The sequence below is a fragment of the Pleurodeles waltl genome, chromosome 3_1 (genome assembly GCF_031143425.1).
Source record: "Pleurodeles waltl isolate 20211129_DDA chromosome 3_1, aPleWal1.hap1.20221129, whole genome shotgun sequence".
Lineage (NCBI taxonomy): Eukaryota > Metazoa > Chordata > Amphibia > Caudata > Salamandridae > Pleurodeles > Pleurodeles waltl.
The window spans coordinates 1,697,720,763-1,697,864,941 of NC_090440.1; the positions used below are offsets into that span (position 1 = coordinate 1,697,720,763).

At 45.9% G+C, this 144,179-nt stretch overlaps 1 protein-coding gene across 2 annotated transcripts; it reads right to left on the bottom strand.

Annotated features, from left to right (window-relative positions):
• Window positions 1-42,558: 42,558 nt before the first annotated feature.
• On the bottom strand, window positions 42,559-110,512 carry LOC138285514 (twist-related protein 2-like). 2 transcript variants are annotated; one of them, XR_011201605.1, is made up of 2 exons: window positions 84,488-84,863; window positions 42,559-43,921 (listed from the first exon to the last, which is right to left on the bottom strand). XR_011201605.1 is itself a non-coding variant. In XM_069225519.1 (2 exons), the coding sequence occupies exon 1, from the start codon at window positions 110,244-110,246 to the stop codon at window positions 109,677-109,679; it is 570 nt and encodes a 189-aa protein (XP_069081620.1). In that variant the 5' UTR covers window positions 110,247-110,512; the 3' UTR covers window positions 42,559-43,921; window positions 109,634-109,676. The 2 variants fall into 2 exon arrangements, 1 of the variants encoding a protein (XP_069081620.1); XM_069225519.1 differs by lacking the exon at window positions 84,488-84,863 and adding an exon at window positions 109,634-110,512.
• Window positions 110,513-144,179: the final 33,667 nt, after the last annotated feature.

Consider the following 144,179-nt stretch of genomic DNA (forward strand, 5'->3'; position numbering starts at 1 on the left):
CTCCTGCACTGAGGTGAGGTTCCTTCTGGTCCTGGGGGCTGCGGGTGCAGTGCTTGGTCCAGGCATCGGGTTCCTTCTTACAGGCAGTCGCGGTCAGGGGGAGCCTCTGGATTCTCTCTGCATGCGTCGCTGTGGTGGTCCAGAGGGGGTCATCTCGGGCTACTCACGAGGTCACAGTCGCCTGGGAGTCCTCCCTGTGGTGTTGGTTCTCTGGATCTCGAGCCGGGGGAGTCGGGTGCAGAGGGTGAAGCCTCACGCTTCCGGCGGTAAGAGTGAAGTTTTTAGAAGTTGCAAGAAAGTTGCAAAGTTGTTGCTTGTTGTTGAGCAGAGCCTCTGCTCACAGGAGTTTCTTGGTCCTTAGGTTCAGGGCAGTCCTCTGAGGCTTCAGAGGTCGCTGGTCCCTGTTGGATGCGTCGCTGTTGCAGTTTTTCGAGTCAGGAGACTGGCCGGTAGGGCTGGGGCCAAAGCAGTTGTCATCCCTGTCGTCTCTGCAGGGCTTTCAGGTCAGCAGTCCTACTTCTTAGTTCAGGTTGCAGGAATCTGATTTCCTGGGTTCTGGGGTGCCCCGAAATACTAAATTTAGGGGTGTGTTTAGGTCTGGGGGGAAGTAGCCAATGGCTACTGTCCTGGAGGATGGCTACACCCTCTTTGTGCCGCCTCCCTGAGGGGAGGGGAGCACATCCCTAATCCTATTGGGGGAATCCTCCAAAACTAAGATGGAGGATTTCTAAAGGCAGAGGTCACCTCAGCTCAGGGCAGCTGAGGGGCTGTCCTGACTGGTAGGTGACTCCTCCTTGTTTTCCTCAATATCTCCTCCAGCCTTGCCGCCAAAAGTGGGGGCAGTAGCCGGAGGGGCGGGCATCTCCACTAACTGGGATGCCCTGTGGTGCTGTAACAAAAGAGGTGAGTCTTTGAGGCTCACCGCCAGGTGTTACAGTTCCTGCAGGGGGAAGGTGAGAAGTACCTCCACCCAGTACAGGCTTTGTTCCTGGCCATAGAGTGACAAAGGCACTCTCCTCATGTGGCCAGCAACTCGTCTGGTTGTGGCAGGGTGGCAGAAACTGGTCAGCCTCACACTAGAAGTCGGATTGGTATTCAGGGGGCATCTCTAAGATGCCCTCTGGGTGCATTTTACAATAAATCCACACTGGCATCAGTGTGCATTTATTGTGCTGAAAAGTTTGATACCAAACTTTACAGATTTCAGTGTAGCCATTATGGAACTGTGGAGTTCGTGTTTGACAAACTCCCAGACCATATACTCTTATGGCTACCCTGCACTTACAATGTCTAAGGTTTTGCTTAAACACTGTAGGGGCATAGTGCTCATACACATATGCCTTCACCTGTGGTAAAGTGCACCCTTCCTTAGGGCTGTAAGGCCTGCTAGAGGGGTGACTTACCTATGCCACAGGCAGTGTGAGGTTGGCATGGCACTTTGAGGGGAGTGCCATGTCGACTTAGTCATTTTCTCCCCACCAGCACACACAAGCTGTGAGGCAGTGTGCATGTGCTGAGTGAGGGGTCCCCAGGGTGGCATAAGACATGCTCAGCCCTTAGAGACCTTCCCTGGCATCAGGGCCCTTGGTACCAGGGGTACCATTTACAAGGGTCTTATCTGAGTGCCAGGGCTGTGCCAATTGTGGAAGCAAAGGTACAGTTTAGGGAAAGAACACTGGTGCTGGGGCCTGGTTAGCAGGGTCCCAGCACACATTCAATCATAACTTGGCATCCGCAAAAGGCAAAAAGCCAGGGGGTAACCATGCCAAGGAGGCTTTTCCTTACACCAAATTTTTCTTCTCATAAGGGCCATCGAGATTTGTCCCTAGTGAACATTTAAACTATACCAATTCCTGATGGGATTGTGTGGGATAGATCAACTTTTGATATGTGGTCTGATGGAAGTTCTGCAAATACCATATGCTTTTAAACTTTCTTTAAATAATGTAATAATACCTGGGGTTGTTTCGGATGACTGGGATGTAACAACTGATGATTCTATGTTATCTGAATTGAAGTACTTTCTGTATTTGAAAGTGAAGACATTTACCAAACAAAAGAAAATTATGGCGATATGTGCTGCTACAATTATTATGGACATTGTTTCATTCATAGAGAAAATACCAGAAAGTCTATTTTTAATTATGCATAATGGGAACATTGTCCCACACCGCCATTGGGGAGATCTAAAACATATATGGATAAGTTTACATATTTTTTTGGGCATAATGTTCAAGATGCTGTATCTTATTACTTTAAATTACCCTCAATGGAAATGCACAATATATTGTTGACTGATACAAAATTGATTTTTTCTGATTCATTTGTTTCCCGGTTGGCTATAGAAGGCTATGAATATTGGATGAAGTTGATTTACTTAAAGTGTCTGGGAACTAAATACTGGCAAATACAGGGAAGGGAAAATTTATTTAGAGCAGGCCTGATACCTATACTAACTGTTTTTAAATGACACGGTGCAGCAGGCAAGTTGTTTAGGCTTGGTTAAAACGAAATATTTAAATGCACCCAGTATCCCCAACCCCGCAACCTTTTACAAGTGGCAAAAATAAATTAATGCAGGAGAAGAACAACTCGATGAGTGGTCCCAAAATTGAACTTTCAACACAACACTTTCATGCCCTGGCGGGTGGTTATTTTGGCCAGTGGACACAAATGTTTGTAAACGTCACAGAGGTTTTAGAGCGGACAGACCAGGCCCTCGCTCTGTGTCATCAGAACATTCTGGTATTGTGACAATGTACAGTGAGAAAATTATGCCAGCAAAGTTTAAAAAGTCCCTCACTAGATGGTGTAAAAGAACACCTCGGTCTCCTGTCTAATAACACAGACTTTCAAGACTTTCTGTTGGTCCCTAGAAGACAACGTAAAAAGTGCTTCAATATATGCAATTTACAATGAAATTTGGAAACTTTCACAACAAGAAGCCGCAGCCCAGTTAAGGCAAATAGATCATGAAGACATACATAAGGCATTAGCCGTTGTAGATAATGGGATTAACACCTTGTCTGACTGCATCTGCACTCTCAATAACATCATTTCTCCTGCAATTGACATTGTGCAAACACATGTCATCTCTACAACATGGTCAGAGTCAACTTATGTCCATTATGCAGTTAGGTTGGACACTACAAACATTGAAAAATGATTGCGTTCCGTGGCATTATGTCACAGCTAAGAACCTGTTTGCTGCATGTAATTAGATGTGACAACAACAAATAATGGCTAAGAAAGAGGCTACGTATATTATGCTGAACATTGAAAAATTGCCTTTTACTGTGGTGGAAATACCATCTGCTCTCTGGCTAATTCATGGAGTTATTAATCTGCTTATTTCAACACTTCAATTCATATCCTGCTTGAAACACATTCCCATAGACAGATATGAATGACTAGGAGATAGTTACATTCAAGAGGTGTGAGAGCTGCTCTTTTCGTACAAACGTTTCAATACAATGAAAGAGGTCTTTTTTAGCTTCCGCGAATGTGAGACATCTGTGAGCCAGTTGATGGTTTGCAAACAGCTTTCCATGCATGGAGCATGTAATGCTTCAGGAGTGAATTTGTCCTGTTAGCTGAAGGGAGTTCTAATCCCCTTAATTCGACCAGTGTTCCATGTGCTCTCAAATGGAAGCTATGTACTTCTAAACTGCGAGAGCTGTTGTGGAATGCGAGCTGGAATTGCCTATGTAGTTTGTCTCCCAAATTGTAACTTGTTGCAGAAACGCCCCCCACACGCAACAGACAAAAGTAGCAGACATCTGACCTCATATTGCTACTTCTATTGTAAATTTTGACAAGCTGAGCAGACTAAAAGGTCTGTTGTTTCAGAAGCACGTAGTGCTGACATCTGCACGCAAGACCTACATGCACCAAGTAGCAAGTTTATCTGCGGAAATACAGTCACTTTGAAATGCAAGCTTTCCAAGATACTTTGGTCGTGGGATGAATGGTTAATGCATCCAATACTGCTGGGATTGTACACTTTTTTTAAGGCTGTTGGTTCTGGGTTTGTCAGCACCTTCTCATCTATATTTGGCATAATACCTTGAGCTATACACTCAATATTTCTGGGCATTTTGGGGGGCTCTCCAATTACTTTGGCCTTATTAGGTGGCATTTTGCTGTTGCTTTTTTTCATTCGCAATGGTTGCCCCATCTCAACAAGGAGGACTGATGGCACTTCCACCGGTGCAATTGTGTCTTTTGGAGCACTACTCCTTAAGGACATGGAGTACAATTAGTATTGGTCATTTAAACCGGTACAGAACTGTGTGCAGCCTGTATTTAGTTGCTTTTGGTGCCTTTTTAAATGGGAAATACAACTGTGTCTTTCTACACAGAGCTTACTTTCGCTGGACGCTGATCTGTTGATGTTCTCGATTGAGGGCTCATTACCAGGCATGCGCATGGAAGGGTGCATGTGCTACTGGAAGCCTCCTATGAGCCACCCTAAGTGGCTCTGGGCATTTCAACACCTGGCACTGCACGGACTACTGCTGCCTCGGCTGGAGCTGAGGTTTTGGAACATGATTGCTCTTTGGTTTTCCTTGGCACTGATTTGGTTGCTTTAACACCTGCTGAAGTGTGATCGTTATTTGATTTGACTGTCCTAGATATAATTGGCACTTTTGAAAATGGCAATGACTTTTAAATATGAGATTCGGCTTTTAACAATAACATTATTATTTTTTAAATTGTACACGGTGTGGAATTGAACTCAGTTCCCCACAGCCTGGTGGTGCTTCAACCTGAATCCAGCAATCTCATTTAGTATAATGAGAGCCAAACACGAAAATGATAACTGTATTTAAAATAATTTCACAAAATTAGTCTTACATAAGCATAAAATAAACATACGTAAATGTGATTTCACGAAGGTTAGTAAAAATAAAAAAATGGCAAGAAATAATGTAGGAAGCTGTACATGAATACTTTTCTTATGCCTTGCATGTTTCAAGCAATAACATACACATCTATTAAAGATAGCATGAAGAACACTATTATCAAAAGCATATCATCTCATGATGGTTTACTTAAAAGAGCTGCCTTTTGGCGTAGCCAGGTATGATACTGAATAGTCCAAAATAAAACTGCTTTAAAAAGGAAAAAGCAAAAATAGTTTGTTGGAATCCTTTATGCTTCTTGACCCTGTCTTTGTAGCAAATACAAGATCCTGTGTATGTTTCTTGCTGAATCACAATTTGCTCTTGATTCTCGTCTAAGACTTGGTGATTACAGGGGGAAAAGGCACTACACACGGGAATGTTACCATAGAGTCTACAACCATGGAGATGCCAAGCAGATTGGCACACTAGTGGTTGGACTCGGACTACATATAATGATGACAGGGTATCAGACGGGCAGTGGACATGAGCAGCGGGCGCACCAAAGGCAAGCCCATCCGTGCCTGAACGGGACCAGGAACCATGCCCTTTTTAATCCCCATACTACAACTTACTGACAGTAACTACTTAAGCTCAGAGGGCCCTGCAACAATAAATGCTCCTATTTTCTCGCACTTGCCCATTCTTTACATACCACCCTGTCATCCCCCAGAAAGGGTGTTTGGAGAATGTATTTCCTAAATTGCAAATCCCTCTCATGCCATATGTTAGATATATTTTAATTTCTGGAAAAAGTAAGACCAGAGGCGGCCTTCTTCACGGAATCCTGGCTCCATGAAGAGTTGGGACCTGATATTGTCCAGGCCCTACCCCCTTATTAGTATTTTGTCGTAGAGATGAACAAGTTACTTACCTTTGGTAACAAATTATCTGGTAGAGACATATTCTATTCTCAAGGTGTCAGTCTGATTCCAGAGATTTTTCCTCAATGAGTACCCCTGCATGCCATTAGGTGGCATCGGTCAACTCCACGTTGACATTGTGCTCGCTGGATATGATGTCGCGGGTTGTAAATAGGCACCACCCTGGTATGCTGATGTCAGTTTTTTTGCACAAGTTTCCACGCCAAAAGTGCGAAGCCATGAAGGAAACTGACCCTGGTGCGTCAGTACTAGGGCCCTGAAAGGGCAGTCCCTGTCCCTAGGAATCAGTTGGTAGAGCGGGGAGGATGGGAGGGTCGATAAGGAATCTGCAACTCAAATATGTTTTTATATAATTTGTTATTGAAGGTAAGTAACTTGTTCATCTGATAGAGACTTCTAGTTGCAGATTCCTTACCTTAGAATAGAAACCCAAGCAATACCATCCCCGGAGGTGGGTTTTCAAAACAAGGTCCTGCAGGACCGAATGGGCAAAGAACCCGTCCCTCCGACCTGACTATCCTGGCAGTAGTGTTTGGTGAACGTGTGCAAAGATGCCCATGCTGCTGCCTGGCAGATGTCCAGGACTGGAACTCCACTTGCTATTGCGATGGTTGCATCTTTTGGTTGCTTTTTAGCCAATGCATATCACATTTTAATGCAGAGAACGACCCATCTAGAGATGGTTCTCTTCTGCACAGCCTGACCTTTCTTCACACCCACATACCCCACAAAGAGTTGATCATTCACTTGGAACTCTGGTACAATCAACATAGAATGCCAATGCTCTTTTTGGTTCCAGGCAGTGGAGTCCCTCCTCTTCCTTAGAAGAATGTGGGGGCGTGTAAAAAGTAGGCAAAGTGATTGGCCTGCATGAAATAGTGTGACCACATTAGGTAAAAAAGAAGCCCTGGTACGAAGCACCTCCTTGTCAGGATGGATGGAAATGAAAGGTGGCTTCAAGGGTAAGGCCCTGCAGCTCACTCACTCTGCGAGCAGAAGTGAGGGCAACAAGGAAAGCTGTCTTTAGAGTAAGAAGACAAAGTGGACAGTTGTGAAGTGACTCAAAAAGAGCACACATCAGGAAAGTAAGAACCAAGTTTAAATCCCCTTGGGGCATTATGAACGGAGAAGGAGGAAATATATGGGTAAGACCCTTCAGAAATCTACCGACAATAGGTGATTTAAACAACAAGGGTTGGTCAGGTAATCTCAGGAAAGCTGTGATGGCGGACAAATAACCCTTGATGGGTGGCCAAAGCAGAGCCCTGCTGGACTAGAGAAAAAGTAAACTAAAGAACCTCAGAAAGAGGGGCAGAGAGGGAGGTCAATAAACTTGTCTATACACCATACCACAAATTTGTTCCAACAGCAGGTATATACCGTTTTGGTGGAGGGACGCCTGGCTTCCAAGATAACGTTACAGACTTTGGGTGGAAAGTCAAAAGCGGTCAGCTGCCACCACTCAATCTCAATGCAAGAAGTCGGAGACTGGACAGGTTCGGTTGGGGAGCCCTCCCCTGTTGCTGTGACAGAAGATCCTCCCGAAAGGGGCAGTCTAATTGGAAGCTCGATGTCGAAGCTCAATAGTTTCGGAAATCAGACTCTTCATGCCTAGTCCGAAGCCACAAGAATTATTTAGGCCTGGTCATTCTTGATCTTCTTGAGAACCCTGGGCAGAAGTGGTTTTGGCGGAAAGGAGGCCTGAGTTCCACTCAACACAGAAAGCCTCGCTGAACAAATGCCACCTAAGAAACTCCAATGTGCATAACAGCTGACATTGCATGTTCTCTGGAGAGGTGACAGATCTAACCAAGGCTGTCCCTACTGCTGAAAGAGACCTTGTGCCACCTCTGGATGGAGATGCCGTTTGTGATCGACCAGGCATTGACAGCTGAGTTTGTCTGCTCTGGCGCTCAGAGAGTCTGCCAGATGTTGAACCACCAGGAATATGCCATGATGTTCCAGCCATTTCTAAAGGTGCAGTACCACATGGCTTTGGTGTTGTTAGGGAACACTTGCACCACAATCTCTTTGAGAAAGGGAAGGAATACTTCCAATGCTAACCTGATTGCCCTGAGCTCCAACAGATTGATATGGAGCCCGGACTCTGCCGGAGACCAGATACCCATCCCAGGAGTGACACATCTGTCACTACTGTCAGATCTGGTTGGGGAAGGGAGAGGGATCTGCCTCTGACCCAATCGCCGTTCAAAAGCCAGCACTGCAGATCTTGGGCACTTCCCTCAGAGATCTGGACCATGTTGGAGAGATTCCCCTGATACTGTGCCCACTGGAACTTCAGGTCCCATAGCAGAGCCTGCATATGCCATCTCGCATGTGTCACCTGCAGGAGGCCATGAGGCCTACCAGCCTCAGAGTCATTCTCACTGAAGTCCAGGATAGTGGATGAAACATCGATATCCTACCCTGAATATCCTGGATTCGTCGCTCAGGGGGATAGGCCCGAACCTGCACTGCATCCAGAACAGCTCCAATTAAAGAGGGCATCTGAGAAAGAGTGAGGTGTGGCTTCGGCATGTTTATAGTGAACCTCAGGCAATGCAAGAGGTCTGCTCCAGTCTGGAGGTGGGAGACGTCAGGCGGTGGCGAGCCTGCCATCAACAGACAGTCGTTGAGGTAGGGGAATACTGAAAGCTGTAACCTGCACAGACGAGCTGTGACCACTGCCATCATTTTGGTGAACACCTGAGGGGCACTTGTAAGGCCAAAGGGGAGAAGAGTAAACTAAAAATTCTCATGGCCTACCGTGAGCCACAAGTGACATCTGAGGGCAGGCAGGACGGGATTATGGAAATATGCGTCCTGCAGTCCAATGCTACATTCCAGTCTCCTGGGTCTAGGTCAGATAGGACCTAAGCCAGGGTGAGTATTTTGTGCTTCTTTTTGAGGAACAGATTGAGGGACTGGCGGCCTAGGATAGGGCGTAGGCCGTTGTCCTTTTTAGGCACCAGAAAGTAGCGGGAATAACAACCATGACCTACTTTTGACACAGGACCCTGTCTATGGTTCCCTTCACCAAGAGAGGCATAAACTCCTCGCAGAGAAGTGCCAGGTAATCCTCCATCACCCAATCGTAGAATGGTGGCATGGATGGAGGGGTAGTCATGAAGGGGAGGGAGTAGCCCCTTCAGACTATTTGCAAAACCCACCTGTATGATGTGTTGGATTCCCAGCAGGGCAAGGGAAGGCGAATCCTGCCTCTGCCTGGCTCCTGATGGGGAAGCGTAAAACTAGGAAGGTTTGGAGACTGCAGCATGAGGGGTGGTGGACTGGATCAACCACTGGCCCCCTAATTCATGAGGACGTTGGATCTCACATTCACGGTCACACAGTGGCTGGGCAGCTTGTGCAGCATGGTGGCTAGAGGGAAAGGGATATGGTTGAGCGCCCCCCCATAGCCATAAAAGGGGCAAAAAGCAGACTAAGGAGAGTGAGGGACAGCTTTGAGGCCCAGAGACCGAGCCGTAGCTTGGACTCCTTAAAGCGCTCGAAAGCCAAGTCTGCTTTGCCTCCGAAGAGACGGCTGCCATCAAAGGGCATGTCCATAAGCGCAGCTTGGACAGCCCCCAAAAAGCCGGATTTTCTCAACCAAGCGTGGCTCCTGAAGGCCAACGTTGATGCAACTGATCTACCCAGTGAGTCGGTCATATCCAGTCCACAACATTTCGTGCACCTTGTAAATCCCCTAGCATAGGATCTCTCCCATCAGCAACAGCTTGAGAGCGAATGGCCTGGGACCTGTGGCAGCACCTGCACATCCTGATCCCATAAAGTATGGTTGTAACGGCCCAAAAGACATGTGGCGTTCAAGGACCGCAGTGCCAGACCGGACGAAGAGAATATTTTCTTCCCAAGCTGATCCAGTTTTTTGGATTCCCTAGGGGTGTGGAAGGGAATGCTTCTGGGGATGTTCAGGCCTGGATAACTAAGATCTCAGGGTGGGGTGTTGGGTCAGGAATACTGGGTCATTAGACGCAGATCTATGGCGGCTGGCGATTGTCCGATTAACAGAAGCCTCTGTGCTGGGTTTGGATCAAGTCCCCAACAGGACATCAGTGAGGGCCTCATTGAAGGGGTAGAATGGTTCTAAAAAGGAAGCCACAGGCTGAAGCACCTCAGTTAGGAGGTTGGGCCTGACGCCCACATAAGGCAGCTCTAGGCCCAGGACCTCGGCTGCTCTCCTCACCACCATTGAATAGGATGCTCCCTCCTCCGCAGCCATGGCAGGAGGAGAAAGCATGCCAGCGTCCGGGGAAGTGTCTAGACCACTGGCTTCACCCAAGTCCTGAGCCCAGTCCATGGGGTCATTAAGCTGGTAATCTAAAGGGTCAATCGACCCCTCCATACTTTCACTGTACCCATAAGAATTATGGTCAGGATCTGAGCTAGGGAGCAAGGTCCCCGTCGAAGTCGGAATCAGTGTCGAGTGATGCCAGTCCGGCTCTGCATCCGAGGCTGAAGCAGCAGACGCAGACCTGAGGGGGGCCCTTCTGACCCTGTGGGGCTCCCGTAGGGTCGGACTGCCCAAAAATTATGCTTATGGCCTAATAGAACTGGCAGAGTTCAGCAGGGGTGGCTCTGGCTCCCAGAAACTAGGGGAGGCACGGAGCCGACCCAGAAGTAGGCTCTGAGGATGGAGGCCTAGAGCGATGACGCTTATTTTCCTGCATCTTGTCATCTGACCGAGGGGGTGATGCGTGTGTCTGCATTGACATGCATGCTACACTATGCTACCCTACAATGATACACATGCACAAGGGATTGTATTGTTTTATGAAAACGTGTGCTTTAATGTACTTCAACAGCGACACACACACTTAGCATTTATTTATTTTGTCAGTGACAGCAGGTACTTTTGATCTTTTACGTGTATTCATTGGTGATATCAACATCAATCTTGCACATATTCTTCCACATCCGTGCTGTCAATATTGTTTAGAATTCCTGGGACCAACATATTTTGGCCATGCAAAACTTTCCGGCTCCACCCTTTTATCTTACAACTCCTGGTGATCCCCCAATGTTATGGCCCAAATGGAAGAAAACATTTCTCCAGTATGTGCAACTAGCCTTTCAAGTGAAAGAAAAACATCATTATTTATGCATTGTTTAGGAAGTGAGGGTCAAGAAGTGTTTGAAATTCTTCCAGACTTAGGAAATGAAGACGCTGAGTTAAATGAATTTGAAATGTGCTTGAAAAAGTTGGATTTGCATTACCTTCCTAAAATTGGTACAATATTAGAGTGATATCATTTTGATATGAGAGAACAAAAACCAAATGAAAGTGTAGAAGAGTATGTGACATCTTTGAGAAAATTAGCTTCCTCTTGCAAATTTGGTTCCACGTTAGATGAAAGTATTAGGGATCAATTTATGTTGTAGTGATAAAATAAGGCATGAACTGTGGGTGGAAGATGATCCTTCCTTACATGAGGTGATTACTATAGCTAAAAGTGTTGGGCATACATTAGTATGTGTAGAGGAACTAGAAAAAAATAAGAATTCTGGTGTTAACAAAGTTAACATAAAGAGCGATCAAAGCAAGCCTAAAGAAGAAGAAAGGAGTGAAGGCAAAGGTACACAAAGACAAGTAGGGAGGTTCAAAAATACTAAATGTTGCAAGTGTGAGAATATTGGACATTTTGCTTCATACAGGTGTCCTGCACTCAATGCCACATGCAAAATCTGTAACAAGAAGGGTCAAATTGCCAAATGCTGTAAATCTTCCAAAAACCTTAATCAAGCATCAGTAAAGTTAGCGGAGGATTGCATTTTGTCAGTGTTCACAAAATCTGAACAAAAGAAACATCCTAAAGATAAAGCTTCTATTAATGGGTTTGAAATTGAAATGTTATCTGATTCAGGGGCAAGTTGACGCTGATATCCAATGTACTGTTTGACAAAGAGCTGCCATAATGTCAGTCTCAGGGAACCTGATGTTGTTCCAGGTGCTTATGGTGGTCAAGTAATAGAGTTCACAGGCTATTTTGAATCAATTTCCAAATTTGAATCCAACTCTGTATCTGGTAAAATATATGTTCCGGTAAAAGGAGACAGTGTTTTGAGTTGGCCACATTAAAAGGAGTTGGGTGTTACATTAGATCCAAATTGACCTAGTCCGGTAATGATTAAAAATGATTTCATAAAAAGTTTACAATTGAACGATGTACACAAACTTAAGGTTCAGGGAGGAGAAGATTTTCCTAGGTTCTGTGATTAATTTCCTGAAGTTTTTAGTGATAAAATGGGATTCTTAAAGGGTTATGTACATCAGAATAAACTCAAACAAGGAGTTACACCTGTTGTTGCGAAAGTGCGAACTATTCTGATTTCTATGAAGGATGATGTAGAGAATGAAATCAAGAGTTTGGGTAAACAGGGAGTGTTGAGTTGAGTGTTCAGAATGGGTTGCACCTATTGTAGTTGCACAAAAGCACTCTGGTCACTCTGGTGAGATCATGTTGTGTGTAGATTTGAGAGCTGTAAACAAGTGCATAATAACTGATTATTTTCCTCTCCCAAACATAACTGAAATGGTCTCACTTCTTAATGGAGCCAAGTTTTTCAGTAATCTAGACTTGACTGTAACATATCAAGTCCGGTTATACCCTGACTCAAAGAATTACACCATATTTATTACTCCATTTGGGACTTATTTTTTCATAAGGATACCTTTTGGGTTAGTATCAGCTGCTGCTGACTTTCGGTGCATAATGTATGAATTGTTTGAAACTATGTCAGGAGTCAAATACTTTCAGGATAATATTTTAATTTGTGGTAAAACAAGAGAAGAACATGATATGAGAGGGAGGAAAGTATTGAACCTACTGAAGGATAATGGTTTGACTCTTAAATTGATTAACTGTTTCTTTGGAAAAACTGAAATTGAGTATTTGGGTCATAGGATTACTTCTGAAGGTCTGTATCCAAAGAAGGAGTTAATTACGAATATAATGAATTTACATTATCCAGAAAAGAAGTATGAATTGTTATCTTTTCTGGGAATGGTTGAGTTTCATGCTAAGTTCTTGCCCAATTTAGCTTCCAAAACACTTCACATGATGAAAATACTTAAGAACGGAGTTGAATATGTGTGGGATGATGAGTGTGAGAAGGAATTTGTGAATATAAAGCAGGAGTTGTCATGAATTGACAATTTAAGCTCATTTGATCCTGTCAAGAATTGTGTGATTATGACTGATGCAAGTATGAAAGGACTTGGAGCTGTATGAATGCAGGATTCAGGAATGGGTAATGATCTTAGGCCTGTGGTGTATGTTTCAAGGGCATAACTTGGAGCAGAAGAGAAGTATTCCACCATTGAAAGAGAGGCTTTAAGTGTGTTCTGGTCAAGTAACAAATTCAAGAATGTTGTATGGGAAAATGAATTTTCCATTTATATGGATCACAAACCACTGGTTGAAGTATTCACTAAGAAAGGGTTAGACACAATTTCTAAGAGAATCTGTAGATGTATTGTGGCTCTTCAGGATTTGTGTTTTAAAATATGTTATGTGCCAGGTCCAAGGAACAGAATTTCCGATTGTCTCTCAAGACACAGCTCTGTGGAAGAGAATAGGGAGGTGGAAGAAGAGGATGAAATGAGTGTGCAGCATTACAGAGGGAATCATGATGCAAGCGGAATGGCTGAAAGCTGTTGCTGAAGATTCTATTTTCCAACAAGTGTGTGAAGCTTTGCAAAATGGGTGAAAATCAGCTATGAAGAATACGTTTCTGGGAAGTTACTGGAAAATCAGAGATGAGTTGTCAGTAGAAAGCGGTCCAGTTCTACGATGTTTGAGGCTGTTTGTGCCCATTGGATTAGTAGATAAAATCAAGGCTTTGGGTCATGTTGGCCATCAAGGATGAGTAAGACGAAAGCTAGGATTCGTCTTAACTATTGGTGGCCGGGAATGGATTTGATGATGAAGAGGTTGGTCAGAGATTGTTCTGATTGTTGTGGTAATGACAAAGGGGGTCATTTCGACCTCGGCGGTCTTTTCACAAGACCGCCGACAGACCGCCGTGCTGAAGAGCGCCAGTGGTGGCGGTTTTCCGCTCGGCGTATTAGGACTGCTGGCAGCCCTCCGTCCTTTTCCGGACGGAGAGCCGCCAGCAGCCATACTGGCGGTCGGCGGGGAAGTGGAGATTGCTCCACCTCCACCGCCACGTCAACAGGACACCGCCCACCGAATCACGTTCTGTGATTCGGCGTGGCGGTGTTCTGTTGACGGTGTGGTGGCGGCGGAGCAGCCCCCATGGATCCCGTCCCCTCCCGGAGGATCAACGGACCAGGTAAGTTGATCGTCTGTTAGGGGAGGGGCGTGAGGGGGTGTTGTGTGCGTGCATGGGGGTGTGCGTGTGGGTATGTAGAGGGGGTGTGTGAGTGCGTGTATGCATGCGGGGGTGTTGTGTGTTTGGAAATTAGTGCATGTCTGTCTGTATGTATGTCTGTATGGATGTGTGCGTGTATGTCTGAATGTGGGTGTGTGTGTATGACTGTGTGTGTGGCAGTTGGCGTGTGTGTGGCAGTTGGCATGTATGTTGGCAGTTGGCGGGTATGTGTGTTGGTGGTGCCTGCGTGTGTGTATGTGTAATGTTGGGGGTAGGGGTGGGGAGGGGGGTCCTGCCACCTTTGGGGGTGGCAGAGGTGGTGGAAATCCATGGCGGTCAGCCGGGTCATGATACCGCTGGTGGTATTGTGACGACCGCCGGGCTGGAGACCCAGGTCTCCAGTCCAGCGGTCGTCTCCGCCCTCGCGGTCGGATCGGAGAAGTGGCGGATGACCATGGCGGTAATCGCCATGGTCATAATTCCAAAAATTCTCCATGTGTATTAGAGACTTTCCAACCAAACCATGGGATGTTGTGGCTGTTGATGTGGTAGGATCAATTTATGCTAAAGGAGGTTTTAATTACCTTTTAATATTGATTGATCAGTGGGCAGAAATATGAATTGTGAGTAGCATTGAAACCAAGAGAGTGATTGAGTTTTTGAGTGAAACATTTGGCTGTGAAGGTTTTTCTAATACTCTGTTGACAGACAACGGTCCTCAAGTAGTATCATTCGAAATGGAGGAATGCTTAAGGGTCAAAGGTATTAAGCACTGCGCGTGTTCTTTGTATCATCCTGAAGGAAATGGAACCGTTGAGAGGTTCAATAAAGGAATCAAGGAATGTATACAATTGGAAGTATCTGCTATAAGAAATTGGAAGGAAGGGTTGAAGAAGTTTCTACATGCATATAGATTTAACTCTCACACAACCACAGGAGAAGTACCTTTTGAGATATTTAGAGGATGCAACACTGTGTTGACTCCTGGTTAGGTATGTTGGGGGTAAAGGTGATTGTGTGTCGTGGTCAAAGATGAAAGGTGGTAATGAGAGAGAGGAAATGTGGAAATGCGCACGGAGTACTTTGATTTCAGAAAAGGTGTGGATGACGTTAAAATGTCAATGGGATCTTGTGCTAATTAAGAAACCAACTTCTTCAAAAAGTGAAAGCAAATTCATAGGCCCATTCAGAGTTATTCAACTTTTCAGGAATGCTATCATGATAGAAGATGGTAGAATATGGAACTTAAATAGAGTTGTGAAATACAAAGTAAAGCTATAATGTTGCTGCTACAGGAATAGTTTTTTTTTATGTAGTTTAACAATATTTTTACGATTTAAATTTTGTGTTGGTTCTCATTATTTTCTATACTGTTGTAATCCATTTCATATTGGATAGGTTGTAAACTGTGTTAAGCTGTTGTAAAGGGGAAGGTGTGTGGTATATGTCAAATGAAGTCCAAATGTTTTAGATGTTCCAGTGCTTGTTGTATTGAATATTACTCTTCTCCATAGACATTTAGAATGTAGAATGTAAGGGGATTCTGGAGCTGGACATTGCCAGGTCCTTGGGGGCAGTTGGAGCTGGACTGGTATAAAGAAGATGGTAGATGAGATTCTCTTAATAAAGAACTCTGTTTGAAAAATTGTGAGGAGACTACTTAATATTACAAACAGTGCAACCAGTAGTGTTGCTATGGTTGCATTAATGCCAGCATGGGTAGATGCCAATCCCTCGTGTGCTTCCCTGATTAAATTTAATCTGGACTCCTTATTAGGAATTATCCTGCCTCCCACTTCTGGTACGGTAACCACAGGTGTCTTGTCTGAATCAAGTGTGTGGGAGTACTTAGGAGGAAAGTCCACTGGAGGTGTTCTACCTTTTGTGGTTGCATGTATTACTTTTAATATTTCTGTGTTGATCTTCTGAGATCTGGTTAAGAATGCAGCTCTAACAGTCCCTGTTGCAGCATTGGCAGCTAAATCAGCCACACAGTTCCTTTTAGCTCAAAATGTGTGTCATGTGGAACAATGGAAGTTTTTCTTGTAAGGCAGCTACCTTTCCCAGAGTTGTTTACTTTTAATAGGTTTTTCCTTTTGAATCTGTTCAGACGCTAATGTTTCAAATCTACATTGCACCCTTGCACACAGAAGGTTGAATCAGACACTATTAGTGTGGCACCTGATGTTTCTGCCTTCTGTTGGCAAGTACTAGGGCATCTATTTCTGCATGTTGCACAATGCTGTCACCTAACATTTTAGTGTGGGTGTACTACGGATGGAATTCACCATCTTTTCCTACATTTTGCACTGCCCCACAGGCTGTGGAGTACTTACACCTGGTTCCCACAGCTGATTGAGCAGAGCTGTCTGTATAGATTGCACGCTATGTCTCAGTCTGCAAGGCTGTTGCAGTGATATTCTGCTCATACTGGAGAAAAGCTTCTGTGCGAAGTGTGGGATCACACAGAAACATCCCATCCACTGCAGTTAAAGAAAAGGCCCGCTGCACCCATCTCTGGTGTAGAGCTCGAACATTGAAAATGCTTGCTTTAGTGGTTGTAGGGGAGCAACCATAATTATTACTTTTCCCTTCTCTAAACAGCACTTTATCAAAATAGCTGTTTACATAGCTGCAAGAAATTCTCAATGGAAACAAAACGTGCTCTGTGACGTGTGACTTGTATGCTATATGAACTGTCTGCCCCTCATTGTAGGTCAGATAAGTATAACCTAGCTGGCTTGGTGTGAGTCTTAGCACTAGGTTGGTTTAATTATCTCTAGTTTGTAAGTGTTTCATCTCTAGGTCGTCTGCTTGAAAACATGGGAGAAATCAAGTCATTCGAGGACTTTACTTGCTCTGCACAGTGTGGCGAGTAAGTTCTTCCAAAGTTAAGGAATCCCAACAGAGGCGGCTGGTGGACTTTAAAAGTGAGGCGGGATAGTTATAGACTCGAGTTTAATGCATGGGTGAGCAACGAGAATGAGCCTGACTGAAAAAGGTGTGCAGCTGTTCTCTCGCTGGGAAAAAACGTTTGATTTTTTTTTGTTTTTAAATGGTCGACTTCACAGAATAAATACTATTAAAAATGTGTGAAAGGGGGTATCCAAATTAGGTATTTTACAGCACACGTGCCAAGAAAATATTAAAAGATAACAAAAATCCCAGTCATGCTACTTAATTGGCCTGATATTTTTTAATAAACACATTTCTCTGAAAGCACAAAAGAGAGACCCAATACAGAGGGCCCAAATGAGATGAGCCCAGGAGCCAACTGCTACTTCCCAACAGTACTGTCTAAAACCCCTACCATAAGAAGTCACTAAAAAGGTCAAAAAGTTAGCTCATTGCGTCAATGTGTGTACTGCAGGGAAGTGTGTGGTTAGACATTCCAACTCCACTTGGGGTGGCCCAGCCTATTATCCTTCTGATGTACCTTCACTGAAGATCAACACATTGGATAATTATAATGTAAATAACTAATGTGGAGAGAGAGAGAAAAAAAAAAAAAAAAGAAAGAAAAAAACCGAACGAAAGAACGAACACCTTAATTACATCATCGCTGGACAAAAGTTTATGAAATAAGGGGACTGTAAACAGGAGCAGGACTCATATCTCACTAGTGCATTAATACCTGTAAGAAAGCTAAATGACCCTATGGAGGTCATTACGACCCCGGGGGTCAGCGATAATGTGGCGGTAACTACCGCCAACAGGCTGGCGGTACTTACCGCAACATTACGAAATTGGCGGGTTGAAGTCAATGTACCACTGCGACCGCCACGGTGGTAACAGCCGTAGGGCTGGAGATATTAATCTCCAGCCTGGCGGCAGCCAGTTTTCCACCAGTGGGATTATGACCCCGCCTACTGCCGTGGTGTTTGTGGCGTTCGTAACGCCACAAAAACCATGGCGGAAGGCCATATCAGTGACAGAGGATTCCTTCCCTGTCACTTATAGGGGTTTTCCCCCCTTACCTCTCCAGTTACCCCACCCCCTACATCCACGCCCCCCCCACACACACACTCAGGCATACACACACTCATTCACACGCATTCATACATCCAACCACACACACATCCGCACACACTTCCAAACATACACGCAGACACGCATTCACATTTCACAGCATACACGCACTCACACGTCTGTACATGCACACACGCATTCAACACTCAACACACACCTGCATTCACAGACACACATACATTCACCCCCCCCCCCACACACACACACAACACCCCCAGCCCCCTCCCCTGTGGGAGACCTGACTTACCTAGATCCAGGGGGTCCACTGGCAGGAGACGGGAGGGGGCGCTGCTACTGCCAGCAGCGCCCGCCAGCAGAACACCGCCAGGCCATATTATTTCTCATAATACGGCTGACGGCAGTCTACTGGCATGGCGCTGCTGGTGGTAGCAGCGCCACCTTACAGCCATCCGCCGGCATGGCCACAGCCGGATTTCTGCCATTCTTGTGGCGGAAATCCGGCTGTGGTCATAATATGGTGGACGGCTGGTAGCCACGGCGATGGTCTTTTGGCAGCCGTCACCGCGGCAGTAGGCAGTTTTTACCACCAAAGTTGTAATGAGGGCCTATGTTCCATGTGTTGGAGGTCCCAACATCATATTAAAAATAGCAACTCATTCCTTTAGCTACTCTTTGTGTCCTCGTGGAGTAATGCTACATGTGACTTTGTCACTACATTGTCATTGCTTCTGCTTAATTATGATGACAAGTACCCTGCAAAAGGATGCTCCTTTGAGTTAGTGTAAACAGTCACACCAACAAAATGTACACAGATCTCTTCATATTTAGGTAATCAATGAAAATCTGGTCTCAAAAAGAAAGCAAGACACCAGCTGAGAAGTCTACCTTTGAAGCCATTAACAGCTAGGCATTTCAGGGACCTGGAACCGTACACACAAAGAGCCCACTTTACAGCAGCTATCACTTTCTCATTAGTCAACGCATGACATCATGTAACAAAAAAAGACGCAGTTAATCTGAAAGCCTTCCATGCCAAGGGACTATGAAAAACTAAATTAAGTAAGTAGTTCCCAGCCTTTTGACTTCTGTGGACCCCCGTGATATCCATTATTGGGACCCAGGGATCCCCCACTGAATCATTATTGGGATCTGGGGACCCCCTTTTGTGTCATTACTCGAAGCAGGGGACCCCGACATAAACACTGTTGATGATTTGAACCGCAAAAAAAAAAAAAAAATACAGAAACAAGCATTCATCAAACACACACACAAATAATACGTTTTATCTAATTTGCAAACAAATATACATAAAAAATATATGTTTTTAATTTTAATAAGGAAGGTTGAAGCTTTTCTAAATTCAATTGAAGCCACATACTGTCCTTACTATATTCTGTTTGATGCACCTGCACTGCTCCCACGCATCAATCTGAGGACACTAGTTTTATTTGTAGCCTCCAATTTCAAATTCATTGATATTTGCAGTACATTTTTACATTTTCGACAGTACATTTAGCCATGTTGTTTATATACACCTTATTAATCTGTTAATATTTTTTTATTTTCTAAGCAGTCACAGACCTCCTCAGGAAACTTTGGGGTTCCCAGGGGTTCCCCAGAACATAGTTTGGGAACTACTGCATTAGACTATTTCAGAACATGGTAACACCTGACATGGGACACAATGCTCACATTGTAGATTAGAGATAGCATTGATCTACCAAGGATGTGCATCACTATACCACCTACAAAACATTTTAGGTCTCATAAGAGAAAGGCTTACCTCTATACAAAAACGAACAAATGAAAACATGAAAGGCACCTCAAATTATGTGTGAAAACAGTATTTTGTCCATAAACTAATGTACTGTATAATGAATAACAGTGTGCTGAACAACCAAACACATACCGCACAATTGTATCACCAAACATTCTCCTCTCCAAAGAGCCTATACCAGAATGAACTATGTACTTAGTGTCACTGAGTGATGGCACTGTCACAGTCTGCCAAGACTGGACCGAGTCCGCTGATTCATGATGTGTGGTGTGATCTGACATAGCACTGCTGTCCCTCTCTTGCTGCTTAGTATGCCATACAGGTCCTGTGGAGAAGGCACAATGACGGACAGGTGAATGAGCTTCAGGGGCTAGCAGTGGATGTTGTAGTTAGTCCAGCTTGTTTCCTGGGGGTCAAGTCTCGGTGTGTACCTTCAGGGTTGAGAAGTCCTACATAAGGCACAGTGTGTCTGGGTTTCATGCACTATGGGGCCTGCTAGCTCACAAAGGCGCTGGACAGTGGCAGCATTGGTGGAGATACATTGAGAGGTGACTCTAGAGTCACAACCCCCTTCCCTAGTTGCTTCGGATGATGTGTGATAAACTGAGAGGTCAGGAAAGCTGCAGCTTACCTGCATAAGTGGAACTGAAGGGTCACAGCTGTGACAAATGACAATGTAAGTGTCACCAGCACCAGCTTGGAATGATATCCAAGTGTGTCCCTACCTGGCACACAGCTAACATGACAATACTCAGTGATAACTCATTCCTAACAGTGATTAACACTACTGCTTCAGTCACTGGTGCACCATCAGACCGTCCCCACCTCCTCAAAAAAGTTGCCTTACTGGCAGACTACTTAAGTCCCTGGATCTAGTTCCAGTGAAGCTCCTGTAGGTGGTCAGAAAAGTTGAAGAGGAATGGCAGTGCAAAGAGTTTTGAGTGGCAGCCAAGTGAGATGTCCGAGGTATGTTCAGGTAAGGCATCATAGCAAAGGGAAGGCAAAAGGAACAAGCCTAGCAAGGAAGGCAAGGTTAGCACATGAGGATAGGACAGACAAAAGACAGGAAATGGCACATGTAAAGAAAGAAGACACCTGGAAAACAAGAACACACAGGACAACTGAGGAAAGGATGATATGGGTTTTGCTAGATATGCAATGCTCCAGGAAATGCAAAGGGTGGCACAGAGTAGAAAGGGATGTGCTAATGTGCTAGTCGTGGCAAAAAGTGTCACAGGGTAAACAGGAGTTAATAAGGAAGTTGCGAGGAAGGGGCAGATAAGGCAAATTGAGCAAAAGATGTCATATAGAAGGTGATAAAACATTCTAGCAGACAAATGAAAAGGGCTACTGCCTGCTACACATAAGAAGGAGCTGATAGCATGAGGGCAGGCAAGGAACCTCAGGCCAGTCAAGTCACAAGACTGGGAAGCAGTGCAGCACACAGGACTGATAACAAGGCAACTCAAGTGCTGGTTGAGCATGTGTCTGCTCTCAAATGAACTTTCTCTGCCCATAACTTGCCGGTTCCACTCGTGAAGGTATTTTCATTGTTTCCTAAATCATCACTTCATCGCAGGATGTCTCCTAGAGGCCAGTCCTAAGTCAGGTCAAGATGCCAAGCACAGCAGGTATAGCTCCTCTGGACAGAGACAGGCCAGCTAACGACACTCAGTGCTATCTCATCTCTCTGAAATTGGCGCTTACCGCTTCTTCATGGGTCATGTGATCTCTTCCTTCACCAAGGCTGCAGTAAAAGCACAGGCAGCTAACCTGTTTTCCCCCGCAATGCATCCTGGCTTTTTTCTCAAGGAGGCATTCTCCCCAAATGCTCCACATTTCTCAACACCTGACATGTTGTCCTCTCCATTACCCAACCTCTGCTAGCACAGGAGGATAAGGGAATGGTTTCCGCTCCTCCTATATCAATGGGTCACTCTAGTGTGGACATGAATGTCCAGACGCCGTGGACATGAAAGAGCACCATCAGAAAGCATTGGAGGAACACTGGAACACTTCTTTACAGCTCCCCCAACCCAAATACCCTCTAAGTGAGTCACTGCTACACGTAGGATTCAACACTAGTGAATGTTAGGTTACGTAGAGCAGCTAGTGTGGCCTGTGCTCTCAGCATGGTAAGCTTGTCACCAGTCATGTCACCTGCAGCCAATGTGTAGTGGCAATGTGGAGCAACCCACCAAGCTCCTAAAAGGTGTGGGAAGAGGGTAACTAAACACAAACTGCGGACAATATACACTGTGAAATATCTGGCAAAACATGAAGCTCAGGACAGGCCCTGGGTAAATGCACGAGCATGCCTTCAATAGGACACAGACTGTCAGTGTCAGGCCTGGGACAATGGTATCCTTAACTGAGGCTGAGGCTTGTCCGCAGTGTATAATTAACAGGAGCGGCTAGCGATGAAAATGAGGGGCGGGGAAGCGAGCAGTTGGGGGGTCCTTGGGATGGCACCCTCGCCACCGTCCTTCGCATCCATCGGACCACAGCTGGCGGCAGATCCTTTTCCCACCTCGCCGCCAAGACGTGGAACTCCCTCCCGGTTCACCTACGACAGACCCAGGACCTCCTGACCTTCAGGAAACTCCTGAAGACCTGGCTATTCGAGCAGTAGCAGCCCCTTCCCCCCCTTCAGCGCCTTGAGACCCTAACGGGTGAGTCGTGCGCTTTACAAATTGATTGATTGATTCATAATTTTAAAAAAACGTACCTAAATCGTTGCTGCAGCTGCCGCCATTACCATGCTACTCCTCTCCTCCAGACAGGCTGCAGGCATAGGCTCCCAGCCTGCCTTGCGGGCAATCCTGACGCTGCTCAGAGCAGCGTCAGAATTGGCTGGGAGCGCCCAGCCAAGAGGCTGGGAGAGCCTGTTCATGCTCTCTCCAGTCCGGCAACTATGTTGCTGGCCTTGAGAGAGCCTACTGCACATGTGTGTTTGGCCGGCCAAACAAACACGCGCAGTGAGGGGGAGTGCTTGCACTTCCCCTCATGGCTCGTCACAGTCTGTGGGCCCGCCCGTTTTACCAAAAAAAAGATAATAAACCTAGTTTATTATCATTTTTTGATGAAAGGTTTGCAGCTGCTGGCGGCGGGTGGGAGAGCGACGGCTCCTCCACCCTTGCAGAGGAGCCGTGCCTGATAATTAAAAGTCCCAGTCATCATTGTCAAGTGCACAACATACACCCGGGCCAAATGCAGATACAGTAGAGGAACATGTCCCCGTCATGTTTTTTTTTTTTTTTTAACAGCTCGAACATAATCCAAATGTTTTGGAGTGTTTTACATGAGCACTAGTTACATTACACAAATTCACTTCAATTTCTGAGGCTCAGGGAAATTCAGTGATTCGCCCAGAATCATTGGATGTTGAGCAGAAGCCGAGGCATTAACCACTGCAGCTCTGGCCGTAACACCTTACCATCTCCCTCATGTAGACCTGCCAACTCACACGTTGCACAATTTCAGCTGTCTTCACATAGTCACTTGGTGAGGGGTCAAAATCACATGGTGGCAGATAAAAGGAGCTGGAATCCACTGAAAACTATGGATTTCCAGCTCCTATCTGAAGGCTGTAAACAGCAGATGTCCATTAAGAGGTGTGAAAACACCCCAGGGCATCGACTACAGCTCCAGCAACATTTGTGTTTTCGTTTTGTCAGGGGAGGGAGAAGGAGTTCAATGGGGCAAGGCTTGGGGGCAGACGGGCCTCAAAGGTAGTTCGGCATAAAGCCCTGCCACCTCCACAGCCTCCCCCCTTTCTCACACAGCGACTTTTTTCAGGTTGGGAGGTCTGAAAAGAACAGGGACTGCTACCAAACTTTCTGCAGGTTACTGTCACCACTTTGCTGCCTGTCAAGGGCTTGTCTCACTCTCTGTGCATTACACCCACACCATATTTTCCCCCACATCCTAAGGAAGCCCTGGGCACTGCCCAAACAAATAAATAAGTGAGCTGAGGACAGACTTAATTGGAGCCGACAAAGGCAGGCTGGGCCCCCTTTGTTTCTTGGACCCGCTGCCTTTGCAATGGAAATACAACTTATAGCTATGTCCCTACCCGTCTTTCTTGTCCCAGCACATTCTTTCATTTGTGGGTCTTTTCCTGCCTAATACATGAAAAAAAACTAGTGCTGCGGTGCACTCAAAAATGCAGGGTCAGCTTTTTCTCCATAACAGCACTTGCATCGTTATGCCCTTCCCCCGGCCCTTTAAATGAATGGAGCTTCATTAGCTCCACCCTGGGCAACTAAAATGAACATCCCAAACAAAACCTTATACATTCTGTTGTAAACTAACACGACCCCTCACTGTGATTTCACTGCTTTAGCTCATGCCTCGAGGGCTATGGCCATGTATTGAACGTGCGTACTTTTAAGTATAGTGATTTTAATTAATCAATAAATTCTTCATATATATTTGCTGTAGAAATTACAATAGAAGCTTGGTGTGGATGGCATTGTGCTAATCCTGTGCTTAAAACAGTTGCTAGAAAAAACATTTGAGGTGAGCAGATTCAGAGTGTCGTTATATAGTGTTCTCTACAGGAGCTCTCTCCACCTAAACCTGAGAACTACCCAGAGTTCTTGGCTTTGTTTTTTCATAAATAATGCAGCACTCTAAGCCTGAAACACTGGGTATTATTACATTTACATATATTACCCATTGTCACCACTCTGTAGTTATAGTTAGGATCATGTTTCAATAGGAAATGCATTATTTGTGTTCCTAATAACTTAGGCCCCTTTGACGAATCTCCATGAAACTTTCAAAAAATTGCTACTTTTTGACTAGTTTGAGCATGGAATGTTTCAGGATGATCCGTTAAGTGCCGGCTGAGAAAAATGGAAGCTGGATCTTGGTCCAGAAAGGGTGCTTCTTGTGTTTTGGTGTAAATCCGTTCAGTAATTTTGGAGAAATGAAGGTAAAAAGACTTTGTATATATCATGCCACAGAGGATCTGCCGAGCCAACAGATTTTTATTGACCAGGTAATGGTGGCAGCAATTTTAGGATTAAAAAATAATGTAAAAAATTACATAAGGGTGAGGGTAGGATTACCCTGACCCCTAGGCCTGGTAGTGGGATCCCAGAGGGACCCCGCTGGGACCCCAATTATTTTTTTTTTAAATGTTTTGCTGAGAATTTGTAGAGGATCTTCAAATCTGCAGCAAAATTTGAAAAAAAAGTAGTAGTAGTGCAGGCTTCCACATTTCATTTTAGACCCGCCCTGCCTCCCCAAGGTTGCGCCAGGGCCTGGGAGATTATAAATTTTTGGGGGGCAGTGGGGGAGTGGGTAGGGGACATACAGCCCCCTCCCCAGCCCACTTGTGGTTCTGTTGACAGCATCCCCTGAAGCCTGAAGTGCATTTCAAGGGGATGGAGGCCACATGACCCCACCCCTGCCAGAGCCTTTAAAAGGCCCTTGGGACCCCATCCCCAATGGCCGCTCTTTACATTAAAAGGAAAAAGGACTGCGCAATGCCCCCTCCCTAAGCAAATAATGGCCTGGTGGACCCCATCTCCCGAAGTTGGCTCACTTTGTGTCCCGGAGAGCCAGCCTCCAGGACCTCAGTTTCTTTGTGTGCACCAATGCGGGGGAGGAAAACTTGAGTTTGTTCCTGCCTGGTGGGATCATTTTCAAAGCTCATGCCATACGGGAGGAAACAAAAAGTCTGCTCCCAGCGGGCAGGAGTTTTGAAACTGCTCCTACCGGCTTGGAGCAGACTTGTATACTGTTTCCTGCTTGTACTGATGAGGGTAGGGAAACAGAACAAGATATTTCTCCCACCCGGAGGGAGCAGCATTAATAGCTGCTCTGGGTGAAAGCAATGTTGGCTCTGGCGAAATGCGGGGAGCCGGGTGGGGCTTTGGTGGCTCCCGCCGCAACCCTTAACAAGTCTATGGTGGGTGTCCTAGGTGGGCACCAGGGCACTCATCTATTGTAAGGAGAGGCGCCGGGGGATGGGGTCCCCAGGGCCAAAAAAGGCTTGGCAACGGGGGGGCTTGTGTCTCCCCGCTTTCATCTAATTAAAAATATGGCCGTGGGGGATGGGGTCCCAGGGCTTTTTAAAGACTTGGTGAGGGGACCACTTGTTCCCCACCTCCTTGAAAATACATAGGTCCCTGGGGGATGGGGTCCCCAGGGCTTAATGAGGCTTGGGAGTGGGGCCACGTGCCCCCTGAACCTTTTTTTAAAAAAAACATGGGGTGACGTCCCCAGGGCCTCTAATAAAGCTTTATGAGGGGGGGGGGGGGGGGCAAGTGGCCCCCTGCCCATGAAAATACACAGGGTCCTGGAGGATGGCGTCCTTGTGGCCTAATAAGGCTCAGTGAGGGGTTTGCCTGGCCCCCTCCCATTTTTTTATTCTATTTGGCCTAAGGATGGGGTCTCCAGTAGCCCGAGAAGGCTGGATTGTGGATTCCCCCTCTTTTGTAGCATGGGCAGATGTAAATCCAACTCTCAACAATTCTTGTGATGGGTTGGTGTGAATAACAAAATTGCAGGTTGCTTGCCTGTCCTAGCTCTACACATCTCTCTGTGCCCCAAAGTGTTTATTGTGGATTGTATGGAGCCTTCTTGCCCCTATCCTGGATACAAGTTCCCAATACCCCTACTCTGAGGTCTGAACCATAAGCCACATGCGCCTCTGATTTCCAGTTCACAATGTTGCTGTTCATAGACTTGGCTGCTTTACTGATCCTGTTTCACCTGTATGTGAATTAATTGTGATATATGATCAATTTGACCATAGTATTGTTCCTTAATAAGGTGGCCCAGGCATAGAAGTGTCTTGAGCTCTTATATTGCAAAAAGACTTGGTTGCCTAAGGCACTTTATTCGTGGCATTTATACAATTATGTTTTGCCCGGGGGCTAACTTCTAGATCACAATATATTAGCAGTGGCTGCAGTGATATTCTGGTGTGAGCTGTTGTCATAGTTGCTAGCCTTGGATCCTGCATGGAGGAGTACTGCATTCTGAGCAGCTTCTTTGAGATGTGCCTGTGAACCCTGTATGATTGGTCTGCAGTTAAAGGAAGAACTTTGGGCTGCAACGTATTACCAGCGACCAGTCCTATTCCCCTACTGGAGAGTTTGTTTTTCTTGGGTTGTAGCCATTAGCCCTAAAGAAAACATGTAGGGTTTTTTGATTATGTCATTCAGGGGAGACGACAAAAGACAATCAGCTGGTTGGAAATGGAATTGTTGGTTCATATTGCAAGAACTTTAATTTCTTTCTGATGCATCCATTGTACTATTCATCAGATTTAATTGACAAGCAGCGGTACCCTGCACATCATCTGCTTTGTCAGGTGCCACCATGGTGCCAGTCAGAATCCGTTGAATATAAGCGTGCAGTATGTAATACGGTATCTATTTTTATGTTTTCCTGGCTTGGCTTGCCTAACTCTGTCTTGTTTTCGATTTGCCGGCCTTGAACAATTTGTTCTTCTGGTTTTAATGCTTCCTAAATTGTGCATGAATATTCTTCTGGCCTTGGAGTGCTTAGGGGCTAACAAGTAGGTCTTTCTGTAGATTGTTCTTTGTGTTTTCTAAAAGAGTTCATACAGTTGCTTATGAAGTTGTACTTTTCTGCAGCTCTTTGACACGGCCAGGTCTTGTACGTGAAATACTAAGTTTTAGGCAGTCACTAGACGCCTTGTCGGCACCATCTTCAGGATCTATCAGCATTCTCTGAGCCTCATTCGAGACCTGCCCTTGGTCAGTCCGGTGCACAGTAGGACGGGAATTATTAGAATTTGGTTTTATTGCAGTAGATGTTTATCTGCTAATTGCTTTTTTGCAGTCATCCAAGACTGAACTGATAACGTCCGGGACTGCTGCAAGCTCAGAAGCACTCCATGAGCAGGTTCTTATCTCGCTGGAGAATGCATTACTCTTCAGCAATTCTTTCACCACACGCTCTGCTGCATACATGGGAGAGTCAATAGTTTTTGTTTGATTGTCCAATGTTTGATCGTCCAGTGTTATACAAGGTGCTGCTAGATGGCATGCCATAACATCCAATGCACTACACAAAGTGTGCCTGATGGTGAGAATTGGTTGCTCGGTTGCGGTTCCGGAGGGAGATAGCTTGTGGTATTATAATCCCAGTACTTCAGTGTTTGATCTCCCAAAGGTGCTGATTTCATGGTGCTATCTGCGCAAGCACTGACCCAAGTGCACCATTGTAAGTATCTACTTAGCCACAGGACTTCATCATCCTACTCAAACGGAGTGTCCGACTCCCCATTAGAGACAGAAGTGACTGATTCAGGAAAGCCAATAAAAGCGCTGGGTAAGCACTTGCTCTCATTTCATTTATTCCAGTCTTTACACATGGACTGGCTAATGTGCTGAGCATTGACTCCTTGCTATTGGACCACCCAGCATTACATTCTTTATGGGCCACTACCAGAGTTATAAATTGCGGCTTGGTCAGAGTACAATCATTCCCAATTTGAGGGGGACCAACCCCTACCCTCAAAGCCTTTGCAGGCTCACTTCTTAGGAGTTAATTTTTTGAACAATTTTCGAACTCTTAGTAGGCTGTTGCACAACTCACTCTTTCTTTAAGAATTTTTTGTTTGTATTCCTAGTGCTAAACATTCATTATTTTCTCTGTCTAATGGTTGTTTATTAACCGATGCATTTGAAAAGTGGTAAGTTATTTTATTTGATGGCGGCTGCGATGGCACAGTGGTAACTAGTGTTTGTTCTGGTGCCCTTGATAAAACACTTATTCTACAGGCAGTTATGGCCTCTGGCTACTCTGTTTCTTAGGGTCGAGTGCACAAACGCTTTGCCCCTGTTGTAATCTCTCTGTGGGCTTTTAACCATGCCCATCTCACACTCATCACTTTCATTGATTTGTGGGCTTGCCTTTTAAAATTCGCTTGATTTAATTAGTGACAGGCATACATACGCCATGCCTTTTCCGGTCTTTAGCCCTCCTCGAGAGCACTGGCCAACTACCGAAAACACACAAGGTGCCATGTTTTCGGTATGGATTCTGGGCTACTTTTTCTCTTTATTCCATAGGCAGTGTGATCTCGCTGGGCAGTAATCGAGCGATTTTCATGACTACAAGTTTAATCGTATTGTTTATCCTAGCACTCCTTCGCTAAGTCAAGGTTTTACACAGTGCGATCGCGCTCATTTATTTTTTTATTTTTTATTTTATTTTTTTTATTATGCAGAGGCGAAACCCGATCAGGCTTTTTGCTCTGATTAGTCACCTTCACGCTCATGGCGTGGTGCTTTAAATCGGCTCCATTATGTGAAATTGTATTATTTTTCATTTTCAGTTTATGTGACAAGAAAAGTCCTACGTGGTCTCAGTCCTGATCGAGAAGAAGGTCGCAAGACTGCTCCAGGACCCCCAAGTTCTCTTCCTCAAACTTGAGGTCCTTGGGTTACTTGGGGAAAAGGCACAAGAAGAAGTCTAAACGGATTTTGACTTTACCTTGTCCATTGGCTGGCGTGACAAGTGAGGAACATCGACGTTCCAGGCACGGTTCTGCAGGGCCATTGCTAAGTCTAGCTCCACGCCTTCCCCCGGTTTCCAGAAGCCGGGACAACCCCCTCTCAAATAAAGGATTTTTACACAGCTGAGCACCATGTATTCGAGCAGGTCGACCCCTCCAGACAGCCTTCGGTCCTGGTGGGTGGGGTCAAAGGAGGCCCCATCAGGTTCCACGCGGATGGCTTTAGCCTCAGCTCTGTGTGGGTCTCATGGATCCGATCTGGATCGGCGTTGGTCATGCCGACGCAACCTTCTCTGACGCAGACCGCAATGACAATGCTCCCGGTGCTCCCAACGCCAGCCCCATTCTCATCCTGGACAACTCTGAGTCAGAACTGCAACAATCAGTGCCGAATCTGGCGCTGACAGGGCCCAGTGGCTCTAAGTTTTTGCCTGACATTTTTTGGAGAAGCCAGTCATGGGAGAAGAATTGGAGGGGTCACTGGACCCTTTAAAATCCCAGTTACACACCCCTAGTGAAACTTTGGACTTATATGAGGAACTAGGAGATGCCAGTGGACTGGACACATCTCCAGATACTGGCTTGCTCTCTCCCCCCATTATGGCTATTGAGGAGGGGGCATCTTACACAGTGGTGGTGACAAGGGCAGCGCAGGTCCTTGACCTCAAGCTTCCCTCAGTGGCGGTCAAGACTAACATTGCTTCATCCTGGGGCTTCCTCATCCGAACTCCTATTGCCCTTTAATGAAGCACTGACTGATGTCCTGCTGGGAACTTGGTCCAAGCACAGCACAGGGGATCCTGTAAATAGGACAATTGCCTGCCACCATCGTCCTGCCCCGGGTGATCCTCATCAAACACCCCTCCCCAGAGAGCTTGGTAGCTCTAGTCTCAACTCCCCATAGTGCATTCCCTGGACAGGGAATCCAAGAAGCTAGATAGCTGAGGCAAAAAAAATGTTTTCTCCCACCAGCCTAGAATTGCGGTTGGTGATCACTGCATGCCTGTTTGGTCGCTATTCTCATACCTTGTGGGATACGATTGAACAAGGCCATCCTCTCTCAAGCAGTGAAATATTGGAGAGATGCAGCAAAGTTCACCATTAGGTGTGGTTAGGATAAGACTAACTGGCTGGGCAGAGCGGTTCCATCGACACTGGCCTTGAGGTGCTAAGCATGGCTGAGAACATCTGGCTTTTCAGGTAATCTTCAGGCCAACTTCATGGACGTGCCCTTCAATTGGACTTGTGTCTTCGTGGGAAAAGACAGACTAGGCACTGGAGCACTTCAAGGATGTGGGGGCCATGTCCTTGGGCCACTCAGTGACATCTCGCCCCCAGTCATGGCTACAAAAGGAGTTTGCCACTCGCCAAGCCTATGCCAGCCAAGTCCTGCTTAAGCTCCCCAAACTGTGCGAGGATGTGGACGCAGTGCAGTCCGACCCTGTGGCTCTTGTAGCCAAAAGTTGGCCACCACCAACACCCTGGCAGATGCAGCCTGTAAGCCCTCCTAGTTTGATTCTGCAAGACCATGGGTGCCCAGTTAGAGGGAGAATCCAACATCATCATCTCCACTGGCAGTCCGTTACATGAGACAAATGGGTCTTGCAGATCATTCAGAGGGGCTACTCCTTCCCTTTCGACTCTTTCCGTCCCCCAATACCGCCAACACAAGAACCTCTGGAGGAGGATCTGTCCTTGCTCCAAGAGAAAGTTACAGCTCTCTTGGCCAAGTGAGCTACAAAGACGGTTCCAATATCAGAGGCAGTGGTTGTTATTCCCGTTACTGTCTGATTCCCAAGAAGAACAATAGTCTTCACCCTATTCTAGACCTGCAAACTGTCGATCTCTTCCTCAAAAAGAAGAAATTCAAGATGCTCACTTTGGCTCAGGTCTTGTCTGCCCTAGACAAAGGAGACGAGTTGGTGGTGTTGGACTTGCAGGATGTGTATTTCCACATCCCCATCGTGCCTGCCCACAGCCGTTATTTATGGTTCAAGGTAGGCCACAAGCACTTGCAGTTCCCCGTGCTCCCCTTTGGTCTTACCAGCACCCCTCAGGTGTTCACCAAGATGACAGCAGTGGTTGCAACTCATCTGCAGAGATTAGGGGTATCAGTCTTCCCCTATCTCAAGGAATGGCTGTTGAAGATGGCCTCACCCCAGGCTGTCATCTCCCACCTTCAGACTACAGCAGACCTTCTGTATTCACTGGGGTTCACTATAAATGTGCCAAAGTCACACCTGATTCCTTCTCACATGCTCCCTTTTATTGGAACTGTTCTAGATGCAGTCTAGTTTCGGGCTTATCCTCCAGAGCAGAGTCCAGGATATTCAGGCTACAATACCAATGTTTCAGCCCCTGTCCTGGATTTTGGTGAGACTGACTCTAGAGATGCTGGGCCTCATGGCCTTCCTGCATCCTGCTGGTGAATCATGCCAGATATCATATGTGGACTTTGCAGTGGGACCTGAAGTTCCAGTGGGTGCACATCAGGGGAATCCCTCCAACATGGTCCAGGCTCGGAGGGAACTGCAAAAGACCTGCAGTGGTGGCTGATGAACTGTGATCGGGTCAATGGCAGACTCCTGTCCCTTCCCAAACCAGACCTGATAGTAGTGACAGATGCGTCACTCCTAGGATGGGGCAGCCATCTGAGGGAGGTGGAGATCAGAGGACCCTGATCTCTGGCGGAATCCGGACTCCACATCAACTTGCTGGAGCTCTGTGTGATGTGATCCAGTTAGCATTGAAAGCATTTCTTCCCTCTGTCAAGGGGAGGTTAGTGCAGGTGTTCATGGACAAGACCACCACCATTTTGCACTGCAACAAGCAGGGCAGGGTAGTGTCATAGACACTTTGTCAAGAGGACCTGCATCTCGGAACATGGCTGGAACAGAAGGACACACCCCTGGTGGTTCACCACCTGGCAGGCTCTCTGAACTCCAGGGCGGACAAACTAATCTGTCGAAACTTAGCGGATCACAAGTGGTGTCTCCATTTGGACATGGAACAAGGACTCTTTCAGCAGTGTGGAGAGCCTTGATTAGATCTGTTTGCCTCCGAAGAGAACACGCAATGTCAGCAGTTTTGCGCATTGGAGTTTCCAAGATACCTACCGCTCAGAGGTGCTTCTCATCTCGAGTGGAGTTCATGCCTTCTGTGTGCCTTTCCACCCATACCACTTCTGCTAGAGTTCCCAAGAAAATCAAACAAAAGGACCCCAGTTATCCTTGTGGCTCCTGACTGGGCACGGAGAGTCTGGTATCCTGAGCTTCTGAAGTGAGTATCGATCCTCCGATCAGGCTGCCCCTTTGGGAGGATCTTTTGTCGCAGCAGCAGGGGAGGGTTCTCCACCCGAACATGTAAACTCGCCGTCTGCTTGCATGGAGATTGAGTGGCAACAGTTGATCGCTTTGGGCCTTCCTCCCGAAGTCTGTAACGTTATCTTGGCAGCCAGGCACTCCTCCACTAAAACGGAACACGCCTGCCAAACATTGTGTAAACTTTTGTACAGAAAAGTCTATTGACCCTCTTTCTGCCTCTCTTATTGATTTTCGTCTCTTCATCCTTACCCTTGCCCAGCAAGGCTCTGCTCTGGGCACTCTTAATCTCTCAACTCTGTCCTCCTTCCTTCGGCTGTCTGACCAACCCTCTTTTTTTAAGTCCCCTATTGTAAATAGGTTTCTCAAAGGGCTTGTAGATATGTTTCCCCCTACACACTTCATCATGCCTCAGTGGGATCTTAATTGAGTTCTCATATATCTCATGGGTGCTCAGTTTGAGCAACTGCACAGTTGTCCCCTCTGGCTGCTTATTATCAAGAGAGGATTTCTAGTGGTAATAACATCTGCCCGGAGGGAGGGTGAGCTGCAGGCTTTATCATCCAAGCCTCCCTATTTTACTGTGTTCCCTGACAAAGTGGTGTTACACACCCTGGCCTCTTTCCTCCGGAAAGTAGTGACCCCATTCCATTTGGAACAATCTGAGACCCTGCCCACCTTTTATGCTCCTTCACATCCCTCTAAAGAAGAGAAGCGACTCCACCTTCTGGGCCCAAAAAGAGTGTTGTTGTTTTTCCCTTGACCGCACAAAAAAGTTCCAGGTGAGTGACCAACTCTTCATGGGAGCTAAAAAGAAAGGTCAGGCAGTACAGAAACAGACCATTTCGTTGGGTCATTCGCTGCATTCAGATTTGCTACACCCTGGTTAAAAAGCAGCCGCCTGAGGGCTTAAGGGCAGATTCCACCTGAGGGAAATCTTCAACCATTGTATTAGCTTGTGCAGTCTCAGTCCTGGACGTCTGTCAGTCAACAATGTGGGTGTCCCTGCACAAATTCGCCAAACTCCTGGACAGTCAGGTTCGCAGGGGCAGGCCTTTCACCTGTTTGATCCTACAGGACTTTCTAGTTTAGGAAATTTGTCTGCAGCCCACTGCCAGGAGGATATGGCTTGGGTATCTATTCAAAGGTAAGGGATCTGCAGGTAGAAGTCTCTGTCAGATGAACAAGTTACTTACCTTGGGTAATGCATTATCTGGTAGAGACTATGGCCCTTATTACGACCCTGGTGGTTCGAAGACTGCTAGTGCTGCAGTGGCGTTCTCACCGCCGACAGGCCGGCAGGGAAGACCGCCACATTACAAGTGTGATGGTTTGGCCTCTGCCAAACTGCGACATCTCCGCTGGTACCGCCAGGGCAGTAGGACTGCCGGGCTGGAGGACTGCACCTCTGGGCCGGTGGTCCTCTGAAGACCGCCAGTGGTATTACGAGTCGCCTTTCCGTCACTGCCCTGAAAACCGTGGCAGAAAGGCTGCCGGCGACAGGAAATTCCTTTCCTGCTGCCGGCAGACGACTTCCCCAACCCCCCTCTTCAATTACATGACCTCCCCACACCCCCGTCCATGACAGCACCCCCCCCGCATACACGCACACACACTCACACGCCTCCACATATGGGCATTCACCAATACTTACATACACGCATTCACCCACACGCATACATACACTTATTCACTCGCACCAACAGACACGCATTCACACAAACATACCAACATGCATTCACTTCAACAATCACTCATGCATTCATACACGCATACACACTTAGAATCACACACTCAGATATACACTCACTCACACACAACAACCGCCATCCTCAAATTCCTCCCCCCCACCCGGATGATTGACTTACCTTTTCCGGCGAGTAGATCACCCTCCAGCGAACGGGAAACGGTGCTTCCACTGCCAGCAGCGCCCCACCATCAGGACACCGCTATGCTGTATTACTGCACGCAATACAGCGGGCGGAGTCCTTTTGGCGTGGCAGTGGAACCTCTGAGCCTCCGACCGCCAGTACGACTGCTGACGGATTTCCACCCAAATTGTTGCAGAAATCCTTCAGTAGTCGTAATATGGCAGTCGGAAGACCGCCAGCACTGGCGGTCTTCTAGAGCCCGCAGCTTCGGTCTTAGGAAAATACAGCTTAAGTCGTAATGAGGGCCTAAATCTAGCTGCAGATGTCTTACACCCACCCATGCCTTCCCGCTCTGCTGACAGATTTCTAGAGTTAGTGTTAATCCCTTTCAGGGCCCTAATTTGGACACACATTTGTCAGTTTACTCTATGGCTCTGTGCTCCTGGCGTGGAAAGTCATGACAAGTAACTGACGTCCGCGGGCAAGAGTGATGCTTATATAGGTGACCGCAACATCACTTCTAGCACGGACAACATCGCGCACAACTGAACTAAGCCACCCGACGGCACTGAGAGGTACTGCTTACACAAAATTTTCCAGACCCAGTCTGACACCTGGGAAATTCAAAGGTAAGGAATCTGCTGCTAAATTTAGTCCCTACCAGATAATGCGTTACCAAAGGTAAGTAACTTCATTATTGCGCAATATATAAAGCACAAATAAAATCTGTATCAATTATAGTCCAAGCTTATTGCTTAGTCACTGTAAGAAGTTTATATCAACTTCAGAAAGGACTCCAGCGCATACAGAACGCCTCCGCACGACTCGTCTTGGACATCCCCTGCCACGCCCACATCTCCGCCCACCTGAGAGACCTGCACTAGCTCCCCGTCAACAAGAGAATCACGTTCAGACTCCTCACCCACGCACACAAGGCTCTCCACGACCTGGGCCCCAAGTACCTCAACAACTGCCTCACCTTCTACACGCCCACCCGCCAGCTGCGATCGACCAGCCTCGCCCTCGCCGCCGTACCACGCATTCGTAGAACCACCTGGCGGCTAAGACATGGAACTCCCTCCCCATCCACCTACGGCAGACCCAGGACCATCTCTCCTTCAGGAAGCAACTCAAGACCTGGCTTTTCGAGCAGTAATTGACTCCCCCACCCCCACTACCCAGCGCCTTGAGACCCTTGCGGGTGAGTAGCGCGCTATATAAATTGTTGATTGATTGATTGATTCATCAACGTTCACTTTTTTATATAACTTGAACACAATTCAGAAATGTTTTCTCTTTCTGTTGAATTATTTTCGTTTATTTTGTCATCATTAATTACATTTTGTCGTCTTTTTTTCTAATTTCACTGTATTTAAAGCTACCATGTTATTCACATATGGATGCTTGTTTCAAACGTTCTTCCTTTATGATCTGCGAACCGTGTTGGGTTGTTCTTGTTTGTAGAAACAATCTCTTCTTTTAAAAACATCTCACCCAAAGTAACTAAAAAGAAAAAAGGAATGCTTGACTCAATGGTCCTTTCAAGTTGGCTTTCACATTTCCTGATTTTTATCCTTAGTGACAATAAACCCTCCTCCTTTCTGTCCAGACACGTGATTTGACCACATGTCAAACTTATTTAGCATGTGCCTTGCCACGTCCTTAGCCACACATTTATATAGTTCTATGGCCAAACCGTTGGGGCCAGCCGCCTTTCGTCCCTGGAGTTCCCTGATTGCATTCCCAACCTCCTCAGTCAAGTCCTGTTCTAGGTCAGCTCTGTCATCACCAGAGAGAACCTGGCTGGAGGTATCTCTCAAAGGATCCACACATTCCTCCTCTGTGTGAATGGACGGGGACTTGTATAGCTGTTCGTAGTACCTGGCAAAAGCATCTGCTATGGCTTCCCCAGTAGCGTGCATCCCCCTCTGCGTCTCTCAGTGCCATGACCCAATTTTCCCCATCCCTTCTTTCCAGCCAGGCTATGAGTTTATTTGCCTTGTCCCCGACGTAATAGAGGCGGCGCTGAGTCACCAATGCGTACGCCCTAGCCTTACTTTCCACCAAGTCTAGAAGCTCCTGTTGTCGCAGCTGAAGTCTAGGACTCTGTTCTGGGTGAGGCTGCCCCCCACTCAGTACTTCAGCTTCTAAAGTGGCTATTTCTTTTTCCAGCGCAGTGCATTGCAGAATGCGCTGTTTCCTTATGCCACCAATCAAGGCCTGTGCATGGCCAAGCAAGACCACCTTGAAGGCTTCCCACAGAATGCATTGTGAGGCAACCATTCCTTAATTTTCTCTGAAGTATTGGATTATCCGTTCCCGCATCTTGTCTGGGAAGGATCTATCTTTGAAGTACCAGGGGCCTATCCTGTGTGGCACAGTCTGCCCAACTCCAGGACCCGTCTGTGTCACCACCACTGGGGAATGATCCGATATGCCCCGTGGCAAATGTCTGTTCCATAAAACTGTCCTGCCTGTGTAGACTGAAGGAATATGTAGTCCAGAGGGGGATAACTATTAAGTGCATGTGAAAAATAGGTATATTGTTCATCCGTCAGGTGCTGCTCACTCCACACGTCTCCTAAGCCCATAGCGTCCACAAATATTTTGAGTGGGCTCACCTCAGTTCCCCCCTGGTTCTGGAAAGCCTGTCCCTCTCTGGGTCCACTGCGTCACTCAGATCCCCACCCAGTACAATCGTTCCCATAGGAAACGCGAGCAAGACCATGACAAGCGCCTGGAAGGTGTCTGCATGGAGCTTTGGGAGCACATATATGGAGCAGAGGTTAATCGTCCGGCCCCCCCAAGGTGCCTGTATGCGACGCAAATCTACAGAGGTGGCCTGTGCATGTTGTACCCAGCGTGTACGGGCCTGCTGACCAAACCAATATTCCTGACCCCCTTCCCCGGAGTTGGTGGTATAGCCGGAATATGCTAGGAGGGAGTATCCCATTTGGTTTAATGTCCTGTATCTGTTGCTCTTTAGATGGGTTTTCTACAGTAGTACAAAATCTGGCAAGTGTCTACAGATGTTCTGAAGAACTATGGTGCCTTTGATGTTGTTCTCAAGGCCTTTGACATTCCATGTCATGATCTTCACCTCTGAGCTGTGTCGGGACATTCTATTGCAATTATCGCTACTGTATGTCCTACACTCAGGCATTGACAACCCCTTTGCCGCCCCCACCCACCCCACATCTGACCCCTGTGCGTCCCCGATCACGAGGACATAACATCGCTGAGCATGTACACTTTGAACATTTGATCAACATTTGAACAACTACAAAAAAAAATTCCCTCCAACCCCCCCTTGCTTCCCTGCACAGTAGGCATAAGATAGCCCACCCCCAAAACTTACAGAGTGCCTGTCACCCCAGCTGAACCATTCAACTAGCTAAGGATTGGCTGGTGTCACTGTCGTAGGTTGGCCGATCAAGTACACCAGACTGCTTGTCTTTTTAGGTAAGTATGTTTTATTGTTCTTTTACAGAGTAGTTTTCTTTGCTGTGGGGTGAGTCTAAGGTAGGGGTTGGTAGACGTCTTCTCTCTTCTGGGTGCTAATCTCGTCTTCTTCTTTCTTTCCTTTCCATAGGCCTCTCGGGAAGCATGTGGGAACAGAAGAAGAATAGGTACGGTAAGTGTTTTGTTTACAACTCTCTTTCTTTCTCTATCTCTTCTCTCCATTCTAATGTCTCAATAATTAGTTTCTCTGTCTCTCTTTGTCTCCACTGTTCTTATCTCGTCTTTTCTTACTGGTTCTTCAGTTACCCTGTTTTCCTTGTCTCACTCTTCTTCCCCGTTGCCGGTGGGGAGTTTTCCTCCTTTTTTCTCTCTTCTCTCTGTCTAGTTTCTGATTTCTGCTGTGTGGTTTTTCTCTTCTCCTGTCCTTTCTTTTCTTCTCCTTTTTATTCTCTTTACTGTCTGGAGTTTGTCTGTTTCTTAATAATTTTCCTCTTTTCTTCCCCGTGGTCTGTTTCTCTTTCCTTCTCTCTCCTTGCTCCTATCTTAGGCTCATATGATCTCCCTGCGTCTTGTCCTTTTGTCTCTTCCCTCTTTCTGCCCTGTTTCCCCACCCGTCCGTGCTGTTTGTGTTCGTGCCCGTGTTTCCCTTTTGTCCTCCCACCTCCCGCTCCTTTTCCCTGTGTCAAAACCCCATACCTGGCTTGGCCACGCTTCTCCTGAAGCGTGGCCGGTTCACTCATGTGCTCCCCGGGGCCAGCGGTCCTCGCCTCTGGGTCGGGACTGTAAAGGTGTCGGCTCCGTCTCCGGCCCGCTCTTCTGCCAAGGATTCCAGGCGTCTTCGGCTTCTCCTTTCCCGTGGTCGCTCCGTCTCTCTTCTGTCCTTTCACCCGTCGGCTCCTCCGGATCGCCTTCCTCCAGTATGGTGGAGCCACCCCTTTTACGGCTCCTCCTTCCCGCGGCCACGGCGGGGATCCAATGGGAAGGCTTGCACCTCGGGCTGCTTCCGTGCTGCCAGGGGCAGAGGCAGCACAAGTCGTAGTGGTGTGCGGGTCGGCATGGTCCGACCCGTCACAGTCACCAAACAAGTTCACTTGCTTTCCAAAGTACTCATACGCTTTTATGCAAATAGAAAGTTACACATCCAATTTGGTAATTTCCTTTCCCAACCCACAAGCAGCTCCAATTGCTCTCACCATTGCAGCACATCATAAAACATTAGTGCACCCCCCGCCTATGAATGCCCAGTCATGCAAAACAGCACTGGGTTTATCTTGTCTCGCCCGAGGCACATTGCCACCTCACTGTCTCATCAATTGCACTAGTCCCGATCCAGAGCCAGCACTCATTTTGACGATCAGGGTCAATTCACCATCCCAGCAGGTTCCGTTACCAACTTTGGTGGCCGTTCCTCCAACATGTTCTCCAGCGTTCCCACAGTGTGGCTTCTCTTTGGGTCTCTTGATGACTGTTTCCCAGGGGTGCACCAGCCATCCGCCCAGTCCCACGCCTCCAAAGATGTATTGAAGTGCCAAGACTTACCCTCCACCAGTATCCGCAAACGATCTGGGAAGAGCATCATGTACTTAATGTCTTTGGAGCACGGCATCTTCTTGACCTCATCGAAGCTGCGGCATTTTTGCTGCCCCTGGAGCGTAAAATCCGGGAAAAATGGATTGTGGCATTTTCGTATATAATGTCCCCGTGCGAGCGGGTTTCCTGTAGGAAGGCATCACGATCGTGATAGAAGAACACCCTGGCAATGATTGTCCTCAGCGGGGCCCCTGTCTTCGGCGGTGGTACAGGTGCCCTATGCGCCCGTTCTATGGAAAATAACTGTGACAGATGCTTGGGGCAGAGGGACCTCCGGGACCCCAACCACTCAGAGATTATTCCTGCTTGCCCTACCATCCTCATCCTCGAGTCTTTTGGCCCTAAGTTCCTGCTGATGAGTGAGGCACTGGACCTCCTCCTCCAAATTCTTGGATGTGGACTGCAGCAGGTTGATATGTGATGCCGCCAATGTGACTTTCTCTGACATCTTCTGTAGATTGGTCCGCATCAGGTTAACATCAATGGTTACCACATCTACGTTGGGTTCCAAAGAGGTTTTCAAGTCTTGAATTGCCACCAAGATGGTGGCCAGCGATGGCTCCGATGACCTGGGCTCCTCCGACTCCACGCCCGCCATCACTGCTGACTGCTTGGTCATGACGTGTTTGTCCATTTTATTGGACTGGATCAGGCCTGTCCCTTTAGGTTTCATTGTCTCTCTTAGTTCTCACTGATCCAGCGATATCCAAAGATGAGGGGGGGGGGGGTTCCTCCACCAAGGTCCACCCAGTCACGTCAGCCGCTCTCTGGCCTCCCCAAGTTCCAGTCTGACCGGCAGTCAGGTCAGCACCAGCAGAACATCATTTTTCCAGTCGCAGCTCAAATTCCCCTAGGAGCACCATCCAGCATGCCTGGCACTGCAGGGTATAGTCTAATGGGGTATCAGAGTAAACAAACGGAGGCAGACAGCAACAGTCCATGGGGTGGGTGTGCCGCTTTGTCAGGGCCCTCCAACTAATTCAGCCCCCGGAACGAATCCCGGCCGCTTCCTCCTCACCTGGGTCGCCCGCTCCTCTCTGTGCCAGACGTGCCTTCAAGGACACCGAGGCATGCCCACTCCTGGGCCCTATGAGCGGGCAGGCTGTGTGGTTGTCAACACTCTGCGCACAGGCTACAGACTGCCCCAAACTCACCGTCCAGCCTCTGATGGCCTTCAGCACGGGCGACCCACTTGCTCATCGCTTATGCTGTGGGCTCACTGGAGCCCACTTACTGAGCAGCTATCTTGCCGACCGCCAGGCCACGCCCCCCTGGGGGGGATCTAGCTTGGTTGGCATGATCTTGGTCATATAGTAACATTCTGGAGGCAAGTTATGCATCCAACGTAAAACCCTCATGGTCACTGGCATACGGAGATAAATGCCTTAAGTGTCTCTGTTTGAGAATAACAACTTTCTCAGGAAATATCTGACAGCAAAATGAACAACATCCTACCTCACTCACTGACTGGACACAGCAGAGGAGGGTGATCGCGGCTCTGAAGGAGAAAAATCTGATAATGGAAGGGTTCTAGAGCAGGTGTCTGAATCGCAGTATTTCTCAGAGTCTGGTACAGTTTGACCTTGTTCCAGCACCCCTGTGAATCTGAAGGACTATGTGATGTGAAACTATGCTGACATTTTAGAGCTAACCAAGCTTGGACTGGATGTTCCATTGTATTGTTTTTGGAAGTAATGCCATGTTCACAGCCTGCAACTCTGGTACAGGCGAGCAGGTGAATAAGCATAGATCTCCTTATATGGGCAGGCCTTGTGCACAGTGATACTCATCCAAGGGCTATGTGTGCCAGCTGCAGTGCATAGTGTACCAACCAATGTGTTTCAAACCAAAGACGGAACAAGAGCAAGGTTACTTTATCAGACCTGTATAAAACGGGGACCAAAGGTTATTGCAGACAAAGACTGAGGTGAATTGGCCAAGACATGCTATGTCCTAGGGCAGCCAGGGCCACTGTAAATGAGGACTGTGATGTATCTGTAAATCTGTGTTTGAGTTCCAGCTCTGGAAAAAGAGGGGTGCTACAAATTAGGATTAAAGTGCACTGGGAAAACTTTGTGTGGCATATTCTAGTGGAATAGTGTGTAGCAGCTACAACTGCAGAGGAGTGGGACCAATTGGCAACACTGTGTAGTAATCTATTAACTCGAATATCAGATGTGCTAGAGGACAGGGTTCAGACAGCTGGGCAGAGCCACGTGTGGGTCCCTGTACTGGAATAATGATGAGGGCAGATGGATGCTGAAGGACAGGATTCAGCCAAAGAGGCATAGCTATGCACGCGGCTTTTGCACTGGACTAGCATAATTCGTATACACGTGATTCGTTCCTCAATCCACCTACTCTTGTCACAAGCGGGCAGTTGAAGGTTCTGGTAATCTCCAAGGAACAACCACTAAATTGTGTCTTCTGCTCTATACATATGGTTGTTGGATCACTCCACGCATGTAAGGCATCAGATGATATACTTTTATATAACAAACTAGTGCATACCTGGGAGATGTAGTCTTCACCTGCTTCAACTGAGACAGTTGAACTATTGCATATGATAATAATTTGTAAAAGGAAAGCCCAAGACCGGAAAAGGGTTCGGTGTCTGTGGAGTGTTCAAGACAGTCCAATTTTTAAACCTGATTGATTCAGCAAAAAGGTATAAATCTAAAGAAATACAGTTATTCCATCTTACAAGCTAAACAATGGGACAACATTTTTTTATCATCATTGACATGCAATTTATTTCATTAATTCTGGATCTGTCCCAAGCAGAATTCGACATAGTCCACCCTGAATGGTGTCCTTTCCTATCCCGTCAACTTCATTATGGGCTATCAGAGGAATGACAACTCATTTGAGAATTAGAAAATAGACCAATGACCAATGGAATTGTGCCACTCTTTATTGAACACTGAAACTTTCTGTTCACCTGGAAGAGAACGTCGTGGGCAATAAATAAGACAAACTGAGTCACAGACTCAGAAAAGAAAACACAGGAATGAACCATAACTGAACGAGAAACCAGGTCTTAATGGAAAGAAACTACAGAGACACAGACTTTTGGTAGAGGACTTGTTTTAAAAACAAATATTTTGAACCACTAATTAATTTTAACAACAAAACATATTCTATAGGCGTCCTGCATCTACTCTAAAGAGTTCCTTTTTCAGTCAAGTAGATAGTTGAAGCAAGGCTCGCTTGCTGCCTTTCTGAAAGCAATGTCCGTCCTAGGTTTTCATATCCACAGAAAGGCAACATGTCCAGTTTCACCAAGGTTGATAGGTGGGTAAAGAGTGGGGGCAATCCTTTAATGTTTTGGGATCAAGAAGTCTCCTTCACGATCTTTGGAAATAAGGACAATCCAACAGCCTTTGTTGACCGGGGTGACTCCTTCAATGCCTTTAGTAACCAACACAATCCAAAAAGTCTTTGGAACAAGATGACTCCTTCAATTCATTGGTAAAAAGGACATTTCATCTGTCTTTGGGAGTATCAAGACGTCTTCAAAGTCTTTGGAATCAATGCCAAGCAAACAGTTTTTTAGGAATGAGGGGAATTTTTTAAGATCTAAGGAAACCAATACAATACATCTGTCTTTGCGCTGTATGATAATTATGCAAACATTTTGGCAATGCAAAATGATTTATGGACTTTGGGAGTAAGAATTAAGAGAAGTACTTCAAGGGATTCAGATTTAATGGAATCCTTCAAGGGTGTCCTTAATGAAGGGTTCATTAAAGATCTTCATTCCAAGGACTATTCGTTGATGGTTTTGCACACAAGAGAAGTTATTAAAATATTTTTGGAAAAAATAAAAACTTTTTGAGATCTTTTAGTGATTGCTCAGTATCTTTAGGAAGATGAATAATTATTGACAGTGTGGGCTAAGAGAGCATTCAATGCTCTCTTAAAAGAACACGGATTGCTTTGGGGCACTCTTTGGTTATTGCAAGGAATTTGCAAAGACGTTGGACCAAGTGAAATACTTGAAGGTTCTGGCCACAATTAAAATCCCACAAAGTTTTGCAGTAACAAGAGGAACTCTAATGTTGTTAGAAATCAGGGAAGTATTTCAGGATCTCTGCAACCAATAGCAACCTTTCAAAGGCTTCAGTAATGAGGGGACTCCCGAAAGTACTCTTGAAAGTACTACAGAATGATTGGAACTCATATGCAATCTTTGGGATAGCAATTTTCATGTCTTCAAATTCCTTGATTAAGGTCTGTTCTTAACTCTTCATGCTTGACATCCTGAAACGAGAAACAAGACAAATTATAAAGTTAGCTTATTTATGATATGCTGTATGAGACTAACTCCATTTATTACGGACAAACATAGGGCCATCCCTCAATCCTTCGTAAAGGGGCATCCTTCCCTTTAGAAGAGTTACTGTTGTTTCTTAATCTAACCTTGAATTCCCATTGATGTTCTAACTAGACAGAGGCATCTCCTTTACTGTCATATTACCTGTACCTTTTTGTAGTCTGTAGCTTTATCAGCCATGTGCATTTTGCAGGTCCACTGAAGGTTAATTTTCTGCTGTAAGAGCATAAATGTATTCTGAAGTATTTTTAACTCTGTAAATAACATTCTCATTTGTTCATTATAGTGTGGTTTCGACTGTGAGAGTAGTCTCCTATTTAAAGATACTCATTTAGTCTTCCTGACTACAAGTCTGTTTAATCCCTTGGTTATTAGTTTTTTAGGTATCGCTTGGCAGTGCAGGTTTCGCCTGACCTTATATTATCACCAGGATAAGAACTTTAAGAAGCACTAATAAAAGATAAGTTTAGACTTTGCCCACATATTGACCTTCCTCTCCACAAGCTTTTGATTGGTCAGAAGGTGTGTACTTTCTCTAAAAAAGAGTGTGAATTGCACTTTTGGCCTTGAGGGACACCTTATGCTCAATACAGTAGGCAAGAGTTTATTATGGTGACAAGCCAATGATCAATGGTGATCTATTCTTAATGAAATGTTACAAAACAGTTTGTAGGCCTGACTTTACTGTGAATAGCATGTGCTAAAGCTTGCAGACAGGTGATGTTTAATATGGAATCTCACATATTACTACTGTAGACAAGGGTTTTGGTGTTGGTTAAACCCTCTGACAAATCCTGGGTGTAGAATATTTGCACTGTGATAATCCTTGGTAAGCCCCTTTAGGAGGGAATGTATATTGTTTTACTAAATGTAATGTTGTACATACTTGTAATTGCATAGACGTTCTGTGGGAAAGATCAACACAGAAGTCCGGAGTTGGTTATGGTAACAAACTAATGTAACTGGTCATGGGCCTGATTAGTTCATTGGGAAATACTATGCAAATGTATTATGTCTGATCTGTTTATTATGAAAGATTACAACAAAGGCAGTAAATTTGAATTATTATTATGAAAAATATGTCAAAGTCTATATGCTTTCAGGGTTATTACTCTCTGTCACAGCCCTTAGACAGGTATTTTGCCACATGGAAGTTCAGAGATTACTGTAATAGGCCAGGGCATTGGTGCTGGGCACCCCTCAGACCAACCCTGAAGGTAGGTACAAGATTTGCACTGTGATATTCCCTGTTAGATCCTCTTGAAAGTGTTCCTTATTGTTAGTGTCAAGTGTAATTTGGCTCATAGTTGTACATTTATGACTTTACTTCCTACAGGCTGCCTTGTTGGAAAACCTGTGCTCAGTTCAGTAGGTCTGAGTTGGTGACAAACCAATGATAAAGAGTATAGCTCTGTTTTGTTCATTGGATAATTCTATGTCAGATGCTCTAGATCTATTTATTATGAAAGGTTGAGACAAATGCAATAGGTCTGACCTTCCGAAAACCTATGCTGAAGCTAATAGGCATTCAAGGCATGTATTAAACCTGTTGACTAGTCTAGCATTTTCTTACATGGAATCTCATGAATTGCTATAGTATGAAAGGGTTTTGATGTGGTTACTCCCTCCTGCAGACTCTGGGGGTAGAGAATTTGCACTGTGACTATCTGTGTTAGGCCCTCTTAACTGTTAGGAGTTTAAATTGTTTTGTAACTGTAATTTTGTTTTTATGACCCAGCTGATGGTTGCCTTTTTGGGCAAGCTTGCACTGGTTATGAGGATAATCCAATGATAGAAGCTACAGGTCTGATTGGTTCATTGAGAAAATTTATCTCAGATGCCATTGATCTGTTTATTATGAAAGATTACAGCAAAGGCAGCAAGGCTGGCACATTCATTGTGAAATCCATGTGTTAAATGAAATTGAATTTTACATGTGGGTTGTTATTAGACTCTATACAGAATACACATTACCATTCCAAGGTTGCAGTTGCTGGTATATTCGTTTTGTACTGATTTTGTTTTGTTTATCACAAGCACATGCCCTCCATGTTTCACCATTGCCATTTTTTTCTTTTAATTTATCGTGTATGTTGCATTTGTATGTTTTGTTGTGTTTTATATTGTGGATGAGGGAGCAAGAGTACAAGAATGAGTCTGTGAGTGGGAGAATGGATGCGGGGTTCAAGGATGAGACACGGGATGCATGTATGATAAGCTAAGAGCCTAAAGTCACCTGTGACTACAATGCACTCTCATTTATAAACCAAAAATGTTAGCTTTGCCAGTTTTTTGTGCTTCTTGTACCTGTGAGTCTGTTTGCCTTCACATTCCCTTAATCACTGGGCTTTTCAAATGCCCATCAAACAATAACTGGTGTCACGGCCTTTTCTTACATCCCTAGTTTCCTTCTGAATGTTTACTGTGCCAGGTATTCTTAGCCAACTCCTCATTTCTTTGTTATTTGCATTTTCAAGCTGAGGTCTAAATACTTTGACATTCTGGGATCCTAGTCAGATAGGCTTCCTCCTTCGTTTTATTTACTTGCTCCTTTTTGTAGCCCTCATAGGTCCTAGTTATTTACAACCTGGCTGACTGTTGTTTGTTACTATGAATGTAGATGAACCAAAATGCCCGGGGTCAGACTCATTCTCATATAAATCTTTTTGCCTCTTAACAGCCACCTATGTTGTGGCGAGGGTTGTCCACTTTACCCTGGGAGGGGCGCGGGGCGGAAGGAGGACTACTTTCCAAATTCAAGCCTTGAGCACACCAGATATGATGCAAGCAACTGAAAATCTTTTGAATTTCCAATATGTTTTTGAATATGAAAACCTGGACAAACGTTCACCAAATTGTGATAGCACAATAGCCTTTCCCTCACTCTGTGGCAATAATATGAGTATATGTCAGTTATGTGTATTTCTGTTTTTTTGCTGCCGTCTCTGGAAATGGAGAATCCATCTAAAATAATTCACGTTTTAAAAAATAAAATGCACACGTGTTGTAGATATTATTTTCCCCTATGTTTGCAACATAGTGGAGAGTGTGCAAAAAATAAAGTAAAGGAACACAGAGCAGGAGCTGATGGAGCATGATGCACATGTAGGTGTGCCTTGGCCTGCCTACGTTTGTTGATCGCTCACAGACCTATCATTCATGCTGGGAAGAGATATAATAGCACACCCAAACACATCCCCATCAGATACCCACACGCTCATCCTCACACTGTCAAACATGCAAGCCCATTATCCGACACTCAAACCCAGCATCAAACACACAGAAGCACCTACATTCAGAAACTCAAAACTAATAATCGTACACTCATGCATGAACAATGATATCCATGCATAGCATCAGATACTCATACACACCATCACAGACCTGTGCACATCATCACACAACCACAGCGTCAGACAAGCACACATACCCTCAGAGGTCCACGCATCCAACTTCAAACATGCCCGCACTATTAGTGGCTTAGCGCTGATGCAGTGAGGTGACCTTTTGAGAGCTCTGCCAGCCGGGCTCTGTCTAGAGTCATCCTGACCCCCCAATGCTGCCCGGGGGGGCATGCCCTGTAGCTGGACGTGCTGCTCTAGAGGGTGCTCCCAATGATTTATCTGGGGGAGCAGTAGTGCTTAGGACAGCTGCCATCCAGAAGACGAGGCTGCGGCTGGGCAGGTGCTCCAAGATGTCGACGCCCAGTAGAGCCCAGTGTGGGCGACTTGCCTGCAACAGCGGTGACCAGCAGTGGAAGGGAGCAATCAGCACCTGCAGCTCTCTCCAAGATTGATGCGGTGGCCACTGAGCTGGGAGAAGAGCTTGGCGACCTGTAGATCCATAGGATCGCAACAGACGAGACCTACTCCTTCATGAGCAGCATCCACTCTGGAACCCTGACCGACCCCTACCACCAGTACATCTTCAACAAAGCCACACCCGAACTCTGCAAGACCATCAACTGCTGCCTAGAGTCAGCAACCTACCCAGAAGACTGGAAGCACACCGAGATCCGCCCACTTCCAAAGAAACCCACAGCCGACCCAACGGACCTCAAGAACTACTGCCCCACCTCGCTGCTACCCTTCCCAGCTAGGTTCGCCAAGAAAGCAATCAACACTCAGAAACGCCAACACATCGAGAACAACAACATCTTGGACATTTCCAAATCAGGATTCAGATCTAACCACAGCATCGAAACCGCCCTGCTCTCCACCATAGATGATATCCACTCCCTCCTCAACCTCGGACAAACAGCATCCTACTTGATCTTTCAGCTGCCTTCGATACAGTGTCTCACCACACACTATGCGCCAGACTCCACGCTGCAGGCATACGCGGCAAAGCCCTTCGATGGATACACTCCTTCCTGACAGCCTAAACACAGAAAGTCAGGCTCCTGTCACACCTGTCAGAGCCTACTGACATCAGCTGTGGAGTACTCCATGGATCACTGCTGAGCCCCATGCTTTTCAACATCTACATGATTCCACTCACCCCCATCGTTAGGATCTACGGTATGAATTTCATCTCCTACGCTGATGACACCCAGCTGATCAGCTCCCTGACTGAGAACCGCTCAACAGCCAAGAAGAACTTCAGGGACGGGATGGAAGCAGTGGCCACCTGGATGAGGGAGAGCTGCCTTAAGCTGTGACAAAACCGAGATCCTCATCCTGGGACCATCCTCATCAGCCGGGGACGACTACTGGTGGCCCTCAAAACTCAGCAGGCCCCCGACCCCAACAGGCCATGCTCAAAACCTCTGTGTCATGCTCGACTCAACGCTCACCATGACCAGACAGGTCAACTCCGTTGCCTCCACCTGCTTCCACACCCTCCAACTTCTATGGAAGATCTTCAGATGGATACCAACCGACTGCCGAAAAACCACGACAAACGTCCTAATCATGAGCAGACTTGACTATGGCAAAGTCCTTTATGCCGGAACCTCCAAGAAGAACCTGAACAAGCTGCAACAAATTCAGAATATCGCCGCTAGACTTGTCTTAAACATTCCCCGCCGAGAACACATCACAGAACACCTTAAAACCTCCACTGGCTCACTGTCGAGAAGAGGATCAACTTCTTACTCCTCATACACGCCTCCAGAACCCTCCACGACAGCGGACCCAGCTACCTCAACCACTGCGCCACCTGGTACTCCCCTTCGAGACCTCTCCGCTCGTCCCAGCAGTCGCTCGCCAACGTACCCTGCAAAAAGAAGTCCTAGGCTGGAGGAAAATCTTTCTCATACCTGGCAGCAAAAGGTTGGAACACCGTACCTCCTCACGTCAGTCGCCATTGCTGCCTCAGTTCAGAAAGGACCTCAAGACCTGGCTCTTCAACTGATCTCTGAGGACACACCCCTCAGCGCCTTGAGACCCTATGGGCAAGTAGTGTGCTCTAAAAATAGATGATTGATTGATTGACTGAAGGACGCCGGAGCACAGCTCACGCCCACGGAGCCCGGGAGCGGCAGCCGGGGCTTTGGGCAGATTCAGGCTGTAGCATGGCCCACTACCAAAAGACCCAGACTGAGGGCCAGCACAGGAATGGGAGGCTCATGAAAAGAGGAGAGCTGGAGAGACAAGTGGGTCCATCAGGCACCAAACCCTGCTCCATAGGTGGTGAGAGGGCGACTGGAGACCACAAATACTGGGAGAAACTTATGAGTGCCTGGCCTTCTCCACTTTCGTTAGTTCCCCAGAACTGCTGCAACTGAGAGAGCTGTGACATGAGTGACTGAGAGGCCATGTAGAGCGATCCCAAGTGAGCCCTACCAGCAGTACGTAAAGACTAATAAGTGGGTGCACAGGAGAGTGCACAGAAAGCATTCAGGCCTACCTCTTCCCTTGAGTATATTTCAACACTCTGTGTCCATAGGTGGAGACACTAGACATGCAGGAACTCACGAGAAACACCAGTCAGCCCCTGAAGGGTGTGTCTTCCCCAAGAAAACTTTCCACTTAATTTCTAGCACTCCTACCACATGCCATTGGGGAGTCCTGAGCCTGAAACATGTTGGGCGCAAAGAGGAGTGCTTTATAAACTACCGGTAGAATACCAACCCCGGCGCTCTTTGCTTTACCTGCTTCCACGGCAGATTGCTGGTGGCCCTTTGTTCTCCCCATACTAGCGTCCCTGGGAGGCGTATCTCAGATGCCGCAAAAACACTAGGGGCAAGATATACATGGACCGATGTAAAGAAGGACTCCAATTTCTAAAGATATATGACCTGCATCAATACAGACCACCCATATCAAACCTGATGAGACCTGATTTTTTGAGCATATTGCACCACTCCAGCAACCCATTCTTTATCCTCAGAGACACGGGGTGAGGAGAGCACAAATGCAGTTTTGCCTTACCATCTCCTGTGGTTAAGAAGTCTGCCTAAAATGCGCAGAGCTGGACCTAAGAGAACCTCATTCTCCAATGGAGGCAGTAACAATGGGGAAAACAGCAAAAAAAAGAGATAACCCATGAGGGGGTTGTGAGTACTGAATGGGACCCCCACAAGGCTCAACGCGCCAAGATATCTTGCAAGCCATAACAGCCTCTAGAGAAACTCTAGAAACAAAAATAGACACAGCCTACTAAGAGATGACCACCGTCAACTTGTGGAAAGAGTTACTGCAGCAGAAAGGGACCTCACTGGGGTACCCCCTGCTATCACTGAGATGACAGACTGCCTGACCACAATAGAGACCAAGATCTGGGCTCTGGAGCACCGCTCTGAAGATGCTGAAAATAGGTCACGCCACAGCAACATTCGGGTAGTAGGCCTTCCAGAATGGACAGAAGAAGACAACATGATAGACTACCTGGAGATTCTCATCGCATTGTAATTTCCCCTAGAGGGGCTATCACATTTCTTTGCCCTAGAAAGAACCCACTGAGTGCCAGCACGACCACCTTTAATGAAGCCAAAAAATGACTCCGCCAGATGGGATTGCAATACAGAATGATATTTCTGGCTGACTTGGAGTCACAACCCCTTGAGGGAGCCTGCTTCTTTCAATCCTCCAAGGAAGTCTGGGACTCAATTGATAAACATCCACAGCTAGGGCCCTGTGGCATACCTAGAGAGCAGCACCCCTGCAGGCCTTGGAAGATGAGGAAAGGTAGCTCACGAAATTCAGCCACACCAACAGAAGAAAAGGTCCGAGGGGAATGGAGAAGAGCAGTAGAGGCAGTGGCCTCACTAGAAGGATCAGACCCCGGATCACCAATGCACACACCTGAGGAAATTGCTGAGGACTCAGAATCAGACCTAGCATTTAGCATCTTGAATACCTCCAGTATCCTAATGCCACATATCACACCCAAAACGTCTGATAACATTATTTGATAGTTCGATCAGTTGTACCAAATTCTTTGGGCACTAACCTGCTCCCCTGACAATTCTGCTTATGCCTGAAGGGGGTCACATTTTACTGCGCACAATTGATCCACTCCAGGGCTACATGGTGCTATTCGACAGCGGATACTGGATGGAGCTCCGGAGCTAGGAGCATGTGATTGAGTCCCGCCCCTACATCCTAATACATGTTTTGCGGGGTCACATTTTATGGTTGTTTCTGTACTAGCTTGGATAACGGGCCCTGCCTGACTTGTTCTGGGGAAAATGAATTGGTTGGAAGTTTGTAGTTTGATAGGTCGGGGACATTGGAGTTGTATCAATCTGTGTAACTATTATATAAGCTTTGGAAACTTCTGGGGAAATGCGGGGAAGGGGAGGGCAGGCAGCAATCACGCTCATAGCATAGTTAAGCCTCAGGACTGCTACAATGATTTATAAGGTCCTCTCCTGGAATATTAGAGGTATGCACACAATGTCGAAGAAGTACAAAGACCTATCCTTTTTGCATAGATGAAGCGTACATATAGCATTCCTCCAGGGGACTCATCTCACCCTAAGGAAGGATTGGTGCTCCACCGCAGATGACGGGGCCAGGTCTATTACACTAGCTATTCTGCCTTTGCAAAGGGTGTACTAATATAGGTATGAGCAGTAGTTCTATTCCAGCATAATAATCACTTTGTAGGCCCTGAAAGGCGGTATAGTAGTAGTGAAGGGGAACTCGTGGGCAAGGATCTGACATTGATTAATATATACGCACCTAACCCAGACCAGGGCCCTTTTCTCTGATGATTGTCAGGCCCCCTTGCGCAGTACTTCACACACTCCACACTGATGGGTGGAGACTTTAACTGTGTGGCTGACCTGACCATGGAGAGGTCACACACCCCCGCAGGACTCTCCAACAATCAGAATAGCCCAAACCTTCTCGCACTGGCAATGAGATTGGGGTTTAGTGGACACATGGAGACTAATACACCCTCATACTCAGGATTACTCCTACTTTTCTAGCCTCTATAATTTGCATGTGAGGCTTGACACATTCCTATGGTCCACTGATGTACACTGTATGGTCTCCAATACAGAAGATTTGGTCCGCACGATAGCGGACCACAACCCGATCCTCCTCCACTTAGACTGGGACTGCCCCAGGACCCTAACATCCATATAGCACTTAAAACCAGAAGTGTTGGCAGATCAGGCATTCAGAGAGGAAATAAGATTTAAAATAGAGCAGTACTTTGGAGATAACGAGGGGACAGCGCCTTCCATTCAACTAGAATGGGATAATTTTAAAGTAGTACTGAGAGTCCAGTGTATGGCTACAGGACTAGGCATAAGGAGAACCTTATTAAGAGAAGTCCTGGAGGCAGAAGACGAACTCTGCCAAATTGAGTAGAAATGGCTAGGCAACCAAAGCCTACATCAATCCCTCCTAGACAAGAGAGAAGAGGTAGCTGTCAAAGTTGAGAGATTCTGCTGTTTTGACTGTTAGGAGTATGTGGCATGCACACATAGGGAGAGGGACTGGGTTAGTATGCTCCTGGCCTGTATAGTTAATCCTGCGATGTGAGGCTCACCTATACTGGAAATAGAATTGGAGGGGGTGACCAAGAATACAGTCAAAAAGGGATTAATAATTGCTTTTGCCAGTATTATACACACCTATATGAGAACACAGGTAGTCATAATGCAGAGACGATGGGAGCTGATCCTGCCCCCTTGAATCTCCTTCATCTTACACCAGAAGAGGCAGAGGCTCTCAGTGGGGCTGTCACCCAACAAGAAATACAGGTAGCTGTTAAGGCCATGGCCTGAGGTAAAACTCTGGGAACTGACGGGTTCCCAGTGGAGTGGTATGCCACTTAAACAGATCAACTAGCCCCTAACTAGAAGCGTTATATAATGAAGCCAGATCATCGGGCTATCTGCTGGCTTCTACGTGAGAAGCACTGATTACTCCATTACTGAAGCCAGGGACACCTCCCTGTGACTACAAGCCATATCGACCGCTCTCGATGCTCAACGACAATTATAAAATACTTAGTAAAATATTGGCTACTTGAATCTGCCTATACATGACCAGACTTATTCACCCCGACCACGCTGGCTTTTTACCTGGGCGGAACACGCCCCTTAACATTAGATGTCTTCTCTCTACATTAGAGCATAGGGATATTGACCATGAGAGAGCAGTGATGGCAGTTGATAGAGAGAAGGCTTTTGACAGCCTAGAATGGGAGTGCTTAAATGAGGTAATGACAAGTATGCAACTAGGGGAGGGGTTTTTAGCCTGGACTGGATTGCGCTACACGGATCCAACTGCTAGGGTCCGAAGGAACACAGTGATCTCACACAGTTACAAGTTGGGGTGAAGAACGCAGCAGGGGTGCCCTTTGTCGCCATTGCTCTTTGCCATGGCCATGGAGCCTCTGGACGCTCGTGCACAATTGGGAGTGCCCTTCCATGGATTGAATATAGAAGGGCGCTGACATAGGATAGCTCTGTATGATGATGATCTTTTAATATTCCTGAGAGACACATATAGCGAGCTAGAGAGGGCTAAGCTCATGCTTGAGGATTTTGGAATGTTGTTGGGGATTAAAGTGAACTGACGGAAATCTTGTGCATTACCAGATGCAGCCCCAGATACAAATCCCTCTGAGGACTTGGCTCCCTTGCAGTGGGCTCCTAGAAGTTTGCCCTACCTGGGTGTTAAGATTTACTACAACCAAACTGACCTTCTTGAAGGTAATGTGGATGGGGCTGTGCAATCCCTTAAATCAAGTATACATTTCTGGATAACACTTCCACTATCAGTGATAGGCAGCATAGCATTACTGAAGATGATCACCCTACCCTGTCTCCTATATTTTTTTGGGACACTCCCAATATGGATACCTTTGGCGGTATTTAGAGAGCTAGAATCCTTTTTTAAATCATTCATTTGGGGACCAGCCTGCAAACGGGTTGCCTTGGCTATGCTTCAAAGCCCTACAACAGAGGGAGGGCTGGCATTGCCAGATTTGATGTGTATTTCTTAACAGCCAGCCAGCCAGTTTTTACAATGGCTGGCTGTCCACCAGAGGCCTGACAGGTCTCTTGACTCATTTGTGCCCACACTGCCGGAACTAGTGAACACCCTACTGTGAGAGAGATCTCAGAGACTTTAGAGTCTGTCTTGAGCAAGGAAGTCCCATGCACACCAGAGCACTGCCAAATGAGTTGGTTCCCCCATACCTCTAAAACTAAAGCCACTAGTAAATTCCAAGACCTGACATTTCTGCAGGCAAACAAAGAGATTACGAGGAACTGGAAATCAGCGGGAAACACCCTTAACAACGCGTTACAAGCAACGCTGACGTTTCCCACTCCAGCGGAACCATGCTTGGCGGAACAACGCATGGCTTTTTCTGTGCCTTAACCACGCATGCGCCAAACTACGCATATGCGTGGTAATGGCACAGAAAAAGCCAGAGTGGATCGGGAGAGGACACAGTAAAGTAAGTGGGGCTGCGGCAGGGGTGGCGGTAGATTAAGTCCTTGGGGTGGGTTGGTTGATTATCTTTATTTTTTGGGGGCTTAGGGTAGGGGGGTCGTTCTATTTGTTTTAGAGGCAGGAGTGGGGGGGGTTTGTTTAGGGCTTAGGGTGGGGGAAGGGTAGTTTATTTTGAAAGGGGTGGGGAAGGTTTAAGGAAGGGCGATAGGAGGGAGGAAAGAAGAGGAAGGATCGGGAGAGGACTTAGTGAGGTAAGTGGGGTTGGGGCAGGGTTGGTGGGTAGTTTTTAGTAGTGGGGTGCATTTAGGGCTTAGTGTGGGTGGTGGTGTCAGTGTAGTTTAGTTTTTAGGGGTAGGGGCGGGGGGTTGGTGTACAGTTTCTTTGGGCCTCAGTGTTGGTGGGGGGGTCAGGTTTGTTTTTTGGGGGGGGCTCAGGGTGGATGGGGATGTTGTGGTAGTTTAGTTTTTAGGAGCTCGGTGCAGTCAGGATAGTTTATTTTTTTAGTGCTTAGGGTGGGAGGGGGGTTGGGGTAGTTTACCTATTTGGGGGAAGGTTTTAGGGCTCAGGGCGGGAGGGGTGTCAAGGTAGTTTCGTTTTTAGGGTGTGGGGGTCAGGGTAGTTTTTTTTATGGCTGAGGGTTGGTGGGGGGTCAGGATAGCTTTCTTTTAGGGCACAGGGCGGATGGGGATGTCGTGGTAGTTTAGTTTTATGGGGCAGGGGTGGGGGAATCAGGTAGTTTTTTTGTGCGGTTCAGGGTGGGGGGGGTCGGGGTACTTTAGCTATTAGGGGTGTAGTAGTATTGGGCAGCAGGGTGTGTGGGCGGGTTGCATGGCAGAACTACTCATGCCGTTTCCATATATGCCTTTACGTTACGAAATTCGTTGTGAAGGCATGTGCGATAAAGGCATGCGTGGAAACAATGCGGTTGTGGTTCCGACTGCGTTGCTAAGGCTTGCGTTGTTCTGACATGCGTGGTTCTATCATACAACCGAAATCAGCTGGGGAGCCCCATACACTAAAATGGCATTGAGAACTAGAAAAATAGGCGGCAGTAGAAGGACAAGTGCTGCTGCGGGAAGGTAGACGGGTAATAGGCACCATGGAGATGGCACGGGCTTGGGAAACCCTGGTGGCAGACCCGCAAGCTGTTTGCTTGGACAGGGAAGATGACACATAGAAATCTTCTCTTGCATTTGGAGAGGGTCTGGCTATCTTTTGTCTCCAGGGGTCTTGTTACTGGGCGCCCTGTCCTCCCTGACGAATCTCTGCACAACTAGGGCAATAGCCGTGGTCTGATTGAACTTAATTACCCAGGAGCACTGAAAAAGCGCTTATATTGATTACTTAGGAATACCATAGATGCAGCTATTGGGGTGACTGAATTTATTATTGTTTGTGGTTGATGGTTAATTGCTGTTACTGCAGGAGAAGGACGCAATTATATGCTCTCCATGTCTGACTCTGGAAAGTACCTGCAGTTTACTAAGCTGACATGTATGTTCAAGTTAAAGAGCATTCTAACGTTGCTAACACAAGGGTTTATGTAACTGAGGCTGGTCATTATGAAACGTATTAAAAAAAACATGCCAGCACAATCACCAGCAAACGCCACATAAACCATCAGATGTCAACATGAACCACTGCATGCCCACGGTGCCACCATCAAATGCCTGCACAGAGGCATTCCCCCAGTCTCATTGTCACCACCAGCATAATCACTTAAATTTAACTCCCATCAATGCCACATCATAAACCTTCATTAATACTCTACGCACAGTATTTTACTAACCATGTTTAATAAATCATTAAAACAGTACTTTAATTATGTTATATCAAGAACTATGAACACGTTATTCATACTGTTAGAAATTGGGTCTCTAGTTGGCAGAAGTATACACCCTTGTCCAAGTAGGGGCCACAATCCTTGTCAGGATCAGTAACGACACAATACAAATTATCCTGTGCTCACCCTCTGGTAGCTTAGCACAGAGCAGACAGACTTAAATTAGATGGCAATGTGTAAAGTATTTGTGCAATAGCTCGTACAGTGACACAGAAAAACACCACAAAAAGTACTCCACACCAGTTTAGGAAAATAAATAATATTTATCTGAATAAATTAAGACCAAAACGACAAAAATCCAATATGCACAAGTCAAGATATCACTTAAAGATTTAAATGAGTCTTAATCCTTATGAATCAGTGGTTGTATCTTTGTAACATACACTACTTAGGGGGTCGCATGGGGGTCACATAGGATGAGATGGATTTAAAAATAAGGTGCTGTGTCGCATTTTCCTGCGCTGCAGAGGCGATGCGTTGTTTCTTTGTACACTGCAAGGTGATGTGTCGATTTCGACAAGCGCAGCCTTGGTTCGTCACTGCTATGCAGGGATATTTTTACGCCCAGGGACGATGCATTGAAAATCCGTGATGCACTGGTACAAAGAAGCAGATGCTGCGTCAATCCGGTAGGCTATTCGGGGATTTTTCAGATGCAAGGCAGGTGTTGCCTCGATTTCAGTCATCATGGCATCAATTTTCCGATGCACTGGGGATTTTCTTCTCTTTGGTGAAGTCTTTGTGGCCCTGAGACTTCAGAATAGGAGCAAGCTCAATCCAAGCCCTTGGAGAGCACTTGTGGGGAAGGCATAGCCCTTCAAGCAGAGTCAGGGGCCAGCAGGCAGCAGGGCAACAAGCAGGGCAGCAGTATTTCTCAGCAAAGCAGTCTAGAGGAGTCTTTTGGGCAGCCAGGCAGTCCTTCTGACAGAGTCTAGTTGCAGGTCCAGAAGTGTCCAATTTTGAGGGTCAAAGACCCCGTATATATACTCAAAATGCCTTTGAAGGGGGGGAAACTTCAAAGAGTGGTTTTGAATTGCACAAGTTCCCCTTTCAACCCAGCCAGGATCCCTGTGGGGAGTTACCAGTCCTTTGTGTGAGGGCAGGCCACTGGCCTTTGAAGTGTAAGAGAAAGCCACTCCACGTTTTTTGCCCAGGAAGACCCATTCAATATGCAGATAAATGCAGATGTGACTCAGTGTCCTGTGTTTATGGTTCTCTTGTTGGAATGCACAAGGGCAGCTGTCATTCAGCACAGACCAGACGTGAATTGGAGACAGGCTGTAAGGCACAGATAACAGTAAGTACAGATAAATGCCCACTATCTAAAAGTGTCATTTCTAAAATAGTGATATTAAATCCAACTTCACCAGTAAGCAGGATTTTCTATTACCACTCTGGCCATACTAAACATGACAGTACTACTCCTTTCAGATCAGAATCTACCACATACAAGTATATTAGGGCAGTTCAAATGCTGGCCTATGAGAGGAGCAGGCCTCACAGTAGTGAGAAACAAATCTGTGAGTTTTTCACTACCAGGACATATAAAATACATAGGTACATGTCCTGCCTTTTACTTACATAGTACCTTGCCCAATGGGTTACCTAGGACCTACCTTAGGGATGACTTCTATGTAGAAAAATAGGCTTTTAAGGCTTAGCAAGTCGTTTTAAATGCCAAGTCGAAGTGGCAGTGAAACTGCATACACAGGCCTTGCAATGGTAGGCATGAGACATGGTTAAGGGGCCCCTTATGTAGGCACAAGCAGTGCTGCAGGCCCACTAATAGCATTTAATTTACAGGCCCTGGCACCTCCAGTGCAATTTAATAGGGACTTACAGGTAAATTAAATATGCCAATTGGGTAAGAGCCAATGTTACCATGTATAGGGGAGAGAGCACATGCACCTTAGCATTTATCAGCAGTGGTAAAGTGCCTGGAGTCCTAAAACCAGCAAAAATAGGGTCAGAAAAATGAAGGGAGGCAGGCATAAAGTTGGGGAATGACCACCCTAATACTGTCAGGTCTAACACATACTGAAAACCAAAGAGGAACTTTTACATACCCCTAAAATAATAACGTTTTGATATTCAATGCTTCTGTGTCAGGCAACAAGGATGGAGTTTTGCTTATTTGGATCTTGACGAGCACAGTGGAATGACACTTGAAATCCCTCATGCAGAGTTTTTTCAGGGAAGGAAAGGCTTTTGGCCCCTTCAGAGTGCAGACGCTGTTTGCACTAAGGTTTCACCTGTGCAGAGAATGCATTACGTGATGGTGTCCAAAAGATTGATTATAATGCCCAGCAAGCCATGAACTCTCACATAGTCTGGAGAGTGAGGGTGACCATCAAGGATATCAGGGTACTACTTTTCTTGTGTCGCACAGTGTCTTTGCTAGGCAATTGTGAGTCAATGTTGCTGCTGCCGGGATCCTGCTATACGGATATACATTTTTCCTTGCCAAAAACACTTGTTTCCTTTGAATTTGTACTGAAGAATAAAGGAGAAATGGTTCGAAAAGTCATGTTGTTGGTTAAAATTAACTTTGAACTATTTTTTGAACATTTATATAACGAGTCTTCTAAGAATGGAGTTATCATTTTACTAAGAGTTGTCCTGTGACAGAACAGTGGGGGGGGGAGGTTCCTAGCCTGAGCAAAGTCACTTATGTTAGGTATAAATGTAAAAGTATAAGGTAATAGAGTTCTGGTATATTTATGCCTGTTGCTAAGATTAAAGAATGGCAGCGGAGTTCTTATATTGTTGAGTATCTTGCGGTGCTACAAGACTAAAGTAGAAACTATAACTCATCTTTCACAGAGTGCATAGTGACGAAGCTTGAGGCAGTTATTTAAGTCAACATGGATTTGCAGTACCCATTATTCATATGTTCATTCATTATTCATTACAAGTGTTTCAGCAATGTTAAGAGGGTTGCTTCTGGCTATCAAACCACATCCTATTCCCTTCCAATGGGAGCCACGGTCCAGGAAAAGTGGTGTCACTGGAGTCACTTCTCCAGAAAACAGAATAATATTGCTTCTGTAAAACTGGGCCTTTTCCCTTCTCCAACAGGTACTTTTTGATGTGGTAGAAACGTATAAGAAATGTCAATCAGCCAAAACCCCATAATGCGCTTCAACTTGTGAAAAGGCCTGTGTATTCTGCTACCAGTCTGCATAACTTTAAAGGAAGTCATGCCCTTGTTGCCAAGTAGATTTAGGGCCTCATTATGAACATGGCAGTGCAGACTGCCATGCTGGCGGCGGCGGCAATTACTGCCACCGGCATGGTGGTCTGGACCGCCATTTAACAAACAAGGGAAGACTGCCACAGGCGGCCCTCCGCTACTGCGGCCAGGCAGCGTGATGATGGCGGAGTTCTCTATCTGACAGGGCAGCGCTGCAAGCAGCGCCGCCCTCCAGATAGAGAAGCCTTGTTCCTCCAGCCTTTCCTTGGCCGTTTCCCTCACCAGGGAAAGGCTGGCAGGAGGGGTGCTCCTGGGCCCCTGCACTGCCCATGCACTGCAGATTTACGGGCAGTGATATGCGCGACGGGTGCTGCTGCACCCGCCGCACTGCTGCATTGACGGCGGCTCCATGTGGAGCCGTAGCAATGTCCTAGCCCAGCATTCTGCTGGGCCGGCTGGCGGAAACACTGTTTCCATCCGCCAGCCCAGTGGAATGAATATTATATGGCCGGCGGAGTCTTCTAGGGGCTGGCGGACTATGCTTAGACTGCCAGCATGAACATGGCGAGGAATCCCGCCGTATTCATAATGAGCCCCATAGTCCATAACTTGGGTTTGAGTCTGCAAATTCAGCACATTTTTAAAAGGTTGAGCTCTCTGTAAATGCACCCCTTAACACAAAATTGTACACTAGTCTACACCTAAAGCAACAATATTGTGAGCACATAATGCACTTTTTATATTTTAAACAGTAGTCAAATATGTCTGTAGTTTGCAGACTTTAAATCAAGCCTGCAGATTCACAACACACCTTTATGGTTAGTGTAGTTATCACACTATGGCAGGGCGTGAAGTTTCATAGTTCACAAGTTTAAAAGTCCACTAGTTTTATAGTTTGTGAGCCAGCAACAGAGTCTGCAAACTAAAGCAGGAGGCACCTGAGTTTACATAGTTCATGAACCCTAGTGCAGAGTCCACTACAACAGAAAAGTACATAGCATGGTTCCACAAGTATCATAGTTCAAGTGAACTTCAGAACTTGGCCACAAGTGTTGGTATATGAGGAGGTTTGCACAATCTGTAAAGATTTTGTAGATCCTACATGATAGACTTTTTTTTTAATTTTTGAAAATTTTGAGGGGAATCCTTTGGGTCCTACCCCCATCCCTCTTGCAAATACCCTGTCCTCCTTTTTATTGTGCTGTATTCCTTTTCAGGGCATCTGCAGTGTATCCAGTGTAGTAAGCTAGTCTCTGGTTGTAGTGCCCCCCTTTTTTGCCTGTTGTCAGTGTGTCTGGACTGTAGTTCACTGGGATCCTGCTAACCAGGATGCCAGTGCCAGTGCTCTCTCCCCTATATGTGGTTGCTGCTGAACTTTTTACACCCACAGTTGGCATACTGGTGCATCCATGTAAGTCTCTAGTAAATGGTACTTGGGTACCCAGGGCATTGGTACACCACGGGTCTCCCATCGGCTGCAGCATATATTATGCCACCCATGGGAGCCCATGCAAACTGTGTCTGCAGGCCTGCCATTGCAGCCTGGGTGAACGGGTGTATGCACCCTTTCATTGCCAAACCTGGCCACTGCATTTAGACATTATAAGTCCCACCTCAGGTAGGCCCTTCATCCTAAGGGCAGGGTGCATGTCTCTAAGTGTGAGGGTATCCCTGCATGAGCAGGGTGCCCGTATAGACCCCAAGCCCATTCCTGGACTCTAAGTGCAGGGAAGCCATCTTAAGGTATGTAGTGTACACTGGTCAACACAAGTGGTCCAACTACTTAGTGGCTTCCCCGAACCTATAAATGTTTGGTATCAAACATGTTGGAACCATGCAACTACACTGATTTCAATGTTAGTTGCATGATACCATGTTCTTTGGGGGTTCCTTAGAGGATCCCCCAGTTCTGCCTGTGCAGCCTTACGGGGTCTAGCAGCCAGCCCACACTGCTGCTGACCCCAGACAATGTTCTTCCCTCCTGGTGGTGAGCCAGGCTCAGGCCGGAGAGGCAAAACAAAGGATTTCCTGCAAGGGAGAGGTGTGACTACCTCACTCTTCTGTGTATTAAGTGCCTAAGGGCTGGGGTGGCCTCTGCGTGGCACCAGGCTGCTTTGAAAGGCACATTTGGTGCTCTCCTTGCATAACCTGGTTTGCACCAGTTCAGTAACCCCGGTTCATGCTCTGGCTTATAACCACAGAAAGGACAGGGGAGTGACCACCCCCCTGTCCAGCTCCTTCCCTGGGGAGGTGCACTGAGCCCTGCCAGGTGGCCAATTGATTATGCCATCTTGGAAACAAGATGGGCAGAGGCCCCTGGGAGCATCTGACTGGTTAGGCTAGGTATATGACTTCCCTGGCCCCCTCTGATAGGTACATCACTTCAAAAGTGACCAACCCCCTTTTAGGGTTACTTAAGTACTTAAGGGCTCCCCTGTGGGAGGGTACTCAGATTCATCGAGCACGACTCTCCAAGGAACTGTCTGCAAGACATCTTCTGCTCCTGGCCTCTGGAACTACTGCTTGTCTACTTTGGAACTGAAACACATCTGCTTCTGGTGGGAGGGCTCCCGTTGCAACATTGTTTCTCTGGATCCTGCAAGAATTCTGCAACATCCAAGGCTGTGCATCCTCCAGGGTCACAAGGACTCTGTTTGCACCTGGAAGCACGAAGGAATCTCCCTTGGAGTGAAGGACTCACTCCCCTGCATCTGCAGGCACCTCAAGACAACGTCGACCGGCTACTGGGGTCGGCTGTCCCATGGACATCTGAAGACACTGCTTCACAGGTGGTGAGTCTTTGGCTTCCTCAGGGTCCTGCTTGTTTTTTAACCAGCATAGGAGACTGTGGGCCCCTGCTCCTGCCACTGGACTGGAACCCCTGCGCACCGCGACTGTTGCACTTGCCAAGTCTTGTTGACTCTTCCTCCAGAAGATCTTCAGGTGGCAAGAAGCCCTGGCATCCAGCACTCTGCAACTCAAAGATCAGCCCTTGTTCTGTAACTTCTGCGACGTGGGACTTCTGTTTTGTCATCGCCTGTGAGTCACTTGTTGGGGTACATCGACTTCTACTGGGCTCCCTGTGTGCTGAGGGCCAGCCCTGACACCTCCTCAAGGGTAGAGTCTCCTGGACCTTGCTAGTCCCCAAAATTCTGCAAATACTTCTTCAGCTCCTGCTTGCATTTGTCAGTGCTTGTTGGTGACCTAGCTGGTCACTGAAGCTCCTGCAATCCGCAATCGTCAAGGGACAGCTCATAGGTGACTCCTGGGATCTTCTGCAGCTCCTGAGACCCCGAGCTGGACTTCTTCTTCCACCGACTTGCAGGAACTTCACCACCCGGAGGATGGGCATTGCCACCTGCACCACCTAGGCAACTCCAAGGGTGCTGGACTCTGGCCCCTTCCTTTGTAGGCCCTCCTGGGTTCCACTGGCCTGGTCCACAAGTTGTGACAGCACCTACACAATCTGAGGCATCCACTGTCTTCCGAGCCAGTCCCTTCTCCCTTCTGCATCCGGGTCCCTGGTGTAAGTACACCTGTCTTCTGGGTTTCCTGGGGAGGGGGTACTCTCCAACCTACCTCTCATCTGCTGGTTTCCTCAGGGTCCACTGGGAAAGTTCCTGAATCCCACGAACTCCAACCACAACTCTCTGCAGTAGCCTATGGGATGACTGGATGGGTAACAACCTTGCACCTAGTCCCTGGGGACACTTACTGTACTTACCTCTGGTGTTTCTATCTACACCCCCCCCAACTAACTACCACACGTACCTTGGTTGGGTTCACTATATGACATTCCACTTTTTTAGTATATTGTTTAGCACTCCCATATGGCCCTGTATATTTTTATGCTATTTCTGTAGGTTATTTTGTGTATATATTGTGCGTATGTATCTCCAAACAGAGATGTACCAATGCTAGTCTAGTAGTAGTGCTGTAATAAAGTATCCTTTATTTTTGCTACATTTGTATGGTTCTTTCATTGTGAGTGAGGTACTGTCTGACTACTGTGGTATTGCAAGTGCTTTATATTCCTCCTGGATAAGCTTCAGATGCTCGCCTCAGCTACCCCTAGAGAGCTTTTGCTATTTGCACACCTATTCACTATCTCTAAGGGCTGCCTCGACTCAGTATAGGGTGCCACACCATAGGTGTACACTATAAACTGAGCTAGCCTCCTACACCCTGCATTCTGTAAAGGTAGCAGCAAAAGAACATTTTCTCTTGCAGTGAGCCAATACAAAAGCTCAAATCTGAAACTCGATTCTGAGTTCATGGACCCACAATCTATTAAGTTTGGCCTGTTTATTAAATTTGAATTTGAGGACGGTCCTTGAACAAAAGTTTGAGGACAGTTTGTAAACACTAGGTCATGTATCTCTATTATTTAACTCTTTCAAGCACACTGATATGTTTTAATGCTGTTTTTTATTAAAACTACTGTACAGTAAAGAACTGTTTTGCACCAAACCAAGCAGCTACCCCATTTAACCAATTGTGTGTCTGGGGAGGGGGTTGTAGGAGGAGAGTCATTGAGTGGTCTTAACTTCTCATCTTGTCCAAGGGTGGGGGAGTATTTGTTGCCCTATCCTGGTCATGCCCAGCCATTGAGAGAGGTGTTTTAATCTTACCCTCCCAACTGCAACTCTCCCTCCATGATCATCCCTGCATTGCTCATTCACGAGGTGGCAGTGAGCGGTCTTAACCATCCTCCCACCTCTGCACAAGGGTGGGTGTGTGCATTTGTTCCTTCCACTCCATTGTGCCTAAAGCTGGTGAGAGACGGTTACAAAATGCTTCCAAGGAAGTTGGGCTCTCCCCTGGTGTTTGCAATTACGAAAAGGGCAGATGCTCTGGGCCTCCTTCATCCCTGTTGATTTTTGGGTGAAGGAGGTCTCGGACAGTGAACAGCTGTGTAGGTATCCTGCTAACTATTGTGAATGGACCACCAGGGTTGTGTTCAACTATCCCACGAGTATTTTCACCCACATTATAGCAGCTCCTATTGAAATCATTAGTGTAATGCCAAAAGTTGTTTCCGAGCCTCTCCCGGAGAATGAGGTGTGAGGTGTTTGCCAGCCCCATCGCCTGGCCTAAGGCAGGGGTCCAAGAGCAGCCTTATTCTTCATCTCGGCGTAGGGTGGGGGGTGAAAGTCCTCCTTCCCCTTACTTTGCACAGAAACAGTGTGAAGAGCAGTGTCCTGTCGCACCCTCTTCCCTACCTAATCGCAGGCAGTGGATAATGTAACCAAGCAAGCTGTGTATCATTGTATACATTATTTTCCTCGCCACTTGGCAAAACAGGCAGAGGGGTCACACCGGTGCCACCATCCTTGGGGAAGATTGGCCGGAGGGTACCTAAGTCTATCTTAGGTGAGGGCCATAAAAAGCCTACTAATGCCACTGGACATCGCAGGGGGGCAGCAAAGGCACCGCCTTCCGCCCACCCTTGGACAAGGCAGAGGGATGATGGTCAGGGCATATTAATAACCTCCTCCCCTAACAACAAAAATAATTAATTGGGACCCCTACCTTCCCAGGCCCTTATGCATGCCTGGAGTGATAAAAACAATCCTCTCCTCTTTTGGCATTGCTGTTTTTTTTCTGGAGGTTGAGCCAAGAGGTTCCTTCTTGGCTGTTTGGCAAAGCCAAGGGGGATTTTCTCTCATAGCAGCCCGGTGGGGGTGGCAGTAAAGGCCTGTTTGTGTTTTTGGATCTCTCCCTGGCCTGCGTGGCAGGACAGGGAGAGATCTGCATAAGTTCCTCCTACTTATGCATTATTCCGCATCATCTTTCCATACATATTGCATCTATTTTTTTTTGTTTTATTTCAATGTTCCTGAACAGTGGGAGGCCCTGTGAGTGTGAAATTTCTTGAACTGATGTGGTTCTCGAACATTCAGCCATTGTTTGTTAACACAAAAGGACATATATAGCTTTGACACGTGCATACTAAACGCACTTTGGTCTCTGTTCTAGAAGCGATTTAAGGCGACATCCCTCCACTTCCAAGGCCCTTCCTTTTGGAATGTTTTACCTTTGACTTTCCTCCCCGAGAAACTCTCCAGAAAGTTCAGAAAGCCCTTACGATTCACGGCTGACACTGGCTCAACATCCATCTTATGTCGCAATTCCCCCCTTCCTCGCTTTCGCCCCCACCCTACTTTTTGGAGAGATTTCATTTGAAGCATCTGCTAGAGCGTCCTCACCCTGTCGAGAAACAATAAATACATATTGAAATACAGGAGTTGGCAGAAGCCTGGAAGGAGCAAAGCACAAACAGTCCCTGGGTGTTGCCCCATAAGAAAGAAAGCTTCGCTATTCTAAGAAGAGCTATAATTTTCTCCCAGAAACAATAGGTACTGATGGGATACACACATCCCTCCTACATGCTTCAGAAAAGCCCCACATACTACTGCTTTTTTTTTTTAGCAATTTAAGGCCACTTTGGAGGCAAAATTAATCACACAACTTAAATAATCTATTACAATTCTGCGTCCCATTGAATAATTGAAGATGAGAGGTCACAATGTGTGGTAATATCCTGCCACGTGGCTTACTGACACTCCCATGGGTACTGCTTTTTTTTTTTTTGTTATAAAGAAATTTTTATTGATTTGCATAGAATTAAAAAATTGATACATACATACATGTAACTGGGTGCCAACGGGCGCCTAACGGGCGGTCAACCCCAATGTCCCAGACAACACAATAGAACGAGAGTTGTGCGCTGTTTTGTTAGAGTAACCCCATGAGTGACTCTCCCCGGTTAGGGGGAAGGGGGGACCACGCCGACCCTCCCCGGTGTAATGTTGTTCGGTGATGTAGGGAGGATTCACACTGCGGACTCCCACTTCCCCCAAATCCTGTTATATTTGTTCGGGCAACCTCTGGCTTCATACACAAGTTTTTCACGTTGCGCACACCAGTCCACCCCTCGCCGCCATTTAGTCAAAGCTGGTGCACCTCTGGCTTTCCAGTCAGCTGCAATATCTCTTTTGGCCACTAGGCATGCCACCCCAAGGAAGATTCGGTCCGGTCTCCTCAACCCAATATCTCCCATGACCCCCAGCAAGGAAGGCCTTGGCGCAATCGCTATGTCTTCCTGCAAGACCCCGGATATTTCCCGGATGACCGCCCTCCAGTAGGCCGCTATGACTGGGCAAGCCCATACCATGTGGTAGAAATCGGTTTCCGGGTTCATACATCGGGGGCAGTTGGCTGTGGACCGAAGACCCGCTCTGTGCAGTGTGGTGGGTGTGAGGTAAGCTGTGTGGAGGTAGTAGGTCTGTATCAAGCGGAAGCGAGAAGCCATTGTTAAGGTTCGTGGGGCCATCAGAGCCTCCTCCCAGTCCCCGTCTCCCATAGAGCCCATCCATCCCTCCCACTTCTGGCGAAGCCCCTCCAGGGAACCAGCAGTATTGGCCACCAAGGTGCGATATATCTGGGAAACACCTCCCCTGTCCAGGTTCCCCATCAGTGCCTTAGCCTCCATAGGGCTGTACTCAGGTATGTTATCCCCAGCTTGGACATGTACTAGTAGGGCGTGGCGGAGCTGGAGATATTTGTGAAATCGTGTCTTGTTTAGTGAAAAGAGTTTCTGGAGGTCCTCAAAGGATCGAAAGTGCGACCCGTCCCAAACATCGCCCAATGTGGAAATACCTATGTTGTCCCATTTCTGGAATCCCTCCAGACCCACCACCTCCACCAAGTGTCTCCCGTACCATAGCGGGGTCTGCCGGGTGAGGCGTCTCCACCACCCCGACACCTTATGGGCCGCCCGCCATCCCAGGAAAATCACCCTGGTCACATCTGGGACCTCCCGGGAAATCGGGCCCCCGTACAGGATATCAAAGATCCGAGGGTAGCTCAGCGTCTGGAGCTCTAGCCGAAACGCCGGGTCTGTCCATCCACTCCCCATCCAGTCATTAATCACGAGCAGGTGCATGGCAAGGTAGTAGTAATGGATGTTGGACATGCCTAACCCCCCGTCGTAGACATCTCTCTGGCAAGTTTTGAGCGCCAGCCGGGGACAGGTGCCGTTCCATATGAATTGGCGCGCTGATGAGTCCATCTCCCTGAACCACTTCATGGGGATAGGATGTGGGAAGTTTTGTAATAGGTAAAGGAGCCTGGGAAGGATCATCATCTTATAGAGTGCTATTCTTCCAAGCAAGTTGAGGGGGAGGGTCCTCCAGCGCTGGAGGTCATTTTTGATTCTTCTAGTTAGTGGTGTGATGTTGAGTTCCCATGCTAGTTCAGGGAGTAGTGAAACGTGTATACCCAAGTATTTAAAACTGTTCCTCCGCACCGGGATGTTTTGTTGCCAGTCCACACAGTCTCTGGAGTGGTGGAGGGGGACCAGTAAGGACTTGCTGGGTTTAGGACCAGCCCCGAGGCCTCCGCAAAGAGGCCCAGAATCTGTAGAGTGCGGGGGCCACTCTTGGCTGGGTTAGAGATGTACAGTAGGACATCATCTGCGTATAATGCCACACGATCCTCTGGGCAAGCAGGCTAAGACCAGCCCTCAATCAGGGGGTCCTCTCGCAGTAGCATCGCCAAGGGCTCTATTATTAGTGCGAAGAGTAGAGGGGATAGTGGGCATCCCTGTTGTGTGCCACGGCCAATGGAGAAGGGGTCAGAGACCACCCCATTCACCTGAACCCGAGCCGTCAAATTGGAGTAGAGTAGCCTCACCAGACCTCGGAATTTAGGTCCGAGTCCGTTTTTTTGTAGCACGAACTCAAGGTAGGACCAATCTACCGTGTCGAAAGCTTTTTCAAAATGGAGTAAAAGCAGAGCCAAGGGGGTACGGGACAGGATCTTGTGGTGTGCCAAGGCCAAATGTAGTCGTCTAATGCAGTGCCTAGTGCTGCGGGTGGGCATGAAGCCACATTGGTCAGGATGCACCAGTGTGGGCATTACCTCCCTCAGTCGGGAGGCGAGGATAGAGGACAGGACCTTGATCTCGTGTTTAGAAGTGAGATGGGCCGATATGCCGAACAGTGTCGCGACCGGGGTTGGGTCTTGGGGATCACTACAATTGTAGCCTGATCGATCTCAGAGGGGAAGCGGCCTCGTCGCTCAGCTTCCTCGTACATACTGAACAGGTGGGGACCCAGAATATCACCGCATTTACTGTATAATTCTGCCGGGAATCCATCCGGCCCTGGGGTCTTGCCCGAGGCCAGGCTGGTAATCGCGTTGGCAATTTCCACGAGGCTAACAGGCTCGTCCAATCTGTTCCTAGCCGCTTGGGAAACTCTGGGAAGAGTTATATCGTTTAGAAGGGGGGGGACTCCCTTTCAACGGTGGGTCAGGGGTGCTCCGCGTTTAAGCGTGCGTAGTAGGAGGCAAAGCTTTGTGCGATTTTGATGGGAGTTTTAGAAAGGGAACCCGAGTCCTCCATGATTTCAGGTATAATTCTATTAGCCAGAGGATGGGTGGCCAGCCAACGTATAAGTTTCCCATTCTTATCCCCCCAGCCATACACTCGGGCGGCTGAGGCCCTCCACATATGCTTTGCTGATTCTAGCACTAGTTGCTTGATTTCTTCTCTAACAATGGTGAGTTGTCTCAGGCTAGATGCCGACGCTGAGGTCGTTTGCTGGCGCTCCAGGTTTAATGCCCTGGCCTCCAATTCAGACACTCGTGAGTTTCGAGCACGTTCACGCGAGCGGAGGAGATATTTGGCGTGTCCCCTGAGAGTGGCCTTGCAGGCGGCCCATATTGTACCTGGAGACCGGACCGATCCCAGGTTCAATTCAAAATATTGAGTAAGGTGGTCCCTAACCTCGAGAGTGTAATCGTTGTCTTGCAGGTACCATGCGTTCAGGCGCCACACCGGGCGCCTGGTGGGATCTGCCCCGTCCAGCCGGACCCGTACCGGTGCATGGTCTGAGACCCCCCAGGGTAGTATCTCCGCCCCGGTGACATTGATGATGTTTAGAGCGGGCATAAAGACGAGGTCAATTCTGGAATGTGACAGATGGGCGGCAGATGTGTGTGTGTGTTGACGTTTCCTAGGATGCCAGGCTCTCCACACCTCACATAGGCCGAGACTCTCGGCCCGGCTGGATCTACCAGCAGTAACATCGCCGGATACGTCCAGTCTGGGGTCGAGAACGGCATTGAAATCCCCTCCCACTAGGGGGGTTCCCTGGGGTAGTCCCGCAACTACCTGGCGGAGCGAGAGTAGGAAGGTATCAAGCCCCGCTGGGGGGGCGTATGCACATACAAGGTTTAGCGGCAATCCATGGAGTAGCCCTGTGACCACCACAAATCTGCCCTGTGCGTCGGACTGCATGGCTGTGGTCACCATGGGTAGTGAGCGGTGAAGTAGAATGGCCACCCCCCTAGAGCCTCTGGAGAAGCCTGCGTGATAAACCCTGTCATATCCTCCTCGCGCAAGCATAGGGCACCTAGACCCAAGAAGGTGGGTTTCTTGAAGTAGGACCACTGATGGGGAATATCTACGGAGAGTACTAAATACTGCGGATCTCTTAATCTTGTCTAACAGGCCATTTACATTCCATGAGATGATCTGTGTCAGTGAGGACCAGGCGTGGGTAGTGTGGGTGTTATAATTTGCCAAGTGTTTGCCAGTGGACATAGGGACGACCGTTTCGAACATAACCATGAAAAGCTAAAATAACACAAAAAACGTATCAACACATTACTATCTAACCTGGTATCAAACCTCTCACCCCCCAACTGCCCCCCTCCCATACTCCCACCCAGAAAGCATCTGTCGCCCAAATACCCAACCAGAACAAGACAGCCAGAAGGACTGTCATTGGAGTGGAGGGGTGGACCCCTCCCTTGAGTCGGATCATTTGCAATCAACGGTCAAGAGTCAAGCCGTGTGTAGTAAACATTAAAGAAGCGCCGAGTCACTAGTGGGGCACCCACAGGGGTCTGCAGGTGCGAACCAGGCAGCCCCAGCCACCCCCAATACATCCCAACGGGAGCCTTGTGTCTTATCTCAGCCGAGCACCGGGGATTGGCTCAGACGATTGTCATCTGCGGCTCGCTCCGAGTCTCGCTCTCCCGGGGACCCGCCGGGCGGCCCCTCCATCTGGGAACCAGTGTCCTCAGCCGCCTCTCCATCCACAAGAGTGTCTGAGTCATTTCTCTTCCCCTTCCGAGATCTGGTAAGCCTCCGGCTCCTCCGGGGGCTCCCGAAGGGGGGGTCCGTCACAGGAGGACTCTCCTGTGGGCCTCGGGGGGCCCCTCCGGGCTCCAACACCCCCCTCGGTCAGCCAGTCCCACGCTTTCTCCGGGGAATCAAACAAAAACGCCTTTCCTGCCATAAGGACTTTGAGCCGTGCGGGAAAGAGGAGCATGTATGAGAGTTGCATTGCTCTAAGTTTTTGTTTGACATGCTCATATGACCGGCGATGGGTCTGGACTTCACAGGTGTAATCTGGGAATATTAAGATCTTATGATTCTCCCATTGAAGATCTTCAGAGCGCCTAGCTTCCTTAAGGATATTGTCTTGATCTTTGAAATTGAGGAAGCGTGCAATCATTGGGCGTTTTGGGCCGCCCGGCGGGGGGCGCGGAGCAAGGGCCCTATGGGCACGTTCAACTGCGAACCAAGGTGAGAGAATTTGATCTGGCATCCAAGACTTGATCCAACCCTCCAAGAATCCAGAGGGCTTGTTTTTCTCTGCACCCTCCGGGAATCCAATAAAGTGCAGGTTGTTGCGTCTTGATCGGTTTTCTGCATCTTCCGCACGACGGTGCAGCTCACCGGTTCGAGTCTGCAACTGGGCCACTTTGGTTCTACGGTCGGCTAATTCGTCTTCAGTTTAGGAGACCCGGCCCTCCACGTCAGTAATTTGTCTCACTGCATTTCTGAGGTCTTGCCTAATAAGGCCCATGTCCTCTCGGACCTCCCCGATCCTGGTCTCCACGACGGACTGCGAGGATTGGATTGCTTGGAGGAAGGCACTCACTCCGTCCAGCGCCAGACCCCCATTAGCCACGTCTCCTTCTCCCCTAGGGCCCGCCGGCGTCGTGAACTGGTCGATCTTTTGCTGGGAGGCCGGGGGTTGTTTGTGCGCTCTGTCCTTCCCCATCTCGTCTCAAGGAGCTGGGGTCAACTTGTGTTGTCTTTTGTGGTGATCCTGCTCAAGCTCTGGCGTTTGAAGCGCTCTCATGCCACCGGGGACCCAAGGGGGGGTATCCCAGAAGAGGGCCACTGATGGTCCCCAATCCCCACCCGGGATCGGGCCGCCAAGCGGGGAGGGGAGGCTCTGGAAGGCCACCCGGACCCGCGCAGGACTCTGTCCGGCGCCACCAGTTCAGGATCACCAGGGGTTCCCAACGTCAGGGGCCCCCTCCGCTGGAGGGTAGTCACGTCCGCACTTCTCTAGGCTCCGGGGGGGGGGGCGACGACCCACCACTGGTCCCACAAGGGGGGTCGGTAGATTAGCCCGTCTTTGGCCATCCACCCGTCGCACCCTCCACACAGGGGGGGAAAAGACGAAGGAAAGGGGCCCCTTTCCGCCAGCGCCCCACCGGCTTGGTCTGATGCACGGGGATCTAGCTCCTTACTTCCTCTGGACCCGGTTGTGCCCCCCCATAGGCCCACACTCATCTCCGTCAGGTCACGGATCTCTTCAGTCGAGGTTGGTGCACGAGCTGAGCCTCTCTCTAATGGGCCGGGTCAAGGTCGGCTCCGCGCTCAGAGCACAGCCGCAATGACAATCAGCAGCTGGTCCCGCCGGTAGGGGAATCAGGGCCACCAGACTCACTTTACATTTTTCTCCTTTTGGTATCCATGTGCGCTGGGTTTCTTCTGGTTTCTCCTCTCTTTTCCCTCTCCTCTCCTCCCCACTCAGGGGAGGAGGGGCCCCTCGCTTGCCAGGTGTGTTGCCTCGCTCCATTCAACGTGTCGCAGCCCGTGTCTGGGCCACAGCGCAGGCCCCGATGGATCGGGTCGTCCCCAGGGGGTTCCAGCGCCCCTAGTGCCTGGCGTGCTCCCGGTGCGCCGCTCACTCCGACCCAAGCACCGGGATCCAGCGGCCGTGGGCGCGCGCGTCCTCTGCGCGGCCGCCTCGCCGCTCAATTTAAACTGAGGAGTCCTCTCCTCAGGCGGCCCGCGAACCGTCCCTCCCTCTCGGCCCAGCCGCTGCGAACCTCCACACCCGGGGCCTCCGGATAGGAGGGCGGAGGTGGCCCGGGAATCCTGCCTCGCGGGTCGATGCCGCTTTGCCCCCCCAGTCCACGGAGGTCCGCGCTTCAGCGCGTGGTGCCGGCTCCTTCCGAGCCGCTTATGGCGTCCCGGGTCCCAAGCGGCCCCACCAGAGGGCCAGAGGCTCAGCTTCGGCCTTGTCGGGGCGCTCCAGGGTCGCGGCCGCCATGTTGGTTCTCGGGCCGATCGTGCCGTGACAGGCGCCTGGGGCTTACTCCTTGCTGCCAAACCCCTCAACAGGATCTGCAGAAGTCCGAGAGTCTGCGGGTACAACCAGGGCGGCGCCACCAGGATGAAGGACCGCGATTTCTTCGGGCAGATGACGGAGGGGTCCAGAGCACTCTGAGTGCGACCGCCATCTTGACGCCTCATGGGTATTGCTTTTGCCAGAGTTCTCGCTGGATGGTTTTGTTTCTGTGTGTATTTTCTGGTCCTCTGTCTAGGAATGGCGCCCGATTGTGAGCCTGACCTGCTTTTATAGCTGTGCACATGAAGGTATTTTCCTATAATTTTTTTGTGGTGGGGAAAGGGGCTTGGGGTGACAAATTTAGATAGTACAGTTGGAACGAAATGTAGATCAAACTAAACAGATTTTAGTCTAGCCACGTAGAAAGCAAAGTTGTTTTTATATTTTAAGCCATAAGTGAGCATTTCTTACACCCAAGCAAAAGCTGCACACCTGAATTATGTGTCCCTCCCAAGAAATACAGCTACGACTCACCACACAAAAGCTCTATTCTGAGTCCTACATTATAAATATTTATCTGCAGTCCCTCTCACCCCCCGCCGCTCTGATTTTCCGAGGACCTATAGATAAGGGGAGTGGTATCAGTCGCAGCTAACTTCCCTCTGAAGGGGTGGGTGCAGCGCGCTGAGGTGGATTAACATTTAATAAAAAAATAAAATAAAAAAATAAAAACTTACCTTCTCTGTTGCGCTGCGCCTCTTTCCCTCATCGCTCCATGCAGGCACAGGCTCCCAGCCTGCCCTGTGGCCAATCCTACTGCTGCTTAGGGCCTGTGCAGGCTCTCTCCAGCCCGGCAACTGTGTTGCTGGGCTGGAGAGAGTCTACTGCGCATGCATTTTTTTTTCAGGCCCGAGGCAGCCGGCCAAACATACATGTGCAGAGAGGGGAGTGCACAGTGCACTCCTCTCGTCGTCATCATCCACAATATCCCGCCCCTTTAACAAATGAAACAATAATAAACATTGTTTATCATTGTTTCGTTAGTTAAAGGTGATTTCCAGTGGCTGCTGCTGGGGAAAGGAGCTGCCCCGAGTGGTATGCTTTAGACCCTCTCCCCTTCTTGGATAATGTTAATAAATGACTCTGAGTCGTCAATGACACAGTCTTCCGCTTTCGTTTAACACGTTCATCCTTTCTGACAGAGCCATCTAGTGTACTTATTCAAACCAGTAGATTAAGCTGGAGACCAGGCAAACAGGAAGGACAGGCTAATGTGTAGTGAAGTTATAGCCACCAATATTAAGATATGGTGCCAGAATATTAGATCTTTTATATTGTTGTATCGTAATAATGGAGCAAAAATATCAACAACTAAATAGCAAGAAGGTAAGTATGTATAGTTAAATATAAATTTGCAGTATTTAACGCCACATTTAGGTACCTCGACAATATCTTAAGGATTCCAGCAACTGGGCGCTGAACCTGCAAATTTCCACCCCCTGCAGTTTCAGTCTGCCACTGTGTTGATTTTGTCTGTCAAGAATGTCAGCGTCACTGACACATTGTGGTTCAAGTAGAACTACCGGACGTCCTGAGTTAGGTCTGCCGGGACTCTATATTTCTTTCCTACCAACTGGCTGATATACCGGATTTCAGTCGTCAATCTTCAGAATAACAAAACACTTTAATTTTTCTCTTGCCCAGCATTTCAGTGCAAATGAAACCACCAGTGTATCCATGTCTTTTTGTTTCACTCTTGCAGGTGCATTTTCATTCTGCTTTCTCAATTTTTCACCAAATTAATTTCTCTTTCAACTTCTTTTGAACTTTATGCATTCTCTCTCTTGTTTTGAGTCACAATCTGACAATGAAAAATAAGTCCTGGTCCCAACAAATGAGGGCCAGTGGTCATCAACACAAATTAAGCATTATGTCTGTTTTTTCATCATTGGATAATCTTGGCCCAGAAAACATGGTGAGTTCACTGCTAGGCATCCTCCCTAATGTCCTTCTGTCTCTCTGTGTCCACCTGTTGTCTGATAATGTGGGTCCTTTTCCGTCAGTGCTGGCCTTGGGCCCACATGACCATTCTGTCTCTGTCTGCATCGGCTCTGAATCCATTCGTCCAGCCTCTCCGACCTATACTCGGCATCCCAGATAGTCTCTGCACCCCTTGAAAATGTGTTAATGGTGTATGTAATATATTGTGCTCCTGTGATGTGACGACCCATCATGCCATGTCACTGCCAAGCATTTTCTACATATCTTAATTTGTCTTCTCAAACTGTTGATGTTTGTGTGCTAGGCTATACTCTGTATAACGTTTCTTGTCAAACTCATTTTATGTTCTCCAGGCCCACCTCTCTAGGGTGTGTCATCTGGCTTTGTCAGTCTGCCCTGAACACAAGATACTTAGGGCCAGATGTAGGAAGCCTTTTGCGCCTCACAAATGGCAAAAACCGCAGTTTGCGAGGCGCAAAAGGCCTTACGCGATGCAGAGTCACATTTTGCGAGTCGGTACCGACTCGCAAAATGTGATTCCGACTCGCAAATAGGAAGGGGTGTTCCCTTCCTATTTGCGACCGCATCGCGATGTTGAGTTGCTTTGTGACCGCGAAAGCGGTCGCAAACCAACTCGCAGTTACCATCCACTTGAAGTGGATGGTAACTCATTCGCAAAAGGGAAGGGGTCCCCATGGGACCCCTTCCCCTTTGTGAATGCCACAAAAAAGTATTTTTCAGAGCAGGCAGTGGTCCTATGGACCACTGCCTACTCTCAAAAAAACGAAACTAAATGGTTTCGGTATTTTTTCTTTTTGCAGCTCGTTTTCCTTTAAGGAAAACGGGCTGCAAAAAGAAAAGAAAAAAAACTGCTTTATTTAAAAGCAGTCACAAACATGGTGGTCTGTTGTCTCCAGCAGGCCACCATCCCTGTGAGTGCCTAGACTCACTATGGGGTCGCAAACTGCGACCCACCTCATTAATATTCATGAGGTGGGTCTTTGCGACCCCATAGCGAGTCGCAGAAGGTGTCTGAGACACCTTTCTGCATTTCATTTTGCGAGTTGCAAATTGCGAGTCGCTAGTACTCGCAATTTGCAACTCGCAAAATGAAATCTACCTACATCTGGCCCTATGTCCCAGGCCCACCTCTCTAGAGTATGTATGTCTGTGACAGTGCTTCCTATGATACTGCGAGCACCAGTGGCATAACAAACATTGTAGGAACCCCCTGCAAAGTACCTAGAGGGGACCCCCTAGACCCATGGTACTCAAAGAACGGCCCGCGGGCCGCCAGCGGCCCCACGGACCTACCTTGGCGGCCCGCGGACACGTCGGACAAACGCCATATGATAATGGTTGCCATACATAAACATAGAAGAGGGCCGCGGGAGCATGCGCAATAGTGGCTTCTTTGCGCATGCTCCCGCGGCCCTCCTCTATGTTTACGTATGGCGGCCATTATCGTATAGCGGGGTGGTTGTGCCCCCTGTAAGCCCCGCCCCCCCTAGCCCCGCTGTCACTTCAGTGCGGCCTTCGGTCGCAAACCATACTGCAATTTTGGCCCCCGAGCAAAAGTTTGTGAGTACCCATGCCCTAGACCCAGTCAGTGGCCTGCCACCTGTGCACAGTACTGTGCTGAGGGAGCCCCCTGGAGCTCAGCCCCCCTGCAACTCAGGGTCTGCAGAGGCCTTTTTACACCACTGGCAAGTACTCAACAGATTCCAATGAATCTTCCAGCCCAGCTACCAGATTGGGTCTGTCTGTCTGTCAGTCAGTGTGTTTTTAGGGCAAGCCTAGGCAGCGCATGCGTGGTCTCTTTGAGACATGCTGTATTTACTCTGTGGGCTTACAGCATGCCCATCGCTTTTTATTCGTCACTTCGATTGCCCAACAAAGAGGCTTGCTTGCTAGTGGTTGAACCTTCCTCTTTGTCCCTCCTCTTTGTCATTTGTATCCTCCCATGGAGCAGTGCCTAACTGCCATATCTTTATGCTTTTGCTTTCATGTGTTGTTTTTTGTGGAACTCTTTTTTTTTCTCTTTAATTTGCTGCCACTATGAGCTCTGTTGCGGTCTAGAGCAGCGTAGGGCTCTGGTTATTATTACATCAACATGCTGGCTGCTTCAGGACGCAGCGCGCCTTTATTTTATCAACATGGCACCGGCTTCATAGCCCCTGCACTCACATTGTGGAGTTTTGCTTTCAAACAGTGTGTCACGCTCATTGTTGTTTTTTTTCCAAGCATGCCACACTCAGGCCAGGGGTCCGGTGGTGAGTCCAGCTCAGCCAGCACCAGGCGGGCTATAATGAAGAACTACCTGCAAGGATTTTTGTGCCTCCCCCGCTACTCTCTGTGAGCTGTTACATGCACAGGTACGTTTGTGCACATCAGTTAGCAGCAGTAAGCACGTTCGCATCACGTTCCTCCTCTTCCCCTTAAGCTGTTACTCGTGCCTCCCCCACTGCTATCCTTAAGCCATTCTCGTGCAAGTACACTCGCGCACTTCAACCAGCAGCACTAAGTGGGCATTACAGAATCGCCACACACATGGCAGGCATTCCATATTTCTTCAGTTACAAAGCACTATGTGTTGGCCCCCAGCAGCATTATTGCTCATGGCACTCTTCTATGTAAAAGCGATGAATCCGCAACCAGGCAAAAGCCCGTAAATGATGCTCAGAAGCTATGGACTCCATGCTCTTGTAATAAGTGTATTTCTGTATTTTACCCCTGTGTCACTGTTAGTTTTTTTTAAATGTTCTTTACTATGCTGTTCTGTCAAGTTTCAATGGCGCTCATGAAGCATTGCGGCCCCTCCAACTGCCCCTCGTTAAGCATGGCGGGAGCTTCAGAAGGCCACGCTCCTTGCTTATTTTCTGCACCACTTGTTTAAACCCCTGCCCCCACGGTCCTTTGTTCTCTCTACCCCCTTTGGATGCTTCCCACTCAGGTGGTGACTACCTCATCCTGCTCCTCTGTAGCTCCCCCATCCTAAAGCCTTGCGTTGACTGCTTGCCTTCTGTTTTGCTCCCACCCTCCTAGCTCCAATTTGTCTTCTGCTTATTCCTGTCTGGCTTTTCATTTGTGTAAACTCCCCTCCTCCTGCCAACATCCTTTGTTGCTCTCCTTCATCTTCACCCCTTTCCCTGGGGGCTCCCCACTCCGGCATTGATTGTTTTTAATACACACCCTCTTCCCCTCTCCTCCATGAGTGCCCAGCCTCTCACCATTGCGTTAGTTAAAGTAAACAAGCATTTGCAATGCACTAGGGTCTCGCATTTGTCTGAGTTACAGCTGTTCACAGTTGTAAACTCCCAACCGGATTTTTCTTGCATTAAAAAAAAAAACAGCGTAATCGTGCTGCTACAGTTCACACTAATAATACCTATCGGCAAAAGTGCAATTAACTGAGTAACAAGGTCGATAGTATGCGAAGCGCTGGACTTCTGCCCAGCGAGATCGCGCTGCAAAAACAGAGAAAAAGTAGCACATAAACCCAGCGAGCCTCGCATATTTTCTGCACTTGGTCGCTGCGCTTGAGGAGGGCTAACCACCGCAAAAGGCGTGAGGTATGGCTTCCACCATGAAAAGAAGCGGATTCTAACAGGCAAGCCAACTTGCCAATGAAAGACACTGACGTGACGTCGACAGGGCTCCGAGCCCTTTTCTAATACCTAGAATTGCAGGCTCGACCCTAAAAAGTGCCCTGGATCGGTGAATCCCGAACAAAGTTGATGGTGCCAGTGCTCACACTGCACTGTTTTTCTTACATTTTCAGTGTTCTAGGCTGTGCTCTGCACTTTGACATAAGCAGCTCAGACTGGAAGACCTGCGATATGTGGTGTAATTGCACATATAGCGCTTAGAAATGAACTCATGAATGGTTGTTTTAGTTGCTCTTTTCCCTTGTTCTGTGCCATAAACGGTGACTTGAAAAAACAGCATCACTTATGCCAGATGCCAGCAAGCACCGCCACCCTGCATCTGTCTGCCTGTGTCAAAATGTGCCGCAAATCACATGACCAGTACACACTGAATGTGCTCTCAGATATACGTTTCTCCCATGCCCTGCCACATAGCAGTGCAAAAACAGGGGTTTCGGTTGCATTATCCTGTTACCATCCTCGGAAACATGAAAGGCGAAATCAAACAAGTGAAAAGTGAATGGAGCCATCCATGCTACCCACAGTATGTGTTGCCAGTGTCACTTTGTCGGAGACAACATGCAGCAGAGGTGCTCCAGCCCACTGCAGGCTGGAGAGAGGTGCTTCACGTGCTGGAGATAACACTCTTCATGTTGCTCACATAAGCGACAGTGTGCTGCATGGCTAAACACCTGTAAGGTTCCGAAGGCGAGACCTATTGGCTATGCCAATGCTTGTTTTGTTAAAGCCTGCTGGCCCTGAACACAAACCGGCAAATCCCCCCCCCCCCTCTCCTGTGTGTGTCTCTCTCTCTTTCTCGGTCTGTGTTGGGATTGTGCGGGTACTGCACACTCTGGCACTGCTGTCAGGCCACCTATTCAGAGTGTGTTCGTCCCTGTGTATGTCAGTCCATCCTGCATAATATGTGCCCTGAATGCATGCAGCAGTACTCCCGGGACCGCCTCTCCTTCCTGTCTGCGGATTGCAGCCAGTGACCCGCTCTTCTCTGGGTCGGGCCTGGACCCCGTCCCATCTGATCATACTGCCTCGTCCTGGCCTCTTTTCTTACACCGCCCCGAGGGGACCGCGCAAGGCTTTCGGATGAAAGTCTGAGATTAGCGCATCCAGCCTGTCTCCAAACCCACTCCCTCCGCTGGCGCCGGGCCAAGCGCGCAGTCCTTCCTACGGCCTCACCCTCCTCTTCAGAGCCTCCTTTACCGAAAATACAGATAGTAGGAGGGTTGGCGGGGACCAAGGGAGAGCGGGAGGGAGACGCCTCTCTCGCCCATGCCGTTCCACCCTCTCCTTTCCTCTCACACCCCCTGCACAATCTCCTCCGTCACTGTCTCCTCCCGATGGTACCCAACCGCGGTCCACTCTTCATGGGACTGCCCTTACTCGGTGCCCTTACTCGGCGCCCACTGACTGCCCCATGTGACGTGGCCTGCGCCTCCTTCCTCCAGCACCAACAACACGGCACCTTTTCTTTTTTAAATAACTGTGGTGTTTTCCTTATAGGAAACATGTTCTGTATAGGCATGGCTCGGAACTGCATCATTCCTCAACAATGATAGTGTTATTTATCATTGGAAAACAGATTTGATCTGTATACACTTCGTTTCCAACTTTTTGTTACTCCAGATAGCACAAACAGCATTAGAACAAACATAAACATATCAGGGACACAACAAGACAATATACCAGTGTAGCGAACACAGTACATGCCTTAAAAGTTAGAACAAATGATACAGCATAGTATGGTAAAATTATCCAAATTTGATGTTTCTCTTTACCAACACTTTTTGAGTCCGAAGTGACTGACCTATTCCTTGACTATCGTTTTTCAAAGCAAAGTGGGTGTTTATCAAAGTGTTTTTCCATAATATACCCAGAGCTAGTTCAGTATAATCCAGCTATATAATTTGTTCTAAATTTTATCACATTTTTGCCACATTTTTCATGTTGTTTTTTTGTGGCTGATCTATTTGTTTGTTCTAATGCTGACTGTTCCTTCTGGGTCACAAAAGGAAAAAAGCTTGAAAAGAAATGTATACATCTTAAATCTGTTTTCTCAGTGATAAATAACTCTATCGTTGTTTAGAAATGCTGCAGAACTAGCCCATCCCTGTAAAGAACCCTTTCTCTTGTACAGTACATTGTGCCCAGGTTCTACGGGATTATTACCCTGCATGTGGCTACTTCATTGAGTTTTCAGCATTAACATGGAGTAACTGAGTAGTGTCGGTATGAGTCATACTCGTCATTGGGCCATAACCTTTAAAAAACAAGCAAAACGTGGTCTAAATATGAACGCTGTCTTTCAGTGAGTTTGTTATTGAGTTTCATTGTTATCACCTCTCCATGTGGGTTCAGCAGGATACCGCTGTTATGCCTTCTCAGTTTTCTTGTTTGCTCAGTGGTGAGGTTGAACCTCCCGTTCCCCTGGAGATATATCCGTCACGTTTGTGATGAAGTATTCCCTCCAAAAAGACCTAAAGCAGGCCCTGAATTCTGATGTCTTACAAGCTAAAAGTGTCTTGTGCCCTTGTACCTACACTTCAGCAAGAGGTATCAAGTTTGTAGCGGTTTAAGGAAGGGTGGTCACCCGTTTTTGCTTCAAGGGAAATTAGTGTAGTCTCCCATGCCTTTTGTGTCTCCTCTTTCCCTTTTGTTTCTTTAGGAGTGTGTCATTTGCAGGGCCGGCCCTTTCTTTAAGTTTGTGGGCCATAGTTTGATGGGGCGTTCCACAATATGGCTGTTCTTCTTTTCATTGATATCGAGGCTAGATCTAAAAACTGACTTTCCACCTTCTGGATGTCAGTATTAATCCCATCAAGCATGCATTTGGGATTGTGTCTGCCCCCCAAATCCCGTGAGTTTCGAGATTGTGTTTATCACTGTTTTCCTGAAGGGTGCGACCGCATTGCGTTCCTAGACCATTTGACTCACACAACAACACTGCATCTTGACCGCTCACTTCCCCAGAGGAGTGATGCATCAACTTAATACAGCCCAAGAAGTAGTACCCGCGAAAGGCTAAGGGAACGCCTACTGCAGGCCCTTCGTCTTGCTGAGCTGCCTTCCCATGTATGAGGTCCCCAACCGCAGGCTTCAGCAGTGATGTGACTACATCTCCTGGGTTCAGGCCCCTGACTTGGGCTTCAAGTCACCAACTGAACACTCAAGAGGGAATGCAGAAAACACTGAGACCACGACATCAATACATCCACTAGTTTCACATTTACAGTGGAACAAATATCCGCAAAGGATATTCCTCTTGCCTCTCCATCATGCCTCCAAGGAAGATTTTCAGTATTATTTCAGAATTCAAGATCCTGGCAGTTTGCCCATATTAAAAATTGTGATGCCTTTGCCTCCTACTTCCTGGGAAAGGCCAAAGAGCTACACACTTTTTCTGAGCTTGGGGATGAGACGAAATAACAAAAATATAGAACTTGATTCAGATTTGCTGACCGTCGAGACAAACATCATGGTGGTTTCCCTCCCACAGCCCAGAGTAAACTTTTAACGAACTAATATTACACAGCAAAAAATCTGAATTATTTGGCCACCCACGCCCCTCTGGAATCTTCAAGGAAATCCTAGTTATTAAACGTACCTTGGAAGCAGCAGTAATAATCACCAATGTTTCATCCATTACTTAAACCACGATAAATTAACTTAATTGAGCAATCATTAAAACACTTCTAAAAATTCCAGGTCTTGGTGCTAATAAGCAATCAAATTAAGAACTAAATTGCAAACAGATACTCCCTGGATAAATTGACAGAAAAAGCCACTTTCATTTACATGCTGTGATCTATTGAAACAATAACACTATTTTCAATGTGCAGGCTGGCTTCCACCCCTGCAGCAGTACAAAATCTGCCCTAGTGTCTACTTTGCATTAACATAAAAAAGAACTAAACCCAGTGGACGTCTCTTCTGCATTCAATACCACTGATTACTCAACAGTGCCCCCCGACCTCCTAAATGTGGATGTTCATGGAAAAGCGGTAAATTGGGTATCCTTCTTCTTTGTAGACAACAACGGCATTCCCTGCCTAGGCCATGCACCTCCGCCTTTTACTTTTTTTAATAAGCACATGTTATTGATTTTATAAACAAAGGTACAGCACCCTCAAGTTACATTTCATAGTAGTGCATGGATACAATAGTTACCAGGATGTGCCCTGTAGCCCAGCCTCCAAAGGGGGGGCGTGGTCAAGCCTCACACGGGGACTCTGGGTATGCGGACACCCAAGGAGGTCCCATAGCACTTCATTGGCTCCAAAGGCAGAATTCTGTCTGCTTGAGGGTAACCAAACGACATGGGTATAGCAGTGGGGTGGGGATTGGGTCGGGAAGGATTAAGAGGGGGGAAGGTGGGTCCCACTGAAAGCATGTCTTCTGGCAAGGGGAGGTTGATCGTGGGGGCGGGGTCTGGATCCTGATCTATAGTAGCCACAGGTTAGGCCCGGTTGCACACTACTGTGACAGAGCCTCTCTAGGGTGACTGAGCATACACCTCTGCCATAGAGCTCAACATCCACCTACCCCTATTCATGGCTCCACTCAGTTGCTCAGTCGTGGCGGGTTTATGATGCAGCTGGCACGCGTAGCATCTTAAAGTTAAGTAACAGCAATGGCACCATGCCATCAAGGTTGGTACCATTCTTAATAGTTGCTAGACTGGATAAATCACAACTCCTCAGATGTGAAAACTCTGTGCCTCCCCAAGAGATTTCACCCTGGCCTACAGACCCAGAACAGTCCGTTCATCCACCCTCTCTGACCGAGCACAGTACAATGTTCAGACACACCGCTGAGCTAACCTTGGACATCCAAACAGATGCTGTTGTAACAGCCTTTGTGAATGGGGTGGTGTGGCGGCGAGCGTAGCGGCAAGGACATATGAGACAACTCGGGTGTTGGGGTTGTGAAAGATGGGTGTTTTATTGGTAATTTACAAGTCCTTTCTATCAGTCCATAAGTCTCTCTCTCTCAGTGAAATAACTCTTTCTTTCCTCTTCTCTCTCTCAGGTCTTCTTTGGCCCAGCCGAAGATCTTGTGGTGGAGTGGCGCCATCGGGGAAACCGGGAAAGGAACGAAGATAAGGTAAGTCTTAGCTCGGGATTTGCTTCTTGGGTTGTTTTAATATGGTGGGAGGGTTTTGAGAGAGAGTGTGGTGAGACAGTAAGAAAAAGGGTGTATTGGAAAGAAGGAGGTAACCAGATAGTGCAATCACCTTAGTGGGCTAGATCCCTATGGAAAACACGTCAAATTCACACCACCCGTGTCAAAAAGGTAAGTGTGGGTATTAGTGAAAGGGGGTCACACTTCGAAAATTCTCTTCTTCTTCAAGCCAACAACAACAAAACAAAAACAAATAAAACAAACAATCAAGGGAAATATTTATATGATAATTCTTTGCCTGTACTCCCTTTGAGTCCCTTCCCTTCCTCACTCTTTCTCCTTTCACCCCTTTTCCTCTCTCTCTCCCTTCTCTTTCCCCACCAAAGCGTTTATCCTGTTTTGTAAGCAGGACAGTACCTGCTTGAGCCACGCCCCTCCAGGGACGTGGCGGAGTCTCCGCGTTTCTGGGCTTCCTTGCCGATCGTCGGGGTTTCCTCCATGAGTCAGCTGTTCTGGGTGGCTCCATTCTTCGGGCGCTCGTTCTGTCCGTCTCTCCCCTACTTCCGCGTCTTCCTTCTGTGTGTCCCTCTCCTGACGCTGACGTTCCGCGTTTTGGACTATGGGAATCTAGATATCCAGATTCCCGATGCATGTGCTTTCCGGTTCCTCTCCCGCAGTGCCCCCGGGGTATCGGGCCGCCTGGAGGCCACCATTGTTGGTAGACGGGTGTTCTGATGCCTGGCTACAGGTGGATTTACAATTACTCAGGTCTTCCCTGAGTTTTCAAACTACAGCAGCCTTTATACTCCCCTGAGTAGACTGTGCGAATGGGCGTTATCTAGAAGTGCCAATATTCACCCTAAGCGAACTGCCACGGGTTACGCACCTCACAGCTGCACTACTCCTACACCTTAAACTCTGGGCTCACAGTATCCTATTTCTGTTAAACGCTGAATCACTTTCAAGGCACTATGCATGCCAAAGAGAACATAAAAATAACATGTATATTTGTAAAGCTTGCAATCACCCTGAAGGGTATCCTAGTGTTGAAATACCTTTATTGTTACCCAAGTCAGTGGTACTCAATTGATCGACCTCCGAAGGATGAAAGGCTGAGTAGGGCTGAGTGAACTATCTGGGATTTGAAGCTGTGGCCATGACGTCAAACATAGATTCCGGAGTGAATGCTTTAGTCCACTGATCCACTACATCTGGTGCATAAGAAATCCTGTCCTCCAAATAATCGAGTCAAGCTTCCTTCAGCAAAAATTAAATATTCACTTTCCGGATGTAGCCTACACTCCGAAAAGCTAATCAAGGTGCCACACTTCAACATATCATGAACGGGGGAGGGATCATTCCTTCTCAGTCCAAGCCACCAAACTTCGATATTCCTGACTGTCAAAAAAAACAGATTTTTATTTTACTCGTTCCTCCAGCTTTTTCGGCTTTTATGGGCCTAGTTTGCCAACGGTTTCAGGCCTGTGAGTACTGACAGCCTGGTCAACTCCTTTCATTGCATACGTTTTCCCCAACTTTCATTGCATACGTTTCCTCACCTTCCATTGCATATGTTTCCCCCCATAAAGCGGTCAACTAATGAACAAACACAAAGAGGCGTATTTGTCTTTCGGATCTATCCATGTTTAAAACTATGCAAAATCGTGTGCACGTTTCACAAATCTGCAGCGTTGGACACAGTGTGGCCTAATTCCAGCGATATGTGAAATTGTAAAAACATTACGGATGGACCGGCAAGCAGCCAGCCAAGTGGTATTGCAGCCAACAAACTGGACAGCCTTAAGCCTAGCTCTGATAATAAATAAGTAAACTGTAAATTGTGCCTTGGAGCCTGCAGGCCCAGTTACATAATGTTCTGAACATGTAAATTGTGCTTATGTAACTGGCAACAAAGTGCTAATATGCTACATAGCAGTTTTCCAAAGACTGCATAATGTTTGAACATTTCATTTCATCTCTAGAGTTAGAAATAAACTAAAAATCTCATTTTTGGGACAATCTATTAAATAATTAAATATTTAGTTCATTGTTAAATTTATGTTTTTTATGCAAAATCCCACAGAAATATTTTCTATAAAGGTTATTCATTTCTGCATAATGAACCGGGCTTCCGAACCAGTGCAGCAGCCCAGGAACCTCCTGTGGTGACTGAAATTAGATTTCCCACATCTCAGGCTAGAAAAGTGTGACTGTCCATCATTAAGGCTTCTGCCTGGAGAAAGCAGCAGTAGAGCCAGCTCGGGGCCCACTGTCAGGAGGGCAAGGGAATATTATTGTAGAAACTGGTGGGTAGTTGATGTCAAAAGGGAATACCGAGGCAGCTGTCCGACGCAAAGACAAGCAGGACCACAGCATCTGCATTCACATTTCAAAAACAGGACACAGTGGGGAAGGGTGTTCGATGCAGTTCTTCCCATAGATACACTGGTTCTTTATTACCAGGGCGACAAGGGATAGGTGGCTGGTCTGAAGGCATGTTCTCTTTGTTGGAGAGAGGGTAATACCTGATTTCAGTGGCAAGCCCAAGGGAGGATTTGGGATCTCAAGGAGCAGAGATGACCTGAGCCTCGCTGCTACCATATTGAAATAACGCTTTCTGTGACACCATTGGCCACTAAGTAAATTAAGTACTGAAAATGCTTTGTAGGAGCAGCCGCTCGCGGCGCGCAGAGGGGAATAAAAAAACAAAACAAAAAAAAACACTTACCTAGATTGCCGCCGCACCGCTCCATCCGCTCCTCTGCTGCAGGCACAGGTTGCCATGTGGCCAATGCTCAGAGCAGCTTTAGGATTGGCTAGGAGTGCCCAGCCAGGGCACTCCCAGGCAGACTGGGAGCCTGTGTATGCTCTCTCCAGCCCAGCACACAATTGCCGGGCTGGAGAGAGCCTACTGCGCATGTGTGTTTGGCCGTCTCAAAATGGCCGGCCAAACATACATGCGCACTGCTGTCACCCCTGTGGCCCCGCCCCTTTACAAGAAAACGATAATAAAACAGTTTATTAAAGTTTTCTTGTAAAGATTTTTGCAGCTGCTGGCGCAGGGGCAACGTTCCTCCACCCTAACGGAGGAGCCGCCCCTGAGAGTAGCACAATAATTTGTCAGTGAAAGGGCATATAATTGCCACCTATCACTAATAGGGTACAGCTACAAGTAGGTTGTCCAACAACTGGAAATCAGATTGCTGCTAGAACCCGAATAATATCACAAGAGCCTGTGAAAGGTGTACTCCTGTCACCTGAGGAAGGATTGAGTGAATACCACTTACTCTTGAATCTTTATAGTTAAAGGCCATTCTTTTTTCATTGGCAGATAAATTGGCCTCATGAAAGTCCTTGAGAACAACAGGACTAAGGAGGTCTTGGAAGAACAAACAGTAGGTCAGTGGGATTAGACCTCGGCAGGCGCTGTGACTGAAGAAAGTGGCTGAGCATTCTGTTTTCCAGTGATGTCTGTGGCTGTTACTCTGTGAGCTGTTGCTGACAATGTGGCAACTGTAGGAGTTACCAGAAAGAAAATAATTAGCCATTTTTCAAGGTGTGAAGATATCCGGTTTTTAAGCCTTTTAGGACCCGAATCGGGTGCCAAGTCTACCCAAATTAAGGTTACCCATGGTGGGCAAAAATTCCTGATTTGTCCCATTCATTTCTTTGCCTTATAAAGCCCTGCCTGACTGCTTCTCCCAACCTTGACCAGCTGAATGATTCGGAGCCCTGAAAAACCGACCAGAAGACAACATGAAATGATGAGAGCAGGAAAACAAGCAACCACTGCGGTGAAACAACTTCAATTGTTAAGTTTGTCCTATTTGGAGCTTATGATGCCAAAGCTGTATGCTTCAGTGGAACCCCAAAATTGATGTACCCAACCTCTTGGAATCCATCTTGGCAATAGTGTCCTACTTTACCCTGCTGAAGGTTTTCAACTCATAATAAATGCACCAAGTGTAAGATTGTTAACTGGACCAAACTACTAGGCATTAACTGACCCCCACTTCATCACTGTCAGCATGATAAAAGGAGCCCAACACCTGGTTACCAACACACTACAGCCTACATTAACTATCCACTTCCTTGCTCTTTGCAGGGCTGTTTTTCTTTTTTTCAAATAGGCAGAAAACCTGAATACCTTAAATGATTTTGTTGTTTTGGTGTTGTTTCAATCATTAGATTTTCTTTTACTACAATGGTTAGGATATTTTCTCCGATTTATATTTTAACTTTGATGACGTTTGGTGCTGCTAAAATACTTTGCATACTCTTTATTTCTGAGAGAACCCTATCCCTTGAGCCACACCACCAAGGGTAATCCTAGGATTCCTCATAGAAATCTGCTTTGTTTTCTAAGCACTAGATGCCAATGTACAAAGAGCAGGTCACCAACCAGTTTGTGTTTTTTGCACACCAACTGATCTGTTACGTGCCTTTCATTCTCTGATGCAACTGGACCCATATTACAGATTGGGCACACTTCCTTTGTTTGTGCCATGGGACACCTCTAACTGGGTGCACCGGGCACAAACAGGGACAGTGCAGCTATTACAAATAATGCCTGCACTCAAGGCAGCTGCGATCCCGGCCTTGCCCTCGGGTTTGCGCATTCAGTGAAATATACAGTAGCTATTTACAAGCCGCTCCGGGGTTCACAGCGTAGGTGGCGTGACACCTGCTCTTTATAGAGGGGAGAGAGGGTCCCTAGTAGGCAGGAGCATTGAGTAACTGCACCTGCCTGCAGGGGAATCAATGGAACCCCGTAGCCCCTTCAGAGGGTTAGTTTAAGGAGGTGCACTGTCAGTGTCCACACACAACCGTAATAAGCGTGGATGCAGAGGCAAAGTGACTTTCTCATGACGTGGGGGGCACCCCCCGAAGCAAATGAGGGAATGTGCCATCTGAAGATATCATAGATACTACATGTGTGCCAGTGTTATCGGTATTATGGAAGAGGCTGCATAACCATCTGCAGCCCCTTATAATACCACTGTGCCACAGGGGTGCATAAACTGGGTCCAAACGCCTGTTGCGCTCCCATGACACTATGCCTCATATTTATCCTTATAGTGCCGCATTTGAGTCATTTTCTGATGCAAAAGCAGTGCAAACTTACAAAATACAGTTATATTGTGTAAGTTTGACGCAAATGCGGTGCTAAAAAAGTATAAATATGGGCCTATGTGTGATACAGCCTCGGGTAACACATTACAAAGTGCACATTCACTGAAGGTTTCTTCCTGGCTCTTTAATATGCGGAGGAAGGAGGCACTTTGCAACCTCCTGGGAGTGCAGGGGTCAAGGAACAGAAGAAGACTCTTCTTATTGTGTCGCCTTCTTCCATGACGTCTGTGCATGGCGTCACCATCATTCTCATCATTCGTAACAGTGGTATTTGCAGCTCCCTCTCGTCCAGAGTTTCACCCTTTCTTTCACGGTTGTCTTTTACATCAACCCCTCCCCTTTTGAAAGTTGACTAGCCCTACAGGCCTTGGTGCATCTAAGCAGCAGTGCTTAATTTGTGCTGCTAATTTCCGGTGCTGAGGACCCACACTTATTTTTGAGGGCTGGCGCTTGTTTTTCTGCCTCAAGCGTTTGCTGCGAGCAAAAGACACATATAGGAAAGACGGAGAAAGGGAAAAACGAAAAAGCGTCATAAAGAGAGAGAAAGTAGAAAACTGCTAGAGTGAGCTGAAGGGGCAGGAAGTGGCTTTAAATGGATTGAAGAGGCCCGAGATGACTTCAGGATTACGCCGCCTCAGTATTCCGTGTTCCCATATTTAATTGCTGCGTGTTTAAGAGGAGGGCTTTGGGCACCAGTACGTTTTTATTGACAAATTAAGCATTGTTGAGGAGCATTTCGCTCCCACGACCCTCCCCTCCTCTGGTGTTGAAAACTGCCTCTGCTACTGCTGAATTGATATCCTGCACTCTATGCCTTTTAATTCTAACTAGCCTAACCCCAACTCTCCCCACTGTAACTCATGAGAGACGCTCTATGGAGCACTGGCTTCTCTCCTCACGTCACAGGAAACAAGCTGCACCCATTCGCCACCTCAAAGAACCCTTGCACCGAGCTACAGATAACAACTCTGTAAGAAACTGCATGTCAACATGTTTGGACCTACTAGAAACGCTGTAAATAAATACAGAATTAAAAATATAGCGCTGCGAGGCTCTCGTTCTGCACTCTCTGAAGGTGCTCCGGCCTCTACAGGGGTGTTCGGACAAAATATCGACTTAAAATTATCGAGTTGCAGAAATAACTATTTTTATTTTAAATATCATGACACAGAAATATTGTGTGCAAAAATCTCGTTGACAAAAATATCAGTTTTTTAAGGTAAAAAATATTGTTTTTGAGTTTGTGTTTAGATGATATTTCATTGTATATGTTTTATACTGCTTGTGTAATTGTTCATCTTTTTAAATATAGTTTGTAATTATAAGTTATTTATATTTTTAATCTAACTGTAGAATAGTAACATAGTGTTGTAGCGGGGTGTGCGGTTTGTAGGGGTACAGGGTGGGAAGTTAATTAAATATAATTAATGTATATATTTTTTGTAATTAATATTAATAACTGATTTGGTTATTAAGTATGTAAATTGTGCAAATAATATTTTTTAAAGTTATAATTTAGGTGCAGGTTGTTGGGTTTGTGGGGGGGTCTAGGATGGGAAGTTAAATAATAATGAATTATTCATTATTGATAAATAATTAATCATGTCAATTGTGTAATTATTTTTTATTTTACATTTTAGGTGTGGGTTGTTGGGTTTGTAGGGGTATAGGATGGGAAGGTAATTAAATAATAATTGATTAATTATAATTTATTAATTAATTGTTAATTATGTAAATTATGCATTTTTTCTAATGTTTTAATGTATCTATGTTAAATGTGTGAGTATAGTGTGGGATTTTAATGAAATAATTATTAAATCACTTTTTTTCTTATATTAATCATTTAAAAAATGTAAAATTATTTTAATTCTTCAATTGTTTTTTAATGTATATATTTAATTTTATGCTAATAGTTTTATAATTTTATGAAATTAATACTTGTAGTAAAACAAGGCATGTGTTTGAAGTTAAGTACTTTCCCTACTGTTGAACAGACTGCAGTGGGAATAGTACATTTTACCCCTCCTGAGTCCAACGCTTTCCCTACTGTTACAAAGAATGGAGTGGGATTAGAAAATTTTACCCCTCCTGAGTTCATTGATTTTCCTACTGTTGCACTGGCTGGAGTGTGAATAGTTACTGTGTTCCCTTCTGAGTCCAACACTTTCCCTACTGTTGCACCAACTGGAGTGGGAATAGTACATTTTACCCCTCCAGAGCCCAACACTTTCCTTACTGTTGTACCGACTGGAGTCAAAATAGTAAATTTTACCATTCCTGGGTCCAGCGCTTTCGCCACTGTTGCACAGACTGGAGTGAGAATAGTACAATTTACCTCTCCAAAGACCAACACTTTCCTTACTGTTGCACAGACTAGAGTGGGAATAGCAAATTTTACCATTCCTGGGTCCAACGCTTTCCCTACTGTTGCACATACTGGAGTGGGAATAGTGTATGTATTATTCCTAGAAATTTATAGTTTTGTCTATATTGTTAAAAATGATATTATTATGTTTCTGCGTATTTAAAATTTTATATTTTTAATTAGTAAGGTTTGTAATTTATGATATATGTTTAGTAAAATATGTTTTTTATATTGTTGAAAGGTAATGAAATTGGTATGTTTTTACATTTTTTTCCAGTATGTCACTTTTTTTACATTTATTGTGTGTGCATATATATATATATATATATATGTTATATTATTACATTAAAAAAAGTAAATTATAATGTAAATTAAATTGATTTTAATAAGTTTTACATTATGTGTAAATAAACATACACAGATACATAAATGTGTTTGTTTAAATAAGTATATATATATAAATATATATATATATATGTTTATATTATTTAACTATATTTAATTTACATTATAGTACTGTTATATGTTAATATATTTAATGTTTACTATTTTATATCTTTAAAAATATTTTTTGTATCTATGGTTCGATATTAGTGCAAAACGATATTTTTTTCTCTTATTTTTGTACTTACCATTATATATATATATAGGAAAACAATTTTTTTGTGCTCAATATTTCTGACACAATATTTTTGTAGCATGATATTTAGGGTTTCAATATTTTGTCAGTGAACCCTCTACAGCCCAGTTTGATCACACAGTTTTATAGCCTTATGAGTTTATTCTCCAGTTCATCATCCATGTTGTGTGTTTTTCATGGTAGCTTTTCTGGTCGCTCTGACATCTGGAGCACGCATCAGACTTTTTATTTGTACATTTTCAAGCAACAGATTTGTATAAGAGCTATGTAACGGAATTAGATAGAGAGCTTCCACGTGTAAGCAGTACATGCCACTGAACATGTCTGTGATCTGTAGCCATCAGAAATCAGTGACCTGCAAGCAATCTTCTCTTTAATCTATGCCTCACTCTGCCTAAAGACATGTAGGACCCCCCTCCCAATTCAATACCCATCTGTCTGCATACAGGTATTCAAAACAAACACACCATGGGCAGTATGAGTGCCTCTTGATACAGACGTCTATCTCCTCACCCATGTTATCTGTCTGTTCATACAGATACCCATCATACGTCTTCTGATATAGAGCTGCCTAGGTAAAGTTATTCCCCACTCAGGGTGATCACACTGTCTGTCATGTTTTGTCTGTACAGAAATTGAGTCAGCGCCCCCAGGGCCATCCATCTAGCCATGTATCTATCCGGGAATGCAAATATATAACATTCTGCATTCCCTAGGACAACATGTCTGTCAAAACACACATCCAACACAACTTCTTTAGGATTCTAGGTCTTCCTTGATAATTAGAGATTTGTCAAGAATCAGAAATAATTAGTCCAATCTCTCACTAAGCCCGCCTGCTTTGGGGCCAAATAGAGCAACATTCATATCAGCAGGCATGGATTAAACTAGAAGTAAGAAACTGGGTTACTGGTCAAGGGGGTGAAACCCTACTCTAGGGATCACAGTCCTTCTCAGGATGAGACGCAAGCCAACTGCAAATTAACCTGTGCTCAACCCTCTGGTAGCTTGGCACAGAGTAGTTAGGCTTAACTTAGAGGGAATTTGCAAAGTATTTATGCAGCACTTTAAACAGTAATAACGTGAAAACTCAACATAAGAAAAATATCACACCAACATAAACAAATATAGAACATTTTAATAAATAAAACAAGACCAAAACAACAAAAATCCAATCAGGAGAACCACATGAGATTTGTAGATTTTACGATTTCAGTAAATATTGCACCAAAAAGCACAAAGTACAAACTGTGGATATCTGGTAACGTCAGACTGGGACAAAGTCACAAGGTCAGGCTGACTGCGATGGAGTTCAGGCACCTAGTTAGGCCCCTGAGCAAAATTACGTTAAGTCCTGGTTGCGGAGCATAGCCAGGTCCCGCGCCAAGGATGTATCATGCAGCCAAGGTGATGTGTCAGATCCAGGGTGCTGTGATGTCCTGCGTCATCATCAAGGATCCTGTTGACAAAGGCTTGTGATATGCAGTTGAAGCAATGCGTCAGTTCCGAAGAGCTGCAAGACTGCGATGTATGAACCTGTGTCATCATTGAGGCGGCCATTGATGGGAGATTTTTGATGCAAGGGCCTGCGTTGAGAAAGCTTCGTACAGGCAGCGGATCTGATGCGGGTTGTGAGGTCGATGCAGAGTCCCTGCATCAAGAAAACACAAACAACAGAAGCAATGTGTCGGTTCTGCTCGGGATTATGCCACAGAGCAGAGGAGATGTGTCAACTATACAGAGTCCACGGATGGGCTGCCAAAGCACCTTACGGCCCACATCCAAGGGTCCAGGACTTTGCAAGGGAGGACTCACAGATGGCAGTGTCCAGGTGATGGTTTCAAGGTTGTTGGAGTCTTCTGTCCCTGAGGCTCTAGTCAGAAGGCTAGCTCGCATAGTGCCAGTGCATCTTCCTTGTAGAGTATTCACAGGTCCAGACGTGTACTAATATTTACACCTGGGCCTTCCTTGGAAGTGAGGAGACACTTCTAGAGGTTTCCCTTTGAACTCCCCAGGCATCCTGCCTTCCCTGCCCTGGCTCCAGACTAACCTCAGTGGGTACGCAGCTCTTTGTGTGGAGGCTGGGCACTGCACATGCAAGTATAAGTAGGGCTGTGCTCAGCTCTGCCCTCTCATCCTGCCAGCGATGGCCCATCCAGGCACACCTAAGCTCTCTATTGTGTGAGGCTGCCTAGGAGGAATACACAAAGCTCGACTGTTAGTTACACCCTGTCACGTGACCCAGAGACAGGCTTCAAGGCAGGAAAATGCCAACTTTCTAAAAGCTTTAAAGTTCTAAAAGATTGTAACTTAAAATCCGATTTCACCACAAGAGAGGATTTTTCATTATAATTCCAAAGACACCAAGCTTGAACTGGTTACCTGCTCCCATTTGGAAATTATTGTGCACTAAATGTAAATGTAAATTAAATGTAATAAAATAACTCCAATATTAGTCTATGGGAGAGGAAAAATGAAAAAGTAAAAAAATTGAATTTATTAGTTTTTCACTACCAGGGCATGTACAACTAAAAAGTACATAACCCAATTTTTTAATACATTCCATCCTTCCCTCTGGGCTGTCCAGGGCCTACCCTAGGGGTGACTTAAATGTATATAGAAGGAAAATTTTGCTCTGGCAAAAGGTTTATTATTATTGATTTGTTTCACAGACAGCATGCAGGCTGTCTAAGCCTTAACCCCAATAAAAGCCAGTTACCCGAAATGCACTGGCTACCTTACATCAGGTTACATATTACGAATTGTGAATTTCAACATGTTGGTGAAAGAAGCCTGGATTGACATTTCTTACACATTAGAAGATTGAAATTGTGATGCCTCTGATTGAGTTTTGCAACTATTTAAGAAAGCAAAGAATTGACCGAAGGATTACATGGAAAAATTGGATTTACTACTGTTGATTGCAGTGACTTGCATTTTGTTGGTTGCACATCCTGTATCCGGTGCACTGAAGTGCACCTGCTTGTTTATAAAATGTTTATTATGCCATGTTGACATGGCAATTTAAAAGCTGAATAAGGGATTCATTCGCAGACCTGAGACATGTTTAAGGTGTTACTTAAGTTGGCACAATCAGTGCTGCAGGCCCACTAGTAGCATTTATTTTACAGGCCCTGGGCAGAGGTAGTGCCATTTTAGACATAAACAAGAAGAATGGAAGGTCTAACACTAGAGAAGTCCATAACAAGAGTTTATTCCGTTCTCCAGAGCAAGGGAGTAGATTTGTCTAATGTTCTTCAACATCCTCCTTCACTTACTCATTTCTCCTTGTCTACAGACCTCCCCCTTACAATACCACTTTTCCTGACCTCTTTATTGACTTTTCATCTGACAGCACACTAACACAACCCAAGCTCTACAGACTCTGGAGCTTTAATACCTGATTTGCCCATGTCCAACTGCCTGTTGTTCAACATGAAGTTACTGAATTTAGTTCAGATCGCCACTGGCACTACCGATAAATGGACCCACCAAATCTGCATGACAAAACTGTAACACTATCCCAAAAGAAACCTGGCCTCAAAGCTCCTAGACCACCTACTGCAACACCACAACAACTTGCCTAGATGCATCTCTAAGTCCAATGCCTGGATTACATCCTTCACAGACAACCTGGCTCCACTCTAAATCAGCAAGACCACCAGAACCAGGTCCCAAGCAAGTTGATATACAGAAAAACTTAGCACCACCTAATACAATTGGAAGCAAATTGAATGCAGATGGAAGCAGAGCCAGGAAGATACATCTACAGGTCAGCCTTCAAATGCTACCATCAACAAATCAGAGCCACCACTGATCGCATCAACAGAGCCAAGGACATTTTTGCCATAGTGAAGGACTTCTCCTCACCAGCAGTTAGCTCCATTAGTGTTAACCCCTCACATAACCTCTGCACACAGTTGTCCCTCTTCCTCAGCACTAAGATCAGCAACATCTACAATAACTTTATACCCCAGTTGGACCTCGTACTGCTCAAATCTGTCATGACTATCCCTCAGGAAACCACCTTGAAAATCTGGCCCATCAACCTTGCACAATAAACTACAACAACCATGAAGTCCATACACTGTGCAGCACCCTCGGACCCTTCCCTCACCACATCTTCACCAAGAGACTGGGCCCATCAGCACAGCTCTAACACCTATACTGAATGACTTGATCAAAACAGCTACATTCCCCGATGCATTGAAGCATACCATTGTACTAGCCCTCCTAAAGAAAGTCTCAGCAGACCCAAAGACACTAGTCAACTACATGCCCATATCACTGCTAAACTGCTTGGCGAAAAGTGATTGAGAAAATCACAGGCAAACAGCTAACCACCCATTAAACAATACCCCCTCATGAACATGTCTCGATCTGGATTCAGACTCAACTACAGCATCAAGAGCATCCTCTTCGCTGCCACAGGGTGACATTCAACTGTTAATGGACAAGGGAGACACCACTGCTGTCATCCTACTGGACCTATTTACCACCTTCAACACAATTTCTTAACCTATCCTCAATCAACGCTTCCACAAAACTGGCATACAAGGTCTTGCACTCTCCAGGATCTTCTGTTACCTAACAGACTACATCCAGTAGTCAGCCTGATGCCTTTCTCCTCTGCCACTACCAATCTCATGTGCTGAATTCCCCAAGAATCCTTGCACAACCCCACGCTTTTCCATGCCTACACAGCCCAACTCACCAACATCATCTGCACCCACAGTATCAACGACATCTCCTACGAGACCCAACTCATCCTCTTTTGCTCCAACAGAACACCAAGTAACCAGACTAACCTCACCTCCTGTATGTCTGAAGTTGCCAGATGATGAAACCCAACTGTCTAAGACTCAACAAAGACAATACAAAAGTAGTACTCTTCAGAAGAGACACCTCACTGTGGAACTTTACCTGGTGGCCTGCAGAACTTGGACTCATGCCACGCCCAGCAACCCAAGCTAAACCCATAGCACAGTGGTAATCAACCAGCTCGCAATGGGTGGCAAGGTGAAAGCAGTTTCTGCCTCCTGCTTCCACACCCTCAAAATACTCAAGAAAATTTTCAGGAGCCTTCCAGCCAACACAGGCAAAACAGTAACTGAGGCCCTCATTGCCAGCAAATTGGACTATGGCAACACACACTGGCAGAATCAACACCCAACGGATCAGAAGACTTTAGGCCATACAAAACTCAGCTGCCAGACTCACACTCTGACTACCTCCCCGCACACACAGCACACCACACCTCAAAGACCTCCACTGACTCCCCACCTTCAAACATGCACTCTGCAAACTCCTCACACACACATACTGAGCTCTGCACAACCTTGAGCCCTCCTACCTCAACAATTGCATCAACTTCCACACACTCATTAGACACTTCTGCCCTGTCGGACTCTCATTCGCTCATGTCCCCTGCATTTGTAGAAGCATAGCTGTCCGCTGTCCCTTCTCCTTCCCTGCCTCCAAAGCCTGGGATGACCTGCACAGTCACATCAGAGCTACCCCCTCAGTATTTGAATTCCACAAGCAACTGAAGACCTGGATCTTTAAATAGACTTGTCCCAGACACAGCCCACATTGCATCTGCCTTTCAGCACCAGGTTACCTCCCTGGGTGAGTCATGCGTTCTACAAATACCCATGATATGGCATAACATGACACAGCTAGGCACTTTTTATGAGCATTTGTTTTCATTATGCTTTCAGTTTGAAAATAAGCTTGATGTATGTCCATACTTTACAAGTAGCTCACTTATCAAACCTCTTTACAACTTTAAAATGAAGGTAAAACTACTGCTAGGAGCAGGAAAACATATTGACTTATATTAGAATGAAAGGAATCATAGGACTGAGCAAAAATAAAAGCATGAAGAATTACAAAATGTAGACACTAATGCTAAATGGTGATAGAGGATGGAGAGAACCAGAGAGGGCTGGTGCTGACTGCCCCAACATTTTCTGTGGGGGAAGAGGTAGTATGATATTAGGTTAATGTACTGTTATTTTTTTTTTGTGTAACTCTATGCTACTCATACAAGCCTTAAGTATAGAAGGCTGAAGCAGCATCCCCACTGCCAAAGTACACCTAACCTGGCACACTAACAACCTGTTAGTTGTACCAGATGTGATTCAAGGTGAGCAAAAGTTACATCATAGGGAGTCTATGTGGCATCTTCCCTGACTGCGGCTTCTATCACTGGCTTCCTGCCAACACTGCCTTGGTCCTCTCATGCCTAGATTGAAACAGCAAACTGTACATTGGAGCCTCCTCTATCTCCTGCAAAGACTCCATAAAATCCAGAATGCTGTATCCAGATAAATCATGCATCTACATTTACACAACCACATGTAGTCTAGCAACCCCTCCACTCTTTACCTTTGGCCAGACATAGCTCATTCAAGGCTCTCTGCTTTACTCACCAGGCCATCCATGACATCAGACGTTTCTTCCTCTAACTAAAATTGTAGGGATGAGCCCAAAGAAGGATGCTCTGTTACAGACTGGCTTCACTCGTGACCATGCCTCCCTTCAGATATACATAGTGTGATATTTCTACCTCTGTGTAGATAGCCTATCTCTAGAGCTCCTGGTCAGCAAGGATAAAGAACAACCACAATCAACTATAGGTCAAAAAGGAGTGAAAAAAGTGAGTGTCCTAGAAGAGATAGTTTATTTGTGCTAACTTTGTTTGTGAAGTTTTATATAGCGCAAACAAGACATGTCAGGGTATCAGAGCGCTGTACAGAGAAGTAATACGTACATGAGTATAGAAGTAAATACTGTACATGTAACGACAGGTTAAGCTACAAAATGAGTAAAAGAAAAATAAGACGCATAGTAGATATAAAGTAACAAAATTACATAGTAAATGGAGTCCAGGGCTGTATAAAAGAAATATTAATTAGTTTTGAGTGGCTTCATGACTATGGTTGAAGGTTTTTATTCAGGAGCAGCCGTTTTACTTCTTTTTTTAATGAAGAGGTCGACGGGTCAAATCTGGATTCAGGAGGAAGAGCATTCCGTATTCTCTGGGCAAGATCAGAAAAGGATCGGATATAAGTTCTCTTTTTTTAAAATAATCTGTGGTTTTAACAGTAGAGTGTTAGAACTTCTTAGGGACCGACTCGCACTAGATAGTTTGAGTTGTTTTGCCAGGCAAGTGGGAATGTTGTAATGAAAAGCTCTGTGTGTCAGGCAGGCTATCTAGAGCTGAATCCTTGCTTCAAGAGAGAGCCAATTGAGTTGTATTAGATCTGGTGTGATGGGATCACATTTTCTCCATCCTGTGATGAGTCTAGCAGCTGAGTTCATTGTAGCCCTTAAAGGAGCTAGCCTAGCTTTGGGTAACCCTGCCAGGGTCATACTCCTGTAATCTAAACAGGAGATAGCTAGGGATTGGACTGCTAACTGCAAGTAATTTGGAGGTAGAAACTGTTTGATTTTCCTTATTGTGTTGAGTTGGTGGTTGGCTCCTCTGGTGGTAGCACTGATATGGTCTTGCATATTCAAGTGTTTGTCCAATGTAACTTCTAATGATCTAGTGGAGTCAACAACATGTGAAGCACAGTTGAGTGGCATTAAGGGGCAGAGTGGATGCAGGGGCCAACTAAGAGAAATTCCCTCTTGAGAGTGTTAACCATAAGATGATTGCGAGATAACCATTGTTGGTTTTTCAGCAGGGCGCAGTTAAGAGTTTTGATATAATTTGCTGAGGAAATGTTAATGTACAATTGAGTATCATTGCCGTACATGTATGTTAGAGTGATTCAGGATTTTGGTGAGAGATTCCATCAATTAGGTTGAAAAGAATGGGATGGAGTGCAGATCCTTGAGGAACTCCAATGGAAACTGGCATACTGTTAGAAAGAGATTGGTTGACTTTGATTCTTTGCATTCTGTTATGAAGTAATGAGGTGAACCAGCTTAAAACTGGGCCACATAACCCCATTCTTTTCTAAACGTCAATCGTGTTGTCATGTTTGACCATATCAAACGCCGAGGATAGATCAAGAAGTATAAGCAAGCACGGCTCATTCTGGTTAAGTAGTCTCAGGGCATCATCCACAATGTGTGTTAGAGCTGTTTCAGTGCTGTGACCTGATCTGAAGCCCAATTGGTATTGGTAAAGGAGCCGAAATTGCTCAATGTGATTGCAGAGTGTATGTGTACTCATTTCTTAAGTAATTTGGCTAGAGGCATGATGTTAGTGAATGGCTGAAAATTGTTGGGATCAGACTAGTCTGCATTTGGCTTTTTTGGGATGGGAATGCCCTGCTCTATCATGCCCTGCGAGAGGGATTTTTGGACAATCTTATACCAGAGCAGTAGAATGGAAGATATAAGCTCTTTGAAGAACTTGGCAGGTAAAGGATCATTGAAGTGGTTTGGGGTTTTTAATGATGTTACTGGTTCAAGTAGCTTGGGATCGTCAGGGAGTCTAAAGTTACTCCATGTTGCATTATTTTTTGTGACATAACCCTAAGATCCAGAAAGAGGGAAACTCGACAAGGGAAACACGGGGATGGACTAGACTGGACTGGGCCTGAATGTGAGGATTCAAGGAGGCGAGTTGCAATTTTAATTCAATTTTTCTTGTCTTATCAATGAAGTGTGTGGAAAACTCATTGGTGCTAGGGAGCGAATCCTTGCTTGCAGAGTGTAAGTTAGTTGAGTAATTAGCATGTTGGTTTATGATAACATATTGTTTTTTTGTTCCATTTTTTGCGTTGTCCAGTTGTGCTCTGAAATGGTCGGCTCTGGCACTACAGATGAGTCTGTTATTGAGTTTCTTGTCTTCCTCAGCTGTTTAAGGTGCATTAAGGAAAGAGAGTTTTACCATGATCTCTCAGCAAGCCTTAGTTTGTGTTGTCCCTAATTAAGTGAGCCATTGAACCAGGGTTAGGAATATTTGCTTCGCACTTTTTTGAGTTGCTTCGGAGCAATAGAGCTGAGTATATCAGTCATGGAATGGTGTAATGCTCCGTGAAGTCATTTAGATTAGTCATGTTAGAGGGTAGGGGAAGGAGGCTGTTGCTAAAAGAAGTTAGATCAGCAATGTTGATATTTCTCATATCTCTAAACCATTGTTTGGACTTACGAGTTTGGCCTTGTTAAATCAGCACATTCTCCAAGATAAGAAAAGAGATTAGGTAGTGATCTGACCAGTCACAGTATCCTAAGCGATTATGAGATTGAGGGTGGAGCCTTTGATGTGGGTAGGTCCGTTGCAATATTGGGTGAGGTTTAGATCTGAGAGGAAGGCCTTGAAGGTGTTCAGTATGGGATTGTTATTGTTGTTCCAATGTAGGTTGAAATCCCCAAGGAAGATTTGGTTAGGGTGTTGGTCAGAGTCAGAGGATATGGCCTCCAATATTTGTTTGATGAACGAAAGGTTATTTCCCAGAAGGTGGTAGATCGTGTGTAGTTTACACACCAACTTGTCATTGTTCCAAATTTCGATGCCAAGGTATTCAAAGGAGGAGGTAGGGGCAATTTGTGCATGTCTTAGGGTGACAATGGAGCAATAGGTGCATGCTATGCCGCCTCCAACTTTGTCACGTCTATCCAATCTGATGATGTCATAGTTGGGAGGAACTAAAATGTCCAGGTGTCATTGAGCCATATTTAAGTTAAGCTTAGGAGGTCAAGTTCTTGTGTAAGAATGAGGTCGGCATTTTTACTGCTAACCTGCAATCAAGAAGCATAGATTTGATATGTGATTTAGTTACTATTTCTTTTAAGTGTGATGTGGGGACAAGTAATAGATTATCCTTGTTCATAGTTCTAAGATTGATACTGGGGTCTCTAAATGGGTTGGAAGGAATAGTGTGGAATATTGATCAGTGCAGTTGTTGAGTCATTAAGAGTTGAGTTATATGATAGCAGAAGGTAATGAATGTTGGCACCAGAAAGATGGTCAGTAACCCTTTGAGGTCTGGAGTATCGAGATGGGGGCCTCGATCTCCAGTGCAAGGTCAGGAGGTTTTTTGTGGTTGAAGACTCATGCCAGTAGTGTTTAGCCTTTGTGGGAAGGTTGAATTGCTTTGACTCTCGGGTTCTGTTAGTTTCAGAAGTCGGGTTGGGATTCCAGAGCTTCTCCATATTCACCATGAAAAGTAACAGGTTTTGTAGGCCAGCTTTAACTAGGTGTAGATCGTGTTTAGGATAAGCAAGCTTATCTTCAATGGAGGGAGGTACTGAAGTATGGATGGATGATTTATGGGTAGTTAGCGAGAGTGACCCTTCCTAGTTGGAAGTGGTGGACCGCAGGGTGGATTGCTCACAGAAGAGGAGGGAATTGGTAGGGGAAGCGATAGGAAGATGCAGACTCATAGCTGGTGTTCAAGAGGTGGAGCATGGTACAGTATTAGGCAAAGAATTCAGAATAGCTTTGTCGGCGGGTGTCTTGTATTGTCAGGGAGTTGCAACTGGAGGGTAGGGGATCCAGGTGGAGGGGTGGGGTGTCCATTGGGGTAATGGCGTTGTAGTAGAAGGGTAATTATTAGACCTGCTGATCTTCAGGCTGTTGTTGTTGATGGCTTTAGAACAATGAGCATTGTGTTCCAATGTAATGCGAGTAGAGGGAGAAGGCAAGTTACTCAAGTTGGTTCTAGGGGAGTTGCCAGAGTCCTTGTTAGTAATAAAAGGCCTAAGTTCATCAGCAACAACTCTATTGTTGGAGCAAGGGGACCAGTCATGCAGAGTTAAAGGTGGTGAGGTAGCGACGAAAGATGATACATGAGATTTATTTGTTGGGGGTGGGGGAGGAGACTTTGATTTGGTGAATAAGGAGGGACAGTATTGGACAATGTATTTTTCATCATCATAAAGATATTGTCAAACTGTTCTAGATTTTCGTCCGATGCTTGTATAACGATGTTTCTGTTGCTGTATAAGGAGATGGTTAGGGGTGCCTTGAAATCTGATGAGGGTGTGATGGAGATCCAAAAGCTGTGTGGTGTTTTCCTAGCTGTCTTAGTTTGGTGTATAAATGTAATCATTCTTCTCCACTGAGCTCTTCTGTTGGTGTAAAATATTAGGTCATTGATCACATCTCCTTTTGAAATACAAAAGTAGGCATCAGAGATGAGTGTTTTGGGGTACCTCTTGAGTAGTTTGTTTGAAATTCTTAGCGATGTTTTTAGATAGGTTGGGTGGTAAATAATCTTGAAGGCAGTACAACCCACCAGTGACAGCAGGTTGTTGTTGGGGCTAGTGTTATTTAGAGCCATGGTGAGAGTAGGGAAAATGGTATGAGGTGAGTAGCGTTTTATGAGGTCAATTAATCATCAATAATCATTATAAGAAGGCCACCCAATTTAATATAAGCTATAGAACAATCTCAAGTGCCCTGACCCCTTTTCACCCTCAGAGAGAGGGCGTGCATCAAGACCCATGACAGATTCACTACTGGAGAGAGTGCAGCGATTACGAGCAGGAGGAAAGACGTGATACCTGCCCCTTAAGTATCCATATTGCACTTTTCTGCCACACTTGAAGCATAGATGCAGTTTCAAGATCGTTGAACCACGGCTGAAGCTCCCCCTTGAACTTCATCCATGGCATCCAATACTATGCACTTAGACTACAAGCCTACAAGGTAGAAAAATCATACAAGCATCAGCATAGCTTCTTATTGAACCACCAAAAATAGTAAAAGTTCTTAAAAGAAACTGCTTCATAAGTACATCTCCATGTGTTAATCCATGCTTACGCCACAAGTGAAGCAATACAATCTGGTTGAAAATAATAAGAGAAATGCAAGAACAATGTAAAGAAGACAGAAAATGTCAAAGAAAATGCCGGAGACATTATCAATCCTAGTTAGAAAAAATAATTGTAATATTAAAGTGGGGAAAAAAGAGATATGCAGAGAAAATGTGACAGGGAGTACTATAAGGAAAAGGGTAAGAGGAGGAATCTGGGCGTGGAATGGGACCTCCCTACAAAAAAAATGAAAAGAGGAACAGAATATGGAAAGACTTAAATAAGCTAATTTGATAGATGGTTAAAGGAGAGGAGATGGGAGTGCCAAAAAACACATGCAGGAGGAGGAGGAGAAAGGGAGAAGGAACAGAAAAGAGGGACAGCATTTCGGGAGTAACCACCAGAGCTTCAAATATTTTTTTTTCAAGTGAAACATCACCCAGTGACAAGAGATGGAAAGGCTAGGTGGGCGAGGAGAGAAAGTGTCCTTGTAATCTTTGACAAAAAGGCACAGAGAAAACCCATTTTCCAGATTAATGTTTTTACTGCTTGAAAAGCATGAATAAGACAATATCGAAAAATTAATTGGTTTCTAGTAAACAGGAAATGCCATTCGTCTTGCAAATTTAGTTGAAATGGTTTCTCAGAATTTGTGTCCTTAGAATTAGTTTTCCTGAGAATCATACAAAACACTGCCTTGCAGTATGATCTAAGCCAATGGCAGTACAGGTTTACAATGTGAGCATACCGAAAACACTGAAAAGTACTTACAATGGAAGAATATTGTATTAAAATTCGATTCTATGGGACATACGAAGAAAGAAATGATGTACAATGAAAATCTAAGGGATATATGGACACCACTGACCTACGATGTAATTCACTTAGGGCATATAAAATTAACACTCAGTAAGGGATCATCTGTGACATGTGAAAAAAAACACTGACATATTGCGATCCTACCGGATCAACAAAAACAGCACAAAATTACAATGCAGTCCTAAAGAGCACAGGAAAAGTATAGATTTACAATACAACTCCAAGGCAGTGATGAGAACACTGACTTATAATGCAATCGTTATGAAACGCATTAACAGACTCGCGTACAATGTAGTCCACTGGTACACACAAAAAACACTGTTTTTCTGTGGGACACACGAAAAAACAGTGTTATTCAATGTAACCTCTTGTAAAAAAAAAAATAGAAAAATAGAACCATAATGCGATCCATTGGGGCAAAGATAATTCTGTTGTACTCACAAAAAAGCACCCATTTGCAAGCCAATTCTGTGGGTTATGAGAAAAAAATGTGACCCATGACTGACCTACTGTGAGCACCTATGGAAAACATAGAAGGATATTAATTAATAATTTAATCCTTACGAAAAAAGAAAAAATACTGATTTGCAGTGGAATCTTCCTGACACACCAAAGGCCCATAGAGTGGTCTCATTGGACACAAGGAAAAATACAGATTTACAATGCAGTCCGATTGAAAACTGTGCGATACAACTTTCTTAAAATGCAATCAGAGTCAGACTGGGACAGAAAATAGGCAAGGACACCCAAATAAAAATGGCCCCCATTAGTGCGGCAGCTAAAAAAAAAAACTGTCCCACATTTGTGTATCAAGGCAGTTTCTAAGACATATTTTACAAGGTATTCAAAACTGTATGCAGGTGTTCTTGCTGCAGCCAATGTTTGTGATGATTGAGAAAGCAACAGTACACATTGATCTACCAGACCATAAAACAAGACTACAAACACCAACAAACATTGGCAGTGCCAATAAGTCTGCCTTTCTAGGAATGTTGAATGGTATGTGAGGTATTACAAGTAAATAGCATGGGAATTGGTATCTATTTGTGGGAGAGCAGTGAACTGTAGAATACTATTGGTTAAGGATGAAAGGCCAGGTGACTGTTGCACTTTCAAGCCATACCTAAACATCTATGCAGGCTAATGACTGCCCTTCTCTTATCTGTGCTGCTGCCAGGGAAAAACACAAAAAATTAGCTTGTTATCTAAGACACTTTAATAGCATTACAAGCTCATGTGTGCCCCTGAAAGTTCAAGCTCAGGCAGCAGGATATACAAAATGTTCTCAGCTGTGTGGAGGGCAAGCAGGTTATTTGTGGGAGCACACGACTTCTGTTCAACTAAAACATGTACTGTGGCTTCCAACATGTGGGCAAAGCCTTCTCTAGTAATGCTCACTCAATTGCCTGGCGACTTCTGCGCTCGCAAGACAGACCAATAAAAACAGCATACACACTGACCTGGCAGACCAGCCCTTCTGGCACAGCCAGATTGCCCTATAGGGCAGTATGACCCTGAATGCAATTCAGCACATCAATAACAAATACACAATCTCAGTGCAGTTCAAAAGGAATACAAAAAAATGCCAAAGTACAGTGTGTTATGGGGTATATAAAAAAGCACAGAGCAGTGCAATCCTATGGAAACAAACTGACCCAGAATGCAAACTGGGGGATTCAGGAACGTTCCACTCTCCCTCTCTCACAAGGGTTTCCATAAGTGCCTCTTTCCTTTTCCTATTCTCTCTCTCACTGTGCATTGAAATTATCCCTAACCCACCTTCTCTTGTACTCCCACCACATTGTCAAGACCCACCTTCGTCTTCTTCATCCCTCTCAATCTGGAAGCTCAAAGCACCCCACAGTGGCAACTGATGCGCTATATGAAGAACTGAAATGAAAAATAAAGACGACATCTTGAAGTGGGACTGAAAGGACGTGTGTGAAAACACTGACTTTGGCCCTTAATTTAGAATGTGCAGATGTCATTGTAAATAAGCAGAAAGGAATTTACCTCATATTTAGCACCTTTTACTATTACTGGGTGCGGGAATTAGTACTACCAGAGTATACTTCTACATACTCCTGCACATCTTTGTGAATCTGCCCCAAAATGACCAACTGCTTATTAGTAAAAGTGCAAAGAGAGCACAGTCCTTTTTGTTTGTACTAATGGGATATGAATATTCCATTAATATTCACATTTTAGATGCGTTGTGACCATTGCTTAACTTGTAAAAGAAAAAGTGCTGGGGCCCAAAGTTTTGTCCAGAAGCCATTGCCAGAGCTATGGAAGCCTGTGTAGGTTTGATTCCACCTCATTGTCCTTTAACCCACCACTTAATAGGTCCTGCCTCTTAATCTCACTCTCTTACAGGTTCTTTTTCATCCATGCTTTCTCCCTTTGCTACTGTTTTTCAGTCCTTCTCTTCCTCGTTCCTTACTCCTTCAGTGTCTATCTCACTCTTGATCAAGGTTTGTTGAGGAAAAATAAGTGCTGGTCCCCAAAAAGAGAGTGCTGGTTGTTTCCCACCAGCAACCACCGACTTAAATTAAGCACTGTTTGTGACCTATTCACATAGGTATATAAGAGTATGTAAAAGAGTATTAGATCCATACTCTTGTACATACTGCCAATGTCTATGTGACTAGGCTACATCGACTTTCCATCCAGGTGGAAAAACACTGATTTACAAAGCGAGCTGCATGGGACCAGTGGTGTACACGATACACATGACAACGAGGTAGTGGTGAGATATGCTCTTCACGTTCGGTAGCAGCCCGACACGTGGCTAACTCTTACCTAGATGTGGGCAAGCCAACAAATTAACAGTTGGAGCCAAGCCAGTTGTCTTGCTTGGCTCTAAGAGTCCCTGCACAAGACAATCTCTGAATATTTTTGCTATGTGCATGGCTCAACATATCTTTGGAAACTATGATGAAGTCGCTTCAACATTAGGAAAAGTGTATTTCTTTAACACACTGGAGAGTCTCAGCTTAGTACACTGCATTCAAAGACATTTATTAAAAGTGGTAGTTCTTAAACCTGCTTAGAAACGTTCATATCCCCCTCCACCTGACGACTAGGCCATTAGTGAACTAAGAGGCAAGTCTGTTGTCACGTGCACCCTATGTATGACATGGATTCTAATTGTACATGGGGAAACATTATAGTATATTAAATCAGACACGAGGGTCTTGTACAGCGGACATCTTGATTGACAATATATATATATATATATATATATATATATATTTTAGGTGCTCTAATTGCTCAGTGAAAAAAATATATTCTCTTGGGATCACCCAACTTGGTCAAGCAGGGAAGACGAGATTGAACTCATGTTTTTCACTTTTACATTATGAAATGTAGCTTCTACGTGGCTATCTTGTTAACCTGTTTTACGTCAAAGGTTAGTCCTGTGTCTTTCCTTCTTGGTTCACAGCATTGCACGTGGGTGTCAGGCAGAAGCCACATGAAGCTCAGTTCCTTTTGGGCTCCAGATTCCAAGAGGACCTCGAGCTGGGCCACAGCTATACAGCTATGCATCTCGAGCTCGGTTTGAGCCTTCAGTGGCTCGCCCACCTCTACTGTTTCCCAGCACCTGCTGCCTTTCCGAGGCCACCCGCAAGACTTCTGGTGTCACCGAGGGGCCAGCTAGCCTCTGCAGGAAACCTCCTGGGAACGGGGGTACGTTCTCATCCCCTCCTGCAAGCAGATATTGTCTGTCTGCAGCTGAGGGTGAGGCTTAGGTGCCCCTCAGAGCCACTACCGGACAGAGGTACGGGCTTCAAGCCAGAGTACCACACCTGGAGGCCTACCCTTAAAGCGCTGTGAGGCAGCAGGAATGTGGCATGCACCGATTTACAAGAACCCCCACACAAATACCTGTCGTGGTACCAATGGCACAGGGCGTGTGTGAAATAATTCTAGAGCACTCCGTGGAAGTTTAACTGAGGGCTTGATGCCTTTTACTGGACTAACGCGTGACACCTCTGCAGCGCTGTCATAGCCGAGTGACTAGATGCAAAACTGTATCAGGACAGGAAGCAACAATACCTTTTCTGAGACACAATGGGCTGCGGCCTAGTAGTTAAGTTGTTGACAGGTTGACCTTGGCCCTCGAACTCTAATCCTTATACCCCACTTAACCAATTTGTGTGGTTCTGAGCAGATTCAGGGGTGTAGCTGCAAGTAATGCAGCAAGGATAAGCACTGAACCCCAATTATGATTGTAGGTTAATACCCAAGTGGCGAGCAAAGGGGGGCATTTTCTCTTCTTGTAACAGGTCCCAGAGCTGCTTTTCTACGGTGGCTCTGGTCGGGTCCCTTTATCTTCCCGTTCACCAGCCCTCCTGTGGGAAAACTATAAGAATGGAAGAAACGGGCAACTACAACATTAAGCACAAAGTAGAAAACGTCACCCAACCATTCTTATAAAAAAATCCTAACGATCAAAATATAAAATGCCCTGATTTTTTAGATTTAATTTTTCAAGCAAAATCTTTGTGTTAGAGGGGGTAGAATGCTTGTGAAGGGAGTTGTTGTGTAGCCACAGGTTGGAATCCCTGCAGGCCCGACCCAAGCATTCCACCCTTTCAAGTGTGATAAAACAAATACCTCTGAGCGGCATTATGTACAGTGTTGTGATGCAAGTTTGTTATAATGTTAGCCTTCGAAAGAGCTTTATGAGATGCCATTGCACATTGTTCAATCTGCGCTGCCATCGACTATTACCACATAAAGAAGAAAGGGTTGTCTGGTGCATGGTCACATGACCACATTTGACCAATCTCTATTTTTCAACAGTCCCATCATCTGCCACTCACCCTTCCTGTTACATCTCAAGGTCAACATTTTCAGATGACACAAAGTGGACACCTACCATTTGGGACGTTGACTTTGCACCTTCTCCAAGCGTCGTCCCCCTAGTGCATGGCGGACACAGACCAAGCCCCCTCCATCCGCCACACAGAGAAGGCGTAGCTGAGCCTGTCATGGGCCGCAGCCCCGCAGCTGGCCAGCTTGACCGCGCTGTCCTCATTCTGCAGTACCTGCCACAGGAAGTCTATGTACCTGGAAGCCAGCTTCAGGGTCTGGATCTTGCTCAGCTTGTCAGAGGGCAGTGTGGGGATGATCTTCCTCAGGGCAGCGAAGGCCTCGTTGAGGGACTGAGTCCGCTGCCTCTCCCTGATGTTGGCCAAGAGCCTCTGGTTCTGGAGCTCCTCGTAGGTTTGGGGGCCAGAGGTGGGCTTTTTGCCCCTCTTGCCAGGGCTTGGGAAGCCCTCGTCCTCCTCAGTGGACTTTCTGTTGTCGCTTCTCTTCTTCTTTCCAAGCCGGTTGGGCTTCTTTTCCCTCTCCTCTTCGCTCGTCTCCGAGGTGTCCGTCGACGACAGGGAAGACCTCGACGACGACGCCGTGTCCTCCATCCTCCCGGGGGCCGGAGTGGCCGCTTCCAAAAGCCGTGTGTCTCCCACGTTCTCCTCTGGTTCCCCCATCCAAGACTGCGGGTGCCTTGCAAAGCACTTGGAAGTAAAGAATTATCCAACAGCCCAAAATCGTTTTGGAAAACAGAAAAAAAGGCAAGAATTGCTGAGCGGACGTTTTCCCAGTTCGTCGCAGGCTCCTATTTCAAGGAGGGGGTGTACAAAAAATGATGAGGTCTCTCGCAGAGGGAGAGAGGAAGTTATTTTAACTTTTTTTGGGGAGCGTCTAGCTGAGCTGACTTACTACATAGTTGTCAGGACCGATGTGTGCGAGAGATTGTGGGGTGGGGGTCCAGTTTGCCCTCTGATTGGACAGATGTGTGGCTGTGAGGGAATACCACCCTCTCGCGCTCTCCTCCTGCAACTTTAAAAGTTTTCAGTTACATTTATACTGAAATTCTGGGAATGTGTTCACCTCTAAAGGAAGAAGACCGCGGCGATTTTAAACGCCTTGGGTCTGGAGAGCTGCCGGCTCTGAAAGCTGTGCCATTGTGGCAGGGAAACTATCCAGATGTTTAGGGCTGTGACCCTGGAGTATGCTGAGAAATCAACTGCTATTTGACCCCGGAGCCCAGTATAAGCTCTTCCAACGTAGATCTACTTCCGGATACCAGAACCCCTTGAGATCGGACACTCCACCTGGCCAAAGGTTTAACGAAACATCAATAACAGCGGTGATCATGCAATCCGAGCGCACCACAAACCTACTGGCCCGCTGAGAGTGGAGCAATAGTCGTTATAATTACACAACTCAACGTGTTTCATTTTATTGGCATTAGAAGGATGGAAAGCTGAGTCAGCCCTGCTCGGATTCCATCACGTGCTCTGCAAGCGATGATACAGAGACATCTGCAGCAGACCAAGCCCCAGAAGCCCCATACACCTCTCCTGCCGCCATTAGTATCCGTGGAGCGTGTATGGCCGGCTGCTATCTGCCAGCCCCTTCTGATCTTTCGGCCTAGCCGTTCTTTATTCATCCAGAACTAATGTGTGTATGCCCCAACATAATACTTGTAACTACACACGCCGCCGGATCAGGTGATAATATAATTATTGCACAGAGCTGACACTCCCAACCAAGAAAGGTGACAAGAACTCCTTCACACTGTCCAAAACTAGCCCACAGAAACACCTACAGGCTACGTGCTGCCAGGGGCGTAGCTTCAGGGGGGTGTTTGGGTTGTTACTCTCTCCTAATAATTGTATTTTCGAATAAAGAGTTGGGTACAGGCGCGTTCAGTGGGGTGTGGTGAGGTCGAGGTGACTGTCATTTTTCACCTGGGATTTTTGCATACACATTGACAAAAATACACTCACCTCTGGTTTGGAAGTCCTCAAAATACTGGTTATTTCACAAAATGTTGTTTCTCTCAACTACTTCTACTGACCCACATACACCTCCCTTTCCACTGTCCATTAAGCCCCCTCAAGCTCCCTGCTTGTCGTATAATGTATTTTAACATTATGTGCCACCCTGATTGTTGAGAAATCTGATGCTCGCCCCCGTATTAATAACCGAGCTACGCCCCTGCTGTCTGAAGGCTATAGCCGATCCCTGCAGTGGGGTCCGGCTTCTCAACACAGGCCTCACATTCTCGTGACTGTAACCATTCTAAAAACCTCCTGCGCTAAACTCTACTGATTTATTAAGGGGCTTTCTCTATTTGTGAAGTGCCGTGACACCCTTGATTAGGGTTATGGTTACATTATACACAAAATGATGAAATAAACGCTATCCAGGATGAAGCCTATGGCGACTGAAGAATGAATGTCCCCTTAAGGCTTACTGCCCATCAACACAGATTCGGTGAAAGAGACTGAATGGTAGACATAAAGGGGGGTGGTAGGTGGGATGCACAAAGTTTCAAAATGTAGGAAGATGTGAAGCGCACACCAGAGAAGTGATGGGGCTGACAGGGGTACAATGGGACGATGAGGGGTGATGCAGCGTGCGCAACTGGAGGCAAGGGATGGGGTCATCGACGTATGTGTCTTCAGTTCCTTCAGAAAGTGAAGTTGGGATGCAGCTTCTCAGGGCGGAGCCAGGTTAGAGATGTATTTCCTGGGTGCGTAGCAGGCAGACTGCTTATGTAGTTTTCTCCATCTTGCACTTTACGGGCTCAGGTCTGGACATATTGTTGTTGTAAGTACTGTGAAGACCACCAGAGACCATGGTCCTGCTTCCCAGGCACAGTGGTGTGTTTACTGCCTTGAAGGAGATGTACTAGACCTCGAAAATGAGGAGCTGGGGATGGACCGTGGGAGACCTTGAAGCCCTCAAAAATGGGGTGATCCAGGAATATCTCTTAAGTCTCGTGATCAGTCATGCTGCAGTGTGGAGGAGGCTTTTATTGGGGTCTGATCGAAATCAGGGATGTCAGGAAGCAAGGTGTTGTCTCATTCACAATGTGAAGCCCCGCAAGGATTTCTTATTTGTGGCGAGCCTCAGAACTTTGCATCAGTCACTGTCTCATTATAAGCAGATATGAGCTCATGGAGGGCTGAAGACCAATCACAAGATTCTCCAGGCAGAATGATTTCCACGACTCTGGCATAGCCAAAGTGTGTGCTCCACAGGCATTCCGAAATGTGCCTAATTGTTGTTTACAGTAGTTGAAAGTGGTCATGGTGCATATCGATGGCATAGAGACGACGTCGGCATTCGACACACAGCCCTGAACTGGATCATGTCCTTCCTCACCGGAAGAACATAGAAGATCAGACCATCACCGTTCACATCAGAACCTAAAGACACTTGCTGCGGAGTGCCCCAGGGATCCTCACTCAGCCCGATGCTTTTCAACGTCTGCATGGCCCCACTCCCCAAGATCAGATAACACAAGCTAAACATAGTCTCCTATGCTGACGACAACCAACTGATCCTCTCCCTGTCCGAGGACTCTGCGCAAGCCAAGAGTAATTTCTACAAATGGATGAGAGCAGTTGCTAGCTGGATGGAGACCAGCTTCCTCAAGCTCAACTTGCACAAGAACAAGATCCTCGTGATCGGCTACACCCCTTCAGCCTGGAATGACTCCTTGTGGCCTACCGTACTGAGTAATGCCCATGCCCCCATGGACCATGTGCGCAACCTGGGCATCATCCTGGACTCCACTCTATCAATAACCCAACAAGTTAACGCCGTCTTCTCATCAAGCTTCCACACCCTCCATCTCCTGCAGAAGATCTTCAAATGGATTGCCCCCTGACACGAGGAAGACAGTCACCCACGTACTCATCACCAGCAAACTTGACTACGGCAACGCACTTTATGCCGGCATTACCAAGAACCTTCAATCAAGACTATAATGAGTTCAAAATGCAGCAGTCAGACTCATCCTGGACATTCCCCGACACAGCCGAATCTCCTCCCACCTCAGACACCTACACTGGGTCCCAGTCAACAAGCGCTTCACATACAAACTCCTGCCCCACACCTTCAAGTCACTGCACAACATAGGACCAACATACCTCAATCACCACCTCACCTTCTACGTACCCAACAGACGTCTCTGTTCCTCCCAGCTCGCCCTTGCAGCCGTCCCCAAGATCCGTAAAAATACAGCAGGAGGAAGATTCTTCTCCTATGTAGCAGCCTGGACATGGAACATACTACCCTTCAAGGTCAGGAAGACAGCATCACTGAAGCAGCTCAGGAAGGACCTCAAGACCTGGCTCTTCGACTGAGCAGCACACCTTCATTCAGCACCTTGAGACCCTATGGGTGAATACCCATGCTTTACAAATCCTTGATTGATTAATTGGCTCCACACATGCTTATTTCTGGAGATGATTGGAATGGTGGATTGGTCACTGACTGACTACACAGATATAATCCCATAAGATCACTGCTGCTGATCCTGCACATTTGAGAAGGAATGAAAGTTTAATAATTAAAACACTTCAGGGAAATCCAAAAAGCATCACTATTTATACACCTCCACGACATCCAGTTCTGTCCTCAAGTTATGCATGACAAAGAGGGTGACTAGCTCTTTACTCATGGGCAACAGAAAACCTGTCTGAAAGGGTCTACCTTTGGCGCAAGGACAAGTGTTCATGGAGAGGTTTGTGGAGATGTTCATTGTTTCCACTCAGCATTAACACTGAAGCTCTTTCAATGTACGTCTGCCTCCACAGTTTCCTAAAATATCACAATTACTTGTACATTTTCAACTAACAGCAAGATTATTTACAATGAGGTTGCTTGCATAATGTAGCACATCTTGGATTGCCACTTCCTGACACACCCCTTCATGGAGGGGCATATGAGTTGAAATGTGTAGGCTGTAGCTGTTTGTTATTTTCAGGTAAGTTACTAGTTGGTATTGGGATGGCAGTGGCTTGTATGGTAGTGTCCTGTACGATGATATACATCATACCCTGTCCTGTATGCCTAACTGTGAGTATCTGGTATGCCAGTTTTTGCATTTTTGGCCCCAGCATCCCATTAACCTAGCGGGGTGCAAAGGTCTAAACCTGCCTCTGACCCAAGACTGGTCTTAGATGTGTCGTGGATCTGGAAGGGCACACCAAGCGAGCCCTCCATTGCGACAGAGAACTTCTGTCCCTGTCACTAGTTAATACGTTTAGCATAGTGGTGGCAGTATGCCGTGTTTTCTAGCATTCGTGGCATGACCAGGACTTTTACCTATGTCACAGGAGTGGAAGTCTACTGGTCCCCTAGAATACATTTCTGATGATCAACCTGAAATCCTAGTGCCTAGATGCATAGCATGAATAGGAACGTGTATTGTGTGCAAAAGGCATGTTACACACTGCATCAGAATGATCTAGGTCTATGGGTTGCATTTTGGAAACCTCTGGCCTGTTCATGTGCACAAGATGGAGGTAAGGTAGCTTTCTCAGACAGTGAAGTATAGTTCTGGCATTTCTGAGACAGAAGGGCGGGAACCCAGACACTGAAGTGGGGATAGAGGAGATAGGCTGGCCCTTAGAGAGTTAATTAGGTACTTTTGACATAGAGGGATGCTGATAAGACTTTCTGAAGGTGAAGAGTAAGGGAGAAGGGTGGGCTGTAGTTCATGTTGTCAGTGTGTGAAGGGACCTTTAGAAGGGGGCCAGCCTTTTGTCTATCTTCATGATCATTAACGTGTGTGGTGGTTGATAGCCTAGTGCCGACTGCTCATACCTCTTTGTGCCTCTGTTGTGGGTGCTCCGACCCGGAGAAAACCTTGCTGTGAGGAGCATCATTCAAGACAAATGCGGAGTCTGGAAGACAGGAAGGACACATGAAAATAGAACTCACATAAATTGGTTTCGAAAGGGCAGCCAGAGACTCCACATCCTCTGTATGTCATGAGAGGGGGACCTGCTGACACACTTTTTTCAGTTCCACATTCTCTCTAACCAAGGAGTAGGTGATCCACAGAGTACCCAGAGGACAATTGTGCAACCAGGACTGGTGTCTGATGAGTGAGCATCCCAAAGGTACGTTGACCTCACATGCAGTCGGATCTGGCTGGAGAACTGCCAGCTTTATCCTGGAAACCCTGGCAATCCTGTCTGAGTGAGAGAGAAGGAGAGAGCTCACCCTCAGGAGGAGCTGACTGCCAGTGTGAGCAGAAGCAGTTGACACTGGTGCTGTGGGCCATCTACCAGAGACTCACAACTAGCGTGACTGTTGCTTAAGCTTGGGAGCTGGTCAGTGAACTCATTGAGGGAACCACAGCTCTTCTGAAGCATGCTTGAGTGGCTCCCTCTGTCATCCTTGTCCTCGCAACCCTGGCACTTGACTGGGTATGTCTGATTGGCCTGCCTAACTGTAAAAGGTATTGGCGTGCTTTGCGGCACCTTCTATGTACCCGTGATTGTGGAGGGCATGACTGTGGCACAACTGCCCTGTGCAGGGGGATCGCTGCCACTGAAGAAGAATCCCATACACCTGCGGTGCCCACGCCAAGGTATCCAGCTGAGTGACTGTCCGGCCTTGCACTTACCAGAGTGTCCTGAGCAGACTATGCCGCTCTGAAGACAAAGCTGCTGCCTCAAGGCCTTCTGTGCCAGAGCACTCCATGGCTGTCATTACACTGAGCCCCGAGTGCCCGACCAGACCTACCTGTCCTTGTCTCAATACACCTGGAAACTGTCAGGTCGCTGGGGGAGACCTGCAAATGGAGGAAGGATTACAACGTCTCCACACTTTAGAGAGGCCCAGTACGATCACCATCAAGATTAAGCAGATGGGAGAAGCCGGACTTGGTGTGACTGCAAGGTCCACCTCCTGCCAAAGCCATCACAGCCCAGAAGAGGGCCACTACCAGAAGCCAGCGCCCGTGCCAGTGTCTTTGGGAATCATCCAGGCAGTCTGCCCCGCCCAGCCTGAGCATCTGTGCTGCATGTCTCGACCCAAGCCGAGCACAGTTCGGTTTACCACAGACTGAGAGCAGAATGCCTTCCAATGCAACCACTGTCCAGAGAACGGGTGAGAGACTGTGTTGTGTGGAATTGTGCCTTATCGTAGAATATACTACTTGCTTTTACATAAAAGGGGAGGAGCCCTAGAACTTATCTGTGACCGGTCAAGACCCTTTCAGACCCGGTTCCTCCTCCCTCTCTCTTGCGCTCTCTCTGTCTCTTGCCTCTTCTCTCCCTTCTGTGACCTTTTCTGTCCCGTTTGTCTCTGCGTTTCTCTTCTATGCCACTCCCTTCTCTCTGTGCAGATGCCTTTTGCCTTGCTTGTAGTTGCGCTTCTTGTTTCACATTTGCCTTGCTGTCTTTCCTTTCTGCCGGTGGTTGTACCTTTTATGTGCTTTTTGTTTTGCCTGTAATTGCGCAACTTGTTTTTCCTATTGGTATTGCAGGTTTGTGCCTCTTTCTGTTCCCGTCTACTCAGAACTGTAGTTTTTGTTTGTGCCATTTGTTTGTAACTATCCGACTTATTTTTGCCTTCCCGTGATCGTGCCTCTGACAGTTACCGAACTACCTGATTGTGCCCTTCATGTGCGTCATTGTTTTCCCACAATTGTGCCTCTTGTGTTGGATTCTTGTTTCCCTGTGATTGTGCCTTGTTTTTGCCACTTTCTTTGTCTGTGCCTTTGTCATTTTCGTCTGCCGGTCACTGCGCCTTGTTTGTTTATTGTCGCCAGTGATTGTGCCATCTGTTATCTTGCCATGCCCTTGCCGCTGCATCTTCCCATGCTGCCTTTCCTGCCCTCTCTCTCCTACTCCATCCTCCCCACTCCTCTGAACGTGCTTCTCGCTCCTTTCACTCCTTCACGCTCTCCCATGTCCTGTGACTCTCTCAGCCCCATTCGCCACTCCCCGCACTCCTGCTCCTCCCAGGATGTCTACATGGCGGCAGCAGCACAAATGTACTGCTGGCACACCAAATGCAAACCCATCTGCGCTCGTCTGCACCTGGACCTCGCCCAGTGCCAGGAACCTTGGTTCTACTGTTTCCCACTGCTACCCTGCTGAACTCCCCTATGCCCTCAACCCCAGACTCCGCTCACCACACTGCTGCTGTACTCCAGCGTACAACACTGAAGGAGCCTTCACCTGCACCTTCTGCTGCAGCAACTGCTCCAACACCCACCACAACCACACTGACAATGCCCCACGTGCTCATGTACCCACAAACCAACACCCACCTGTACTCCAGTCCTCAATATCATGCATGCTCCTCAACACCCGCTCACTCAACAAACATATCAAGGAGATCTAGGATTTACGGGACACCGAAGCCCTGCACCCGCTCTTCTTTGTGGAAACATGGCTAACCGCAACATCAACAATAGATTTTGCCACAACCCCCTGAACCGGTTACAAGATAGTCAAGCAACACTGACAACACAGACCCAGAAGAGGAATCATCATAATTTTCAAGGACACCATGAGCTGCACCACCAACACAGAAACCAGAACCAACTACATAAAACACCTTAACTTCAAACTGCAAATCACAGCCAGCTTAACCATAGGTGGAACCCTGGCCTACCAACCCACCAGTACCCCCAGGCCAACTTCACCAGCAAAATCTAGGACTTCGTACCCCCACTAGTCGTTGACTTCAGCACCTACATCCCCCTAGGAGACCTCAACTTTCACACTCCTTGGAAGCCTCAGAAACCTTGGACTCATCCAGTACATCTCAGCCCCCACCTATGGGAACAGATATGTCATACACCCCGTTTTTACCCATTCAATGACATCATGATCAACATACCCACTTCAGTCACCTGCACCCACTATGCCATTGTCAGCTTCTCAAAAGGCATTCCCCACCACTGAAGAATCACCACAACAGGCCCCGGCCGCTAACAATAGAATAACATGTCAGAAGCAGATTGGGCTTCTGTCCTCCCCACAAAATAGCCAGAGCACACAGGCCACCTATCCAGTGACATCATCAACTTTAACTACTGGACCACTATCTGTGCCAATACTTTGGATCCTCGGAAATGAAGCCAATCAGCAAGAATGCAAATGCAGGCCAGCCGGTGCACGTAAAAACTCAGAATGACCAAACGGCACTGCAAGCAACTAGAATGGAGGTGGAGAGCAACCAGAAAGAATCAGACAATGAAGTATTCAAATCTGCCCAAGATGCTATCACCAGCAAATCTTGGAAACCAAAAGAATGGCCATAGCTGAACACATTGAAAACAGCTCCAACAGCAACAAAGAAATTGTTGCAATCAAGGACTTAACCACACCAGTAACAACCATCAGTAACATCACCCCAACCCGAGAACTGTGCAATGACCTCTCAGTCTTTTACAACAAAATCGTAAGCCACACACACCACGTCGACCCACAACTGAATCCTATCAACCTTGCAATTAGTCTCCTAGTATTGGACTAAGGGAACACCTTGACAATATGGAACCCCATCACCACAGAGGAAACCAGAGTGATTATGAGGACCATCCACTCTGGAGCCACTCTGGAGCACTGTCAGTCCCATGCCCCCACCACACCTTCAAAATAGGTTCATCCTATACCTGCAAAGGTCTGACCCTGATCCTCAACATCTACATAGCCAACTTCGCAGAAGCCTCAAAGCATGACGTGGTCAATGCTCTCCTGAAGAAACTCTCAGCACACCTAGCCAAACTTGAGAATTACTGATCAATCTCCTTCCTACCATACCTGGACAAGATCCTAGAAAAAGCCATCAACAGAAGCTTGACTGACAACCTCGACAATCACCAGCTCCTCGATGCCCCTGGAGTTTGAGGGCCACTCCGCACCGCAGGGGCCCTCATCCTTCACAACCTCTCTACAGCCTCCTAACTATCTTGATCAGACAAATTCACAAGGCTGGCATCCAAGGACTTGCCCTCCAATGGACCTGCTCCTTTCTCACCAGAAGAAAACAAACAGTCAGCATGCCACCATGCTGCTCAGAAACCCAGAAAGTAATCTGCGGAGGCCTGCAGGGTTGCTCTCTCAGCCTGACCCTCTTCGACATCTACATGATGCAGACATCACCCGTCCACACAACATTGATATACTCACCTACTGATCTTGTCTCCCTCTGACAAAGCACCCAGCACGAGGAACAACTTTAACTTCTGCATGACCGAGTTCCAGCCTGAAATTCCAGGCCTGGCCTTCTCTGAACCAGAACACAAGCAACCCAAAACCAGTTTCACCCTGATTGGGGATTGTCAGTCAGGTGGAGCTTGGTACCAGTGACACAGTGAGTTAGATTAAGGGCCTGATTTAGATCTCGGCAGAAGGAATACTCCATCACAAACGTGACGAATATCCCCTCTGCTGTATTACAATCTCCATAGGATATGTAATGTGATCATTATACAGCAGACGGGATATCTATCACATTTTTGACTAAGTATTTTCCTACACCAAGATCTAAAATCAGGCCCTAAGTCAAGCATCCCACCCATCACTTTTTTGTTTACTACAGTGTGATGCCCATACCCTGACGCAGGCCCCGTGCTCACTTTTAAACTGGAACCAACCTTCACCCGACTGAAGAGCCCCAGCCAGGGTGAAACTAGTTTTGGGTTGCTTGTATTCCAGTTCAGAGAGGACCTGCCTTGGCAGTTCGGTTCGACTGTTCATATTGGAACAGGATCTAGGCTGATTTGCCTATAGTTGGGTCTAATCTGAGGCGGCATTGTGGTAAAACAAAAAAAACAATGGACTGGGATGCAGGCCGGGTAATTACCAGTGGCTGAGATTAATTCAAGCATTCTTCCCATCACCTTTTTGTTTAATTCCGTGTGGGGCCCTAAGTTTAATAGGTATGGCCATAAGTAGGTCCCGTGCTCATTTGCCACTGGAACTAAGCTACACTAGACTAAAGAGTCCCAAGTAGGGTGAAACCAATCTAGGTATGCTTCTGTTCTGGTTCAGGGAGGACTGGCTTGACAGTTCGAATTGGACTGTTCCTATTGGAGCAGGATCAGGCTGATTTCCATATGGCTGGGTCTAATCTGAGGTGGCTTTGTGAGCAAACAAAAGATAGACTGACCTGGAGTAATATCAGTGGCTGAGATTAATTCAAGCTTTCCAACCAACACTTTTTCATTTCCTTCAGCCTTATACAATTTAGTCCCTTTTATAACGCAACGCTGGGGCCCAGAATTAGTGCCATTTATACCTAACGTGTGTTTATTGGCTCCTGGATATAGTTCTAGTTATTTGAAGCCCAGGAAAAGTATAGCTTAAAATTATATCTCAGGAGTCACCTTAGTTTTGTTACTTTAGTTCTCCCTCTGACAAATTAACAACCACTGGGAACGTAGTTCGTCTGGCTTGCAAAGCTTGCAACACACAGTAGACACAGGACGGTGCCATTATTGCATACATGTGAAACTGTGAAGTAGAAAATTATTCACCCACGTCACAAACGATATAATGAAAGTTGATGGGACAGTGTTGGACAGATCTGGAGATGACTGTAGTCAGACGATAAAAACAAGTGTTGCATGCCCTTGCAACGCAGAGTCAACATGTTTCTGATTCTGCACCCTACGTTAGTCGCACAGTGCTTTCACCATGACTTGTGTGAGGCCCTCCTTCTCTCAGCCATTCCTTGTTATGGTGACACTACTACCCGGATGAGTTTTAACCGGTTCTGTGCCGAGGACGTAGTGGTTACGTCTTTCGGCACAGTGCTGCTGTGCCAAGGACGTAACCACTATGTCCTCGGCACACAGCCCAGAGGGAGCGCTCTCGCTCCCTCTGTGTGCTTCCCCCCACACCTCCCAAGGCAGGGATGGAAGGGGAAGCCTTCCACCCTGACACCCCCCACCACCCCGTGACGTCAGCGCGCGAGCGCGCGCTGAATGTCACAGAGCCTCCCCCATCGCGCTGGAAGCTCAGCTTCCAACGCGATCGAAAGAGAAATGCAAAGCATTTCTCTTTCGATCACGTGGGCGAGGCAAGGAGAGGCTTCAAAGGGAAAGAAATGTATTTCCTTCCTTTTGAAGTCTCTCCAAGCGTTTCAAAAGCCGGATTGCCTGCAATCCGGCTTTTGAAAAGCCCACTAGACACCAGGATATATATTTTTTTTTAAATGGACATAAGGGAGCGACCCCTTGGGCAAGGGTCACTCCCGGGGGGGGCATTTTTTGGGAAGGCCTTTTCTGCCCCCAGGGGGGGCAGAAAGGGGGGCCCCAGGGTATATATATTTTTTCTTTTGTTTTTGTTTTTGTTTTTGATTTAGGTGTGGGGAGTGACCCCTTAGGCAAGGGTTACTCCCCTAGGGGGCAAATTATATTTAGGCCATTTCTGCCCCCCTTGGGGGCAGATTGGCCTATTTTTATGAGGCCAATCTGCCCCCAAAGGGGACAGAAACCACTAGACACCAGGGAGTTTATTTTTTTAACGTGAATTTCACGCAAGGGGAGCGACCCCTTAGGCAAGGGTTGCTCCCTGGGGGGGGAAATTATTTTAGGCCATTTCTGCCCCCCTGGGGGGCAGATCAGCCTATTTTGATTAGGCTGATCTGCCCCTAAGGGGGGCAGAAACCACTAGGCACGAGGGATTTTTTGTTTTTTTGTTTTACAGATGGGGAGCGACCCCTTGGACAAGGGTCGCTCCCCTAGAGGGGAAAATTGTATTTAGGCCAGATCGGCCGATTTTTGCTATGCCAATCTGCCCCCAAGGGGGGCAGAAACCACATTTTTTTGTTTGTTTTTTCAGAGATGGGGAGAGACCCATTAGGCAAGGGTCGCTCCCATCGGGGGCAATTTGTATTTAGACCATTTCTGCCCCCCTTGGGGGCAGATTGGCCGATTTTAGGTCAATCTGCCCCCAAGGGACAGAAACCACTAGGCACCTGGGATTTTTTTTTTGGCGCCAATGTCACGCAGGGGGAGTGACCCCGTAGGCAAGGGTCACTCCTGGGGGGTTTGGGGGGGAAATTTTTTGGCCTATTTTTATGAGGCCAATCTGCCCCCAAGGGGGACAGAAACCACTAGACACCAGGGAGTTTTTTTTTTAACGTGAATTTCACACGAGGGGAGCGACCTCTTAGGCAAGGGTCGCTCCCTGGGGGGTACATTTATTTTAGGCCATTTCTGCCCCCCCCTAGGGGCAGATCGGCCTATTGTTATTAGGCCGAAAACCTCTAGGCACCAGGGCAATTTTTTTTTTTGTGGTTTGTTTTTGTTTGTTTTTTCAGAGATGGGGAGCGACCCATTAGGCAAAGGTCGCTCCCCTGGGGGCCAAATTGTATTTAGACCATTTCTGCCCCCCTTGGGGGCAGATTGGCCGATTTTAGGTCAATCTGTCCCCAAGGGGGCAGAAACCACTAGGCAACTGGGATTTTTTTTTTGGCGCCAATGTCACGCAGGGGGAGCGAGGTTGGGGGGGGGGGGCAAATTTATTTTAGGCCATTTCTGCCCGCCCTGGGGCCGGCTGAGCTAGAAGCCAAAATCCACAGGTAGGCACTGTTTTCTATGAAAAAAAATTGATGTGTCAACGTTGTGTTTTGGGCCATTTCCTGTCTCGGGCGCTAGGCCTACCCACACAAGTGAGGTATCATTTTTATCGGGAGACTTGGGGGAACGCTGGGTGGAAGGAAATTTGTGGCTCCTCTCAGATTCCAGAACTTTCTGTCACCGAAATGTGAGGAATACGTGTTTTTTTAGCCAAATTTTGAGGTTTGCAAAGGATTCTGGGTAACAGAACCTGGTCAGAGCCCCACAAGTCACCCCATCTTGGATTCCCCTGGGTTTCTAGTTTTCATAAATACGCTGGTTTGGTAGGTTTCCCCAGGTGCCGGCTGAGCTAGAGGCCAAAAACCACAGGTTGGCACTGTTTTCTATGAAAAAATGTGATGTGTCCACGTTGTGTTTTGGGCCATTTCCTGTGGCGGGCGCTAGGCCTACCCACACAAGTGAGGTATCATTTTTATCGGGAGACTTGGGGGAATGCTGGGTGGAAGGAAATTTGTGGGTCCTCTCAGATTCCAGAACTTTCTGTCACCAAAATGTGAGGAAAATGTGTTTTTTTAGCCAAATTTTGAGGTTTGCAAAGGATTCTGGGTAACAGAACCTGGTCAGAGCCCCGCAAGTCACCCCATCTTGGATTCCCCTTGGTCTCTAGTTTTAAAAAATGCACAGGTTTGGTAGGTTTCCCTAAGTGCCGGCTGAGCTGGAGGCCAAAATCTACAGGTAGGCACTTTGCAAAAAACACCTCTGTTTTCTTTAAAAAAATGTGATGTGTCCACGTTGCGTTTTGGGGCGTTTCCTGTCGCGGGCGCTAGGCCTACCCACACAAGTGAGGTATAATTTTTATCGGGAGACTTGGGGGAACATAGATTAGCAAAACAATTGTTATTGCCCCTTGTCTTTCGCTACATTTTTTCCTTCCAAATATAAGAGAGTGTGTAAAAAAGACATCTATTTGAGAAATGCTCTGTAATTCACATGCTAGTATGGTCACCCCAGAATTCAGAGATGTGCAAATAACCACTGCTCCTCAACACCTTATCTTGTGCCCTTTTTGGAAATACAAAGGTTTTCTTGATAGCTGTTTTTCACTCTTTATATTTCAGCAAATGAATTGCTGTATACCCGGTATAGAGTGAAAACGCACTGCAGGGTGCAGCTCATTTATTGGCTCTGGGTACCTAGGGTTCTTGATGAACCTACAAGCCCTATATATCCCCGCAACCAGAGGAGTCCAGCAGACGTAACGGTATATTGCTTTCGAAAATCTGACATTGCAGGAAAAAGTTACAGAGTAAAACATAGAGAAAAAGTGATGTTTTTTTCACCTCAATTTCAATATTTTTCTTTTTCAGTTGTTATTTTCTGTAGGAAACCCTTGTAGGATCTACACAAATGACCCCTTGCTGAATTCAGAATTTCGTCTACTTTTCAGAAATGTTTAGGTTTCTGGGATCCAGCCTTGGTTTCACGCCCATTTCTGTCACTGATTGGAAGGAGGCTGAACGCACAAAAAATTGTAAAAATGGGGTATGTCCCAGTAAAATGCCAAATTTGTGTTAAAAAATTGGGTTTTCTGATTCAAGTCTGCCTGTTCCTGAGAGCTGGGAAGCTGGTGATTTTAGCACCGCAAACCCTTTGTTGATGCCATTTTCAGGGAAAAAACCACAAACCTTGTTCTGAAGCCACTTTTTCCCATTCTTTTTAAAAAAACAAAATTTTCACTGTATTTTGGCTAATTTCTTGGCCTCCTTCAAGGGAACCCACAAAGTCTGGGTACCTCTAGAATCCCTAGGATCTTGGAAAAAAAGTATGCAAATTTGGCTTGGCTAACTTATGTGGACAAAATGTTATGAGGGCCTAAGCGCGAACTGCCCCAAATAGCCAAAAAAAGGCTCGGCACAGGAGGGGGAAAAGGCCTGGCAGCGAAGGGGTTAATAAGCGATATGGTCAGTATTAACAATCTCTTATTTTCAGGACTCCGGCTCGCCCCAAAGCTCAGTTTATAGCACACACTGTATTAGGAATACCACAGTATTAATAAGATTATTTCATTCTTCTACGACGGCTTGTGGCCCCGACACCCGCGTGTGCCTTTTATCAGTTTTCTTTTCCCTTCGGTGTCCGTGTGTATTTGAAAAAGTCAAGCTTGTCTCCTTAGAGTCGCAGACCTATGCCCAAACGGTAGGACCTGCTGGTGCCAGCATGCACATTTTCGAGAAAGGACCACTATGAGAAGCCTATGAAAAGCCTATACTTATGTGGAGCCTCAGGGGCCTTACAAGAATGGACCCCGCGTATCCTTGCGGTTCCCCGTGCTGCCTGACACGTGCAAAAAACGAATCTCGCTCAGGGGTCAGACAGAGACTTTGCCAAAACGGGGAAACAAACAAATACTTCCCATCATACCATTTTTACCTTAGAGGAGTCACCATATTAATTTGGAAAGAGACACAGCTCAGATACACTGATACTATAATGGATACAGAGGGCAGGTGTCTAATTTTACAGGGTCTTTCTGAGGAGGTAACGTCGCTGCTCATGGATAATGATGCACACGCTATGAGGAGGCGCAGTGTTTGCAGCATGATATATCATGTACTAGGCAAATCCCGCACCACAAAGAAACCACCATCAGCAGATTCAATTCACCATAAATTCAGTGCACAGCTGTGGTACAGTGTGGGAGAAGTTCAAAGCCTACATAAAGGGCCTGTGTATCGCCAAACAAGGTGGAGGCTGAGATCAAGCCAAAGCAGCCTAACTCAATTACAGCGATAGATCCGTAATCTATAGAAGAAATATTATTTCTCCCTGAGTCTGGAAACACTAGAAGTAATGAATAATTTACTTCTTTGCACTCAGAGAGGAGGTGGATCACAATTCATTTATGGAGAGGGAGAATGCCAGGGTAGTTCACTTGCCAGGACACTGAAACCACATGAGGCTCCACATGAAATGCTCGAAATTGAAGAAACCAGTGTGGTACGGAAAAGAGATACACCAGATAGCCTAACCCATTTTTCCTAGATATTGCACTCAGATACACATGCCTTGTATACACGCCCTTGCAAGTCAATTAACTAATTACATTGGTCTGGCTGAAAAGACACGCAAGGGAACCACCGATGCAAAGTGTGAAAATTGTGTTGTTTTTTGAGAGGGGAGTGAAACCTTGTCAGAGTGAACCCCAGAAAATCACTAAATTAACATGTGCTTAACACTCTGGTAGGTTGGCAAAAAACAATCAGTCTTAATTATAGGGCAATGTGTAAAGTATTTATAAAGTTCAAAAATAATAATAAAGTAAAAACACAACATTAGAACATTTTAGAAAAATAGAGTGAATTTCAATAAGTTATTTGACACCAAAACAACAAAATCCAATCAGTCAAAATGGAGTTATGATTTTTTAAAGTTTAAAGTGCAAAATAGTGCCTAAAAGATCACAGGCCTACCACGGACATCTAGTCACGTGAGACCGGGGCAAAGTAAAAGGTTATGGCTGATCGAGATGGACTGCAGGCCGGATCCACAAAGGGGATTGGACCCAGTCTCTGCTTACCTTCGGACTCAGAAGAAATTTTGGTAGAAATTGTCTGAAAAGGTAAAGTTCAGTGGGGCAAGGCAGCTTCCCATATCTAAAGAGTGGACGTTGTCATTGGGGAGCCGATGGACGATGTTATGGTGAAGATTCCCATGATCGGATCAATGTCTTTTTTAGAAGTTGAAATTCTCCAGCGGGATGAAGCATAGCCGACAAGGGCTCCACAAGACCAGATACCCCTTTGCGAGGAGCCACTAGACAGGATTTGTTGCTGTGGAGAATGACATAGCAGGAGCTGCCACAAAGTCCGGCAGACTGGCAATGCACCTTGTATGGATCGACGGGTAGGTAAGGTCCGGTCTCCTCTCGGTTCTCAGAGCACTTTTCAAGCAAAAGGTTTTCAAAGCCCCACATTTTGGATTGGGCTATCTGACCATATTTAGCACCACTTCAAAGGATCTAGGACAGGAGAGGCAACACTTGGAGGGCCAGGAGTCGCTCAGGCAGGGTCCAGCTGCCGGTTCAAGATGGTTGTAGCCATTTCTATCCCTGTGGCTCTGATCAGGAGGCCACCCAACTAGACCTTGGAGTCACTCTTAAAGTCCTCGTTTCAAGTAGAAGAGCAGGGCTCACGTAGCAAGGCAGCCCTCTGGGGTTCAGAGCAGTCTTCAGGCAGGAGAACAGTGCTTTGTGCAAAAAAAGCAGTCTTCTGAATTAAATAGAAGACCATAGCAGCAGGGCTGTCTTCTAAAGTATACAGTAGGCCACAGCAGCAGGCAGCTATCTGCAAGTCCTTCTACAGTTTTAGAAAGTGTACTGAAGAATCGGTCTGAGGGTCCTATTTTTATACCTGGTGCCTCATTTGAAGTGGGAGAAACTTCTATAAGCTTCTCCTCAGGGAAGTGTCTGGAATTTCCTGCCTTCCTGCTCTGCTCCCAGTCTGCAAGCACAATAGATGAGTGTGAAGTCCTCTGTTTCAGAGCAGGGTGCACAGTGTTTTGAAGTGAAAGTGGGGCTGCGCACATCTCCGCTCCCCCCATCCTGCCTGAGATGGCCCATTCAGACATTACTAGTCCCTTTATTTTGTGGCTGTCTCTGAGGAATACCCAAAGGCTAACTGCCAACTACCCCAAGTCATGTGACCCACAAACAGGTTGCAGGGACCAAATGGTTAGGACAAGAAAATGCCAAAGTTCTAAAAGTGTAATTTTCAGAATTGTGACTTAAAATCCAACTTTACGATTAAAGAGGATTTTAAATCACATTTCCTTAGGGACCAAACATGATCTGCTTCCAATCAAAAGTTATCTCTTACTAAATGTAATAAGGTAACCCAATGTTATCATATGGGAGATTTAGGCCTCCCAGTAGTGAAAAATCAATTTGTGGGTTTTTCACAAACAGGACATGTAAAACTTAAAAGTACATCTCCAACTCGTTTAAGTACAATGCACCCTGCCCTATGGGCTTTTTAGGGCCTAATTTAGGGGTGACTTATATGTAACAAAAATTGAGTTTAAGGCTTGGCAAGGGGGTTATTTTCCCAAGTAGAATTGAGTTTAAAACTGCCAAAAGGCTCCAATGGCAGACCTGGGACGTTTTAGGGGTTACTTAAATGGGTGGCACTATAGGTGCTGGAGGCCCACTATTAGCATGTCATTTACTATCCCTGGGTATATGGTATACCACTTTACTTGGGACTTATAAGTAAATTAAATGTGCCAATCAGGTGTAAGCCAATTTAACCATTTTTTAGGGAGCGAGTAGAAATACTTCAGCACTGGTTAGGAGTAGTAAAGTACACAGAGTCCTAAGGCCAACAAAAACAAATGCGGGGGTGAAGGCAAAATGTTTTGGGAAAGGCCACCATAAGGCCGAGAGGTTAACACAAACCATAGCCATAGATGAAATAAAAGAGGGCATAGCATAGCAACTGTTGCACGAGGTAAGGGTCCAGATAGGAATGGGATGACGATGGAGTTTTATATTAAGTACAGTAATGAAGTAGTCCTTCACTTTTTGAGTGTGTTCAAGGAGGCATGGGAGATTGGGATTCTAACCCAATGGATATGCCAGGAGATTATAACTGGGCTATTAATGCCCAAAAAATTATCTGTTTGCTTGTCATACAAACCTCTTGCACCCATTAGTACCAACACAAAGATACTAGCCAAGATCTTGGCCACCACACTTCTGACATACATGTTGGGTATAATTCTCCCAGATGAAGCCACGTTCATGCCAGTTCAGTCCACAACACAAACTGAGGATCATATTTGCAATCCTACACCAAATTGATCGCAAATGGCCATGCCAGTTTGCAGTGAAATGGATCTCGTTACCGTATCCACTACCATGTGCTAGTGTTAAAATATATTGATGCCTGTCACCTAACATCCTCAGAGGCACCAGACAGGTGAGCCCATTAACCCCTCTACTATTTGCTATAACGCTTCAGTGTCTGGCCTGTGCACTGCTGGAACATCACTCTGATAGAGGTCTATATTTGGGAAGGATAAACTATCTAATTTCTCTCTACGCAGATGGCATTCTTCTATATTTCAGAAATCCTGAACACAATCTTTTTCTTGTAATTGACATTTTCCATTATGGAGTCTTATTTCTAATAAAATTAAGGGATGTCCTACCTGGCATGATGCACCATGATTCCAGAGTTAGAGTGCCCTCTGAGATGGCGAGAAGACTTGATTAAATATTTAGTGGTAAATATAAACTGAAATGCAGATACAATTCTGATTGTCAATCATTACCTAGTGATTCTAAAACTACAAATGGCAGTCAACAGTTGGCTAGCCCTGCCCTTTCATTTACAGGAAGGATGGCCCTCATTAAAATGGCACCTGAAGTTGTTGTACCTCTTTGTAAATAGTCTGATCTCTTTAAACAGATGTTTTTTTCAAAACTATATGCACCCTGCAACCCACATAGCTGGTGTGTTAAACACTGCCGTATACCAAAGCAGGATTCTTGATACTAGATATGGAGGTGTACTTCTGGGTAGTACAGGCGCATTCTGGATATATCTGACAAAGCTTGGACTGGTGATGATGAGGGATATTTATAGTAGTGGCAAATTTTTAACACTGGTACAATTTAAAGAATCAAGTGTTACATCCCTAATGTTGATCTTCCTATACTTCAGACTATGACACACCATGTAAAGTTGTAATCCAAATTTCCCTGCATAACCTGCATGGCTTGCTGAATTGTCACAAGTTGCATCACCAAGATGGTCTAAGTTTCCCAGTGTATGATAAGTTCACAAGTGGTAGAAGGGATTTAGGTGCCCAACTAAATGGATAAGCAATGGACATTCTATTGTCAGTACACTAAAGAAGTCTCACTTAATAGAAAACATAGATCACTCCCATACAAATTTCTACAGAGTTCTAATATACAATTATACCAGGTTTAGAAAAATGAGAAAAAAGTTACCAGACCTGAATGTTGTCAGATTTGAATAATCTACTCGACCTAGCTGTAATGTACTTGACCGATAAACTCATCTCAAATTGTCTGATCATAGGCAAACATTTATTTCCCAGATCTGTATTTACCTTTACTATCACATATTAAAGCACCTTCAAATATGTGAGTTCAGCATGTTTGCTCTACTAAATAATGGCTTTGATCGATGTAATAGACTATGGCCCATATTTATACTTTTTTTAGCGCTGCATTTGCGCCATTTTTTTACGCAAAGCGGGGCAAACTTACAAAACACCATTATATATTGTACGTTTGTGCCACTTTTACATCAAAAAATGACCCAAATGCGGCGCTAAAAAAGTATAAATATGGGCCCATATGTTTGCTCCATGTGTACCACAATAGCCCACATGTAGGGTACAGATGACATCTGATTTGCCTTTTCACTAATTGCACTGTCATCAGGGTGGGGGTAGGAATGTTTCTCAGTTCATATTTAAAAACTCTCGCTTTTAATAAATATATTACTAAAGCTTGATGTGATAGCCCACTGTAATTTACATTCAGACACTTTCCACTGAAATGGCCACAAACTTCCCCTCACCTATACTGATAATACTATATAGTGTACAAACAATAATGTGTGGAAAGTTATCATTTACATATCACTAAGTATTCTGATTTGTTTTGATCCTAATAAAATCTTTGTTTCCAAATCACTTCAGACTCACAAAAAGTCCTTTCCATATACTGAAATATGTTTTACATTTTTGTACAGTTAACTTACACACGGTTTAAGTGGTGTGTGCTCAGCACTGTTGTCAGACTAAGCAGAGAGAGAAAGAAAAGTCAACACCATTCTCCAGGGTAAAATAAGCAGCATTTTGTAAAACACAAACTGACACTTGACCTTTGTCTTTGAACACATAGCAATTGTGGCAAGATAAAAAACAAGATTTAAAATTGATATGCATTTTTATTGCTTTAATGCTCATTTACTTTCTGAATGAACAGAACATCTGTTCTTTCCTGGCTGGAGTGCCAGATCAGGCCAGCAGGCTCTAATAATAGCTTGTCCTGATACAATTTAACTTGCCATAGCGAGCAGGCAGTAGATGTCTTGACCGATGAAGCCAAGATCTTTTGGCCTAGAAGTAGACCCAAAATGCAGCCCAGGGCCACTCTCTTTCTCAACTACTTCAGTTTCTCGATACTTTACTCCTCGCTCACTGCTTCGTCCTTCTCTAGCCCACTCTATTTTTCTCTACGTACCTAACCTCTCAATGTACCTCTCGTTTTAATCTCTACCTCTTGCTCTCTCTTTTATCTATGACCTTTATTTCGCATCTCTCACTATCCTACTTTTTTCTTGATACCTTTCTTATTCCATCCTTTTACTGTAATTACCCTATCTCTCATCAGCAACTGTACCCCCTTCTCTATTGCAACTGCCCTCTTTACTTTACCACCCTTTCTCTATATCTCTCTTTATACATCTCTCTGCCTCACCTCTCGTCATCTTTTCCACATCAATCTTGTGCAATATCCCCTGGTCTTTAAACCACTGTAGAACCCCACCTCACCTCTCTTTCTCAACCTCACCTCTCTCTTTCTACTGCATGTCTTTTCTCTCTAGTGCACTTCTCTTTTTCTATCCTTTACCCCTCTCTCTACCTTTCTCTCTACCCGTCTTTGCCTGACCAGTCTACATCACCATGCTCTACTTTGGTTCAATTTACACTTCTCTCAGTATCTCACCTCTCTAGTTGTCTACCTCTCTCTGCCTCTACCTAACTTATCTTTTTTTTCTCATCCTTCTCTGCTTCAGCTATTGAGTCACCCCATGCCACTACCACTCTTTCCTTTTTCTATCATAAGCTCTCTTTTCCTCTCTACCTCATGTAAAGCCCTACCTATCGTACTACCCTTCTTTTTATACCTACCTCTGCAACTTTCTTTCTCTCTGTATCTTTCCTACTGAAAACTCCATGTTTCTCTATTTCCCTCATGCCTCTACCTCACCTATCACTCCACATCCCCTTTATCTCCCCCCCCAGGTGCTTCACCTCCCTTACATATGCATTCCCTTTACCTCTCTGTCCTAGTCTAGCCCTTTTCATTTATATTACTTAGGAAATACGGAGATCACTGTCTATCTGGAGAAGTTTACACAGATAAGGAGGCCGGCTGGAAGAAGGGGGTGGGTTTGGCAGGGGGGCAGGGGGAAAGCAGTGGAAAAGAATGAAGGAGAGAATTATCAAATTTCGCATTATGGAATTGTGAAAATCCAAGTTGCAGTGGTTTGAATTTCCTTGTTGTTGAAAGAATTTCAGTTGCGAAGGGAGTTTTATTTGTAATTACAACTATTTGTGTAGTAGAGCTACAATTTCAAATGCTTAGTGCATGTGTCTTATTTTAATATTATGCACTTTTCACTTAACATCCACCAAGTCACCTGTTAGAAATGGGGGTCTCTAGCTGGCAGTCGGTTTGCACCCTGTCCAAGTAGGGACCCTCACTATAGTCAGGATAAGGGCGATACCTGCTCAGATAACCCCTGCTCACACCCTTGGTAGCTTGGCATGAGCAGTCAGGCTTATCTCAGAAGCAATGTGTAAAGTATTTGCACATAACACTCAGTAACACAGTGAAAACACTACAAAAGGACACCACACCAGTTTTAGAAAAATAGCCAATATTTATCTATTTAAAACAAGACCAAATACGATAAAAAATCCAACATACAGTAATACGACTATAAATTCTGCACGATTTACTCAAAAATACAGTTCCTTGAAGTCAATAGCTCCACCTGGGGCTATCACAGCATCGTGATCAACAAAACCAACAGTTCAGGCCGGCTACGGCGTCGCAGGCCAGCTACAATGTGGGGAAGACCCGCAAACAGTACCCTGGATTTGTAGGGCGTCATGATCCTCGCGGTATGCTCCGGAGAGTGGCGTCGCTGACGTCGCGGTGTCGGTTCCAGACTCGGTGCAGGAGTCGTCGGGCCCTTGAAGTCACACGCGTTGCAGATCGAACTCAGGGCTGATGAGGTCAGGAGCGCTGGCGTGGATGGCTTCAGGGCTGCGGTGCGAAGCTGGACGATGCGACGTGCGGTGCCCACAGGTCATGGTGCAGGCAGCAGCTTGGTGACGCGTCCAGTGGCACCGTTGAGACCAAGGCTGCGGTGTGAAGCGGGGCGGTGCAACGTGCGGTGTCCACAGGTCACAGTGCAGGCAGCGTTGTCGTTGTTGCGGAAGCGCTGTAGTTGGTAGGCCCAAGCCAGCGGTGCGGATGGGACAGTGCTTTGTGACCCTAAAGAGCGGTGTCCACAGGCCACGGTGCAGACAGGGATGCCTGGTGACGACACTGGAGTTGATGGTGCTGGCGTCAGTGGACCGGGGCTGCGGTGTGGGATGAGACGGTACTTCGTGCTCCTCACGAACAGTGTCCACAGGCTGCGCCGCCGGTGTCAGCAGGAGCGTCGTCGTCGGGGAGGCCCAGGCTGCGGTGTGAGCAGGCGATGCCGGAGTGCGGTGTCCACAGCGGCTCGGTGAAGTCGTCTGATGATGGCGTCAGTGAGACAAGGGTTGCGGTGCAAAGCGGGGCAATGCGACTCGGTGCGGCATCGGCAGGTCACAGTGCGGCCAGCGGCTTCGTTGGCAGCGTCACCGTGGATTCTCCTCTTAAACAGCACACAACACACAGTTCCCAGTGCTGCAGGTAGAGGAAACTGATGTATTTGGTGTCCCTGAGACTTCCAACAGGAGGCAAGCTCTACTTCAAGCCCTTGGAGAACTTTCTCAAGCAGGACACACAGCAAAGTTCATTGTTTGCACTCTTTCCAGGCAGAAGCAGCAACTGCAGGCCAGTCCAGCAAAGCAACACAGCAAAGGGACTCTACTCCTCCTTCAGCTCTTCTCCTGGGCAGAGGTTCCTCTTGATTCCAGAAAGATTCTAAAAATCTGGGGTTTTGGGTCTTCTTATACCCCGTTCTGCCTTTAAAGTTGGCAAACTCTCAAGTGTTTGAAAGATCCCTCCTTGTCCAGGCCAGGCCCCAGACACACACCAGGGGTTCGGAGACTGCATTGTGTGAGGGCAGGGACAGTCCTTTCAGGTGTGAAAAAACACTCCTCCCTCCCCTCTAGCTCAGATGGCTCATCAGGATATGCAGGCTACACCCCGCCCCCTTTTGTGTCACTGTCTAGAGAAGAGGTGTGACCAGCCCAACTGTCAAACTGACCCAGACGGGGAATCCACAAACATGCAGAGTCACAGAATGGTTTAAACAAGAAAATGTCTACTTTCTAAAAATTGTGTTTTCAAACAGACAATTTAAAAAACAACTTCAATAAAATATGTATTTTTACATTGTGAGTTATGAGACCCTAAACTCCAAATTTGAATCTGCTCTCAAGGGGAATCTGCATTTTAAGGAGATTTAAAGGCAGCCCCCATGTTAACCTGTGAGAGAGATAGGCCTTGGCAGTATTTCACTATTAGGACATATAAAACACACTAGTATATGTCCTACCTTAAACATGCGCTGTACCCTGCCCCTGGGGCTACCTAGGGCCTACCTTAGGGGTGCCTGACATGTAGTAAAAGGGAAGCTTTAGGCCTGGCAAGTAGGTACACTTGCCAAGTCGAATTGGCAGTTTAAAACTGCACACACAGACACTGCAGTGGCAGGTCTGAGCCATGGTTACAGGGCTACTAGTGTGGGTGGCACAACCAGTGCTGCAGGCCCACTAGTAGCATTTGATTTACAGGCCCTGGGCACCTCTAGTGCACTTTACTAGGGACTTACCAGTAAATCAAATATGCCAATCATGGATAAACCAATCAACAGTATTTCTATAGAGAGCACTTGCACTGATTAGCAGTGGTTAAGTGTGCAGAGACAATAAACCAGCAAAAACAGACCTGAAAAAGTAGGAGGAAGAAGACAAAACGTTTGGGGATAACCCTGCAAAAAGGGCCAATTACAACATCACCCTTACCATCTTTCCTACAAAGACTAGTTAGACAATGAATCCCATCTAAAACTATTGTTGCTACGAGACAAAAAAAATCTAGATCCAAGTGCAAAAATAAGTGGCATTTTCAAGACCTAGACATGTTTCTTATGGTACTATCTAGCTGGTGGATGTCAGGAAGTTTGAGGTTTGAGATGTTTTTGCATGCCCATTTCTGAAAGTCTTACTTTTAATTCAATTTTGACATCATGAGAGTTTAAATTAGCTGACTGGGAGTTATCAACTTAAAGCAGTTCTGAAAGGAGGACCCAAACTGTGTCTTACCTGGGGGCCTTAAAATCCTTAAGAGGGCACGGATGCACCAGCTGTCTTTATTCCAGAAGCTGATTTCATACTTCCTGACTGGACAAGTGAAATATTTGGTGAAATACAAGCACCACATCTTTACCAGTGGAGATGTGTTGCAGACAATAAACACTGAGACTTAAGGAACTACCAATGTAAGATGGACTCTAAAAGGTTAAGTATGTAAGGTGTGGAGTACATAGGAAAATTAATGTTAAAGTACAAATGTGTTAACGCTCACTTGAATAGTTATGGGATGTATTCTTAAAATGTCATTAAAATGCACGATCACATCTGTAATGTATGTGTTTTGGTGACATTTAAATGACCTAATATTTTTGAATCATGGATGTAGGTGTAATGCTTGCTATATTCTGTGAAACCATATTAAACCATTTAAAGTGTCCCTTGTCACATTCTGCAGTAGAGTACACATGGTTGCCTTAGACTTGACGTTTGGGAATGAGGTATATGTAGTATGTGACACTACAACGTGATTGCTGCATAATCTCCAGACTAGGTGTACATATGTTCTGTTGGACAATCAGTTATGGAACATATATGTTCTATGTTCCTGAGCCTTGAAGTACGTGTGCCACTGGATGTATTCGGCTTAGAATGTTTAGGTACATCACTGGTCCCCATTCAAGGACTCCCTTGCTGCTGTCGTTCCTGGCCAGCCACAAGTGTGCCGGTGCAAGGAGAGAGGAGGAATGTGCCATATCTTCATAGATATGGCACGTTCCCACTATCTCCATTTGATGCAGCGCAACACACCGCAGCAAGTTTTCTTGCTGCGTTGTGCTGCATCAAATTTGGATAAATCTATGCCCAGGAGTACTTGGATGCTGCCTGGCTCTGGGCTAGGTGCAGAGGTGTGCTGCAGGATCTCCGCAATATGAATACATGGTTGCTGCTGAACCATGGACTACATGTTAATCTATGCTGCAGGACCTGCAGAAGAAGGGCACTTGATTGAGAAAAGACCGCCAGAAGAGAAATATGCGCTGAAAGACCTCAGTCTAGAAGGTTGTAGGTCCTGCAGAACCTACATACTCAGAATAGATTGGTGTTGCTCGATCTCCATGCCAGGATCGTAAAGCAACTCCAGATGAGGAGAACCTGGGTGCTTCCACTCCATTAACCCTCAGAGTAGGAGCAAAGGGATTCTAAAAGAAAATACAATTTGGTTAAAAACGTAAGTGTGCTTATCCTACAAATCTCACTTTTCTAATGTTAGTTATGGCAAGACACAAGAACAAGCATATGCGTATTAAAGAATCTACAGCACACAATAATAAACTCGGAGATTGCCACACTGTAAATTACAGAAACAAAACCACACCTACAACAGACTTGAGGGAGCAATACAATAATTTACTGATACAAATGCTGCAACTACATAGTGAGCAAGACAAGGTCACAGAAGCACAAACACCGTTAACATGTATCACAAGTCTAGACACACTGAACAGTTTTGTTTTTGTTTTTTAACATTTTTAACGAGGGTCTCCCTTAAAGTGCAGGTGAAAGTACCCACATAAGTGTGGGAGCATCAGAAAAATACAAACATTTTCACAGGACAAAACAAAGCTCTGCGGAATCCAGGCCAAAGCCATTTTCCACACAGTCGGAAGGCTCATTTCATTGGGTGTACTTGGGACTAAGGTATGGCCCTGTCTGAGAAGGCACATGAATACCATAAGTACAAGCAGAATCAGCAACAAGACACACATATGTATATATATAGATTTCTTTACAAGCGAACAGACACTCCCTAATATGATGCTCTCATCGAGGGCCGACTGGAAATCTGAAAACAAGGTGTATTCAAGGTACTTCGCATGGTTCCTACAGAGGTCAACAGCCTCGTACTTATTGTTATCATCATTAAATTAACATTAAAGTCGAGTCAAGGCTGAAGGCATTTGATGACAGGTGGAGCCAGAGGCAGAAGGGCTATAATGCTAGTAGAACACTTCACCTCCTGATGGCAGAGGGGTCAAAGCTGGACTGGGATAAAGGGAAAGACAGATGTGGGAGTGTTGGAGCAGAGTGCTGTAGGCCTTTCCCAGCCTCCATCAGTACTCTACCACCTCGTTGTCTTCAATGAAGCTCCCAACATTTCAACGGTCTATTATTATTAATATTATTACTAGTAGTAGTATTAGAGCAGCTGCTAAAGTTATTAGTGCTGTTAATTGTAATGACTGGTATGATAAATATAATTTGTTGCAGTAGTTTATTACCTGTTATAAATATTGTTACAATCAATATTAGAGGCATTAATATAGTTGAGTTATAGTTGCTGTTGCTATCAATAATTATCAGTTAGACTAATAAATAACACTAATCTTGTTTTTCCAGATATTATCAGAAATAGTGGTAATAATAGTAATAGAAATGTCATAAAATACTTCAGTATGATAATAATTAGTATTATTGTAAGAATAATTTGCTTTTGGTAATTATGTTTTTTTGTAGCATGATCACTAAAATGTCACTGTAGTCTTCATTATATCATGCCCGAGCAATACACCCAGGCCCATATTTATACATTTTTTGTGCCGCATTTGCGTCACTTTTTGACGCAAAAGCGGCGCAAACATACAAAATACAATTATATTTTGTATGTTTGTGCCGCTTTTGCGTTACAAAATGACACAAATGTGGCGCAAAAAAGTATAAATATGGGCCACAGTGCGTACATTACATCTAGCCCACACTTCACATTATTTTGTTCCACTATGTTTCTTGCTGCACTTGTTAGTCTGTGGAGTTTGGAATGAGGGGGGGTGCTTTGGTAGACATTATTGGACATCATTACACCCTTGATGGGACAAACGGATAGTTTTGGTGGCGTTTCTCCAGGGATTGACTGTTTGGATGGATTTAGGGTGCATGCTTACACCGGAAACCTGTGGTCGTACGCACCAAAGTGAATGGATTTGGGAGACGTGATAAGACTCATGTTGGAGGAGAGGAGCACTTCATCCTGGTGAGAACATAGGGGTGATGTTTTACACTATTATTAGTATCATTACTATTATGAGGGTTATTTTTATTGAGATGGGAGTCGCGAGTGAATGAGATGCACACCTAGTTTAGGGGCTAATTTTCTTTCTAGATGAATCCAAATTCTGGCACGACTTCTAGTGGTGATGGGACGCAAAGTTTTGATTTTCAGTCAGGTGGAGGCAGCATTGACATATCTGGGGAATCTTAAGAATGCAATATGGCCTTAAACAGCTGTTTAATACATACCTCGCTTTAGGGTAATGTACTGTTACCTCTCTCCCTCTCGTTTTGTTTGATGCAGATATTCCATGCACAATCAAACACCTCATCAGAACTCACAGGGTCTACACAGAGTTCGGGTCCAGGGCACAGTTCATGATTTTCCCCAAGGCTGTTGCTGTAACTATTGTGTCACACTGATGGTGATTTATGTTTCCAAGTCCTGTCCCCTGTCCCCCTTAAAGGCTATTTTATTGATTTCAAGTCGAACATACTTTCGTATTGGAGTGTGCCTTCATGACTGACATTCTACTGTACAAGCTGTCAGGTTTCTTGTAGAACTGGCTGTTGAATGGTAATCGTATGCTGGTGGTCATTGATGATAATCTATGGCAAAGCCTAAATAAAGTGGTTGAAATAAATATTCTTAACAATATTATTATCAAATACCATCTGGCTCAGAACATCATTTCTTACGAAAGTGTCTGAAGTTTAAAAAAATTAAAGAGGTTTACTCCTTACTGAATCAAAACAGCAAATGGAATGTTTTGAGCGGCAACAAAACTTTGCAAAAGACCATATCTACATCGCTTCAATATCAAACATGAACAAGAGAAGAAAAATGGTCAAAGAACTAGAACGTAGGGCCTTTCTAAAATTCGACATTCTTAGCAATATAATATGTTCTCGTCCTTCAGTCTACAGACACCCAACCCGTACTGTTCAGTATTTCATATACTGTTTTCAATAAATGTTTCCTTGTTTGATTAAAATACGTTTTCAAGCTAAATACGCTAAAATAAATATGTGATATTAATAAATATATATAGTGGGTAACGTGTAATTTGGTCGCCAAAGGTAATTTAGGAGCATTTTACATGGTTACCTGTTACAAATCTTTAATATAAATTATTTCTAAAAATCATTTTTTTAAAGTCAGTCAAAGCTGTTACACATTAAACCACTATGATTTGCCAATTCGAGGTACTCATTTCTTTGACCTCAAAATACTAAACACTCGAGTCAGGCAATTCAGAACATGGACTAGTGAATAAAAGAAAATATATATTTCGTATTCACACATCACTGCAAGAACACTTTAGTAACTCTTGTGTAAATTTCAAGCAACACAAGGAAACGCGCGTGAACATTTCAGACAGATGGCGTCATGTTTTTTTTTTTAACCACAATAGCTTTAAATAAATGCACACGACATTGTCGTAATCAACGCATGTGAAGATAACATGTACGTAAAAACACAGAGAAGTAACGAGGATGCGTACACGTGCAGAAAGCGTGGGCGCGGCTGGCGCCAAAAACTGTGAACCGACTTTCAGACAGTGGGAAGTTGACAGCCGGCGCGCTCTGAAACAGGACTTTGTAGCTCCACAATAACCCCTTCTTTGGGAATGGTTCTCCCCGCGTGGGAAACTCTGCTAATTCCACTTCACCCAGGACAGGCGGGCCGTCAGATCTACAGAAATCAAAAACAACAGCAGGCGAGTCAGACAAAGGCACCCAAGTAGACGCAACACTATCTAAACTCAAACTCAGTCACGTTCAACAAGTCAGCCTCCACTCTTTCCCAGCATGCCCCTGCGCCATAATCCCAGATCTGGAGGGCGAGGGTGTTAACTAAACCTTGCCAGCGGACACTGGAGCTGTTTTCTCGCGGTGTTATTGAATTTTTCTACATTAAATAGCTTGAGAGAGAGCAGCTGGTAGCCAAGCACAAGGAAAATAGCGCTAAACACTGCAGAAGCATCTCGTTCCCCTGATCCCATGCTGCTTTACACTGGTCTTTCTATTCCCAGGGGTGTAGCTTAGTGAGGCTGGAGGTGCGAACCTTAAATTTTCCAACTGAAAAAGCAGTGGGTTGCAGGGTTAAAAATGACAAAGGTCTGTAATGGAGTGTTTCCATGAAGTAACAATGTCAGTACCACTAAGCATTAGGTTGGCCTATGCCTACAGTGGTACAGTGGGAGAAAAACGATGGGCTGAAATACTAACCCACGTGATTGCCAATAGTTTGACTATTTGCAAACATTAATCTCACCGCCTTTTTATTTTTAATTGCCATAGTGGGCACGGAAACCTGGAACTGACATAACTTTTCAAGCCTATTACTGCCAATGTTTGTGAATTTCCAAAAATAGTAATTTTGCACCCATTCAAGGAATACTTCTATGAGTGGAGATTTGCTATTTCTTTTGTTATCCCAGTCACTATATATGTTTAAGTTTTCGCTCCAAAAAAAAGAACAAGTTAAAAGCTCTTTGTGAAATAACAAAGAGAAAACCCAACATAGACATAGTTGACCTGAGTCAGGGCCCGCAGACCCAACTACCAAGCCAAGAAGACATTGCTGGGTAACATGCCCCCCTAAAGCTATGTCCCTGTCCGTCCCACATGGGCCTGGCAGTTCTCTCTTGGAACTCAGGACTATGGTCAAGTACCACACAACTGCCTGGAGTCCCAGCCCTGGGATCACTTACTTAAAATGTATTGTCACTGCATGCACTCTCTCGTCTCTGCTATGAGAAGCCTTGATGGTAGAGTTGTCAAATCAGTGCATCTGGGCAACATGTTTCTGGTCCTCGCCTTTCACAAATCACTTTATCAAGTGATTGACGCCCCATGCACTGAGCCTGAGTTACAAATAGAGGTGGAAGTACCAGCAAATTAATAGGCAGAGCCAGCCAGAGCTCTAAGAAGAGTCAATGCACGACACAAGACATTAAAACCCGTCACATACCTATTGTGCAACAAACTTAAAAATATGATCCAGTCTCTTCAAATATTTGAAAAAGTATATTTCTTTAACACGCGGGAGCATTTCACCTTATTATATTAGATTATATAATCGCATTGACAGATATTTACTTAAAAGTGATAGTTTTTAAATATGGACTTAGAAACATTAATGGGTTGCCCCCAAAGACAATGCCTTTAGCGAACTAAGAGGCAAGTCAGTAGTCATGTAAACGTGGACTATAGTCTTATTAAAGATTACCCAACATTATAGTCTATTAAATCAAACATAAGAGGTGCTTTTACAGCGCACATCCTGAACTCAAGTATTAAAAAGTGGTCTCATATGAGAATAAAAAAGAGGCTCTGTGAACTAAAATTGTTGCTTAGGATCACACAGTTTGAACAAGCTGGTATTAATTTCAGTTTATCTGGTTTCACATTTTGAAATTCAGCCACCAGATGAATTTCTATGTCTCTATCACTCCTGTTTTACATCAAAGGTCACCGTTTGTCTTTTATTCTTGCCAGAAAAACAGGCACAGACCCAACTCAGAGCCCCCAGGCCCAACTTCCAATAGTAGAATGCATATATTTGGAGGGTGTCACACCCCAAACACCCACCAAAGCTACATCCCTGCTTGTTCAACAGCTCTTTATCCTATGTGGTAATTCCAGTTAACCAGTTACAAGTAATTTCTTGCTGCTCTAGTTGTGTCATACATGTAATGGGCTATGACTTGTGCATGCTCAGAGCAGTGCTTAATTCCCTGGGTCAAAGTCTTATGAGGAAAATTAAGTCCTTATACCCACAAATATGTGCCAGTGGGCACCAAATCAAGCACTGGCTCAGAAGGAAAATTAAAAAGCAATGTTACTGGCTACAAATTGCCAGTAGACAGCCGTACATACAAATAACCTGTTCAAAGATGCAGTTGGAGCCATTTCTAACTGGTCGACTGGAGTAGTGGTAGTACCACCACGTAAAAGGTCTGACCACCGGTAGTTATTGAAGCAGAGATGTGGATCATCTTGGCCATTTTCGAATAGCAAGCTTCCTTGCTTCTGTGTCAGTAGTTTATGATCCATGTTCGTAATGTATTCTTCACTTAAGTACCTCCTCCTCCGAAGTATACATTCACCCTGTTCTGTGTTTTCACTGCATTAGAGACAGGTTTACCTGGTGGAATCCAGGTAGAATAAGGGGTTTGCTGAATACCCAGGCTTCCCGGTCTTCAACCATCCTGCTTTTCCTGTATCCTTATCACCCATTTGTGTGTTGTTTTTCGTCCCTCTGTTCCCCCTTTGCCATTAGTCTCCTACCTTTTGCTTTCTCCTTCTTTCTTCAATTTCTATCATTGGTATAGTTCAAGCACTGGCATCAAGAAGCCAGTAATTGGCACCCAGGCTTCCATCCCTTGAACATTGCAAGTATCAAGTCCACATGGGCAATACGTGGCTGCAAAACCCGTCATAAATAGGTATTTTATACCTACCCAGTCAATGAATACAATAAGAAGGAAAGGACACCTTATAAGTATGGCTCTTGATTTTATAGTATTTTATTTACATTTCCTTCTGTATTAACTATATTTATTTTTTGCACTTTTTTCGGCATTTCTCCCTATTTATTTTGTGTCCTACAAAAAAATAATAGCTTATATTACTGCATTTTTAACTGATAAATACACTCATAGTTTGATGAATGTTTATGATGGCTTGAGCACTAAAAGTCGCCATATATGAAACGTCATTATTCCTGTAAAAAACTTTAATGTTGCAGTACAAACCTTTACACATACATATATATTTGAGCTCCGTTAGAAAATCTCGTCTCTTCTCTAAGACCCCTACCTCTCATTCCGCATAGTTAGTGGCCTAACAGCCATAATGGACAACACCGAGAAACACCCCTGTTTTTTACTAGTCAAAAATAAACACGGACAGGGAAATAGATGTTTTTTTCTCTACTAATTTGGAACAATAGTAAAAACGGAAGCTCACTTATAATTTACCACGTTCAAAATGAATCATATTAAGACAGTTTGAAAAAAGAAGTAATGTTCATAGTAAACAAAATATTTGATCTTTTAGTGCCACGTATGAGTCACAGAAAATATGACTTAACTAAAATCAGACTCCAGCTCCCCCCTAAAATGTTTACTGTGGTTTATAAGGCTTAATGAAAAGGGAGGCTCATCATCTACCTTCCTGTGTCTGGAGAACACTATAACCAGCGCCACTGGAATTATGTGATTCAGCGGCCACAGCATTTCCTGTATAATTATGCACTCATTGCATTTGCTATTGATCCATTATCAACTGCATAGTTTGCAGATTTTACAAAAAATGTTTCTATCTTAAATTGATCAAAAGTTACAAAAAATCTGATGGTGTGTTGCTGTGCAGTGGAAGGCCCTTTGCAGCAGTCCACTGGTCACCTTTCCATTGCCTATTGCTGTGTTTGAGTGATGAATTGTTATAAATGAGGTGGAACCTTTGCCCAGACGAGTGCTTAATTTATAAATAAAAATGTGCCGATGCCCAAAGCCCTCCTTTTAAACACGCGGCTGCTGCAATTAAATGTGGGAACACGGCGTTATGAGACAGCGTAATCCTGAAGCCATTTCGGGCCTCTTTAATCCATTTACAGCCACTCCCTGCCCCTTCAGCTCACTCTAGTAGCTTTCTACTTTCTCCCTTTGTAACACTTTTTCGTTTTTCCCTTCCTCTGTCTTTC

Bases quoted from the DNA above. Each gene is read 5' to 3' on its own strand.
- LOC138285514 (XM_069225519.1), bottom strand. From the start codon at position 110,246: ATGGGGGAACCAGAGGAGAACGTGGGAGACACACGGCTTTTGGAAGCG.